Genomic DNA, 142,022 nt, shown 5'->3' with positions numbered 1-142,022 from the left:
AGGGAGAAAGACAACACCAATGTAGTAACATGTTAACATGTGGGGAATCTAGAGCAAGGGCATTAAAAAAATTTTTATACTATTTTGTAACTTTTCTATAAGTCTAAAATTATGTCAAAAATACAAAAAATAATTTTCTACAATATGAGATGGTTCATGTAAATTGCTTAGCACAGTGAGCGCAATACAAAAAATAATTTTCTAAAATATGAGATGGTTCATGTAAATTGCTTAGCACAGTGAGCGCCTGGCACAGAGGAAGAGCTCAGTGAATACAACTCACCAACTTATTGCTGATGTTACTGTTAATGTTAGAGGTTGTCCTGGTAAACCTCCCCTCGGGAAACTTGGGGACACAGGGGCCAGGAGAGGGCAGGAAGCTGCCTGCCTGAGGTCATACAGCAATGGTATGGGATGTCCAGCACCTCCCATGGCACTGGTAAGGGTTCTCAGTATAGTAGGTACCAACCAGGATGTGTCTACTCTCCTCCTCTCTGGGGCCAGAGCTGGCATGTCCTGGGCCCTAGGCTATCCTGTCTCTAAGGAATTCTGAGAGGGCTGTATGGGGGATCAGAATTGGCCACCCCAAAATGTGTCTCTTTGCCTTGCCTTGATTATTTTTAACAACAAAAGACTGAAAGAAACTTTGACCTTCCCCCAACCTGCTAAAAGAAATTTAAAATAAAGGCCTGTCCTCAGGACAGGCCATCACCATAGATAACTCTGAGTATCCAGTAGGCTGGGAGGATCCTTGCTAAGCCCACTCTTATCAAAGTTCTGTTTATCAAACATTTGCTTTTCCTTCTCCATATGAAGCGCCTTCCTCCCCTCTGAAGCCCCAAACCACTCCCACCTCCAACATCCTCCTTTGTCTTTAGCTGAAGATGATATTTAAGATGAGAACCTTCACCATTTTGGCAAGTTACTCAGTTTTCCTTGGTCTCTCCCATGTATGCATGCTATAAAGCTTTGTTTAATTTTCTCCTGTTATTCTGTCTCGTGTCATTTAATTCATAGCTGGGCTAGAAGGACCTAGAGTGAGTAAAGGAAATGTTCTTTCTCCCCAACAGTTTGGTGACTTAGATGGGATAAAATTTCACTGGCTGGACACTGCTCACTCCTGGACTGCTGCTGCTGAGCGATCCTGGACCCCTGACGAGAGCCAGCAGGAAGTAAGAGTTCTTACTACGTCAGTCTCTCAGATCTCTGCCTACAGGGTCCAATGGAAATAAGAGTGGTGAGGTTTTTTTCCTTTTCTAAATTTAGATTAGCAGGAGAAAATATTGGTGAGGCTAGCTTCTTGGACTCAGCGACTCTAGGATTTGGTTGAGTACTCATTGGTTGTAGATCCTTTTCCTCCCAGAGATAGTACTTTTCCTTGTCTCTTTCTTTTTTTGTCGTTTGTCACAAGACACAGGCATCTCTACAAGCCTGTTGTCTGGGAACATGCACATAAGGTGAAAGCTGTTGCTGAGGGCATCTTGGAAGCCAAAAAGGCCCCAAATATGGTGGGTGCAGGTTGAGCAGTTAAGAGCCATTAGGGCACTCACCATTTCAAGAAGTCTCCCATGGAAGGATGAGTTGGTCATGGAACGGGGTAGATGACACAGGTCCCCCTGCCAACTTCAAGAAAATGTCCGTGCAACGACAAGGTACTCTGTAAAAATCCCCAACCCCACAATGCCTTCCTCCTAGGTATGATTCTGGTTCCAAGAGACCCAAGGCTTAGCTAAAACTGCTAATGTGCATATCAGATGAGGTTTTTTTCTATTTTCTTATTCTGTGTCTTGAGAGCTTGGCTTTGTGACCTTTCTGGTCTCTGCCATCCGGAGGATGCATGTACTGGCATGCATCTTGGCAGCCAGTCGAGTGCTGGGGCTCTGGGACACACTCTCTTTGTCTGGCTGTGTCAGCTCTCAGGGGAGCATGTCAGAGGGGGTCCCAGTTGCTTTCATAAGGGACTTTTGTCGTCTCAACCTTTGTTGCTTGCTGTGCAATGAAGGCCTTTACTTTCTTAGACTGTTTTTGGGAGTGAACTTTCTGGATCTCTTTTGGGGATGCCTCTTGCGTCCATGGTTAAGCTTATTGGTATGAGTCACTGTTAGGATCCTACTCGTCCATGTGGCCAGACGATGGATCATTTAAATTGGGAAAACTTCTGAATTGGGAAAAAAAATTTGTGAGAGCTCTCATCATAATTTTTACTGGTACCTATGAAAAGGCCAAATTAAAAAGGAAATACAAAAAAAAAAATGACTAGCCTTAAGACCCTGACTCAGGTTACAATTAAATTGAGAAAATGTAAAAGTATAAGTATTGATGAGATTATAATGGTTGGAATGTTTGAGCTGATTTTATATAAAGAGGTTATATCAACTTTGCCTGAGTATGTTTTAAAATATCTGACCGAGAACGTTTCCCCCATCCAAAATTAGAAGACCAAGACCTACTGATAAAGCCCTAATGAAAACTATGATTAGCGGTCTAAGAGTTGATAGAATTCAGATGAAATTTTGTAGAAAAACTGATATATTTATGGGCTTTATGTGAAGTGACTGTATCTCTTTTTGCTGGATTGTATCGTGGGGATAGACATTGTGTCTCACTGGGGAACATTTCCCCTGCCTGATTGTAAGACAGCACATAAATCTAAAAGGGAAGTCAGCAGGGCTGCCTGAGCCCACATCGTATGAGATAAAACTAGAGGCTAGTATGAGGGGCTAATAAAAAGGATAATGAAAGCCCCCCTCCAAGGTAAACTGGTCTAGGGTTAAATTGTACACTTAGAAAGAGGGCTCATGTTAAATGCTTTGTTCAGACTTTTACAGCTGTGATACATTGTCCTGAAAGTTTTACAACATACAAATCTTTGATTCGCCTCTTAAGTTAAAAATTCCCCTGATAGAAAGAAGCAATTGGAAGGGTGTAGCTGGAGGAGGGATTCAGCCTCATTTTTATCATTCAGGCTGTAGTCCAGTTCTTTAGGGAACTGGAAACAATCGTCTTTGTCTTGCAAATCTCTCCAAGGCTGGAGGTATGGTTCTGGAAGGCAGTTCAAAGTTCATCTGTCTTTTGCCAACCCCAGGGCCTCCCCTGTTCCTCCGAAAGTACTCCTAGACATTAATTGAGACAAAAGATTGAGACATGAGAAACTGATGAGGCAATTATCCCCCAGAACCTCCATCTTGAAGAAAACTTGACTGCTTTCTCTGTCTTTATGACGTAGATTTTCTGCTCCCATCTTCTCTAGGACCTGAGAGCCATTCTTGGAAATGCAAATGTTTCTCAGAAACTAGTGAGTTTTGTATTGCACCTGATTCATAACAAAAATTTAACATCTATGGGGGCCGGGGCCCCATGGCCAAGAGGTTAAGTTCACAAGCTCTGCTTCAGCGGCCCAGGGTTTCACTGGTTCGGATCCTGGGCACAGACCTAGCACTGCTCATCAAGCCATGCTAAGGTGGCGTCCCACAGAGCACAACTAGAAGGACCTACAACTAGAATATACAACTATGTACTGGGAGGCTTTGGGCAGAAGGAGAAAAAAAAGAAGACTGGTGACAGATGTTAGCTCAGGTGCAAATCTTTAAAAAAAAATTAACATCTCTGTCTGTGTCTACCTGTGTGTTTGTGTGTGTCTATATGTATGTTATATATGTGTGATATTTTATCCCTAGATGGTATGGCCAAAATTAAGAGCTCTGTTTAACTGGCTTAAAGTAAGCATTTACATTATTTCTAAATGTAATCGAAACTAACCCAAATGTCACTCACGTTAACATGGTAAATTCACCTTTGATAACTGAAAGCTTATTTAAGTTTGTTGCTTTGATTAAAATGGACATGTCCTCTGAGTTATCAGCAATGGATATGATGCAGACATGCAGCCTGGGTTTACTAGTTAAATAAGCTCATTTTATCCCTGTTACAAACTAGTCAGCATAACAACTTAAAATGATAGCTGATTTTGTCTGATGTCTCAAAGTCTTTATAGGCAACCTAAATAATTATTGGAAACAGGTAAACTAAGCAGATGTGGAAAAGATAAGAATGAATTTTTTAACAATAATTATGTGTTATAACATGTGTATTTAAAATAACTTTCAAAATCTTTTTGGTAACTTAAAACTTTGAAGTTTTGCTTCCATAATGAAATGCTTAAATAATGAAAATCCATTGAGTATCTAGTTCATTTGTAAATAAGATAAAATATTAGAGACTAATTATTAAATATACTACTAAATATTAAAAATACTACTATTTGGCTTCTTATTACAGAGAAACTAAAAAGTGTTTGAGTCTATTGGTAAACATGTCTTGTGTTTTATTAAAAGATTGTACTATAAAGTAACATGTATTTTAAATTATAAAAAAGTATTTACAAACTTGCCAAGCCACAGAACGCTAATGTAAAAGAAAGCGTATGGGGCCAGCCCTGTGGCTGAGTAGTTAAGTTCACACACTCTGCTTCAGTGGCCCAGGGTTTTGTTGGTTTGGATCCTGGGCACGGACCTAGCACCGTTCATCAGGCCATGCTGAGGCAGCGTCCCACATAGCACAACCAGAAAGACGTAAAACTAGAATATACAACTATGTACTGGGGGACTTTGGGGAGAAGAAGGAGGGAAAAAAAAAAAGAAGATTGGCAACAGATGTCAGCTCAGGTACCAATCTTTAAAAAGAAAAAAAGAAAGTTTATAATTGCTTAGTTTTTACTTAAAAATTAAGGTTTCTAAGGGTTAAAAATTCTAATATGTGATTAAATTACTAGAAATTAATAAAGAAAACATATTTGCATTCAAGGAAAGATGTAAGTTTTCAGTAAAGAAGGTATAAAGAATGGAAATATTTTGTTTGTGTTGTTAAAAAAAGATAAATTTGTCCTAAAGTACTAAAAGGGAAGAAAGCAAGCATGGGACAAATTCTAAATGTAAAAAGAAAGTTACAGAACATTTGTAAAAGAGAAATTCTAAAAAGAGTTTTGTGCATGGTCAAGATGGCTAAAATTAAAATGAATTTAATCAAGTAAATGAGTTTAATATCAAAAGTAAGCTGGTGCAAAATTAGACTTTGGTTTTTTTTCTGCTCTTAAAAGGATAATTTTCCTGAACTTTTAGTCTGCTGCTGGTAAAGGGATTATGAAAGGTGTTTTCTTTGAGTAGCCTACCAGAATGGTAGGGATTTTATGTTTTATCAAAATTAATTTCCTGTATTGTTTTATCAGGTCTGTAATCACAGGTGCTAAGGTCTTACAGCTATTTAATCTTCTGCATTCACTAAAAATCTTGGTCACTATGGTCAAATGGATAACTAAACATTGTTTCAAAGGGACCTATGGTGTTATGTGGGTAAGTATTATTGATATAAGTGTTTAATTCCTAAAATTCTGATCTGTCCTAGTTGTCAGTCATAATTCTAGTTATCTTAAAGTGTAGTATGTCACAGAAATAACCAAGTTTCTTTGTCAATTGTCATTTTTAAGTCTTTTGTCATTTACAGACAGTTTTTTTAAAGATTTTATTTTTTTCCTTTTTCTCCCCAAAGCCCTCTGGTACATAGTTGTATATTCTTAGCTGTGGGTCCTTCTCGTTGTGGCATGTGGGATGCCACCTCAGCATGGCTGGATGAGCAGTACCATGTCTGCACCCAGGATTCGAACCGATGAAACACTGGGCCACCTGCAGCAGAACGTGCAAACTTAACCACTCGGCCACGGGCCGGCCCCTACAGACAGTTTTGTTTAACCCTACTTTTACAAATGTCTTCATCTTTAGAGATTCAAGGAAAAGACTCTGACACATTCTAAAATACAGGTTTCTTACAAGCTTTCAGATTATGAAACTGAACTGGGTAAGAAATTACAGAACTCTAACAGAGAAACTGATAACCCCATAACACTGCTAACAGAAGATTAAGATTAAAAATCGATTACACAGGACTGAATGAACGGATGAGGATGATTTTATGACCTTTTGTTTAAAATATTGTTGATTTTGTAAAAAGTTGTAGGTTTTTTTAAGATTTAAGGAAGGGGCCGGCCCAGTGGTGCAGCAGTTAAGTTCACACGTTCCACTTTGGCGGCCCGGGGTTCGCTGGTTTGAATCCTGGGTGCGGACATGGCACTGGTTGGCAAGCCATGCTGTGGTAGGCACCCCACATATAAAGCAGAGAAAGGCGGGCACGGATGTCAGCTCAGGGCCAATCTTCCTCAGCAAAAAGAAGAGGATTGGCAGCAGATGTTAGCTCAGGGCTAATCTTCCCCCCCCCCAAAAAAATAGATTTAAGGAAAGCTTTTTCTCTGAAGCTACCTATGACACAGCAATTTGACAAATTATACTTTTGTAAACAAAATTGAAACATTTACCTTTTCCTCCCTACCTGATCCCTCCAGAATTTGGAAACTCTTAGTAAGCATTGTTATTTTCAAGGCAATATAGTTATTTACATAAGTTCAATAAAAATCTGTTCTCCTTATAATAGGACAGAATTGGAAACATTGGTTATCTTACCAAAGCTTTGACTGGAATGTCATATTCGAGAGAAACAGTCATAGACTCAGATATGACCAGACAGCTTTTGAGAAACAAGGACTGGACTCAATGGAATAAAGTAAGAAATACGCCTTACCTTGTTTCCTAGAAACCTTATGGATAAGGAAGGTCACTTATCTGGCAGGTGACTGGAACCTTGAAATATTTTGGGGAGCTCAAGAAGAGAAAAATTCACCCAAATCTGTAGGTGTGACAGGTTTTGATAAGTCCTTGGCTTTCCTGGCCTCGAGAGCCCTTTAAAGTTCAATCTAGGATTCCTTATAAAAAGTTTCAGCAAAGCAGGTTTAAAAGAGCCTATATGATCAATCGCTATTCTTGCTACACTTATGTAAATAATTGGGCCAAATTTATTGAAACTAAACTTACTTTACAACCCAATCAGTCTTAATTTGGCTATCTTTGGTAAAAACGAGGGTGATTTTAGAGAGAAAAATTATGTTTCAGTACAAACTATACTAAATGTTTGTGGATATTAGATCCTAGTTCTATTAACTGTCTTTGAGGTTTTTCTTTTCTACCTGTAAACTAGACTGGATCCTGAATTCTTCTAGTCTCCTGAAATATCTGGCTGCAAATCTGCAAACTAACATTTTCCATTTTTTCCATCATTTTCATTCGGAATCACTGAGAACTGAACCTGCCCTTTTTCCTGAAGCCTTGCAAACTGAAGCTGAATAACTTGATATAAACTTAGGAGAGGTTCATGTCTGTTGCTGTGTAAGACACCTGAATACCTGATGACATCACCAGAGACATTTCAAACTGCAAAAGATGCTTCGACCTTGACATCTAAAAATCTTCTTGACAGGCTGTCCCCGGGCTCAAACTGGTTTATAATTTGCTCCAACCATTAACTTTTGTTTTTCTTCTTGTTTCCATAGAAATACTTCTTATTAAATACCTGATTGCTTGCTTCTACAATATAGGCCTGACTTCGGGAGCTCACCTGCATCACCGCCTTCTAAAATGAATTTAACTGGACTGACCTATTATCAGGACTAAGAAATGTGTTCAGTGAGATGGAACAACCTACCACTCAGCTTCTGGACTACGAAACTTCTTGAAGTTTCAGAGGACTGAGAAACTTTTTAAAGTTTCAAAGGCAGGACTGTGGGGAATCAGAATTAGCCACCTCAAAATGTGTCTCTTTGCCTTGCCTTGGTTATTTTTAACAACGAAAGACTCTGAAAAAGACTTTGACCTTTCCTCTAACTGCCTAAAAGAAATTTAAAATAAAAGCGTATCCCCAGGACAGGCCTTCACCACAGATAACTCTGGGTATCCAGTAGGCTGGAAGGAGCCTTGCTAAGCCCACTCTTATCAAAGTTCTATTTACCAAACATTTGCTTTTCCCTTTCCATGTGAAGGCCCTTCCTCCCCTTTGAAGGTCCAGACCACCACCCCCAACATCCTCCTTTGTCTTTAGCTGAAGATAGTATTTAAGATGAGAACCTCTGCCATTTTGGCGAGTTGCTCAGTTTTCCTGGGTCTCTCCCACATATACATGTTATAAAGCTTTGTTTAATTTTCTTCTGTTATTCTGTCTCATGTCAATTTAATTTGTAGCTGGGCCAGAAGGACCAAGAGTGGGTAGAGGAAATGTCTTCTTCCTCCCCAACAGCTGTGACCCTTGAGCCAACCAGCCATTTCAGTAAGGACACACTGGGTTGGGCCTGGACAGAAACATTCAGCAAATACTCAAGGACCAACATTCACTCATTCATTCACTCATTCATCTCACACCTATTCCCTAAACAGTCAGGCAATGCCAGGCTCTGTCCTCATGGCATTCCCAGGCTGGAGAGAGGCAGGCAGACATTAAGCAAATGATCCCCCAGATAAGCATTTAATTACACCGTGGGAATGCCTCGGAGGAAAAGAGGAGGGTTTACGGGGAACTCGGGTCTGAAGGATGAGTGGGCTAACCCATTAGAGGAGGAACAGCATGTACAAAGGCCTCAGGTGGCAACAGCCAGGGACCTTAGGGGCTCCAGGTGAGGTCAGCTGCCCTCCCAGGAGAAGTGGCTGCTCCTGCTCCAGTCCGGAAACAGAAGAGACTCAGCAGCATTTACTAAAGGAGTAAAAGAGATGCACCAGCATTCCAGTCAGCTGGTGTCATCCCCTCCCTCCACCTGTCCCCTTCCTACTCCGGGGTAAGAGCTCTGAACAGTGCCGGGCTGAGCAACCCCAAGGAGCTGCCCCCTCAGCTGATGGCACCAGCTCCTGCTAGGTGGGAAGGAGCTGGGGAGGCAGACAGCTGAGCTGGGGGCAGGCGCAGAGGGCCCTTGGCAGGACCCCTGCTGGACACCTGAGAGGTCACACACGCGTAGGGCGGGTTGACCAGAGGGGAGTTCTGGGACATGCCAGGCTGATGAGTTGTCCCAGCCCGCAGCTTGGCACTGAGCTCAGTGATTATAAATAACCTACCAGGTGCCTGGGCCAGCGCCAGGCCAGGGCCCAGGGCCGACAGCTGTAGCCCAGCCCCCTGCATCCTTGCCCCCTTCCCATAGCCCTGACAATGGGGGCTCCAGCCCTGGAGGAAGGAGCTGCCCACGGAAAGCCTCATAAATCCAGGAACCCAGAAGCCTCTGCCCGCATCTCATCACCTCCAGAGCGGGTGAGGGAGCAGAGGGCTCCCTTCCTACCCCTCACCCTTACAGCAACGGCCCAAGGAGGGCCCCCTCCCACGCAGGGTCATAGACCCCCAACCACAGGGGACATCATGTGCACACAGGCCAATTCCGGGGCCCTGGAGAAGGTCCCAGCTGCTGGCCCCCCGCCATCACCACCACCACCGCCAACCCCCGCCCCCGTCCCCCACACCCTCCCTGCCTTCCCAAAAGCCCCGGAGAACTCACATCACGAGGTAGGCCAGGATGGAGGCCTGCAGGAGCCGGTAGAGCAGGCCCACCTTCTTGTTCTTGGCGATGACATACTTTGCGGTCTTGTAGTCGAACAGCGACTGGAAGAGGCTCTTGCAGACCACCTGTCCCATGCTGCTGTCTCAGCCGGGCCCAACCGCCGACCGCGGCACGTGTGCCGCACGGGGCGCCGCCGCGCGCCCGCCTCCCGGCCGCCCGGCCCTCCCACCTCGGTGGGCGCTGCGCGGCTCCTGCGGGCGGGCGGGCGAGCGCCGGGGGCGGCGGAGCGCGGGGGCGCCCGGCCGGCGAGCGGCGCGGATACTCAGAGAGCCGCCGCTGGGATCCGCTGGGGCCGGCGCCCGAGCCTCGGACTGCGACCTTGCCGCCACCTCTTCCTCCCCTCCTCCCCTCCCAGTGACACCGCCGCACCGAGCGCCCAGCCGCGGGCCTGGGAGGGGCTCCCCGGGGCCGCAAGCCCGCGCGTGCGGCCGCCCCAGCGGGGATCGCTGCGCCGAGGAGTGAGGAGGCAAGGCGGGGAGAGGAGGAGGTGCTCCTTTTAAAGCAAACCCCCTTTCTCTAATCCCAAAGAAATCCCAGGGGTTTGGCCTATCGAATAGAAAGGGGAAACTGAGGTCAGGGGAGGCGGGACCTACAGCACGGGAAGCGGAGGTGAAGAGGTGATAACGAGCATTAGTAGGTAGACACAACAGGTTTCTGGACTTTTTCCAGCGCTCCAGGGGAACCTGGCTCCCCCACGCTGCCCCCAGGCTGGGAGAGACTAAAGTCTCGTCCAACCCCTGGCTCCCGTGTCTGCTGTGACGATGTGGGTGCTCCTGCTGCAGCCGCTGCGGCAGGTGTAAAGTCCGCACTCCCAGGGAGTCGGGTGCCAAGCGGGTCCGAGTGCCCACAGCGTCAAGGACTCTGCGCCACACTGAGGGCGGATGGGGCGGGGGTGGGGGACAGGGAATGCCTAGGATCGTAAATCATGCCTGGAGAGAGGGCGGGCTCCAGCTGCTTGAAATGTTCCCAAAGCAAGAGATGGACCTCATCTAGGCTGCTAAGACTGCGCCCCTCACAATGTCACCAGCTGTGGACTCTAACGCCTTCTCTTGTCTTGCCTAAACTCTAACGTTTTTTCTTGTCTGTTTGACCTAATCCTCTTGTTTTGTTGAAAGGTGCAGATGTTCCTTTCTCTAAGGACTTTGGGGTGTGGAGCTTATGCCGTTTCAGCTGTGTTCCGGGAAGAAGCTCTAAGTGACAACGGTCCTGGTCCGGACCCAACTGCTCTGAACCGGCACAGAGCAGCACAAACCAGCACAAACTGAAACCACAAGCGTGACATCTACATAAACAGGCAGAGAGTTGTGCTAAAGTAATCTGCGCTCCTTAACATGGAAATTCCCCTCATCTGGGGAGGGCAAAGCAGCCATTCTTAGATCATGCAATGTATATATAAAAGCATGACTTCAAACCACACATGTGCAAGCTTATGCCCACCTCTGCACATGATGATGAAATTTCCCGTTGAACATTCATTCCCTACCCCAAATAAAGGTACCCACGTCCCCGTGCTTAAGGAGCCAGAGCTTTGTGAAATTATTCCCTACGGTCTCCATTGTCTTTGCTGCATGCTACGAATAAAATTTCTGCTTTGTGACAGCTACTCCTGGTGTAGTTTGATTAACTCGCCAAGAAGGGGGCTCACATTTGGTCCCATAACAACAACACATGAAATTAAATTCAAGGGAGTGGGAGCAGGTCAGGAGGGCAGCTCCGAGATCACGGCCGCAGGGAGGCAGGGCCCCGGGTGAGCTCTCCCTTTGTGTGTTGAGGTGTGGCGCTCACTCATTTTTTGCATCTTGCCATCCAACCAGAAGCAGTCCTGCTCCTCTCCTACCCTAGACCTCAGGAAGGAGAAATTCTCTTCCCTGCACCACAGGCCCTGCAAGCTGGAGGGACCTTGAAGTTCACCAGGTGTGATCTCCAGTTTTAGTGCACATGGGAATCATTTGGATGAAAAATGCACATTCCTGGGCCCTGCCGCTATTTTCCTTCCCTAAGTCTAGGATGGGGCCTGGGAATCTGTATTTTGCTCTCAAACTGTCATTTGGAAAGCACAGATCTTTTCATCAATTTCAATCCAAATGCCACTTCCTCAAAAAGCCCTGTCCTTATTCCTACCCACCAAAAGTGGCCTCCACCCAACTCACTTTCTATCCCATTGCTCCTTCTTATTCCCTTAGAGCACTTGTCACTCCTGGATATGGTCTTGTTTACTTACTGACTGTGTCCCCTACTAAGACCAGAGGTCTTAGGCTCCTGAAAGTTCAGGACCTTGCCTTTGGACGTCTCTGTATCCCACGCCCACCGCTATGCCTGCAGTAAAATAATTCAGTACATATTGGTTGAGTGAGTGAACAAACTCAGGCCTGATTTTTTTAAACAGGGAAGGAATTTGGAGCTGCCACCCTGCCCCAGTCATAATTGGGACTTTAGAAGCTTCATTCTGCAGGTGGAACAGAGTCTACAACTAGCCCCAGTCCAGGGCACTCCCCCCTGTTCCTGATTCCTCAAACCTTTACTGAGCACCGACTGTGTGCTGCTGGAGAGGCTGAAATGCCACATATACCCTCTGTGGCTTGTCAGAACGGCCACTCTGGCTTTAGGGAAGGGGTTCTGCTCTTATTTGCCCTCCAGTGTTGGCAGCCCCTCCTGAACCCCCACGGTCCAGCCAAGACCAGGCTGCAATTTCTTTTTTTCTTGTTTTTTTTAAAGATTTTATTTTTCCTTTTTCTCCCCAAAGCCCCCCAGTACATAGTTGTATATTTTTTAGTTGTGGGTCCCTCTAGTTGCGGCATGTGGGACGCCACCTCAGCGTGGCTTGATGAGCGGTGCCATGTCTGCACCCAGGATCTGAACTGGTGAAACCCTGGGCCACCGAAGCTGAGCGCATGAAGGAGCACGTGAACTTAACCACTCGGCCACGGGGCCGGCCCCAGGCTGCAATTTCTGACAGAAGTATCCCGAAGCTTTAGAGACCACGAGGGATGTCCAGAGGGGGAAGAGCTGCTCTTAGGGCTGGGGCCAGACCCCTGCTGTGGGGTCCCTCTCAGCATAGCTACTTAGAGGAGGTCCAGACCTACTGGTGGGTCATGATGTCAATTCCCTGGGTCTCAACCAGCATAGCAAGACAAAAAAAGAAAAGAAAACATCAGAGAGTGTTTAAGGAAGTAAGGGTAGGCATAGTTTCGTGAAACTTTCGTTTGAAGTATGAGTGTGTGCGTATGACATTGTGATGTGGAATATGTGTCTTCCTGTGGGTCATGGTCAAAACAATATGAAAAATACTTCTCAAAAGGGGCAAACACAAGTATCTGCAGTCGACCTCCACACAGCTGGGGCCCCACAAGTTCCGGCCCAACACCCATTACACCCAAAGCAGGAGAAGGGGCTTTGCTTTTTAAATTGCATTATTAAAAGTCCAAGTCAAGGATGTTTCCAGAACCAAGATGAAGTCTCCCCTAGAGAGAAAGTTGCCCGCTGCTTTTGAGTGAGTTTTTCCAATTTCTACCCAACCCCATCTCAAGTCTTAGAGCCCCAAGGCACCTACCCTGTTGAAATGATCGCCAGCACCAGGCCCAGAACGAATGCTCCTCAGCACTTACTACTGGCCAAGCGCGGTTCTCAGCGCCTGACGTGCATGGGCTCCATTCAGCATCTCAACAACCCTATGTGGTTGGTACTGCTATTATCCCTTTTGTCCCTAAGGTTAGCTGCGTCCATGATCACACCACTAGTGAGCATCTGGGCCAGAATCTGAATCCAGGAGATCCGGCCCCCCAGTCCAAGAAATCATCTCCACTGTCACCAAGAGCGCAGTGCTTTACAGTTTCCACATCAACTCACTGGACTCACTCTGCGAGCTCGGCCGAAGATGTACCTGTCAAGCCCATTTCAAGCTTGATGGAATGAGGTCCGAGGTCACCTGAGAAGCTGAGACTGGTACTAGGTCTCCGTGGAACCCACTCGGGGCTCTGTCCTCTAGAGCCTGTGGCTTCTGGCTCTCACATGTGCAATGCCGCTGTGGAGGGAAGCCACTGCCGGGGCCCTGCGGAACAGCATCTCCCCCCAGCTTGTACGGTGCTCCTCGGAGGGAAATGGACTCTCTCATGATGCCACGTGAGAGTGAGGGTCTGTCAAGAGAACGGGTGCCTTCTGCAGGGGCTCCCCCTGCCGCCGGGGCTGAGGGCACCACCCTGGCACACCAAGAACTGAGTAGGTGCCTTTAAACCTCACTCCCGGGGTCAGGAGTCAGGGGAATGGCTGGCCTTCAGAGCAGTCAGAGCCCCTCCCTGCCTCACCGCCGTGCCCTTCCCTCTCCCCCACCACGGAGTCCCCCACATGCTTTATTACAAGAGCCGTCCACCCGAAAGAAAGAGACTGGCGGTGAGGGAACCCTTCTCATCTGGGTCACGAGCCTTTGTCTAGTTGGATGGTTTAAGGTCCTGGCAGTAAAGTGAAGGGGAACTAGAAAATGAATTTATAAAGGGCTTTTTTCTTTTTACAGCATCTCATTTACTCCTAAAACTTGCCAACATTTTGTCTTTTTCTGCGTGGTTTGAACCCACTCTTGGGGCATCTAGGTCTGCTCTGGGTCCTGGGACAATCTCTAGTAAAAACCATGGTGGATCCTCAAGTGTCTTTGAACTGAGAGACAGACAGACAGAGCCCTCCCTCTCCCCAGAGAAATGTGCTGGGGGCTCTGCCTGGGGGCAAACAGACCCTCTCACTTCTGATTCCAACCTTCTCCCGGCACCATTCTCTCCTCCTGCTGTGAACTTTATAGATTGAGGGAGGAAGGGGGCCGGGGACGAGCCTTTAGAGGCAGGAGAATTACAAGATCATCCCCTCAATCAGGAAAACCTCCCATTCTCTAGGGGAAGAGGGGGAGCTGCTAAGAGGGAAACCGTTGGCTGCAGGTGCATGGCCGACAGCATCAATGCGTTTCCATCAGCGCCGTGGTGTGGCACTTGGTCACCTGCAGCCTCCAAGATATGGGCTCCTCCTTTCCCCTCCAGCCCTAGCGAGGCCTCCCCTGGTCCTGAAGACTTCCTCTTAACCTGAGGGGCTGACAAACTCAAAAGACATTCTCCAAAAACTAGAAGGAAGCAAAATAGAAATAAAGAAAACATAAATGCCATAAAATAGTATGGTTCTTGGAGTAGAGGTTCACACATTACTCACATATAGGAATGCAGTTCTAGTTCCCACCCCACAGGAGAGGAGGGCTCATGCAAGGCCTAGTGGTAGGAGGTCTGAATCTGTCCCAGGGCACAAAAGGAGCCATCGCAAGATGAGGAGGGCCTTCCCTCCGAGTCCTGAGTATCCTGAGTATCCTGGATGGCCGGGAGGGACAGGAGCAGGAAGGGCCGGGTGTGGGAAGGGTTTCACACAGGGCCCCACAAAGCAATTTATCCTTTAATTTTCCTTTCAGTCTGGCAGTCCTGCTATGTTAAACACATTTCATGAATAGACATTTCTGGTCCATTTAAGAACTAGCAGATGCATTATTCATGTCATTTCAAATAGTCAACAGGAAAAAGGTAGAGGGTGTGTCCCCCGCTGTGGGGAGGCTTTCTGAGTCCATCCGCTGCTCCCTGACCCAGCTTCACTGAGGGGCTGTTACTCGTTACTTAGTTGTCAAAATCTGACCCAGGGAAAAACCCCGCTGAGGTCTCAAACACATAAAAAGAGTAAAGAGCCAAATGCTGGTTCACTAGGCACCAAAACGGGTAAAGATGCAAACTCAAGTCAACCAAACTCACAAGGCAGCGACGACTCTAACACGACGTCTTAGAGCAAAGCTCATCTTGCTCTTCCTCCCGCTCCCTGCAGTGGTCTCCCCAGAGCCCTCACGACTCACGCCTATCCCCTCCCCTCTGCTCTAAGTTCATAGGACTGCAGTGGCAACAAAACGAGAACGAGTAGGAACTGCTTGTATAAAACACCGGGAGTGGCTGTGGCTTCCCTTCATTTCCTGTACACAATTCTTCCGCAGACTCTCATTGCTTATTGCAGTCACTGTCCCCTCCTGACTTTCTGGCCTCACACGCCCCGTTACGCACACTCAGCTTCAGCCAAATGGACTAACATGCTTTACCACATCCTTCACTTGCCAACCTCCGTGCCTCCACCCAGGCCGGCCTCCCCGCACTCCTCCATGGCTTCAAGGCTCAGCGTACAGGTGTCTGTGTGTCTCCTTCCCTACGGCCTCCTGGATCCCTCTCCTCTAAATTCCCAAAGGACAGGATCTGTTTGAATTACGGAGTCACAGTTGAGTATATCCCTTACCTGTCGTCTACGGCTGAGGGCAGGAAAGGGCTTTACCGCTTTTGGTACCACACGGCCCATGTGAGGCGGGTGTCATCCTACTTCAGGAGGATGGGGAAGCAGGGAGGGAAGGCTGACTCCTGATCACCCTGCCTCTGCCCATTAGCCTGCATATTTGAAGTGTCTCGGGTAGAGTGACTAAGCCTTTATTTTGGAGTATATATTCATAGAAGATTTCACCAGAGATAATTCTACCAGAGCATTAAGTTAAATTTGTCTCCTGAAGCAACTTATGAGTCATCAAGACTCCAAGTGTGTGCTGAGAGCTCGCATGGACAAAGTGGAATCAGACGAACAAAGTCTGATCTCATAACTAGCATCTCACAGGGTGTGGCTCTTGCATCACCTGGAAGGGCTTGTCAAAACAGCAGATGCCCAGGCACAAGCTGGGCGGAGCATCAGAGCCATTAGCAGGAGGGGCAAGGCAGCTGACGAGCTGCCCAGCAAAGTCTGAAACCAGCCGCTCACCGGGGTGTCACCTGTGCCTTGCCCAGTCTGTAATGAAGCTTTTGTGGAAAAAATATTAGACCTGGAAATCCAAAAACCTGCTAGTGGGACGATGGCTCTGCCTTACACTAGCCCTGTGGCCTCGGGCAAGTTGTTTCCTCCTCCAGGAACAGAGGGATCATGAAGACTGGCTGCTCAGGGACAAGCCCAGCGTGGGACACTCGCTGGCATTCTGTTTTCTGACTCCATCCCCTAAAGCCAAGAGTTGATTGTGTATGTGATCTTCCTCCCATGTGACTTAGGCAGACTGATTTGCCAAATATTTTGCCACAGTGTAACATGGATTGTCACCAGAGTACACACAGGAGGAGATCTGTGAAGCTGGATGGAAAACAGGTTACCTATTTATCGTACCACCCTTCAACTGAAATTTAACATCTCCTTCAATCCTGAGCGTATGCAAAAGCCACAGTAGCATCAGCAGTACCTGCATCTTGACACCAGTAGAAACTGCAGATATTTTCCCCTCACATGCCAGCTATCGCAAAAATCTCAAAATACACTGTAAGCTCATCATTACTTTGAAAGTAGGGTAGTTATCAGATCTGCTGCTTTAATGCATTGATAAAGAAGCACATGTACCTCCACATCATAAATTTTGAAAAATATCCCAATCACTGTAGTTCAATATAATTGGTTCTTTATAAACTTTTATGTATCTAAAAACAAGCTGATGGATGGGTGCGTGGAAAAATATGTGATAAGGCAAGCATAATAAAATGTTAATGGTAGAAACTAAGTGGCGGGTAGATACGTGTTCACAATTGTAAAATACTATCTTTCTAAATGTTTGAACCTTTTCATAACAGCGTTGGGGAAAAAAATGTGAGAAGGGGTCCCTAGGCTTCACCAGACTGCCAGAGGGGGCTGTGGAACACGAAAAAGTTAGAACCCCCGGCCTAGGGGTGCTAGGGTCCTTAGCCAGCTAGCCATCCCCTCAGCGAGCTCTTCACCCAGGAGGCAAAGGACCCCCAGCCCCAGCGTAGAACTCCAGCAGTGAGGCTGGCAGGCTTTGTCCAGACTAGGAAATCTAAAAGGTCTGCAGAAACAAAGTGGGCCAGGAGTGTTTTCTTCCACCCCAGCAGTCCAACCTTAATCTCAGACCTCACAGCTCTAAAGAATAGAAAGACTACCTCAGGGTAGCACACTAGTCAAACCCGGGAAACCAAGGCCAAGAGTCCAAGAATACCTGCCAGTGCTGTGGCAGGGCTGGTCCAGGCTCCTTCCCAGGCCCTGGACAGAAGAGGAGGCATCCACGGAGGCCACACCTTCAACCTGCCCCTGCCTACCTGCAGCCCCGTCACTCCGCCCTGGACTTCTTGCAACCAGCAAGAGGGTCCTAGGAGTTGACCAACCAGACCCATAATCCTCCCTCAGGGAGAGGGGAGAGGGAGACGCAGAGCCTCCAGCTCTCTCTCCTGGGGGCTGATGCTGTGCTCCTGGCTTCTCTGTAGCACTCAGATGGAGCTCCTCCATTAGACAGGCCACTAACAATGACTACTGCCTCCTATCGCCCACCAGCAGATCAGCACCACTTAGTTCCCCTATTCTGGAGGGCACACTGCTCTCTAATTCTGGGTCAAATCACCCTTATTCACCCAGAGGCTCCGAAGTTCAGAGGGAGAAATAAACCTCTTATTTCTATCCCAGAAGCTGGTGCAGTTCAGAAAGGGCTAATGAGAAAATGCCAGGGCCGCATTTTAACTGGACAAGAAAGAAAAAATAAAGCATAGAGGGGGAAAAATGTCATCTTGTTTCATAGGAGAATACATCGTCTTGCCAACAATCAAGGAAAAGTAAACTAAAGGTATCATTATGTACCCAGCAAGGAAACAAGCTAACTAAAGATGGAGACCCCAGGATACATTCATGTTGCTGATAACCACGTAATGTGGCTCAGTCCTTCTGGAAAGCTATTTGGCATGGTACGACAATTACAAAAATGCCTTTAATTCCACTTTTGGAAAAAGCTGAAAGGGCATCTTGACAAATTGTAAAAAGCTATACAAATTTATTAACTCCCCAAAGACATGTTGACCCAAGGTGTCGTCTCCACCCCCACATACCCTGCATTTGGCAGCAGCATTTGTCTCTGACACTAGTTTCTTGAAAATGGTCACCAATTATTACAAATGGAAGAATATATGATGCTATTTATGTAAAACAAACAAAACCTTAAAATCTATATACTGTATTTGTACACGTGAAGATTTACAAGGGCACAGAATATGGCGGCCTGGAAGAGTACATGCTGAATCAGTTCACCAGCTTCTAAGGGGGGCACAGGGTGGGGCAAGGTTGTAACAAAGGCAAATTCTCCCCTTTTACTCTGATTTTACTATGAGTGTATCCATGTATTACTTATGTACTTTTCAAAATGTTCTCCCACTAATCAAAAAAAAATCAAGTCAACTGAAGTTGGGAATTGTCTATTGAGGTGCATCCAGCTACCTCCTGAGCTCTGATGTTAGAACAACTACTCTTCCTGAAGAGATTAACTGTTTCCTTGACTCAGTTTCCTAAATCTGTTCTTAAAGGAATGGTACAATTCTGGCACTATTACAAGGTTATAAGCATGGTTAGGAGACCCAAAAATACCTAAACCCTGATCTTAACCAAATACCCCTCCTCGTAAGGGTATTAGAGAAGATGTGCATAGAATAATACACCAGTGCAGATCATAAGCCTCCTGGGCTCAGCCACAGGAAGTACCCCTTTCTCAAAATCTAATTAGGCCTGCAAAGTTTGACAGACTTAGGTCTTCACATCTGCTTGATTTCACGCCTCCAACAACCAAACCCCAGAGTTCAGATGTGATCACAAGAGAAAAAGTTGCTGAAATCTGCACTCACCAGCCTACGTGTAACAGGAGAAAGGAAAACAGAAACCACAGGGGCTTTTATCCCAATACTAGTGCCCAGCTGGCCCCATCGTGGTCCTTCTCTCACCAGGACAGTGGCCATGACCCACTGTTCTGGATCTATGCAAGCTTTGACACTTCCTGTTCCCAGGCAGAGGAGGGTGACAGCAAACGGGAAAGGCCTAGCACTAGAAAGGCATCTTTTAGAAGAAAGAGAAGGCCTTGGCCCAAGCCACAGCAGGCGACTTGGTCTCCATTTCAAGGCTCTGCCTCCTCGCCAACCGCTCCCATCTGTAGTCTCCTGACTGCTGCTGTGCGGGTCCAATGCCAGTCAGATCAGCACTGCTTAGTCAGCCAGATGCTCACAGGTGCTCAACATAAGCCCTGACTGTTACAATGGGAGTGGGGTCTTATTTGCAATAAAAAAGTATAAAAACAGGGGCTCCACGTCACCTGTAACATTGAAAACTTGGACACAACTCCTGAGCCCAACAGCAGGGAAAGAGCTAAGCAAACTTACCTCTTTCTTTTCCTTCAAAAACACATCCCACTGAGACAACCCAAGAAACAGAAAGCGGGAGAAAGCCTGTGTCAGCCCTGGAAACAGAACCAAATTTACAAAGGAATTCCTGAAAGAAATGAAGCAGATGCAATCAGATCAAGGGGAAAGCTGGTCACGCCAAGCAGCCTGGGAATTTAACAGAGGTACATGAGGGACTCCAGGAGACAAGGACGGGCTCTCCAACCAAGCCCCAGACACTGCCCAAAGCAGGGTGGCAGGGCAGGACCACGGGCAGGCGTGCAGCTGCAGCAGAGAGCATGCAGGGCAATCCCAGTGACATCAGGCACAGAGGTACCTTCTCAGAGCTCCACCAGTTCTGGTAAAAGAAATAAAGGTGGGAAAAAAGTCTAAATATCAGAAAGACTCCAAATTACCATTATTTGCAGATAGGATTTTCTCCTTAGAAATTCCAGGAGAATCAAACAAAAGTTACTAAAAAACAAAGAGTTCAGTGAGATGGCCAGAGAAGGATAACATTCAAAATAACCAATTGTTCTAAATACAAACTCTATAATCAGTCAGGGGGAGAAAAGATATTTTTCACAGTAGCAGTAATAAATATACAATACGGGTGAAAATAAAAGTTTTCATTAATTAAGACCTCTGAAGAGAATTATAAACCCTTGCTGTAGGGTGTTTTTAAAATCTCAGCAAGTGGAGAAACATCACATTTCTGAGTAGGAAGACAATACTGTAAAGAAAACAATTGTCCCCAACTTAATCTGTACATTTAAATTAAAACCCCACAGGGTTTCCTTTGGGAATTTGAAAAACTAAGAACTACCTGAAAGAATACAATAAATATTTTTTAATAAGAATGAAAATGACCTATCAGATATCAAAATTTACTGCAAAGTTACAATGAAAACTGGTATCAAAAACAGCATAGCATTTTTCACACTGACCAGGTTAGCAGAACAGTTAAAATTTGATGATGCCCAGTGGTGACGAGGGCAAGCAGCGGCACTTCCATATATTCTAAGTGGAATGTAAACTGGGAAAAACTTTTTGGAGGTTGAGCTGCCATTGTCTATCAAAATTTTACATGCACTAACCTTTGGCCCAGTAATTGTGCTCGGAACTTAACCAAGAGCACACTTGAAAAGCACGCCAGGAAGGATCCATGTTTAAAGATGTTCACCACACCTCTTCTTTCTAATAAAGAAAGAAAAGAAACGGCAACCACCTAAATATCCACCTGTGGGGACTTGTTAAGTAAATATAACACAGCATATGACAGGGCTGTTAAAAAGAATGGGGGAGACCTGCACATGTGGTACTAAAAGACCTCTGAAGTCTCAGATGAAAATGCAAGGAGGGAACCACATGCAATCTGATCCACATGTAGAGAAGTTGATGCTGGTATGTGCACAGGGACATCCTGAAAGAATATCTGAAAACTATTAACTATTATTTTGCTGAGGAAGACTGGCCCTGAGCTAATAACCATGCCCATCTTCCTCTATTTTTATATGGGATGCCTACCGCAGCATGGCTTGATAAGCAGTGTGTAGGTCCACGCCCAGGACCTGAATTGGCGAACCTCAGGCCACTGAAGCAGATGCACAAACTTAACCACTGCGCCATGGGGCCGGCCCCAGGCCTCAGCCTTTTAAAGAGCCTATGCCTCTGTTCTGTGAACTTCACAACTGTTTCTCAATTTTTTTCAACCCCTTAGGTGGGACAGGATGGCTGGAGTGGGCTCAAGTTGGGTGTTTCCCTTCCCCCAGGTCAGTTAGGCTCTGATAACACCCCAGCAGGTTAGGCTCTGGTTAACTAGTTCCTTCTGAGGGCAGGCCTTGTTAGGAAGAACAGCGTGCTCTGGTTTACTTCAGAATGGTTTGTCTTCCCCTCCCCCTGCCCGAAGCATGAGGGCATTCTTCTCCAGGGTTTACTGTGGGAGCCTGGCGGAGCTCCTGAGGTAAATCTCGCAGTGATGTGGGGGCCCGAATGACGGGGTTGCCTGGAACCCTGGAATTCTCAGTCAACACTGAACTTCCAGCAGTTCCTCAGTCACGGTTCAGGTCTCCTACCCCGCACTGGCGAGCCTCTGCTCTCTGTGTCCATCCGTGTTTCTCTCTGCACTGGCGAGCCTCTGCTCTCTGTGTCTGCCCGTCTGTCTCTCCAGTCTAGGGGGAAGCGGTTTGGAGGGTCCTGCCATCTCATAGGCATCCAAGAAGAGTTGATTTTTGCTGTCTGTTTAGCTTGATACTTGTTAGCACAGAGTGGTGCCTTCTAGGCTCCTTACACATGGAACCGGGAACTGGAAGTCTCATTAGATAATTTTAGATGATGCATCCGGAAATGTTCAGCTTTTTGCATTACTGTCATCAGTCTTGATCAATACACAGAATGTCGCCAAGTTCTCATATTTTCCTCCTTAAAATAACATGTGGCGTTTTTTTCTCCTTTGCCTTACCCGTCTTACTGGATGATCTCTTTGTCCTGTTCTAGATCACTGTCATCTTCCTGAAAGATGAGGAGTATTACTCCTTGCCTGTCGTCATCGGAAGCAGTGTTGGTGGCCTTCTGGTTTTGATTGTGATTATAGTCGTCCTATTCAAGGTCAGTTCTCAAGTTCCTAAAGGCTCTGGTGTTGGGCACGGTGCTCCCTGGGACAGACAGCTGCTGATGTAGAGCGGCCACCCGGCCCTGTGGCCACTTTTCCCTCTTCCTTCAACCACACACTTGTTTAGGCAAATGAATAGTCAGTTTCTGTTTGAAAAAGGTAAAAATCTAATTGAAGTATTGGAGTACAGAGAAATTTTCATAAACGGATCTGATCGTCATTCCCCTGTTTAAATCCTTTACTTTCCTTGCCCTGTTTTAATGTTCAAACTCTTTCACTGCTGTTCAAGACCCTCCAGTCTCTGCCTCACCCCTCTCCGCCCTTAGTCTTGCTTTTTCTCCAGACATGTTGAACACAATAGGTTTGCGTCTCTGTGCTTGCAGTTAGGCTGTCCACAACCCCCCCGCCCTTCTGGCTTTTTCCCCTTGCTCACACTCTTCCCTTGAAACTCATCCCAGAGATTCCTGAGTCCTCTGAGCTGAGTTACGTGCTTTTCCTGTGAGCCGCCTCCAGGAAGCCCTTCCAAGTGTCACTGGTCACACTGCATCGTAATTCTTTCTCTTCCTACTAGATGTGAGTTTCTTGATGTAGGAGGCCGTGCTAGATGTCTTTCTGTCCTCAGCATAGCAGGTCAAAGTGCTTTGGGGATTCAGAGGGAGGTGGAAGAGCTCTTCTGACTGGGGAAGGAACACCGGGAAAGGCAGCCGTCAGGACGGTTCTTGAAGGCCTGGATTATCAGGGAGAGATTCAGAGGAGGCGCGAGAAGCAGAGTACAGGGCCTATTTTGATAACAGCTAGATAAATGGTTTTCTAAAACAGATGAATATCTTAGGTCTGTAATTGGGCTTCCTCTCCATTTGTTTTAGTGTGGCTTTTTTAAAAGAAAATACCAACAACTGAACTTGGACAGCATAAGGAAGGCCCAGCTGGAATCAGAGAATCTGCGCACAGAAGAACGTTAGGACCAGCTTTCTCATCCATTGGGAGACAGTGTCAGCCAGTCCTTGATCTAGACACGTGGTGTGGTGTTGATTACTTTTTCCTTTAGGATCATCTAGAGCAGAATCTAACAAAATGTTTGTGGAATATTGATTTTTAACTATACGTTGTCCCAAAGGTGTCTGTATATTATGCAAAAAATAAACTTGGGAAACATTTGGTGTTAAGTAGCGTTAAACTGTTTTCTTTGCAGAAGCGCCTTTAATGTGCAAATATAATATACGTTGTGATATTTTTTTCCCCAAGAGGAGGTTATATAGCATTTCCCAACCTTATTTGCTTAAGAATGCTTTTTTATTGGCATTTCTATTAACGTCTCCCGAAATAGTGTTCTATGAAATACATCTTGGTTGAAAGTGATTCCTAGTCTGGCATTTTCAAGATCCTAAGATGTTGCCTATTATTTCAAATCAGGCCACAAGAAAGCACCCCGAGAACAAATGTAAAAAGTAGAAAAACAGAGGTTGCTGAAGCAGAAACTAGGGAGGAGAGAAGACCAGGACTTTGTTCTGTTTTTCAGTTCCGTTGCATGTGTGCACATGTCTATTTAATATGCAGCGCTGACCTTACTTGGCTTCCTGTGTGGTGAATTGCTCAGGGAGACTTTTGTTCCTTAGTAGATACCGTCACCAGGAGAGAGCGCTCGTCCGTCCGCAGGAGGAGATGGAACCTGGCCTGGGAGTTGGGGGCACAGAGATTAGGGCCTAGTTAGAGGCTGGCTTTGCTCTTCGTATCTTATTTTATGTTTGTGCCCCATGCTGTTAAAACTTGACCATGTCTCCCCACTGCCAGCCCTACCATGGAACAATCCTTGTTTTCACGGATTATAAAAGTCACTGCAAAAAATTCAGTGCTGCAGAAGTATATAATGTAGAAAGTAATCCTTGCCACCCCTCCGTCTTCTTTATCTAATTTGGATGCTTTCATTATTGTTTCTTAGAAATTTTAACTTTTTCTGAAATTTGTGTGGGTATAAGGTGTGAATTAGGGAATTTCCCCTGGGTTTTTTCTAGACGCATGACTCATTTTCACAGCACTACTTGTTGAGATGCTTAACCACCTGCTCTGCTTATCCATGCTCTCCTATATCTCAGGGGCTGAAAGGCTTTAAGCATTTCCAAGACTCCCTTGCAGTGGGCTTCGCGTTTAGGTTTTGCTAGTGAGAGGCACTTGCATGAGGCTGGAAGGGGGGCAGGTGGGAGAAGCCTCTCTGCTGCTTCTCGCGGTGGTGGTGGCAGCAGTTGAGTGCAGGCCCCTGAGCAGCAGAATGACAGTGTGGCCTCCAGCAATGGTGGCAGCTTCCTGCAACTCCTGACCTCTGGGTGACACCAACTGCTGTTTTTATTTTCTAGCCCTTTCAGCAAATTTGAAACTTAACTCTGTATTCAATTCCTTTCTCTTGAAATACCCAGAGTGATTTCTGTTTTCTTGATGACCTTGAGTCTAACTATATTATTTTTAAAGGAATCCAGTTGTCTCTCTATCATTTATTGAAATGCTCATTGATGATTTGAAATTCTGTTGTTACCACTTATAAAATTCATGAATATGTGTGTGTGCGTGTGTGTATATATATATATATATATGTATAAATTCTGGAATTGAGTTTTGTTTCCCTGATCTGTTTTTTCCTTCCAAGCACCACAGTTGAAGAAACATTTTTTCTTTTTAGCCTTATGCAAATGGTAAATTCACAACAGCACAGAGGTATCTAAAAAATGAAAAAATGTGTCTCCTCTCCTCTTCCCCCACTAATCTCTCTTTCCAAAAGGCTTGCCAGTGCAGAGAGACAGATGGACGGACACAGAGAGCAGAGGCTCGCCAGTGCGGGGTAGGAGACCTGAACCGTGACTGAGGAACTGCTGGAAGTTCAGTGTTGACTGAGAATTCCAGGGTTCCAGGCAACCCCGTCATTCGGGCCCCCACATCACTGCGAGATTTACCTCAGGAGCTCCGCCAGGCTCCCACAGTAAACCCTGGAGAAGAATGCCCTCATGCTTCGGGCAGGGGGAGGGGAAGACAAACCATTCTGAAGTAAACCAGAGCACGCTGTTCTTCCTAACAAGGCCTGCCCTCAGAAGGAACTAGTTAACCAGAGCCTAACCTGCTGGGGTGTTATCAGAGCCTAACTGACCTGGGGGAAGGGAAACACCCAACTTGAGCCCACTCCAGCCATCCTGTCCCACCTAAGGGGTTGAAAAAAATTGAGAAACAGTTGTGAAGTTCACAGAACAGAGGCATAGGCTCTTTAAAAGGCTGAGGCCTGGGGCCGGCCCCATGGCGCAGTGGTTAAGTTTGTGCATCTGCTTCAGTGGCCTGAGGTTCGCCAATTCAGGTCCTGGGCGTGGACCTACACACCGCTTATCAAGCCATGCTGTGGTAGGCGTCCCACATAAAAAAAATAGAGGAAGATGGGCATGGTTGTTAGCTCAGGGCCAGTCCTCCTCAGCAAAAAGGAGGACTGACCACGGATGTTAGCTCAGGGCCAGTCCTCCTCAGCGAAAAGGAGGACTGGCCACGGATGTTAGCTCAGGGCTAACCTTCCTCAAAAAAAAAAAAGAGGGGCTGGCCCCGTGGCCAAGTGGTTAAGTTCGCGCGCTCCGCTGCAGGCGGCCCAGTGTTTCGTTGGTTTGAATCCTGGGCGCGGACATGGCACTGCTCATCAAACCACGCTGAGGCAGCGTCCCACATGCCACAACTAGAAGGACCCACAATGAAGAATATGCAACTATGTACTGGGGGGGCTTGGGGAGAAAAAGAAAAAAAAAAAAAGACTGAGACCTAATCACAGGATAAGAGAACACTTCCCCTCCCCCCACCTCACCACATTACTAAATGTCTATTTACAGCAGTTCCTTTTACCTGGTACATTATGTCCAGCTATCAAGAAAAAATTACCAGGCATACCAAAAGGCAAAAAACACTGTTTGACGAGACAGAGTAAGCATCAGAACCAGAATGGCAAGGATGTTAGAATTATTAGATTGGGAATTTAAAACAACTATGATGAATATGCTAAGGGCTCTAATGGATAAAGTAGACAGCATGCAACAACAGATGGCCAATGTAAGTGGAGCGATGGAAATCCTAAGAAAGAAACCAAAAGAAACGCAAGAGATCAAAAACGCTGTAAGAGAAATGAAGAATGCCATCCATGGGCTCCTCAGTAGACTGGACAGGACTGAGGAGAGAGTCTCTGAGCTAGATATATCAATAGAATCCTCAAAAAGCAGAGAGAACAAAAACTGGAAAAAAACCCAAAAACCAGAGCACGACAAAATTATCTAGTGACCAAAATACTTCACAGAAACTATTTTGGTCTCTTATCTGGAAGAGCTAAGACTGTCAGGAGATTGTGACCTTCTGTTAAAGATTCTCTGACAGTAACACAGGGTCCCAAGGAATTAAGATCTCTAGGTTTTTGTTAAGATTTTATTTTTCCTTTTTCTCCCCAAAGCCCCCCAGAACATAGTTGTATATTTTTAGTTTTGGGTCCTTCTAGTTGTGGCATGTGGGATGCCACCTCAGTGTGGCCCGACGAGCGGTGCCATGTCCGCGCCCAGGATCTGAACCAGTGAAATCCTGGGCTGCCGAAGAGGAGCACGTGAACTTAACTACTCGGCCATGGGCCAGCCCAGATCTCCAGGGTTTAAAGAACAGAGAGAGACGGAAAAATCAAGATTCTACATCCAGCTATGCCACTATATGTCCTTGAGCCCCAGGCTCAGCATCTTCAAAATGATGACCCATTTTAAATGGTCTCTAAGTCCTTTCCAACTCTGTTCTGACAGCTCTTTATGATCTTGCACAAAGCCCTGAAGTCTGATAACACATTTTTCCCACATGAAATATATGATAAAGATACTGGTCTGCTCTTATACCAGACTAATGTGTATGTTACCTCAGAAACACAATAAATGCAAAATGGCATCCATGTGTACCACCTGTGGAGCTCTTCCATTAGAAGCCAGCCCCAGCATTGCTGTCTACATGCTCTCTCAATTTCAGGAGTCTAATCTCTCTTCTCACTGACAGGACGCAGCTGGAAGGCTCAGGGGACAGGCTTGCCAAGTGAGACCCAGATATGACCCTCCCAAGCTGTGGCCAGCACACAGACCATGGCCAGAGATGTTCCAGGACTTAAGCAAGGGCAGAGGGCCATGGAGACCTCTCTGCCTGCACAAAACACTGAGTTCTCTCCATGCAAGTGTTTAAGCACCAAGGTCAAGGATGCTTTGGGGAGAATTTCTGTATAGGGTGGGATGCTGGACAAATTTACCTTTAAGGCCTCTTCCAATGAAGTTATAAATGCTGGTTACTTCCTTGGGTTGACCCTCTGGAAACTATTGAACTTATACTAGCTAAACTTTAGTAGGAGTAAGTTCCTGACCTTGAGAACAGGGAGGGAGCAAAGCAAGAGAAAGGGAGGAAGAACAGGAAGAGAGCTGGTTTTTTCTTCTATGGAGGAGTGAAGTAGGGGGAAAAAAAAGGACTCGAGATCCTGGGTTTCAGAAAGTGATGAAAGGAAGTCTCAAGGTGACACTGGTGTAACAGGCCAGATCTGAGTAGACAAAATGCTCCTATTTCTCAAAGCTTCTTCCCTTTTTCCTCTTTTAAACCCACAGATTCCAAAAGTGCCCAAAGCTGCCCTGGGAGAGGTGAAGGGAGAAGCAGGACACAGGACACTACTGCCTGTGGCAGACACTGTGGTGGCCTACCCAACAGCCATTCTCCCCTTTGAGATTCGGGTCAGCAACCCGACCGCTCTAAGCTCCTCATGACAAAGCTACCCTCCTTTGCCAGTGAGGGACAGGGGATCCAGGTCTCACCTGTAGGATGTAAGGAGATATCTGTCGGGAGTTTTTAGGAAAATTTTCCTTCCTGAACAGGGAAGGCACATGAAGAAAAAATCCTTTTGCTACTGACCTCTTGCTTCCTATTTTGTATTCTGCCACGTGAAGAGGTAGCACTGGGAGAGGTGGCAACTTTGTGCTGGCCACGAGGGAAGGCATCACCAACACCCAGAGGGCAGAGCGCAAGATTCAAAGGGGTCAGGCCGTGGGCCCTGGTCCGCCCCCCTCACTGGATAAACAACAGACGTCTCTATGGTACAGCAGCGGGAGTTTGTCCTTTCTTGCAGCTGAAATTGCTTGGATACACAGCTATTTACACTCACAGGTTCATTGTAAGTCAGGTGCTTATTGCCAGAAACTACTTATCACTTTACTGAAGGTATTGAATTTAAAGAGAGAAAAATAATTATGGGGAATCTATGCTACAGAAATAAAAGCACTGGTAAGTAAGAGGGGGAAATACATAAGTCATTTAAGAATGTGCACAGGGGCCGACCCAGTGGCGCAGCAGTTAGTTGCGCACATTCCACATCGGCTGCTAGGGTTCGCCAGTTTGGATGCTGGGTGCGGACATGGCACCGCTTGGCAAGCCATGCTGTGGCAGGTGTCGCACATGTAAAGTAGAGAAAGATGGGCACAGATGTTAGCTCAGGGCTAATCTTCCTCAAAAAAAAAAAAGAAGAATGTGCATATAAGAAACTGCTAACAGTAACTCCCTTTGGGGAGAGGGAATTGGGAGCAGGAGAAGAAGGGAGTGAAGGAACCATAATTTTTCATTTGGTATCTTTCTGTAAGGCTTAGGTTTTCTTGCTATTACTTCTATTTAAAAAAAATCTAGGCAGTGGGATAATGGGGCATTTCTCTTTCTTCCATATTATTTTCTGTCTTAGAAATACTTAAAAATAAAAGGAAATGTTATTTCCAACATGTCTAGAGAACTGCTCCCTTCTCCTCCTCCAGGGAGGAAATCAGAGGACCTAATATTTACCAATCCAGTCTCACATTCTTGACATTCCCTCCAGCAATGATCATGCCTCACTCAAGAGCTCACAGATGGGTCATCTCTGAAGCCAGCAGCAGGCCTAGGCGAGTGTCAACAAGAATGACAACTCAGGGTAGCACACGCAGCATTTAGCCCATAGATCACAGATGCCAGTTTGGCTTGTGGTCATACTTCTGAAAAAAGGATCCCAAGAGTCCTAATACTTAGTCTGAGACTTATAAAAGAATTATGCATTGCTGAGTATTGTAACTGTTTAATACTGTAACTAAACACTGACACTACACACTAGGAAGAGAGTTAATGTATACAAAAAAATTATTTCTCACCTAGGAAATTTTTTAAAAACCATACATTTTTAAATCAAAGGCTATATAGCTGTTGATCCCAGCCTAGTTATTTCAGCTTAGACTTCCTCAGCTTAGGCCTCTTATTCAATTGCCTCATTTCCCAGATGGAAAAATTGAGGCAGCAGGTCACAGAGGCAGTCGGTGGCGGAGTTAAGATTAGATTAGAGGGGATAAGCCTGAAAACAGAAGAGGGCAGCAGCAGAGTGCCCAAACAGGGGCTCGAAGCCTAGGCACAGTTTTCCCAGGACACTACCCAGAAAACCAGAAAACAGCCAGGGACTACCTTAGTTCTGTGGTTCTCTGCACTCAGCCCCTCATATAGAGATTTGTCGAAAGATAGTTCACCGAGGATCTGCAGTTCAGTTACATCTCTTAGTAACTGTAAGATGAAGGGGAAAACAAAACAGACTTTAGACATAGACTTACTGTTTTTGGACAGCGCTCACCAGCTATCCCTTTAGCATCCTCCTTCTCCTGTCTTCCTCAGCCTAGTTTATGGCATCAGCAAACAAAGTTACCCAGGCAAGAAACCTGCAGTCACTCCCCAACTTCTTTCCCCTTACCCTTTACCTCGTGTCACCCCCCACCCAGCTTCCGGCCCCAAGTCAGTTCTTGACAATTCTTTTTAGTTTTAGGTCCCTCTTGCACCTGTTCCTTTTTCTCCATCCCCATTGCTACTTCTTCAGTTCAGAGCTCCTCATTGTCACCTGGACCTGCAAGGCATTAACCTAGATCACAGTTCCCAGTGTCGAGTGAGTGATCAGGAAAGGCCTCTCTATGAAAGTAACATCTGAGTTCAAGATAAGCAGAAACCACACAGGAATATCTGGGGGAAGAGCAGTGTCCTGAAGAAGAAACACCAAGTACAAAGGTCATGTAGCCAGAATAATATTGACAAGCTGGAGTGACAGAAAGGACCGAATAGCTGGAGTATAAGAATCGGGGAAGAGGAGAGTACCAGGAATGAAGCTGAGGAAGCACAGACTAGGTCACACAGTGCCTTGCAGGCCATTGAAAAAGGAGGGATTTTAGTTTAAGTGTATTCAAGAACCACTTTTTTTTTCTTTAAGCAGAGGAGTGGCATAATGTTTGCTTTTAAAAGACAGATGTTATGTGAAGAATGTTTGTAGAGGGCATGGCAAGATCAGAGGCAGGAAGAGCAGCCAGAAGTTTACTGTAACAGCCCAGACAAAAGGTGGTGGCCCAAACTACAACAGGAGCGGTGGAGACGGAATGGATTAGGATATATTTTGGGAGTGGAATGACGGAGCTTGCTGCTGGAATAGATAGGAGGAAGTAGGAAAGGGAGGAGTTACAAGTAATTCCTAGAATTCCTAGTAAGTAACTGGAGTAAGTTACCCTGAGTAACTAGGTAAGGAACAGGCTGGGGATGAAGGTGGATCAAGAGACCTGTTTTGCACTGCTCTATTTGAGATGTTATCACCTTTTCTAGAGAAGAAGCCTGTGAGCAGCAGGACAATCAAATCTGGAGCATTTCAGTCTCAAGTACCTGCTCGGATTGACTCAAGAAGAGCTCTGCAGCCACAGTGACATTTTCTTTATCCGAAGTGATGGCACAGCTTACTGAATGCCATTCCTCCACACTCTGGAAAAGGAAAGTCTAGTTAGCACAACACCTTTGATACTGGCTCAATACAAGGTTGACATAAGGGAAGCCATGTTATAGAAAGGAAGCTACATTGTAACTTTGAATGACCTCTGATTAACTAACCCAGTTGGATATGTACCCTCCAGGAGACATACATGCTCTGTAGATTTTATGGCCCCTGGTGTGTACCTTCCAGTTGCAGTAAGACAATAACTTTGTTCTTTTGAGTTCCTTAGGAACATAAGGACCGCCGGACAGAGATTCTATACTGGTATCCATCATTGATGACAGCTGAAAGGTCTGGTGTGGTGACTCCCCGTCTGCAATGCCAGGCAGTCAACATTCCTGAGCCCTCCTCTATAGCCCACTAGCCCTATATCACTGCTTCAAGATTCTGTACCCCATTAAGATGGTTCTTTAGGATGCTAGATTCCTATCAGCTGGCTCATCAGCTAGCTCATTGCTGAGTAAAAGCCCTTTCTCTACTACCGTCTTGCCTCTTGACGGATGGCCTTTGTCTTGCAGCTGGCAGATCACATCCTTTGCGCCTTAACGCGAAAAGCTAGAAAGTTTACCACTTAGCACACAGAGCAGCTTAAGGTCCCAGAACAGAGGGTGTGAGCGGTTTCAGCGCTCACCCTGGCTCAAGCGACACCGCAACCTTGACAAACGTGACCCAGTGAAGAGGCTAAGGAGGGGCCTGGGTGCCGCCCCGCACGTGCTTTCAGGGGAAACCTCAGAGAGTGGTACCGGGGCGTCTCGTGTCACCCGCTACAGACCCTGCTCTCTCACTAGGCCTCTCTGGACGGCCGCGCTCACCTGAACCGGATCGCTCCCACAAGCGCCCTGCTGACTCTGGCTGCACACAGTGTAAGCCTGAAACGAGAGGCATGCCCAGGACACAATGAGGAAAACCAGTCGCCCGGTTAACGGCCCTTTCCCAGGTCCCCGGGAGCCTAGTGGCGATGCGCATGCGCGAGGCCGGGCGCTAGGACCAGGCGGGCAGGCGGGCCAGCGGGCGCGTCCGGGTCTCGAGGAAGTCTCGCGATGTTTGCATTTGAACTGCTTGGCGGGTGCCGGCCATGGCGGCGTCACTCCCGCGACCCGGGAGTCGGCTCTTCCGAACGTATGGGGCTGCCGGCGGCGGCGGCGGGGGTCCGCGGCGGCAGCCGGGCCGGGCAGCCGCGCAGTGGTTCCCTCCGCAAGACCGCAAGCGTTTCTTCAGCAGCAGCGGCAGCAGCACCGACACCAGCGGCGGCGGCCGCTCGCGGTATGTGGCCTCCGACGACCCGGACGACCCCGACTTCCCCGGCAGCCCGGTGGGCCCGCGGCGGAGGCGCGCTGGCCGGCGAACCTGCACGGACGGCCTGAGCCCGATCGCGACCCCGCGCCGCCTGAGGCTGCGAGCTCGGCCCCCGCAGAAGTGCAGCACCCCCTGCGGCCCGCTCCGGCCGCCGCCCTTCCCCAGCGGCAACCCGGGCCGCCTGAGCCCGGACCTCAGTGCGTGCAGCCCGCCCGGGCACGGCGGCGAGCTGGGCATCAGCGCCTCCCTGTACAGCTCTCCGGCCTCTCCCGGCCCCGGCCCTGGGTCCCCAGAGCCAGGAGACAGTGTCATCAGTACCGGCCCCTCCGCCTCTCCGGACGCAGCCTCTGAAGTCGCGAGCGGCCTCCACCCCCCAGCAGCCTCCCTGGACCACGCACCTCTCCCCTGCTCCCCGGAGGCAGCACCAGGACGCAGGTTCACCAGGTTGACCCACCAAGCCCGTGCCAGCCTCAGGTCAGCTCTCTTTAGCCTTGTGGACTCAGGAAACCCTGAGAATTCTGAGTTCGGGGCAGATGGGAAGAATATGAGGGAGACCTGCCATGAAAGGGAACTGGTCGGCAAGAGGCTGGAGGGCCCGGGCTTATCAAGCATCAGCGAAAAGAGTGCCACAGACCAGGACTCTTGTCAAGAGATTGGGTCTCAAGGGACTGTCCACATAGAATACAATGAGGCCAATGGTGACAAGGGCTGTATTGGACCTGGGGCATTCAACAGGCCTGAGAGAACTCGGCCAAGCCGGAAAAGGAAACATCAGGAGACAATGAACACCTCCCTCCTCCATTACCAGCAGTTTAAAGGGGGCCAAAAGAGAGAAAAAGATTCATTCTTCACCCAGGACCTGACTCATTTACAGGATGCAAGCGCTTGGACCAAAGCCAGGGCTTCCCTCAGTTTGCACAAGAAGAAGATCGTGACTGCTGTGTCAGAAGTGTGCAGCAGCTACACCACTGCCAGCTCTCTCTCTGGGTCCCTCATATCAGAATATTCAAACCCTCCTGTCACAAACAAAACGAACAGTGTTCTGTCCCCTTGGCACTCCTCTTCCATGTATTTGCTAACCCCCTTAAAGACACTACCTGTCGCAGACAAAAAGGCATCTGATGCTGAAAAGGTTTATGGGGAATGCAATCAGGAAGGCCCTCTCCCCTTTAGCTATTGCCTTTCCTCAGAAAAATTGGAATGCTGTGAGAAGATTGGGGAAGGGGTGTTTGGCGAAGTGTTTCAAACAACTGCTAACAACACACCTGTAGCCCTAAAAATCATTGCCATCGAAGGACCGGATTTAGTCAATGGAGCCCATCAGAAAACTTTCGAGGAAATCCTGCCAGAGATCATCATCTCCAAAGAGTTGAGCCTCTTGTCGGATGAGGTATGCAACCGCACAGAAGGCTTCATTGGGTTGAACTCGGTGCACTGTGTTCAAGGATCTTACCCTCCCTTGCTCCTCAGAGCCTGGGATCACTATAACTCAACCAAAGGGTCTGCAAATGACCGGCCTGACTTTTTTGAGGAAGACCAGCTCTTCATTGTGCTGGAATTTGAGTTTGGAGGGATTGACTTAGAGCAAATGAGAAAGAAGCTGTCCTCCTTGGCTACTGCAAAGAGCATTCTACACCAGATCACTGCCTCCCTCGCAGTGGCAGAGGCCTCACTGCACTTTGAGCACCGGGACTTACACTGGGGGAACGTGCTCTTAAAGAAAACCAGCCTCAAAGAGCTCCATTACACCCTCAACGGGAAGACAAGCGCTATCCCCACCTGTGGGCTGCAAGTGAGCATCATTGACTACACCCTGTCACGCCTGGAGCGGGATGGGATCGTGGTTTTCTGTGACATTTCCATGGATGAGGACCTATTTACAGGTGAAGGTGACTACCAGTTTGAGATCTACAGGCTAATGAGAAAGGAGAACAACAACTGCTGGGGTGAGTACCACCCTTATAATAATGTACTCTGGCTGCATTACCTCACAGATAAGATTCTGAATCAAATGACCTTCAAGACGAAGCGTAACACCCCTGCCATGAAGCAAATAAGGAAAAAGATCCAGCATTTCCACAGGACGATGCTGGACTTCAGCTCTGCCACTGACCTGCTCTGCCAACACAGTCTATTTAAGTAAGCCGAAGGGGCCTCACTGGCGCAAACTGAGAAGGTACTGGTCTGGAAGCCCCTGGGGCTGTTTCCAATCTCCATCCCCAGAGCGGGGTGGGATTCCCATTCTTACATGTTTCCAATCAGCTTTTCAAACAAGAATTTTGTTTCCAAGTGGAAACTGAAATGTTTCTTGAAATGTTTAAACTTAACAAATATTCTTAAAAAATAAACTACACACGAGAACAAGTGCTTACAACTTATAAGCCCTCTTTCTAACTGTCAGTCTGTTCTGTAAATTCCTTTCTATATTTTCATTTTGAGCCTTGACACTTTATGCAGCCTGAGCAACAAAGAAAAGACTCAGGAAAGCCCAAGGCCTCAGCTGTCGTACTGTTGAGAGCCTGTTGCTGTAGGGACCATGAGGCTGGCTTTGGGAACCACACTACAGATGAGGAGTCAACTGAGAGCAAAGAGGCTGTTAGCAAACAGAGACCAAGAGAGACAGACTGGAGGGAGAGAGGAAAGAAAGACGGTAGACAGTTTATAGGGAGAAGTACAGGAAAGGCCACATGCTTATCAAATTCATTTGCCAATCACAAAGAGAAGCAGAATTGGTTGATTTCCAAAGGGAAAATAAATGTCTCCATGGCTACTGAAAAGGTTTGAATTTTTGCCTATTTTTCATCAAGGGAAGGAAAATTGAAATGTTGCATTAAGAGCTGAGTGGTTGATATTTTTTTCTGAATGTGACTTTGGTGATTTACTCCTAAAGTGTTCCCACGTTAACTAATCTTGTTTTTATGCCTTTGAGAATCCATAGTCCCTCTGGAAAGAGATGTGATCTTTATAGAGTAAAGAACTGCCTCTAAGTACCTGAGTCTTTGTCACGTTCTTCACTCTTACAAGCTGGATACCTTGTAATTTGATGGGAACACAAATTTGCAGCTGAAATTTGGCTCCAAAACGATTTTCCCCATGTATCTGCAAAATAAAATCAGAGACTGGGAAGTCAAAGCTGATGTGGCTTTGCCACCTGTGGCTTTACAGTGATAAGCACTAAGCACTTACATTGAAGAGGAATTCTTTGTGGTCAGAAAGTCCCCGGCTTGTGTTCATGTACATCACTGATGGTCTGCAATTGAGAAGATGCGTTAGGCCTCAAGGGCCCTTTGTCGGTTTAAATGAACCTGAATGCTACCAACTGGATACACTAGGACAGGGCACGAGATCCTTAAGAGGAGTCAAAGCTGAATATCAAAATGTAAAGTGGTGGTAGGGCAGTTGGGATCAGGTGGAATATTTGGATTCTGTATATTTGGGCTGGTTCTGTGTCTGTCATTCTTCAGAGTGGCCTTACTTTTCTCCTTCCTTTCTTCCCAGTCCCGCAGTCTCTCTTCCCTCCTTAGCATCACGTCAGTACCCTTTTGTAGCAAGACCAGTTGGCCCTGCTCCTCCTTTGATTACTAACAGGACCCAACTGTTCATGCCCTAGAGATCAGTGGGAGACTGGGTTCTAAGCAGCCTCCTCTCAGGGAAGGGCAATACCCACATCCACTCTGACCACCAGTTCCATCCATAAGAGAGAATGCCTGAAGCTGTCCCGCAGGGGTTGGCCCCTTGGAAGTACTTACTTGGGAAGAACTGCAATGAAGGCATGCCTGAATTGAAGGCTGTGGGTCTCTCTGACCAAGGACCTTCTTTCATTGGAACTAGGAAATAAGAATATCAGTTGACAGCACACCTGCTTTGTACATACAGCTGCTTCTGTCCCTTGGCTTCCCAGGGTCATTGAGGGTCAGATAAGAAAAGACTCTTGGAGATAAGCAATTAGAGTGCAGAAGACTCGCTAGAAGAGTCAGAGACACATTCATTTTAAAGGGGTTTCTCAGCGTTGATGATATTGAAATTTGGGGCCAGATAATTCCTTGTGAGAGGCTGTCCTGTATACTGTCTGACGTTTAGTAGCATTCCTGACCTCTACCCACTAGATCCCAGTAGCAGCCCCCCTAAGTTGTGGCAATCAAAAATGTCTCCAGGCATTGCCCCTGGGGGCACAGTCACTCCCATTTGCCAACCCTTTCCCAACACCATACCCCACCCTACCCCCAAGCAGAAGTTTTGCAGATGACAGAGCTTCTCCAAAGTTAAATGAACCAGAATTAGAACTCTAGTCCAAGGCTCATTCTATCAGACAATGCCATAGTTTTACTTTGTGTGTCAATAAAAGAATGTTTTAAATATCCTTGCTAACAAGAAGTGAAAGCCGGGGCCGGCCTGGTGGCGCAGTAGTTAAGTTCACACGTTCCGCTTTGGCGGCCTGGGGTTTGCCAGTTCGGATCCCAGGTGCGGACATGGCACCACTTAGCACACCATGCTGTGGTAGGCGTCCCACATATAAAGTAGAGGAAGGTGGGCACAGATGTTAGCTCAGGGCCAGGCCAGTCTTCCTCAGCAAAAAGAGGAAGATTGGCAGCAGATGTTAGCTCAGGGCTAATCTTCCTCCAAAAAAAAAGAAGTGAAAGCCAAGTCAGTGCCAGGGCACAGATGACTTCTGTGGGCTCACCGAGGTTCCTCTTCCTGGGCAGTGAGGGAGCCATAGCTCTTGCACATGCTCATGGGAGGGAGATTTCTTCCAGGGCCACAGCCTGGACCTGCTGTGACATGGGCACTACTTACTTGGTGACTGTCACAGTGATGTTGGCTGTCCTGTTTGGAAAGGCATTCTCCTCTAGCTGCCAAACTACTGAAAAGTTTGCCTATTAAAAAAAAAGAAGGTCATGTGATTCCTCTCTATACCTCTCACAATTCCAACGCTTCCTGCTAACTAAACGGGCGTAGGAAGCAAAATTCATATTCCCCATATTTTTGTAGCACAGCATCCTTCCACGTCCACTACTCCACGTAAGCCTCACGATATCAATACGGAGTAAGCAGGGAAGACAGCATTATTCCCATTTTACAGGTGAGGAAGCCACTCCAGAAATTTCCCGCAGCACAGAGACGGTCAGTGGCAGATCAGGGACTCGCCTCAGGACTAGTAACTTTAAGCCTGATGTTCCTTCCATCCTACCCCCAGCTTCACTCTGCCATACTGGGGTGAGCCAACGGTTTGTCGAGGCCGTATCCCCCACTCCCGACCCCCTACTTTCAGAGCAAACCTGGCAGTTCTAAGCACTGCTATGGGTTGTACAGTAAAGGGAAGTGTGGGGACCACAGCTGAGATTCAGATGAGACCGGGAAGAAGGTTCCAACTCCAGGGTAGAGACGAGTCCACCAATCAAACCAGACTCACAGACGCCCTCTTGAGGACAGGCTGACCGATCCTGCAGTTCATGACCAGGACAGAAGCAGCTGGCCGGGGGTCATCACACTGAATGTTTGGAGAAGGAGGCTGTTAACACAGAAGACACTGTTCTTAAAGGTCAAAAAAGGGAGCAGTTTCCTCACACGAATTCAACAAACACTCACTGATTTTCCATGTGCCAGACACCCTGCCCGGAGCTGGGGACACAAATCAATCAGACTTGGTTCCTGTCTTCCTCTGAGGTGGGCAGACAGGCTCAGTAGTAAACAGTTGAGGAATTTAAATACAAGGCTTAAGGAGTGGTTCTGTGAGAGGTACAGAGAAAAGCAGTAGAGAAAGAGGTGAATTCCAACTAGGGGGACTCTTCCTGGGGAAGGAGACATTCGAACTGGGGCTCAGACCGCTGCCAATTTAACCTACTGGGATGGGCTGGAAGGCCAGCATAAATCCAAGTTCTGCCATGCAGGCTTTCTCAACCATGGTTCCTCTTCTGCCCCACTGAATACAGAAATTTATTTGAGTGACTGTTTTCTTAATTCTCCCAAGGATAGTGCACCACTAGTTCCATTCTAGATGCTTAGGAGACAGTTTCGTTCTTTTCATATAATGGATGCTGTCCTAGCCCAAACGGCCTGAGACCACCACGGACAAAGCTGCAGTTTGACAAAGCCAGGTGTACTGACTCCTTACAATGAGGAAAACTGCACTGTGGTGTGTCACCAAAGAAAAGAAAAGACAGAGATATGAAAGGATTCTGGGGAAGGGTGCAGTTCCAGTGAAATGTAAATGAAGCAGTGTTGGGATAGGCTCAAAGTAAAGCCGGGCTGTGTGTAAAAGGGTCACTCAACATCAGGTCTGGACCCAGGGACCCCTTTCCCTGCAAACTACTAAGTTAAGATGGATGTAGAAAGTTGTGTCCAGAAATGCTTCATCTGAAGCTCCACACTTCAGATGGAAATTGAGACGACTTCTCTTTGTCAAAGTGACTCAGCGTCTCCAGTCAAGAGTGAGATGGTTTCATAATTACAGATGTAACTCCAAACAGCAGTTTCCGATTACTTCTGATTTTAGAGAAGAAAATTTCTCAGTGGTATGATACTTTGCAGCTGCAGGATGTCCTTGGGAGAAATACTGTTTCCTACTCTCTTGCAGCTGACTTTGTGTCTGTGATCCCAGGCTGATGAATGGCAGGGCAGACTCTTACTTTCCTAGTCCAAGTCACTTTATTAGAGATGATTTCTCTTCCAGAACCGTGGTGAAGAGAGGCCGCAGGCAGGGAGGGGTGATTGGGTAGCAGAACAGCAGCCCTGAAGGTTTTGAAGGCGTAGAATGGCATGACTGGATCCATGGCATGTAGTTGGATTGGAGGGGACTCATCTAGTTAATAATCGTTTATTGGACAGGCCAGGATGAGGCTGAGGCAAGAAGACCAGTTAGGAGGTTGCCATAGAAAAGCAGCTATGCAGGGAGGGAATGCCAGGAGTGGCATGTTTCCAAAACTGCCGTCATAGTTACCTTTTGTATCCTCTTAAAGTGTAAGTTTCTGGGGTAATTCAAAGCCATGCTTGTCATGTAGGAATCTTCCCCAGAGTTAATCAGGCTAATGTTCATGGTCAGCTCCTCTGTGAGACCCACCACCAATTCCTGCCTGCACAGGGTAGGAAAATAGATAAGTGTTACCAGTTTATTTCAGCTGTAAATACAATAGCACATTCTTAACTAACTTCTTAGATAAACTGCCCAGAGGATACATTTGGTCTAGATTTCCTTCCCCTGAACATAAGCAAACACCTGGACTGCCATACCCACCTCAGCCGCTGTGTGAGACGGTCATGGCTACCAAATATTTCCTTAGTGCGCACCATGTGACATGGACTGTGCTAAATGCTTCACATGCTCAGTTACCCCTCATAACAACCCTCTGAAAGAGTACAGTTACTCTGCATTTCACAGAGAAGGAGACAAGCCAGGAGAGGCTAACTAATTTGCCGGAGGTCTAGCAGTCTCAAAAGGGAGTTGGGAGCTGGAATCTAAATCCTCTTTCTACCACCGATTCACTGTGACCCTAGGCAAGGTACTTCACTACACAAATTCATTCATTTCACATATATTTATGGAGCACTTTCCCTGTGTCAGTTATGCTGCTCAGCACTGAGGATCAGTGAGACATACACTGTCCCTGCCCCTTTCTTGGCCTCAGCTTTCCCACCCACAAAATCATTCAGGCCCTTCCAATCTAAAGACTGTGGTTTAAAACAGGGGTCTGTTCAGCCTGGAGAAGAGGAGACTGGGGGATTCGTGAGAGCTTCCTGCCGTCTGTCCGCTGAAGTACTGTGGGGCCCCAGAGTACAGAACCTCTATCAGCAATTGAGATCTACAGAAAAACATATTGATACGAAGATGACCATCTAACCATCTGAAATGTTCAAAGATGGAACATGCAGCTCTGGGAAGTAATGTGACGTGTGTTTTGTTGTTGTATTTTTTTTTAATTGAGTTCATAATAGTTTACATCAATGTGAGATTTCAGTTTGTTTTGATCAGTTGAGAAAAAGATTGATTGGAGGGGGAGAGAGGACAGAGACAGAGCCTGTGGAAATCCATCTGAGAGATGGCACATTTCTGAAAGAAGAGAGTGTAGTGGGGATGGAGAGAAGGGCTAGAAACCAAAGATAGAAAGGCCATAATGCAAGCAGAGCAAAAAAGAGGAGTCAAGGATGAGTCCTGTGTTTCCACCTTGGATGACCGAGTGGTGCTCTTCAGGAGGGAGAGAACACAGGAGGAAGGCTAGAGGGTGGGAGCTGACCAGGGAGTTCAGTCTGGGACAGGCTGAAAGGTGCCCATAGGATGACAAGGAGAGATGTTGAAATGTCAGTTGGATATACTGTTCTAGAGCCCAGGAGAGAGATCTAAGAGTCATTGGGCTATTTAACAGGGGTTCTTAACCTGAGGGCCAGGGACAGTTTCAGAGGGCCTGGAATGCAAACACTGATGTATGCACATGTGGTCTTCCAGGGACAAAGGGCTGCAGTTCGCCTGAGATTCTTTAGAACATCCATGTCCACAAAAAGGTCGAAAACCACTGAGACATTTGGATGCTAATAATTAGACTGAATACTACTTTTGAAAAAAGAAGAGGCTGCCTGCTCTGTACACTAGGGGGTGATGTAGGGCCAGCTGTGTGTGCTGTATCTCTTTCACAAGGAGTTGGCTGGGAGGGTGGTTCTTGGCTGTAATTAATTCCCTGTTGGAAGCAGCTGCATCTGCTGGTTAGGCTGGATTCCAAAGCACTCGAAAGTCTTGAATTGGATCCTTAGTGATTTAGATGATCAGCGCTAAGCCACCCACATCTGAAACACAAGTCTGCAAATGTCTATGAGAGGGCTTACCAGGACTCAGGGAGCAACATCCTTCCCCATAGATGCCAACTCCGGCCAACTGGCCATCAGTACCGTGTTACACACACAGCGCTAGAAGCCAGGGAGGGCATTTTCACCACATGTTCAAAAGCAAACTCATGATCTCTTCCCACCTGCCTTCCAAAACCGTTATTCCAAAGGCTTTCCCAATTTAGTTCTTGGCCTCGCCACCATGCTAGAATTCATTGTGGTCCAACAGAACTTCTGCAGTAATGGAAATGGTCTGTATCTGTGCTGTTCAATATCACTAGCCATATGTGGGTACTGAGCACTCGAAATGTGGTTAGTACAACTGAGGAACCAAAAATGTAGTTTTATTTAATTTTAATTAACTTAAATTTAAACAGCCAAATGTGACTAGTGGCTACTATTGGACAGCACAGTTCTAGATGCTCAGGCTGAAACCTTGGAAGACTCCTTAGACCCCTCTCTTTCTCTCACTCCCCACATCCAATCTGTCATCAAATCCTGTGGGCTCTGACTTCAAAATATAACCACCTTCATTGCTAACAGCCTGGCCCAAGTCCCCATCACTTATCACCCGAGTTATTACAGTAGCTCCTTACTATCTCCCTGCTTTCACCTTTGCCCCCACAGCCTATTCTCAACACAGCCGCAAGAATGACCCTGTTAAAATGCAAGATCATGTCATTCCTCTGGCTTCCCAGCTCACAGTAAAAGCCCTGTGGAGGGCCCCTGGAGCCCCATATGACCATCCCCCTCCCTCCCTCTACTGCAGCCACTCTGATGTCCTGGCCATCCCCCAACCCCAGGCACACTCCCACCTGGGGCACTGGCAGTTACTCTTCTCTCAGACACCCACACAGTTCATTCCTCAATCTCCTCCTGTGTGTACCAACATGTCACCGTCCCACTGTGTCCTTCCCTGACCACTCTATTTAAAACTGCAGCCCCACCCCCACCCAGCACACCCTCCCACCTTCCCTGCCTCATTTTTCTTCATAGTACATCTCAACATAGAATTTACTCATCACCTTCTCCTGCTAAAAGCACCAGGAGGGCAGGATTTTTTGTCTATGTTGTTCACTGATGAATCTCCAGCACCTACGGTGCTTGGCACAGAGTAGATGCTCCATATATATATTCAGTGAATTAATTAATTTGGCTAAGAGGTGAGCCAGGGAAGAAGTTCCCTCTAACTGAGACAGTCCTGAGAGCGAGAGACACTGGGTTATGAAAATAGCATTGTCCATGATGTCAAGAGACCTGGGTCCACATCCACCAAACGACCACTGTGACCCCACGGGGGCCCTGATCCACTGAGTCTATTTCCTAATCTATAAAATGGGAATACAAATCTGTCTTGCCTCCCTCATAGGGTGGCTGAGGACACTGAGATAGTAAATGCAAAAGCCCTTCGTGGGCCCTGAGGGAAGGGGGAAGAGGTGAGCAATCAGTCCTGATGAAGGGTTTGCCCCGGTAAGCCTTCAGGAGGAGGATAATTGAAGAAACCATGATGACTGCATCCAACTCACTGAGAGGTGGTGATGGCCAACTGTAGCTCAGCGATGCAAAACAGCTTATTCCTGCAGGCCTTCTCATAGGGCAGCTGCAACCAGACAGAGGGGCAGGGTCAGCCCAGGGACGCCATCCCCGGCAGCCTTCCCGTAGGATCTTCTCCTCAGGACACGCCTGTCCTTCCTGCTGACTCTGAGAAGTGCAGTTACAGGGAGGAGGAGGCTGACAGGCTGGGGTTGTGTCCACACGGCCGGAGGAGAGAGCTGTGACTGCGACATTCCTTGATCTGTCCTGTGAAGACAGTCAGGGGCGGGGTGTGCTTGGCCCTACAGCATAGGTACACCAGGAGTCAGGCCTCTGACCGTGGAATGGTGGGAGTGCCCGTCACATTCATATCATGAGAATTAAGCAGCAACATTCACAACTCACTACTTAGAACATTTGGGGGAGGAAAATCTACGTGAAGAAAAGCTTGCTTTCAAGCAGAGGCAGGAACAGCAGGGGCAGGAATGGGGACACCTAGCCAAATATTGTCAAGGTCCAGCCCTGCAAGGTCTTTGTTTCCATGGCTGGTCTCCTCTGTGGGTTAAATGTTCCCCTTGCAATCTTGCCTACACTAAAACAAACGAATTCAGAAAGTCCCATTGGGTCCTAAAGACCCCATCAAGGTTGAAAAGCCCCAGTTTGGGTTGAAAAATCGAATTTTCTAAAGGAGCTGGGTCTATTTTTTATTATGATGGAAACACAGCCAGCTCCTTAACTGGAGACTCTCTGCCTTTATCTCCCCAGCAGCCTGCGACCCCCTGGGCAACTTCACGCAAGGACTGTTACCATGGCCTGGCGGTGGGATGGGAGCCCAGAGCTAGAGAGGAAACCTCCTACTTCCTGGAGAAGGGAGATGCAGTCTGCAGACGTCAGTGCTTGGAGCTCTGTCTGAATGGGTCAACAGTTTGCAGCAGATTTTCTTAGTTTTGTTGTTAATATAGCGAACCCAGTAAGAGAGCAGGATTAAGCCACCTAAGCTCCCAGCTAGAACTCACACTCTGGAAACATCTGTGCATCTAACCTAACACCAAATCATTTCTCCTCACCCATTTTATCAGTGGAATTTTTTTTTTAATTTCTTTATCAAACCATCAAAATAATAATAATTGATTAAGGTAAGAATCATGAATGGATGTTAAATAGGATACATACATAATCTCTAGGCACCTCCCCATAAGATACTTATTAATTACAAAAGGAAATAGCACCAGTAGTGGGACAAATCAACGTGATGTGCCCCCTGATATGATGCACGTAGAAGGACACAACTTCACTTCTATGACATTCCTGCCAAAAATGCATAACTGAATCTAGTCATGAGGAAACATCACACAAATTCAAGTTGAGGAACATTCTACAAAATAACTGGCCTGTCCGCTTCAAAAACGTTAAGGTCATTAAAGACAAACAAAGACCGAGAAACTGTTCCAGATTAAAGGAGACTAAAGATAAATGACGACAAATGCAATAAATGGTCTTGGACCAGAAAAAAAATTTTTTTCTTTTGCTATCAAGAACATTAATAAGCCAACTGGTGATATTTTAATAAAGTTTGTAGATGAGACAATAGTATTTTACCATTGGTAATTTCCTGATTTTGATCATGGTACTATGGCTATGTAGGAATGTCTTAGTTATTAGGAAATACACACTGAAGTATTAGGGGACAAAGAGGCATCATATCTGTAACTTACTCTCAAATGGTTCAGAAATATAAGTGTGTGTGTATGTGTGTATTATGTATATGGAGAGAGAGAGAGATAAAGCATATGTGATAAAATTTGAAAATGTTACATTTGGGGAATCTAGAAAAAGAATGCATGGGAATTTCTTTGGACCACTCTTAGACCTTTTTAGTAAGTCAAATATTTCAAAGTAAAGTTTTAAAAAAACAGTATATAATTAGTGATAATCTACTTATTGACAAACTTCATTACATTAGTTCTCCCAGTCTTTTCTGAATCAGCTAACTTGCTGTCAATACCAAATTTTTAAAAATTATTTACAAAATAAATATAGTGTTATAAATTTAAAATAAAGTCTCTTGCCTAGGGGCTGGCCCCGTGGCCGAGTGGTTAAGTTCGCGCGCTCTGCTGCAGGCAACCCAGTGTTTCGTTGGTTCGAATCCTGGGCGCGGACATGGCACTGCTCATCAAACCACGCTGAGGCAGCGTCCCACATGCCACAACTAGAAGGACCCACAACAAAGAATATACAACTACGTAGTGGGGGCTTTGGGGAGAAAAAAAAGAAAATAAAATAAAATCTTTAAAAAAAAAAAAAGTCTCTTGCCTAAAAAATTAAGGTGACAATCTTTGCTCATAGGGAACCTGATCTGCTCTCTTCCTGGGCAGATGAGCAATGGAAACAGTCCTCCTGATTATGTTGCTCTCTTATTTCTGTTCACTATTTGTGATGGATACATTGGGTATTGACCATAACTGGAGTTAAAGTTTTATAAAATTTAATATAGAGCATTTTTGTAAAAATATTGGACAGTTGGGAGTGTCCTATGATTACCTGGAAATATACTTATGTTACCTGAAGCTTTTCTGGGTCAGCATGAATTACTTTGGCTTTCTATGTTTATTTCTGGACACTCAATTCATTCCTAATGACTGTAATTATTACTCTTTAATGCTCATGTTGTCACTTCTTTGATCCTGCTGATTTTTCTATATCCCATCAGACTCTGTAAATGAAGATTGACAGAATATCTTCAGGGTGAGGGCCTGGGTGGGAACAATATCACCTTAGATATCAAAGAATCAGGAAATTTCACTGTTTATTTTCTCCCTCTGATTTCCCTTAATTATGAGAAAAGTTTCTTGTGACACTGCACGGCTATTAGGGTGCAGGTTTGGTGGGCCCTGGGCAGGACCTGGGTAGACAGGTGTGCCAAAGGGCATCCTCTCTGCAGCATGGGGCAGGTGGGCTCCAGTCCAGTCCTCACACAGGACCCCCACCACACTGTCATCAGAGACCTTTCCCAAGCTGAGGAAAGTATTCATATGATTCATTAAATATGCAGCAAGCACTTTTTCTAAACATAAAGGAACTAGCCTTGGGGGTGGTTTGGAGACCTGTGTTACCCACCAATGAGGCCACAGGCAAATTAGTGCTATCTCAGGAACTCATTTCCCCTGTTGGTACAGTGAGAGGGCCAAACGCTGTCGGAAGACCCTCCCAACTCTAACATTCTTTGAAGTTAGGGGAGCAGGTGCTCTCCAGGGATGGCTCCCAGGAGGGTCTGGACACAGGTGTGGGTAGAATCACCTGGAAGATGGCAGAGGGCTCAGTGTAGAGGTCCAGAACAGGGTGGGGATGGTCCCTCCGGCCCTCGGGGGTCTGGAGTTGGTAGCTGACCTTGACACTGATGTTGGAGAAGCAGTCCTCCTCACACAGCTGCGGAGTCACCAAGGGATGCAGGGTTGGAGGTGGACATGGGGGAGAAAATGACAAGGAGAATACTTTAACTTTGATGTAGCCATAGTAAGAAGCGAAAAATGAAAATGGTGAGCCGCAAGTCTTAAGCATCTTCCAAATCAGCCAGGCTGGAGGGAAACTTCCTTTAACCAAGCTGCCAAGGCTGTGGAAACATCTCCCGTGATCTGCCATGGGCTCAGATGGCATAGCTCCTTATGGTTCCCCCAATCACAAAGGGATTCTGGCCACCAGGAGTTAAAAACAGACTTGGCCTTTATTCAGAGGGCAGATGGGAGCCATGGAAGGGAAGAGTCACAGTCACATCTGTGTTTACGAAGATCTTTCCCAAAGCAGCATGGAGGACACACTCGAGAGGTAAACGCTGCAGAGAAGGAGACTGTTGGGATGCCATTAGCATTCTCTCTGTTCAGCGAGCCTTTCAGCCACGGTAGGAGCTCTGAGCACAGGAGAGCAGATGAGCATGATTCCGGGGGGGGGGGGGGGGGTGTAGTGACGCTTTTATTTGAGGAAGCCATATACTTGCTGGAAACGCTTTCTTAACCCAGTTAACAATCAGGAAAGACGTGTAGCCAGAGGCATAATTTATGAGTTTATTGGAATAAACAATCCTTATAGGGCCAAAGTTCTAGGTCCTGTCAGGCTCTGAGTCCTGACGAATACAGTTTTTCATGTCTCTAGGCACCTTTGTCAGGAATAAAGCTTTGTCAGTGATAACTTGTCTTTCTATTTCTACTTTCTCTCATTCGATTTTTCTGATGTTGATTCAATTCACAAAAGGGCCCTCAGCCCCACTGTTATTATCTGGTGAGGTTAGATGGCATGTGGGAGGGACCCTTCTTATTTCCAATTTATTACCAAGAAAAATGTCAGCAATTAGAGCATTTCCCTTTTTGTCCAGCTTCTAGGAAGCTCAGAGATATAGCTAGTGTTCAATTTCAGTAGGTTTTTTTAATTTGGATTTCTGGTATAATTAACCATCTCCCATGCCATTATGTGGCTCCTGATCTATTACAACAATCTGAATTGCATAATTTGCATGTATGCGTATGTGTCTTCATTGCACACACCTCAAATCTTTTCTCAACAACACAGGCCCCTCTGGACTCTCTTCAAAACTCCTCCACTTACCTCTCCCTCTGTGGGGATGAGCAGGAGGGGCTCACAAAGACGGGACTCGCTGCTCCACTTCCTAAGGTAGCTCTGACAAGTTCTCCTGTCTGGACACTGCAGCCTCTTCCTCTGCTTCACCACGTCCACATCCAATGTGAAGTTCAGAGAGGATTCTCTGAGGCCTGGGAATGAAGATGGGATCTCCCTGATGAGGTTGGGATGGGCAAGCCCCAGACTGAGGGCCCTGCAGCCTGCCTGAGATTCCTTATGAGCCCCCCCGAGTGGTGTCCCCACGAAGGCCCTTCCCTGGGGCTGGACTCCTGAGTTTCTTCATTTCAAAGGTACTTTTCCCATGATCTTCTGGCACCTGACTAGGGTCCCTCAGTGCCCCAGCCCCAAACCCAGAGCAGCACATGCCCAGGGCTGAGTCAGTTTTCCTTAAGGGTGAGGAGGGCTCAGGGAAGACGCTGGGACGGAGAGAGAAAATGAGGAGGAGGAGAAATAATGCAGGGAATGGAGAGAGAAATCAAGGAGTAAAACCTGAGGATAGCAGAGCTGGAAGCACCTTGTAGACTACCTGGGCCAACTTCCTTACTGTACATAACAGAAATCAGGGCTCAGAGAGTGTAAGACACCCGCCCAGTGTCACACAGCCATTCAGCAGCTGGCTCTGTAGCCTGAATCTTTTAGCCTATACAACTGGAACTGATAGGCCTATCATTTTCTGCCCCCAGACGTGATAATGGCCTCCTTATGCAGTAAAACCACCCCACCTGGGAGAGTGCTTTCTGCCCTGAAGGAAGCAGACATCTCAGAGATTAAACCTTGGGGACTGTTGCTGAGAGATTATTCTGGAGGGGAGCTGTTGGGTTGGCAGTAATTACCTGAGCTGTGAAAGCCATGCCCACCCTCTGCCTTCTGGAAACTCTCCCCCCAGTGGCAGGTAAGGGAATGGGAAGAGAGACCAGGCCTCTGGCAGGTCATCCAATCCCACCTGGACGAGGAGACAGTGAGGAGGGAAGCAGAGATGATGTAAATCAGAGAGAAACAGGAAGGGCCCTTCTCAGGAGCCCCTCCACATATGCTCATGTGAGGGCACAGTAGGTGGAGATGGAGAAACGGCTGCCTTTTTCTGAGTCTTCTTTCAGAAACTCAACCCTGAGGAAGGGATCCAATGCCCCTCTTCCCAACAGGGTCAGATAAACCCCTTCAGAGCGTGGACTTAACAGTAGCCACCCTCTTCCGGGGCAGTTCCCATTACACGGAACCTAATGTCAAAGGAGCGAAGCTCTAACAGAGGGATTTCAACCACCAGGGCCTCATAACAACTGCCCCCGCCCCAGCCCTGTTTCCCTGCCCCCTACTGAAGCCAACAAGGAATGACCACAGCACAGGGTGGGTCGGCGAGGCTGCCTGTTACCTGACTCAGCAGCTGTGGTCACAGAGCTGATTTCAAAACACAAACACACATTCACGCTACTGTTGAAGCCAATGGGCAGTGCCTCGGGGGTGAAGGTCATGGACACCTTCAGGCGAACCACAGGTCTTGAGCTAAACAAGACAGCAAAGAAGACCGTGAGAAGTGACCATAGGACTTCCAGGTCAGCGCTTGGCTGATTCATTCATTCAATGAATATTTACTGAACATCTCCAATATGCCAAGGGCTATTCTGAGTCCTCAGGATATGGTAGGGAAAGAGAAGTCCCTGCTCTAATGGGACAACAAGCAAATAAACAAGAAGAAACAGAAAAATGCTATGTACTGGTAACGCTATGATAAATATAAAATAGGAGAAGGTAATAGAGTCTAGGGGCTACTTAGGTTGGGCGGTCAGGGACGGCCTCACTGATGAAGAGACATTTAAGTTGAGATCTGTTAAGAGGACAGAGCCAGCCATGTGGAGATCTCGGGGAACCACGTTCCAGGCAGAAAGCACAGCTAGAGCACAGGGCCCGTGGGAGGGATGAGCTTGTTTGTTTGAGGAACACAAAGGTCAGCATGACTGGAGCACAGTTAGTGAGACAGAGGGTAGTAACAGAAGATGGGGATGGAGGGGTGGTGGGGCTGGGCACGGGGAGGGTGGGCCATGATAAGGGATTTGGACTTTAAGTGGGAGCCACGGAGGGGTTTGAAGCAGCAGAATGAGGGATCACCGCTGCTGTGTGGGGAGCAGAGCACCAGGAGCGGACGCAGGGAAGAATGCCATGGCAGTGGTCCAGACGAGGGATGACAGTGCCTTATCTTGGGAGGTATTTTGCAGCAGAGCCAACAATAACTTGTTGTTGTGGCAGGAGGAGGGAAAAGAGTTATCAAGGATGACTCCTGGGTTTTGTCCAGAACAAATGGCACCATCTGCTGAGATGGGAAGCCTGGGGAGGGGCAGGTTGGGGAAGAATGGGGTCGAGGTGAGAATAAAAAGTCCATTTTTAGACACGTTAACTTTGAGATGCCCGTGAGCAACAGCCAAGAGGGGCGTTGAGGAGACAGCCAAGTCTGGAGCTTAGCGGAGAGCACAGGGCAGACAGGTGCTCCGCCAGCTCATTTAAAGCCACAGGACTTGATAATTCACTGAGGACAGAGCACAGAAGCTCTGATATTAATAATAATGATAGCCGTCACTGAGCACTGTCTAACACTTCGCATATAGTCTCTCAATTACTCCTTATAACTCTGTGAGGTAGGTGCTATTATTATTCCCAGTTATAGATGAGAATATTGGGACTTAGAATTCAATAACCTGCCCGAGGGCACACCGTTCAGTGAGAGCTGAGGCTCAAACCCAGACAGGCAGACTCCAGAAACTGTGCCTTTAACCACCACGCTTTCTCCCTCTCATCAGTGTCTTCATGGGGTCATTTAGGGCAGGGCACCTGGGTGAGGCCAAGGCCTGGGACCCAAGAAGGCAATGCAGACCCCTACCGGAACACGGCCGCCCGGCCCAGAGCACCCACGGTGATGTCAGCAAGCCCGTCGCCACTGAAATCTAAGCCACCTGCCATGGACATGCCGAAGTAGTGGAGTCCTGCAGCCACCGCCGAGGCTCTGATCCGCTGTGCAGGGAGAAACACACGCCGTCGGGGAGGAATAGGGGAGTCCTTTGGGTTTTATTCTAATCAGCAGATCAACCACAGTCCCCACCCCAGGGAGCCCTCAATCTAGGAACTGCAAAGAGAAGGGCAAGTTCTCCCAGGGGAAGTGACACTTGAACGGAGCCTGGAAGGGCAGGCAGGACTTGACAGAGGCAAGTGAGGACAGCAGCGGGTGGGGAAGAGCACGGTCAGCTGAGGAAGCAGCCAGGGGCCAGTGCGGTGGGAACTGGAGGGATCTGGGGACAAGGAGGCCTGATGTGGGGCTGGAGTGTAGGGGTGGGAGTGTCTAGTCAGAATTACAGTTTACAGACGCCTTTTAAAGATGCTGGGTGGAAGAAGAGGAGGAGGCGGGAGCTGGGGCAGGGGTGGCGGGTATGGAGGGGAGGGGCTGGATTGGGAGAGAGCTAGAATCATTAGGACGTGATGGCTGACAGGCTGCCGGGTGTCCCGTGTCTGGGATTACCCTGGGTCTCTGGTGTGAGGAATGAGGGGATGGGGCCCACAGGAGCAGCAGGTCTAGGGGAGAGGAAGCTGTCGGTTGGGCAGTGTGAGCGAGATGCCTGGGAGCCATCCAGGTGAGGTGCTCAGGAGGCTGCTGGACATACAGGACTGAAGCTTAGGAGAGAAACTGTAGTTGGAGTGGGTGAAAGTGCCCGCAAAAAATGCAGCATGAGAGGCTGGCAGTGGGGCCCTGCGGGATGACAGTTCAGGCATGGAGGGGTTGGTAGGGGACAGGAGTCAGGGAAGGGACAGAAAGAGAGGAAGAGGGGACCTGAGGCAGGTCCATGGTCAGGAATGCCAAAGAGGGAGGGAGCCATGGGTCAGCGGAGCAGACGGATATTGCCACAACCTCTCCCTGCTCCTGAAGGGTCTGGGGTGAGGCCCTGGCCTGGAACTTCCCATGGGCCCGAGTGGCTTCTGTCCTTCATTGGGCACTCCCAACCCCCTGGGACCTGCCTGGCACTTAGGATGGGAGCTGACTCGGGGCTCAGGCCATCACATTAGGGGGAGGTCGGAGCCCCAGAGGAGAAGTAGGAGTGAGCCCTGCAGGTCACCTGTGAGGGGCTGGTGGAGAGGCCATCCCGATGTCCATTGTAGATGTACACGCTGCCGAAGCTAGTGCCACCATCTGACCCCAAACCCTCCAGGGGGGCCCCGATGGCCACATCGGTGAGCTCATCCTGATTGATATCCCCCACTGTCGCCATGGCAAAGCCAAATCGGGCCTCAGTGAACCCGGAGTACCCACTCAGCATGCATGCCAAGGAGAAGGAACCATCCTGAAAAGCAAACAGGCAGCTCAGCCCTGAAGACAGGGATGCAGAGGGCCTACCCCATTGCCACCCCAGGACGCATGCTCACTGGACTTGCTGATTCTGATTCTCCAGCAGGGAGGCTGAGGCTCAGAAAAGGGAATGGACCTTCCCAAGATCTCACGGCGAGCCAGTGGTAAAGTTGGGGTCCTCCTACCTTGCAGTTCAGGACCCAGAGCCCACCCCACTCTGCTCCCACAGTTGTGGGTACTGAACTGGCAATTGGGAGGCCTGGGTTCTAGTACTGGCTCTACCACACACTTGCTATGTAAACTTGGGCAAGCCTCAACGTCGCTGAGCCTTAGCTTCCTCATCTGCAAAATGGGAGTGACGGCTACTTCCCATAGTCACTGTGAGAAACAGTGAGATCACAGACCAAATGTGCTTTGTCAACTGTACAGCTATTTCGGGTATTATCATCATCAGCATGAGATGATGGGGTGGGGAAAGTGAGCAAGCGAGGTGGGAGAGGGCGTGGAGCAGCTGCCCCACCAGGCCGCCATCCACCCAGGGCACCTCCCATCCCTGCCCTCCTGTGCAAGGCAGGGCCAGGGCGCTCCCAGCCTCTGTCACTTCTGCACCAGGCTGAGGAGCCACAGCCTCAGCAAGCTTGCAAAGATGGAGACTCTCCCACCTGCTCATTCAGACGGTACACATAGACTCTGCCTTCCTCTCCATGAACGTGGTAAAACGGAGCAGCCACCAGCAAGAAGTCCGTGGTCCCATCCATGTTAATGTCCACAGGGCACAGCTCAGAGCCAAAATAGGACCCCATCTACAGCCCAGGAGGAACTCAGCTCACAAGATTGCTGGGGAGGCCCCCTCCACCACCCCTCAGCAAGGCTAGATGCCTGCTCTTGCTCTTCCTGGACCACCAAATTTGGGTCATTCCAGATCAAGGCAGGGGGCTGGGTGAGCAGCCTGATCCCCCACGACAGAGGAAACCAGCTGGTGATCAGACATGCAGAGCAAGGCAGAGCCACTGAGTTCTGCCTAAATTCTGCCCAGGCTGGGTCCCCAACCCACTGCGAGCCCTGGGCCCATCCCTTTCCCTCTGAGGCCTCCAGATCCCTGATCTGTACTAAAGCAGGGGGGGAGGGACCTTCCCTGCAGGTACCTGCTCTCCTTCTAGCACTGGCATGAAGTTGGTCTCGCTGCCCTCCTTCTGGAGCTCAAACACGGCCCCTCGCTGCTTGTGCCGTGGAGCCCCCGCCACATAGGAGAGGCCACAGGCCTTGTGCAGAACAGCCACAGAGTAACCTGGGGCGGGGGTGGTACGGTTGTGAACAAGAGCGCCCACCTGGCCACTCCTTTGGCCCCCACCTTCCCAGCCACGGTTTCCAGGTGGCCTGGGCACAGGGCAAAATAGGAGAGACTGTCTTTCTCATTCTTTTAAAAATCGGCATCAGTGAGTGCTCCCACCTACCCACTCTTGCCGGTCACACACACAAGTGCCCCATCACACAGATGTGATATATACACATTATCATACCTACAGCTTCGCTCAAAATACCCTCATTCACATACATTCACCACCCACATTCATCACACACGCAGCATATGAGGACAGAGGTGAGGGGCGAAGGGTCATCCACCACTATTATTAATGGCGAGGCCCCCCCTTCCCTAGGCAGGTAACCAGGTAACCAGGGCCACCCATCCCTTCAAGTACCGAGCAGTCCCTGTCCCCACCCAGGAGGCCTAATTATCAGCCTTGGGGACCCTTACTAGGACCCATCCCTCACTCCATGTGACCAACCAAGGCCTGCCTAGACTAGGAAGCCTAGTGCAGCCCAATGCACAGCCTCAGTGTCCCTGTCTAGGCCCTGCCCCCACCCAGGTAGCCTCCAGGCCCCGCCCTTACCCAGGTAGCTGAATGGCGCAGCGTTGGCGTCTGCCGCTGTCTGGTTCAGGAAGCGGCCCTGGAGACCATGCATGTCATAGAGCAGTGCGCCCCCTGACCAGTTAAAGGCCCCAACGGCACCCAGCAGCAGCTGCCCCTGCAGGGAACCAGGGTTGGAGGCCATCAGAGGGGCCAGCCACAATGGGCGCGGGTCTACCAACCAGCACAGGGACCTTGGGGGGCGTTCAGTGGCCCTGAGCCCACCCAGCCAGAGATGCAGGAGGAAGATGAGATGGCAAACACTGGGTTCCCGCCTGATATGCATTACCCTGTCAGGACAGCTGTCCCTCCAGTACCAACCACCCCCAGAGCAGAAAGCCGACCCAGGGCCCAGATACTGAGCATTTAAAAAGTATGATCGAACAAGACGGTGCTCATCTCCTTCGCTGCAGGTTGCCCAGTCGGGGCCTGGCACACCGGCCCACCTGTGTTGCATGATGGTGCTAACCATGCTTCCACCACGCAAAGGACCATGTCCTCACCGTCCTGGATCTCTCCCCATCTGTGGGCAACACTGCCTCCACTAGGGAGAAGTCCTCAATTTGGTTGGCAAGCTGACCCAAGACAAAGCCTGTGTTTAGTCTGTATTAAGGGAAACTGCTCAGTCCTTGAGCACAAAGAACAAAACGACTTCCTGGAATAAATATGGGCCACTCTTTTGTCTTCCTCAAAGGTCCAGATTGGGCGAGCAAGCAGAAGTGTTTCCTTTATCTCAAATGGCTCCTTCAACGGCACCACAACAGGAGGGCAGAGCCCTGCACTGTGAGCCAGGGATCCCTGAGTCCCTGGGTGTCTCAGGGACCCCGCCTCAGTGGCAAGCCTGCCTGGTGCTGAGTCAGCCACGTACCTCATCCAGGATCTGTGCACTGAACCCGATCTGTGCCAGCTGGTAGTGGAAGGCATCTCCGACCGTGCCTGGAAGCCAAGAAGCCCAGAGGGACACTGCTATGGGGCCAGGTGAAGGGAGAAGCCAAGCCAGGGAAGGGTCCACTTCACCTGCCCCCCAGAGGAAACCATGTCTGGTGTGAGGGGAGGAGCACCAGGCTGGGAGTAGAGACCTGGGTCCTGCTTAAGTACTGGCAGAATAGCTGGGTATGTTTCTGGGCCTCAGTTTCCTCATCTGTGAGCTCTGGGAGCAGGAATCATGCCTCTTTCTCTGGCACCAGAAACAGCTTCTCATCAGAGCTTCATGGAATTTCAGGGAAGTGAGGAGGGCTGGGAGATTGTTGCCTTTTTAGAGATGGAACAGCTGAGGCTCAGAGAGGTGACGGGAGTTGCCCAGAGTGCCACATGGACGTAGGAGAGGGTGGGGCTGGAGCCCAGGGCTCGGGCCCTCTGCCGAATGCCGAGGGGCTGCCACAGGGTGGCCAGGGCCCAGGAGCCCTCACCTTCCATGGGAATGATGTTCTGCTGCAGTTTGCTCAGCAGCCCATCCAGTGCTGCGTAGTTGGTCACCTTGAAGGCATGGGTCTCATCGGGGTCCGAGGCGATCAGCTTCAGTTCCTTGTCAGTCTTAGCCTTCTGAAATGCTTCTCCCACCTGCACAGAGGGCAATGGGTCAGCACTGTGAGAGCTGGCCAGTTCCCAAGCCCTGAGGGCCTTCCAGGCCCAGGGAGAGGGCTAAGCCCCTCTGCCTGGCCTTCAGGATCTTCTGTCACCTGCCTCCTTCTTTCTGTTCCCTCTGACTGCAGAGCCTGTCCCACCTCCCCTGTGCCCTAGGTCAGCTCCTCCTGTTTGTCCCCCAAGAATCGGTCCAGCACCATCTCCCCCTTGGACATCCAGGACCCCTCCCTGATGTCCTTCCTGTGGGCTCCCCAAGTGTCCACTGCTCTCCCATCACTGCTGGGCAGGTGAGCTGTGACCACCATTGGGAAATGAGCCCTCTGTGGGGAGACCCACTGCAGGGGTCTGGCTGGGAGGAGAAGTGGTGAGTGAGCGTGAACAGAGCAGGGTTTGGGGGAGCCGCTTACAGAAGCCCCTATCAAGAACCTTGCTCCTCCCCACCCAGGCCATACAGGGTCAGGAGGTGCCCCCTGCTCCTGGCTCTTACCCCAATGGCAAAGCGCTCAACACCTTGCATCTTTGGGGAGTTGATGACAGTCATGAGGTTGAGGGGGTCTCCGAATATGTCCCCATCAGTGAGCACCACCATGATCTTGGATGCCTTTTTTCTGGAGCTGTGGCTTGGCGTGAAGATGTGGTCTCTAAGTAGGGGAGAGTAAATGAAGAGGAGAACTTTGCCAGTGGGATGACCGAGCTCTAGGAGATTTTATTCCCTGACCTGTTTTGAATTGGCAAGAATAAAGGAGCCCTCCCAAATGGGGAATAAAGGCCCAAAGACGAGTGGTGATGGCGGGTGGAGGCAGGGCTGCAACACAGGTGTTCTTGCCCCGCACCTGCTCCTAAGAGAAAGGTGCTGGACAGCACTTGAGTCTATTCCTTATGTGTATGCATAGGAATAATATTAATAACCATGGCTAATACTTACAAAGCACCATGTGCCAGGCACTGTTATAAACACTATACATAGTTTAACCCATTTAATCCTCGCAAAATCCTAGAAAGCAAGTACTGTTATTGTTCTCATTTTAAAAGTGAGGAAATTGAAGCACAGAGAGATTAGGCAATTTGCCCAAGGTCTCGCAAGTACAAACTGGAGCTGAGATGCGGACCCAGGCAGCCTGCCCCTGAGCCCATCCCTGTAAGCACTGTGCTCTCCCGCCACTCACAAGAGAAGTCTTTGGAAGAATTTATGGAGGACAGTCTTGGGGTGTCATCCATCAGCCAAGGCTGGATTGAAAGACCTCGCATTCCCCTCTCAGCCAAGGAAGAGCTAGAACCCTGGTCCTTTCCTCCTCGCAGTTCTGTCCAGCTACCCTCTCCAGGCAGGGTGTCTCAGAGCCTCTGGGCAGGGCCACGGGCCGGCGCCTGGGAGGTGCTCAGGACATGCTGCTCTCACACTCACAGGACATGCTGCATGGCAGAGGCAGTCTTGGTGACATTCCCCACTTGAGTGATGTTCTGGACTCTGGCCAGGGAGGCCATCACATCCTGGCTGTCCTGAAGGTCAAACTCAGTCTGGATCACTTCGCCGTACTGGACCAGGGCAAAGCTGCACTGTAGGGGAGGGGTCAGTCGAGGTGGGGAGGAGGTTGGCAGAGTCACCATGCCCAAGGCCACCCATGCCCCTTGGATAGCTCCCTCTGGAAGCAGTGGGAGAATCCTCTCAGCCCTCCTGTCTCCAGGCAGGAGGAGATGCTAAGGCAGAGGGAAATCTCTAAGCAGGTAGGGGTAGAGGAAGGTATGACAGTAATGGCTCCTGGTGAATCTCAGACTTCTCCCTTAATCTACGTCCCTGTGTATCTCCCTCCCCGACAGTCCCCATAGGATTGGCCATGTGACTTGCTTTGGCCAATGGGACATCAGCAAATGTGATACAATCAGAGACTTGAAAAGTGCTTGCCCACATTGGGTCTTGCCCTCTTGGAATGTTGCTGCCATGACAAAGTTGGGCTGGCCTGCTAGAGACACATGGCCTGGACAAGTGAGGCCATCTTAGGCCGTCCAGTCCCAGTCAAGCAAACAGGCAACTGCAGCTGCGAGAGTCACTCCAAGCAAGACCAGCAGCAGAACCACCCAGCTGAATCCAGCCCAAGTAGGTGACCCACAGAACGGTGAGCAGATAAATGGTGGTTGTTTCGAGAAAGTTTGCTCACAGCAATAGATAAGTGATGGACTGTGTGAGTCCAGCTCTAAGGGAAGCCCACCTCAAAGCACTTCTCATAGAAGTTCCTCATCATGTTGGAGATGAAGTCCTTGGCTCTCTGGAAGTCGGGGGGATCAATGCTTCCCGAGCCATCCAGGATGATGGCGATCTCAGTGCCTGGGCCAAGAGGGAGCAGGTCAGGAGTGGGCATGGAATTTTGGGTAGGAGTGAGGGCAGTATGTCCTGCCCTGTGAGCACCCACTGCAGTCAAGCCCCGAGGGCTCAGTTCTGGGAGGAAGTCGGTGAAGCTCCCAAGGGTGAAGCCTTTGTCTCAGAGGCAGGGAGACAGCCAGAACCTGCTCCTGCTTTGACTTGCCGTGTGAGTCACTCCCATCACTCCCACTCTCTGGGCCTCAGTTTCCCCATCTGTAGGGTGATGGCAGGCAGAACTGGGACTGGCCAGGCCTGGAGAATCTGGCCACTGCTCCCCATCTCCCAGACCTGGGCGCACCTCACCCCTAGAGGTCACCAGCCAGCCTAGGGGTCAGCTCTGACAGTCTCTGCGAGCAACCCAGATCTGCCTCTTCTCACCAGCTGCTTCCTCCTCTTCCTCCTCCTCGTCATCTGGCTTCAGAGCCCGGCGTCGCCTGGCTGCGTTCTCTGTGCTGCCTTTTTTGCTCCTGTAGCAGTCTCCAGCATCCACATGTGCTTCAGGATCCAGGAGATTTTCTTTAAAAAATATACATGGAAGAGCTCAGAGTCAGACGGCCTCCTTGTTCCCCTCCAGGCAAGCCCACACTTAGCTCTGCCCTGATTCCCTTCACGGGAGGCCTAGGCCTGCCTTGCCCTCTCTGGGCCTCTGTGTCCTGCTACATCTGCCGTGGGCTGGTGCCTCTCTTTGGAGGCCTGAGAGACCTCTTTAGAGCTGTCCAAGGCCAGCAAATGTCCAATCCTTACCAAGGTCGGAGAAGGAGACCTGGGCCTGGGGACGGAGGTCAGGGGCCAGTAGGCTGCAGGTGCCTGTGAGTTCCAAGCTGAGGCTGTGGGGTTGCTGAGCCAGCACTTGGATGCAGATCTGGGGGACAGAGGGAAAAAGGGAGGGGGAAGCCTAGGTCACCCCCAGCCCAGCCTCCCTGCTCACAACCACACCATCACCCCCATCCTAGAACCAAGTGCCTCAGCCAGACAGGGTGTGCAGGAACAGCTTGCTCACCCCTCTGCAGGGGTAGGAGTCAGTGCTGGGAGCAGTGTGCTGGGTCACATAGAGTGCCCGGATCAGAGCCACGGTCAGCCCTGGGGTTGGTACCAGGGAAACTGCTGGGCTCAGCCATGAGGATGACATGCCAGTCAGGAGTGCTGTCAACACCAGTCAACCACAGAGGCTAGCACCAGCCTCCCCGATGCCCTCCACCCTTCCACCCCATGCACACTCACCAAAACGCCGTGGTGGTTTCCGACAACTGTCACTCCCCGGTGCCTCCCCTTGGGGATGGGGACATGCTCTGAAAAATACGTTAAGTCCACGTAAGGAGGGAGGGACACTGGGAGGCAACCCTGGAGCCAAGGTCAGAGGGCACATGGCCACCTGGTCAGGGCCCCATGAGGAACTGTTGGCCACTCAGAGCGGCCTCTAGAACCTGGATGGGGGCCTTCGAGAACAGGTCTGGACACACCCAGGGTGAAGTGCCTATCCCCTAGGCTCATTCACTGACTCATTCAACACACGCCCGGTGATGTCTGCTCTGTACCCAGCCTTGTGCCAGATGGTGATGGGGATCTCGAAGTAACTGAGACCTGCTGCTTTTCCTCCAGGGGCTCCTGGTCTTGTGGGGCAGGTGAGTAGAGAAACACTAGCTGGTGGGTGTGTGCAGCACTGGGGAGGTGTGCAAGATGCTGAGGGACTGGCTGTATGGACCCATCAAAGACCCATCTCTGGGGAATCTTACTGCCCTACAACCCTGGGGGCAGAAGTGGTAGCTCCTTCCTCTCCCTCCCAGTATAGGCCTCAGGAGACTCCATTTTTGAGCCACAAAATCACCCAGTCACCCTGCTGGACCATATCCCCTTCTGAGGCTGTTCAACACAGTGCCTCACAGAGACAAGGACTCTGGCTTGCATAGCCAAGGGGTCATCAGCAAATGTGTGCCTGCAGTCAGATCGGGTGGGATGGGTAGAGTTTGGTTAACAAGTGAATTAGGTCCATTCATTTGTTCATTCGCTCATTCAAACAGCATTTATTGAGCGCCCAGTATATGCCAGGCCCCATAGACACTAGGATAGCCACGGTTAGATTGGGAGGGGTAGAGTTGGACTCCATCGAGGTGTGGGGAGTTGGGATGGGCTGGGTTCTGGAATCAGGTGGAGCTGTGTTTGCATCTGTGGTGCCGCCAATACTAGATGCGTGACCTTAGTCATACTGGCAACCCCAGGACTTCTCTGAATGATAGCTTCCTCTTCTGTAAAACGGTGTGGTTTTGAGGGTTAAAAGTGGATGAAGAAGCACTTAGCGGAGTGCCGGGCACATGGTGAGCACACATTACATTTTAGGTGTTGTTTTAGCATTGGGTCGGGAAAGGTGGGCTGGGGATTAGGGTTGGGTTGGGATGGGGCCGGGCACTGGGATTGACAGCCTGCTATGGATGGTGGTGGAGACTAGGGAAGAGGGACAGATGAGGTGGGGCCGGGGTTGGAATGGTTTGGGCCAGATGAGCGGGATCCTAGAAAGGAGGTCCTGGGAGCATTCCCTGGAGCTGGGGCTGACTCACCTACTGGTTGGCAAAAGAGCTCGTCCTGGGTGAGGGAACATCGATGCAGGGGCTCTGCTGTCCTGTTTGTTCTAGGGCTGGTGACCAGGAGCCTGAGTGGGAGGGTAGACAGCACAGTTGAGCTGGTTGATGATTCCCTTCTCCTCTCTGCCTGCCCAGGCACCGTCTTCCCATTCCAGGCCCACAGACTCACAGGCTCCCTGTCTGGAAAACTGTGGAGAAGGCCCAGGCCTGGGAAAGGCAGGCAGACCGTGCATTATGCAGAAGGCATTTGCTCAACCTCTATCTTTGACAGCTCCAGCAGGAAATGGTGAAATGCAACCCCTCTTTGCCTCCTGGCCCAGCCTCCCAGAGATGGGGTGACACTGGTGGTAAATAAAGACTCTCTGCACTTTGGTGTTGTGGAGGGAACCAGGAAGCCACCAGCAGCACAGCTGGTTCTGCTGGAGACAGTGCTGTTTTCCTAGTGGCCGCCAGGGGGTCTGCCCCACTGGCCTCAGTGACACCGGTGCCCCTTTCCTGAGTCAGTCAGAACCGGAGGTTTCCGGGGTGGGTGCCTCAGCCTGATTAAGGCAGCCCCAGGAGATGTGATTTCCAATGGCAAACTCTGCCCCCCGCCCCAAGCCCAGCCCATGGAGACAGCAGAGTCCAGTGTCAGCCTGGACATTCTCACTGCCCAGGCTGCCCAGGGAGGACTGGGCTGCCGAGAGACAGGGAGGGAGCTCCCCGTCCTGAGGGCTATGAGTAGGGGGTATTGGGGAAAAGGCCCTGAGTCTGGGCTTGGTAACAGTGAACCAAGTCCAAGGTCTTTATGCTGAGGGCAGTAGAAAGCCACAGAGGACTTTTATAAAGGGGAAGCACACGATTAGTCTGCTTTCCAAAGGTCATGATGCGGCTGTGGTGGGTTGGGAGTCGGGGCAGGAACGAGACACTGTCTCCACTTCCTCACCTCCCATCCCTCTACATCTTCTAAAATTATGAAATACATCATTCACTTTATCTCCAATGTTTGCAGAATAAGAATAAAGTCTATACCTGTGTGTGTGCCCCACTCGGCTGACTTCCCACCCTCTGATACAGCTCCTGTCAAGGTCACCAGTGGTCCCCATGTTGTCAAATCCAACAGACACCTCTCTGTCCTCATCTTCCTCCACCTCTCAGCAGCTCTGGACATAAGCGACCACCTCCTCCTTGAAACACTTTCTTCTTGATTTTCTCCTACCTCTCTCCTTACTCCTTCTCAGACTTCTTTGCTGGCTCCTTCACTGTCTGACCTCTAAAAATGTCCCTGGAGTCCTGGGGCTGGGTCCTTGTTTTCCTTGCCAGCACACTCCCCCTAGTGATCCCCTCCAGTTCCACAGCTTCAATACACCCATAAATGCTGAAATTCCTACCTTTACATCTGCGGCCCTAGGACCCCTCCACCAGAAGTTAGACCAGCATAGCTGTAGAAAGCAGAATAATGGTCCCCCAGAGATATCCATGTCCTCATCCCCAGAACCTATGAATATGCTACTTTTTATGGCAAAAGGGGTTTTGTAGATTTAAGTTAAGGATCTTGAGATGAGGAGATTATCCTGGATTACCAGGGGCAGGGAGAGGGGCAATGTAATCATGAGGGTCCTTATAAGAAAGAGACAGGAGGATCAGAGTCAGAGCAAGATTTAAAGATGCTACACTCCTGGCTTTAAAGACGGAGGAAGCGGCCACAAGCCAAGGAATGCAGGTAGCCCCTGGAAGCTGAAAAAGGCGAGGAAAGATTCTCCCCTCGAGCCTCCAGAAGGAACACAGCTCTGCTGACACTGATTTTAGTCCAGTAAGACCCATTCTGGAGACTTCTGACCTCCAGCACTGTAAGATAATACATTTGTGTTGTTTTAAGCCACTAAACTTTTGGTAATTTGTTACAGCAGCAACAGGAAACTAATACAATAACCAACTGCCCATTGACTAAGAGGCATCGCAAATTTAGACCATCCAAACGGAAGCTGTGGTCTTGTCCTCCCATGCCTGCGCCTTTCCCTCTTCCCAGCAACATAGGGCGCCACCAACCAGGGCGTTCTAAAGCCGGAGCCTGGGGGCATCCTTGCTTCACCTTTTCACTCATCACCCAGATCAAGTCCACCGGTAAAGCCTGTTGGGTCTTCCTCCAACATATACCTAGAGAGCATCTCTTCTCTCCATTTTCCCTGCCGCCATCCTGGCCACCATCATCTTGCCTGGTCTATAGCAATAGCCTCCTCTCTGTTATTTTTTGGTTTTTCAATTTACTCTTGTAATTTACACCATGTCACTCCCCTGCTGCAGCAGCCTCCCACGCACTAAGAAGAAAAGTCGTACCCTCTACTGCAGCCCACGGGGCCTTGCACGATCTAGCACCTCCCTGCCTCTGAGACGCCCCTGCTGCTCCTCTGCTCTCTGAGCTCCAGCCCCACACTGGCTGGCTTCTGCTCCTAGACACCCTCCAGCTCCTACCTTCCTTGGGCCCTGCGCCTTGCCGTGCCCGCTGCCTGGAACCCTCGCCTCCCACTCTCCCCTAGGCCAGCTCCTTCTCATTCCCAGGCCTCGCTTAACTGTCACCTCCTCATAAGTGCTTTCTCCAACCAGCCCCACCTCACAACCCAGTTACTCTGCTTCACGTTACCCTGTTTTATTTCCTTCTCAGAACTTGTCACATCTGATAGTATCCTGTGTACGTGTTTATGTGCTGATTATCATCTCTCCCCAGACTGTAAGTTCCCCAAGGATCGTGTCTATCTTGTCCACCAGGTTATTCCCAGAGCCTGGAACAGCGCCTGGCACAGAGCGGGACTGAGTAAATATTTGTTGAACGATGACTGAACAACAGTCCAGGCAGCAGGTGAGGGGGCTAAACTGGGGCAGGGCTGAGGGGCAGAGAGCAGGTGCAGCTGAGCTCTGTGGACTCTGCAGCTGAGCCCCTAAATTAGGTCATCTGCTCAGCAATGCTGCCTCTCTCCTCAGACCCCTCCCAGCCTGGGCCTCAGCCCCAGGCCCAGCACCTCATTCCCTGCTCCCCTATGAAGGTAGGCTCAGAACTGGGCTCCACCCCAGAGCCCCGATTGGGGTGGGTGCAGGCCTGGAATAGCCTCAGCTCCCCTTCCTCCTTCAGGTCTTTGCCCAAGCTCCTTCTTCTGCCTGCAGTGCCTTTCTCTTCCTTTTCCTGCAGAACAGTCAAACACCAGCTCCTCAGGAAGCCTTTCCAAAAGAGGGAGCAACTTGACCCCTCCAAGCCCTCCAGGTGGCCCTGACTACTGGAACCCACCCCATCCCTGGCCTTTGTTCCCACCTAGACTGTAAATTCCCAAGAGATTACCACGTATAGCTGCACAGGCTGTGCACTGCAGAACCCAAGATTACCATTCATATCACAGTCACACAGTGCCATGGCCTGGAGCACAGTCTGAGCTGCCTCTGCTCCCCACCTCCTTAACACCCTCCCCGCTGGTGGGTGGTCTCTTGATCGCGAGGTTTGTTGACAAACTAACTAAACAACTGAACATTTCACCATCAGCTCACAGACCCAGGAACCCTATTATACCCCGGGCTGGGTACAGCCCGTCTCCTGCCTTAACCAGCTCTAACTTGTCTCTGTTCTCAGGGTCTATTCTCAACCCTCCCTGGGGGAGAAGGCCTTCTTTATGTTCCACTCCATTCCTCCTGCAGCAGCCAAAGCCAGGATGCTGCCCGCCCTGGCTGTTAGATCTTGGGGAGAAACAACATGAGAGAGTGGGGGGCACATCATCCTGGCACAGGGAGCGTGGTCTGTTCCTCTCTCTGCGGCCCCGGGAGGCTAGTAGCCCATTTCCTGCCCCGTGCAGCAGGCCCGCAGGCCCCTGGGTTCCGTGGGCTCGGGCTCCATCATTTGCGGTAGGAACTCGGCAGTGCCTCCCACCACATCCTCCTGTGAGCCCCCCTCTGCTTCAGCAGGTACTGGGGGAGCTTCTCAGGAGCCCAGCTGGGCTCTTCCTCCCACCCCTCGACAGGCTCAGAGCTTCAAACTCCCGTCATCTATCGTGGCCTTTCGGCCTGGCTTCTGGAGGAGAGAGGCAGTTCTAAAAGTCATTTTGATGACAAAAGGGGAAATTGGGACGTGTGTTGGGGGTGGGGACTGGACAGGAGATGGTCACGAATAACTCGGACTGAAACCCGGCCTTTACAAGCACGTGGAGCAATCAGAACGCTCGTGCACTGCGAAATTTGGAAACCGAAGGCTAACCCAACACATAAACCATGATCCAACAGTTCCACTGCTGGGCACATGCCTGATAAAGGAAGCTCTGGTCCATCAAAAGGAAGTGCAGGGCAGTGCTATTCACAAGAGCCCAAGGAAACTGCCCAACACCCATCATCAGAACCTTCACCCGTGGAAAACTCTAGCAACAGAAGGAGCATCATTGCCTCAGGCGACCCCATGGATGAAACTCACAGACTGGATGCTGAGGGAGAGGCGCCTCATGCAACAGAGCACATACTGTATGCTTCGATCATCACAAGTTCAAGAACAGGCGAGACTAATCCTTGGAGAGGGAGGTGGGGGCAGGGGTTAATTCTTGCCAGGGGGTGTGCCTGGAAGGGAGCACACAGCCTGGAGGGGGCTTATGCGAGCTGGTAATACTCTGCTTCTTCATCTGGATGCTGCTTATACAGGTGGTTCACTTTGTAAACATTCACTGAGCTGCATGCTTATGATCTGTGCATTTTTCTATATGATACATGTTAATGAAATTTTACCAAAACAGAAGAAAACAACAAACACCGACCTTTAAATTATCTTCTTGCAGCCAAAAACTCCCCAACAACCTTCTCACCACCCCTCCCTGCTTCAGATCCTTCTGGCCCCCTTAACCCTTGTGCCTGGGTGACTAGGCAACACCCACCTCCCCCATGTTCTTTCTCACCACGCTCAGCTTCAGCCACCCGACATTTTCTCAGTTCCTTGACCGTGCTCAGGCCAGCTTCCAGGCTCTGACCAAGCTGTTCTCAGCCAGGACTTCCCCCTCCTAATTCCTGCTCATCCCCCCAAGTCCAGAGTGGATACACATCCTCTGGCTGAAGGACACACCTGCCTCTACGTCCTCAAAGCACCCTAGATGTCCCTACCAGAGCAGTCATCACTCCTCTTGTCACCACCTGACTTGTCTGTTTCCCTCATGAGCCTGGGAGTTCCACAAGGGCAAGAACTGAGTCCTCTTCCCTGTCTTATCCCCCAAACTTTGCCTGGCACTCAGTGGATGCTCTGTAAGTACATGAATGAATGAATTGGCCCTGCCCTCACCGTTTTAATCTAATGGTTACCAGCCTCTTCACTGTACAGATAAGGACACCACAGTCCAGGAAGGGCTCCAAGCTTGCTTGGCTGGCAGAGTCACAGCCCAAGGCCCAGGGCTATGAAGCTGCCTCAGGAGCCACCACTGCCCACTCATCCTCCACAAACAGACCTTGCTCTGCTCAGTTCCGGGAGATGCGGAGCTCCACTCAGCCAGGAACACTGAGTGGCTCACCTGGCTCTGTCCTAAAGTCTGTCCGGACCCTGGGCTCATGGCTCTGGTGTGCTCTGTATGAAGGAAACCCCTGACCACTGACCAGAAGGAAAGCAGCAGGGGTGGGGACAGGGAGGGAACCAGCCTGGGTCAGGGCCTGAGCGAGGCTGGTCACAGACAAGCACAGAAAAAGCCCTGTGACCATGATGAACAAAACAAGGAGAAGAGAGACTGTTCTAGAATAAGAGAGACTAAAGAGACACACCAACAACATGTAACAAATGAACCTTGACTGGATCCTGACTTCCAAAGAAAGAAGTTCTAAAGTCATGTTGGTGACAACACGGGAAATTGGACTGCGTGTTGGATATCGTGACCCTTCACTCCAGCACTTCCCCTAAAACTAAGGACAAGCTTCCACATCAGCACACCACGATCACTATCTGACATGAGACACATTTTCCTGGCCTGTCTTCTGTCTCCCCTGAGCATCAGGACTGTTGTGTGCTTTGCTCACTGCTGTGTCCTCAGGACCCGGCACATAGCAGGTGCTCCACGTGCATATTTGCTGAGTGAATGACCGCTGTATCCATAATTCCACAGCCTGCCTTTTTCACATTAATATGTTTCAAGATTGATGCAGGATAATAACCACTGCACACAATTCATTCATTTTACCTGCTCTTAGTATTGCATCAGATGATTCATCTCTCACTTCTTCCATGTTGCTAATGGTCACCATCTCCAGTCTTTCACTATTCCAAACAATGACACAAGAAATGTCTGTCCACGTGCCTGAGCATTCCTCCAGGGTTGGCATCTGGGAGTGGAACTGCTGAGTCAGAGGCCACGTGCATGCGCAGCTTTACCTGATATGGCAACGCTATTCTCCGAGGTGCTTCTACGAATTTACACCCCCACAAGCTCCTGTTTCACCACATCCTTACCAGCAGAATGTTGGCAGATTTAACGTTTTCTGCTGATCAAATGGGTGCATACAGATGATATTTTTAAAATATAAGGTGATGTTTATTGAGCTTTAATTTGCCCACAAACTGTGGTAAACCCTTATGTGCCTTAACTCAAACAGTCTTTGCACCAACCCCGTGAGGTAAACCAGCAGCCCCATCACAGGGATGAGAAACTGAGGCTGGGGGTTGAGCGCCTTGCTATAAATACAGAGTGACGCTGTCTCTGAACCGTGGCTACAGACCCGCAGCCTGCCTCTCAACCACTACTTCTCCCTCCTGCCTCAGAGTTTCCATCTCTTCTTTGGTATTTTTTGTCACTGTCCAAAACTTCCGTATTGAGCATGTGTTATTTTATAAGGGGCAAAAGAGCCTTACTAAACTTTATTTTAAAGTAGTTTTTTCAGTGGTCCCCACCCCTGGCAGTGACAGGAGAGGCCAGGGTGGGGAGAGGGCCCGGGGCTTGGTGGACTGGCCTGGTGCTCACCACCTCTCTCTCTCTTCTCTCTCTCTCCTGCACGCCCTTCTGAAAGTGAAAGGAGATTCTCCCCAGACTGTGGGGGTGGGGTCCTAAGGCCTTCTCTGGGGCTTTCTCAGGCTCCCTGCAGGCCCCCTCAATTCTCACGCACTCGTCTGCCGGGCCCCACTCACCAGGTCTGGTTGGTGCTGGTGTCTTGGTGCAGAAGGGAGCTGAGCACGTAAGGCGCGCCTCCCCCGGGAGTCACCCAGGCCCAGGCCACATCCACATTGAAGGCCTCCAGGGGAGCCAGGCCTGTGGAGAGAAGAGGAATATTTAACAAAGTCACCTGTTGAGGCCGTGGTTGGGCCTTTTATGCCCATTATTCCATCAAATCCTGCAGTGTCATCATCCGCATTTTACAGATGAGAAAAGTGAGACTCCCAAGGATCTTTTTTCCATGGGAATACGACTGGAATGCAGGTGTTATCTCACCCACAGCCCCTGATTTTCTTACTAAACCAAGCTGTGTCAGCACTGAGACCCCCCTCCTCCAGGAGGCCTTCCCTGGTTCTCCCCCAGAAGCACTTCCCACCTTATCACACCTCCCTCTGTGCACTTTCTGTACCTGTCCCGTAGCACACACCCATCACTGTGTCTTGTACCAAAGTTAGACTAGACTATGAGGCCCAGGGATAGGGTCTGCATATATTCTATGCATGTACCCTCCATCAAATGACCCAAGAGAAAACCTATGTCCTCAAAAGTACCAACACGAGAATGTTTATAGCACCTTTATTTGTAATAGTCCTGAACTGGAAATAACCCAAATACCCATCAACTGGAAAAGGGAGAAACTCACTGTGGTATATTCAGACAATGGAATACTACTCGGGAGGAGAAAGGAAGGAACAAGCAACACACACAACAAGATGGGTGAATCACAAAAATCATTATGCCGAGTGGAAGAAGTCTTACCTAAAAGAGTATCTACTGTGTAATTCCATATACAATGTTCTAGAACCAGCAAAGCTAATCTATAGTAAGAAATACTGCCTGGGGAGGGGGATTAAATGAGATGGGACAGGAAGTTACTTCCTGGGGTGATGGAAATAGCCTGTATCCTGATAGGAGGTTGGATCACAAAGGTGTGCCCATTTGTCAAAAACACATTGAATGGTCCAAATAAAATGGGTGAATTTCACTGAATGCAAGTTTTACCTAAAAAAAAATGTACAGGGATGAAGTTACTGATGCCTGCAATTTACTTTGCAATGCATCAAAATAGAAGACGTCTTAATGGATGGAGAGATGGATATATAGTGATGGACATATATGGATAGATACATGTAGATGGACATATATATTTTTGTATATATAAAATATATAACATATATGTAAATACGTATTATATATATATAAAACAGGTACATGATAATGCAAATGTAACAGAATGTGGATAATTGTAAAATCTAAGTGTGGTATGTGATTGTCCACTGTACAATTTTTTCAACTTTTCTATATGCTTGAAATTTTTCATTAAAAATTTTTTTGGAAATACTGACAGATTGCCCCCCATGGAGGCTGTGCCAATTCACATTCCAACAACAGAAGAGGAGAAGGTCTGTTCCTTGCAGCACTGCTTGAACTGACTGTGTGCAGACCTTTTCATCCTTGGTTTGTTTTTTTTTAAAGAATTGACACCTGAGCTAACAACTGTTGCCAATCTTCTATTTTTTTTTTCTGCTTTTTCTCCCCAAATCCCCCCAGTACATAGTTGTATATTTTAGTTGTGGGTCCTTCTGGTTGTAGCATTGGGACGCCACCTCAGCATGGCCTGACCAGCAGTGCCACGTCCACACCCAGGATCCAAGCTGGCGAAACCCTGGGCTGCTAAAGCGGAGCGCGCGAACTTAACCACTCAGCCACAGGACCAGCCCCTCATCCTTGTTTTTTTGTTCCAAAATTGTTTTTCAATTATGAGTGAGATCAAGCCTCTTATTACAAGTTTGTTTCCTGACTATTCATATACAGTAACCATTTTATGAGCTATTTTTTTTCTTATTCATTTGTAAGAGCTTTTTGTATCCATAAGAAATTGTCAATGTGTTACAGATATTGTTTCCAATTTAGCTGTGTATTTGGCTTGCATATGATATTTTCTTCCCAGGTCTGTGTTCTGTATGTAGTCAAATTATTTTTCCGTTATGACTCTTGAGTTTTGTGTTATGTTTCACCATTAAGAGATTATGTTTTTTAATTCATTCATGTTTCCTTCAATATTTTGTTTGTTCCATTTCTTATGTTTGAATCTTTGATTCATCTAGACTTTATTTTTGCATGTGGAGTGAAATAGGGATCCAGCTTTATTTTTTCTTCCCCCAAATGAAATTGTCTCAACATTATTTCTTGAAGAGCGTATATTATCCCCATAGATTTGAAATACCACCTTCATCATTCTCAAAATTTTCATACGCATTTGGGTCTCTGTCACGACTCAGTTCTGCTCCATTGACCTAGTCACCTCTTGCTTGGACATGTTCATTAGTCTCCTGATCTTTCTCTTCCAAGACTTGTCCCTCTGGATACCTCCTCTCCATACCAGCTGCCAGAAGAATTTTTAAAAGCATGGTCTGATCATGTTACTCCACTGCTTAAAATTCTAATGTATATTTACACACAAAAAAGGCAAGCAGATGTTCAGTCCACAGACTTATTTGTTCAATTACTGTTCAATTAACAACTTTCTGCCATAATGGCTCTTGAAAAGCTATACCAGTTTTTGGATAACTCTCCTTTTTTCCGATGGTATAATGACTTTTTAATCCCTGAATATAACAAACAAAGATGCAATGATATTCTGACATCACACTTTCAGGCAAAAACACATTCGTCAACTTACTTTATACAACAGTTTCTAGCCCAACAATATCGTACAAAACAAATGCGCATTGCTTACCATGTTTGGATAAACCCAAAATGCTTTGTTTTGCAAATGCATGCCAACTGAGGGGGCTGAAGACACAGTATTTTCTGATTCGCAATCTTTGAGTGCACAAGTTATTTCCACGTGTTTTGAAGTGCTTTCAGGGTTAGTATTTGTTTTGTCCTCAAGGTATTTTTCTGTGCTATAACTTTATTTTTAAAGGTAGTTTGAGTGCAAGATAGACATGAGTCTCCAAAAGGTTGAAAAGCAAGGACAAAACAGTGCAGAAAGAAAAATGAACCTTCTCAAGAATGACTCCCTCACACCCACCCTCCACTACCCACCATGAACTCTTCAATTTCTCCTTTAAGGAGGACAATAAACCTTCATTACAATAAGCTCTACCTGTAAACTGTATTTTTATATTCAAATTATTATTATTTTTTTAAAGATTTTATTTTTTCCTTTTTCTCCCCAAAGCCCCCCAGTACATAGTTGTGTATTCTTCGTTGTGGGTTCTTCTAGTTGTGGCATGTGGGACGCTGGCCCAGCGTGGTCCGATGAGCAGCGCCATGTCTGCGCCCAGGATTCGAACTAACGAAACACTGGGCCGCCTGCAGCGGAGCGCACGAACCCAACCACTCGGCCACGGGGCCAGCCCCTCAAATTATTTTTTTTAATGTAAACTTTTTTCATTGGTCAATCAGTAAATTTTCCATCAGTAAAAATTGTGTGGGTATTGGGTTGGATGGAATGCATCACAATTTTTCCATTGAAATTGATGGAAATATTTTTTTCCAGCTAATTTTTTTTCACTTAGCTGTAGAAATTTTAGGAATAAATTTAAATCATTAGGCAAAGGATAGGTTTACAGACTATTTTATCTTCTCTATAAGGAAGAGAAGGAAATACACACATACAAAAATGTTGTTCTTCATTCACCAGGAAGATATAACAATTTTAAGTCTGTATGTATCCAATAACATCACTTCAAAATATAGAAAGCAAAAATTGACTGAATTAAGAGGAAAAATGCAAACATCCACAACCAAAGTGGGAGACCTTAATGCTTTAACAAACCTTTCACATTAGTTATAAAAGCAGACCAAAAAAATCAGTAAAGATATAGAAGGTCTGAACAACACAATTAACAAGCTTGATCTAATTAACTAACAGAACACAGTACCCAACAATGGTAAAATAAACATTTTTTCAAGAGCACATGAAGCATTTACCAAAATTGACCGTACGGCTGAGTCATAAAGCAAGCCTCAATAAATTCCAGTGGAGTGAAATGGTTCAGACTATGTTCTCCGACGAAAGTGGAATTAAACTAGAAATCAATAACAAAAGAAAACTAGAAAAATCTGAACTTCTTGGAAATTAAGTAATGCACTTCTAAGCAACCTAGGGTCAAAGGTGAAATACAATGGAAATTTTTAAATACTTTGAACTGAATGAGAATTAAAGATATGACAAATCGAAAACTGTGGATACAGTTAAAGCAGTGCTTAGGAGAAACATACCGCCTTAGTGCATATGTTAAAAAAGGAGGAAGGCTGAAGCTAAGCTTCCAACTCAAAAAGCTAAAACAATAGCAAATCAAACCCAAAGAAAGTACAGGAAGGAATGAAAATATGAGCATATATCAGTGAGACAGAAAACTAACCTATGGCAGAGAAAATCAACAAAGCTAAAGTTTGTTTTTTAAAAACAATAATAAAACTGATAAACTTCTAGCAACTGATCAAGAAAAAAATAAAGAAACCACACAAATTACCAATACGAATGAAAAAGAGGCCATCAGAATAGATCCTAAGAAGTAATAAGAGGATAGTATGTACAACTTTATACCAGTAAGCTGTGACAATTTAAGTGAAATGGACAAATTCCTTGAAATAAATATTTACGAAAATTGACAAAAGAAATGTAATCTGAATAATCCCATATAAAAGAAATTTAATCCATTATTAAAATAAAAACCTTAGGGGTCGGCCCGGTTGTGAAGCAGTTAAGTGCACACATTCCACTTCCGCGGCCCGGGGTTCACTGACCTGGATCCCAGGTGCAGACATGGCACCGCTTGGCAAGCCATGCTGTGGCAGGAGTCCCACATAGAAAGTAGAGGAAGATGGGCATGGACGTTAGCTCAGGGCCAGTCTTCCTCAGCAAAAAGAGGAGGATTGGCGGCAGCTGTTAGCTCAGGGCTAATCTTCCTCAAAAAATAAATAAATAAAAACTTTAGGAGGAATTCCAAGCCAGAGGGCTTCACTGATGAACTGTTCCAAACATTTAAAGAAGAAATATTGATCTTATACAAACTGTTTAATACTGATTTGTGACAAAAATTCATAGCAAGCTAAGAATAGAAGGGAATTTCTTTAATCTGATCAAGAATATCCACAAAAGTCCTTCAACAAACATCATTCTTAATGTTGAGTTATTGAAAGCTTTCCCCCACTTTTTTTTTTTTTTGAGGAAGATTAGCCTACCACAGCATGGCGTGCCAAGCGGTGCCATGTCCGAACCCGGGATCCAAACCAAGTAGTGCCATGTCTGCACCCAGGATCCAAACCTGCAAACCCAAGGCCGCCAAAGCAGAATGTGTGCACTTAACCACTTTGCCACCAGGCCGGCCCTGAGCTTTTCCCTTAAAATCAGGCATGAGCACAAGGATGCCCAATCCTACCACTTCTATTCAACATTTTACTGGAGGTCATCCCCCCCCAGCAAAAACGAGGAAGATTAGCCCTGAGCTAACAGCTGCCGCCAATCCTCCTCTTTTTGCTAAGGAAGACTGGCCCTGAGCTAACGTCCATGCCCATCTTCCTCTACTTTCTATGTGGGACTCCTGCCACAGCATGGCTTGCCAAGCGGTGTCATGTCTGCACCTGGGATCCAGGTCAGTGAACCCCGGGCTGCGGAAGTGGAATGTGTGCACTTAACTGCTGTGCCACTGGGCCAGCCCCTACTGGAGGTCTTAAAGCAGTAAGAAAAGAAAAAAAACATAGGGCATAAAGATTAAAAAGGAAAAAAACTGTCATTATTTGCAGATAACATCATTGGGTAGATTGAAAAATCCAACAGATCCACAAACATTGAGAATTAATAAGTGCCTTTACCAGGTCACTGGATAAAGAGGCAACATACAAAGAACCACTGGACTTCTATAGACCATCAATGATAAAATAAAGGATGAAAAATTTTAAAACATGCCATTAACAAAAGATATAAAGAAATCAAACACCCAAAAATAAATATAACTAATGATATACAAAACCTCTACATTTAAAACTGTAGAATATTGGGAGAAATTAAAGAAAATCTAAATAGAGAAACAGATCGTGCTGATGAATTAGAAGACTCAATATTGTTATCGATTATCACTATATTGATCTATAGCTTCAATAACAGCCCAATCAAAACCCCAGCAAATTACTGGAGGGGAGGGGATGTTAACAGGTCGATTTAAAAATTTATATGAAAATGCAGAGAGCAAGAATAGTCAAGGCACTCTTGAAGAATAACAAACCTGTAGGACTTACACTATCATTTACCAAGACTTATTATAAAGTCATAGTCATTAAGACAGAAGTATACTGGCACAAGCTTAGACAAATAGACCAAAGGAACAAAAGAGTCCAAAAGCATATGGTCACCTGATTTATGTCAAAGGCGACAGTGAAGAACAGTGAGGAAAGATGATCTTGTTAATAAGTGGTGCTGGGTCACTTGGATATCAACAGTGAAAAAAAATTACTCTTGACTCTTCTCTCACATCGTATGCAAAAAATCAGTTCCAGATGGAGTGAAGATTTAAAGTGGATTTAGATGGATTGTACATCCAAACATGGAAAATAAAACAATAAAGCTTTTAAGAGAAGACAGAGGACTTTGGAGCAGACAAATATTTTTTAAACAGGACACAAAAAACACTAACCGTAAAGGAGAGAATTGATAAACCGAACTTCGTTAAACTTAAGAACTTCTGTTTATCAAAAGAAACCATCAAGACAGTGAAAAGGCAAGCCACAGAGTGAGTGAAGATATTTGCAATGCAAACATCTGATGAAAGATTTATATCAGGACATGTAAAGAATTCTTATAGATCAATAAGAAAAAAGGTATGCAAGCCCACAGAAAAATGACATTTCACAAAAGAGATGATCCAAATGGCAAATAATCACATGAGAAGGCACTCGCTAGACTTCAGAGAAAGGCAAATTAAAACCAAGACGTGACACCATTACACAACCACCAGAATGGCTAAAATGAAAAAGACAATACTAAGTTTTGACAATGATGTGGAACAACTAGAACTCTCAACTACTGCTGGTAGGAGTGTAAACTTGTACGACTCCTTTAAAAACCATTTGCTGGTGTCGATTAAAGCTGAGAATATGCATAACTCATGACCCAGCAATTCCACTCTTAGGCATATACCCAACAGAAATGTGTTTATATGTCCACAAAATGACATGTACAAGAATGTTCATAGCCTCACTATTCATAATAACCCTGAACTGGAACAACCCAAATACCCACCAACAATAGCAAGGATAAATAAGTTGTGGTATAGTCACCAATGGAATACTCTACAGCAAAGAAAATAATCTACAATAAGGTGGATGGACCTCATAAACACAGTGTTGAGTGAAACACACCAGGAATAAAATAGAATATACTGTTAATTCCATTTATATAAAATTTAAAACAGGCAAACTCATCTATGGTATTATAGGTCAGGAAAGTGGTTACCTTGGGAGTAAGGTAGTGACTGGAGGGGATGACAGAGGATACTTCTGGGGTGCTGGTAATGTTCTGTTTCTTGAAACGGGTACTAGTGACATGGATTTGATTTAATTTGAGAATTCACTGATCTGAATTTGTCCGTTTTTCTGTATGTCGTACTTTAAAAAACATTTACATTAAAAAATAATAATTGCAAGTGTTTGAGACACATTGAATATATAAAATTCCATGAGTTCATAATGATATTTAAAAGAAAGAAAGAGAAAAAAATAAAAACAAAAGGAATCAGAACACTGCATTGGCCGCCATTGAAAGTAACAAGGGCACCATCCCCTTATTCTGAAAACTGACTAGTAAAGGGAAGGTGAGAAGGAATTTTCTTGCATTTCATACATAAACTGCATTTCAGGGTCACCAAATAGTCCTAGTTGATGAGAAAAAGTTCTTTACAGAAGAATTAGTACTAATGAATGTGGGAGGAATAATAGAAGCACAAAAACACAATTTTGCAAGCCATAAAGGAACACTAATTAATTCAGGCCATGATCATCGATGGATGAAACTACTAGATGGAAGTTTGATAGAGAAGTTTACCCTTAGGCTGACACCCCCTGAGCCCACCAGTTAAGCTTAGCATCCCCAAGAGGGGTCCCAGGCACATGCACCTCCTGGTGTGAGGCCCTGGGAAGGATACGGGGGCCTAAGACTCTGCATTTCTAACAAGTTCCCACGTGATGCCCATGCTGCTGTCCTCAGACCAGATTTTGAGTAGCAAGTCTTTAAAATACTTCAGCCAAGGAACCAAAAAGGGGGAGTGAGATAAATGCAGGAAGCATGGCAAAATCCTCATCATGGCTTAGACTATGCTCCCCAAAAAAGTTAGACCTGAATTTAACAAAGGCCTTAGCACTAACTTCCAGGTTTTGGGAAATTCAGGAGATAGAAAGAAAAATCACACCAAGAGGAAGCAAACACACAAATCCTGAATGACAATGTTCTATAAGACAAGCGACCAAGCTCTGCAATAAAGCAGAGACTCAAAAACACACAATCCCAAAAATGGGTGAGGGGGCCACTCTGGACTAAGAGGCATTACAACCAAAGGGAACGTGTGGACCTTATCTGAATCTTGATATGAACACACCAACTGTTAAAAAATAGACATTTGGAGACCATCAGGAAGAAAAGGATATGAACTGGGTATTAGATGATACCAAAGAATTATTGTTAATTTTGTTAGGTGATAAGAACATTGCAGACCTGCAAGTAAAACCCGTGTACTTCAATGCCTACTGAAGCATTTAGGGGTGAAATGACTCTGATGAAAATTCCACGATGTGTGGGTTTTTTAAAAAATAATGCTTTGGGGCCAGCTCTGGTGGTCTAGTGGTTAAGTTTGGTGCACTCCGCTTCAGCAGCCCAGGTTTCGTTCCTGGGTGTGGACCTACACCACTCGTCTGTCAGTGGCCATGATGTGGTAGCAGCTCACAGACGAAAAGAGGAAGATGGGCGGCAGACGTTAGCTCAGGGCGAATCTTCCTCAGCAAAAAAATATAACTAAATAAATTAATTAGTTAAAAAAATAAAATAATGCTTCTGAAACATTAGCATGCAAACCAATCTCCCAAGAGTCTTCTTAGAATGCAGACTTCCATTCAGTAGGTGAGGCAGCGGGGCTGAGATCTAGTCTGACAAGCTCCTAAATGGGGCCACGCTGCTGGTCCCCTGAGAAAATTCTGAGCAGCAAGGATTTAAAATGTGTTGGCAAAGGAAACAAGAAGGGACAGTGAAATAACTGCAGCAAGCGTGGCAAATCCTGATAATCGTGTCATCTGGGTGATGGGTGTATTGGGTTGATTATTGTTATTTTCTCTACTTTTGTACATGCTTAAAATTTTGTTACCAAAAACCACCCTTCCACAAGCTCAAGGAGGAGGTGGACTGTGAGGGGGCTCGGGGGCAGCGTCTACTCCCCCATCTCTGCATTCCCAGTGCCTCTCCCTGTGCCTGGCCCACAGCTGGCTCTGTACTCCATTCGCCTCCCTCCACACCTCTGCCTTCCCAGAATGATTTGTGGTGATGCATAAAAATACACAATACACTGAGGTAAAACTTGTTTTAAAATACTGGGGCAGGCAAAAAAAAAAAGGACAGAAGGAAAATAATAGTTAGAAAAAGACGGGTGAGGGGCCTGGCCCAGTGGCTTAGCCGTTAAGTGCACACGTTCTGCTTCAGTGGCCTGGGGTTCGCTGGCTCGGATCCCGGGTGCAGACATGGCACCACTTGGCAAGCCATGCTGTGGTAGGTGTCCCACATATGAAGTAGAGGAAGATGGGCACCGATGTTAGCTGAGGGCCAGTCTTCCTCAGCAAAAAGAGGAGGATTGGCAGCAGATGTTAGCTCAGGGCTAATCTTCCTCAAAAAAAAAAACAAAAAAAGACGGCTGAAAAAAAGGAAGGGTTCAGAGTAAACCAAGAAGGAGGCTCAGCTATCTTGTCTATCAACAAGTAGTTTCTATGATGGGTCCCACTTTAGTCTCTGAACACAGCACTGGCACTTAATAAAATTATTTGCCGAATAAATAAATAAATGAATGAATTCTCTTGAAGCCAATATAAGGATGAAAACAATTGGTTATACCATTCACAGTGTCCACAAAATTGGGAAAAAACTATGTTGATGAAGCAGAAAAAAAACAGAAAACCAGAAAAAAGTTTCCCTGAGGGTTCTCTTAGCAAGAACACTAGAAGAATGGGGGCAGGGTGGGGTAAAAAACAAACAACAACGAAATAGAATGAACAAACTTGCACCCCAGTTTTGACAGCGCTGTCAGTTGTGTCCTCCCTGCCGTCACCCCAAAGTAAAATGCAGACAATGCCTCCAGACCATGAGCTCTTCCCTGTCTGGGGGCCATGGATGCCTCTGCGAATCTGATGACAGCGTCAGAACTCTCCCCAACCCCCCAAGAGCACATTTACACAAATCTTACTCTCCCTGAAGTGCTGAACCCCCTCCTGGGCACTCCGTACCCCGACAGCCTCTTACCACAATCTGAAATGACCTTGCTAATCTCCTTCTTTGCTTATTGCCGGTGACTGTCTGCCCACTGGTGAGCCCCACCAGGGCAAAGACTGTGTGTGTCTGCTAGTTCACCGCGTCACCCCAGGGCCTGGTGCAGCGGCCACACTTGGTAGGTGCTAGATGGGCAAGGGGGCTCATAGACTCCTGTGGACAGCCCATGGGCCCCCAAGGGCTCCAGATCAAGACCCCAGCTGGGGAGTGGGGAGCACTGTCCTTCATGAACACAGAGCTCAGATAAAGGATAACTGACAGGGAGTTTGGACTCAGGCTCCTTGGTCCAGTTCATGCTGAGCCCTGTATTTCCTGCTCAGCCAGGCTGGGTAAGAGTGGACATCATCGAGGGGCCAGCCCGGTGGCGCAGTGGTTAAGTTCGCACATTCTGCTATGGTGGCCTAGAGTTTGCCAGTCCGGATCCCTGGTGCGGACCTACGCACCACTTAACAAGCCATGCTGTGGCAGGCATCCCACATATAAAATAGAGGAAGATGGGCATGGATGTTAGCTCAGGGCCAATCTTCCTTAGCAAAAAAGAAGGGGAGGATTGGAGGTGGATGTTAACTCAGGGCAAGTCTTCCTCAAAAACAAAAAAGAGAGGATGTCAGTGAACTGACCAGGAGAGAACTAAAACATGAGGACCACCAGCTTCTTACACGGGGTGTTTGGAAGGCCTCCTTTCCCCCTTTCCACATGTAACTGACAGACATGATTTGAAACCCCTGAGATAAGTCCCGTCTCCTCACTGGGCATCAGTAGCACCTCCCTGCCCAGCCCGATGCCCCATCTGCTAGGTCTGCTCTTCAGCGATGTGGAGCTCCTCTACACCACACTCCCTGAATTCTGCACCCTTCCCACCCCTGGGCCTTTGCACAAGCAGTACTCTCTGCCCAGCATGACTTCCTCACCACTATTCTACTCTGCCCCATCCTTTAGGGCCCTGCTTAGGCACTCCTTGCCCCAGGAGCCAAGCGAGATTCTCAGCCAGAGTAACTCACTTGTCCCCAACATCCTGTGGTGTCTCTGTCTGGCTCTGACTAAACCCTGTCTGGGTCAGAGTGATCTGTGATTAAGTCTGTCTACCCCAAGCTGTGATCTGATCTGAGTCATCCGCGATACCCCCCAACCGCAAAGCCCAGCTCAGCACAGGGCCAGGCCCAGAAGAGGTACCCTGGAAATGTCAGAGGGGGCCAGAGACTCCTGTTCCCCACCCACCCCCCATCCCCATTTCACTTTGTTCATCTTGGTGTGAGATCCCTAAGGGGGAAGAGAGGAGATGAGCAGAGAGACAATCACATCTACCCTCCTGGAGCACCCGCTGTCCTCCAGGCACCATGCCAGGTGCTGAGGCTCAGAGAGGGCGAGTGATTTGCTCGTGGCCCATCAGCAAACTGAATAATTGTGCCTGGGGCCAGGTCTGCCTAATTCCAAAGCCTTTAGTAAAAACTGGAGGCACGGAGGGGTTGGTAAACAGAGAGAGGGCAGGGCCACAAATGGTCTGCAGAAGCTGGGCACGGCTCCCGTTGTGCCAGCAGCTCCCTGAGCTGGGGCAGAGTTCTGGGTTAGAACTGGTGACTAGGTCAGCGAGAACCTCCTGTGGCAGCAGAGAGGTGTGAGGGGTCACAGTACTCGCTGAGCTTTCCCAGTTACCCGCAGCACCGCTGAGAGCCAGCTCGCGCCTGGGATCTGCCAGGCGTGGGTCACCCTGCTCCAGCAGACGCCCTCTAGGCCCCTCACATTTACCTTTGCCTGGGCTGCCCCTAGATCGGGCAACCCCTTCCCTTCCCACTTCCCACCGAGACTCAGAGAAAACAGCATGGGCCTCAGAGGGAGACAGTCCTGAGTTCAAATCCTTGCTTTGCCACAGAGTCACTGAAAGACCTCGGGCTGTCACCTCACCCCAGTTTCCCCATCTGTGACATCGTGCTGTGCAGATCAAATGGGGCAATGCCCAGCCCAGCATCTGACACCTTGGAGGCGCAGTATGTGGGTGCTGACATTAGTGTCATAACCACAAGGGAGGCCTGTCACATTCTCTCCGACAGCCCTGCCCTCCTTCTCAAGCCCCCGTTGTGTGCTGTCAGACACGAGAGCCCCGCTGAACCAGCATGTGACTACACTAACCACAGGGCCGCCTCCCCAAGCTGTCCCCAGTCATGTGCTGACGGAGTCAGACCCTGACCCTCCCTCCATCCTGTCAGCCACCGCCACCTCCCCGCTCAACCCCATCTCACCCAGCACACTGGGCATTTTAAATGCACGTTCTCACAGCCAACAGAGGCCCAGGGGGCACGGTGCCCCAATTTACACCAGGAGCCGGCTGTAGAGCTGGGCCCAGACTCGGGCGTCGTGATGCCTGGCCCGGAGCACTTGGAAAGGCCAGGCAGAGGCCAGGCTTCAGAGGCATCTGTCGGGTGCCTGTCCCTTGCGGTGGCCCACCCACCTCAGCCTTCCACACAGGAGCCTTATCGTCTACCCCAACCTCGTCACCCAAGCCCTCCCCTCCCGCCCCCTCCACAGTCAACCCAATAACAATGGCCCACAGGTCTTGAGCACTGCCCCAGGCACTTGTGGATCTTCCTCCTAAATATTTCTCAGGAGTGGCTGCTCCTCCCCAAGCCCACCTACCCCAACACCCCCGGACAGGACCACCGCAGAAGCCTCCTCTCTGGCCTGCCTCCCCTTTCTCCAGGACTCCTCCTTCCATGCAGCATGTAAGTCTTATCGTCACTGCCTGCTCCACACCTACTGTGGCTTCCCACCGCCTTCAGGGTGAGGTCCGAGCTCCCTCGGCCTGGCACCCTGGACCTCTCCAGCCTGACTGCCCACGCGTCCCCCCATACACAGCGTACGAACCAGCCACCCAGAGAAGGTTGGAAACGTTGGTTCCCCCATGGCCATGCTCCATAAGGCTTGCCCCTGAACACTGCACTTCTCTGGCATCGTACCTCTGCCTGGAGCACCCTTTCCCCAACCCCGGGTGCGAGACCTGAAGGCATCCACAGCGGCCCCTCGGGCTGGGGCTAGAGGTATCACTGAATGTGTGTGACCTGCTTTCTCTTCACACGGGGGCCCAAGGACACGGACAGTGCGCCCTCACCCCCAGGGCCCAGCATGTCCTGGCTGTGGGGGACAGGCAAGTCAGAGCAGAGAGCCTTCTGCTCCCACTCAATCCTCAGCCTGCATCTTCCTGAACAGACTCCTCAGACCCCACGTCTTCATCCATAATGTTTCTCCTGCACAGAAAGTCTCCCCCAGCCCCCCCAAGTCTGTGCTTCCTAAAGACATTCCCCATCCTCAGAGCCACCTCAGACACTTCAGTCTCCTATCCCCAGTGACGAAGGTTTTCTGTCACACACTTGCACACCGGTCTGGGGTTGTGCCCCTGGCAGAGGAGGGTCTGCCACCTCCCTACTCCCCCAGCAGGGCCACAGGCCTCAGACTGAAGTTGGGGCAACAGCAGAGCAGGACCTGGACTTCTGGCTCCTTCACCACTGTAAGCTTTCATAAGCTGATAGCACAGTTTCCTTCCTCACACGAGGGATGCAGACTCAACCTCTGAGACCCGGTAGGGAGAAGTGAGTGGCTGTGGTCACAGAATGGTGAAGACTGACCTGGGACCACAGGCTGTAGGATACGCGGCTAGGGGCGGGGCTATGGGCAGCTGCAGGGTTTCAGTGTGTCTGCCCCTGACTCAAGACTTCTCTGACAACTGGAGTTCTCTCATCTGCTCCCACGGATGAGAAGTGGACATCACTACAGGGGGTGGCTTGGGAAGGGTGGAAGGTCAGGGGCAGGCCAGGAGTCTCTCCAGCCTAGGGAGGCCCAGCCAGGCACAGGAATCAGAGCCGAGGGCCTGGCGTCACAGTCTGAGGGGTTCCTCCTACCCTCCCCGCCATCTTCTTGTCACTTTCTCAGACTCTCCCCAGCCCTTAAGACTCAGTGCCAGTCTCACCTCCTCCAGGAAGCTCTTTAGGATTGGTCCCTCCCTAAGTCTCAGGACCCCACAGCTTGGAGCAGAACTGCCACAGCTTCCTTTCTCCCATTCAGACTGGAGCTGCTGGGCCCTGCTCTCACCCTCTTCCCGTAGCTTAGCCAAGCTGCGGGCTAAGAGACCTCCTTGCAAGCCTGTCTTCATCCTGCTGTCTGCTGTCCACCAGCCTGCAGAGTGCCCAGGCCTCAGAAGGCGTCAGATAAATGTCACCTGCTGAAAAAGGTGCTGGGGCGATGGCTGGTCATTCCAGAGGCCACAGGAGACACATGATCAGGAGCCCAGAGTGATGCCGGGGTTAGTGTCCCAGGCCGTGGGGTATTGTAGAGCTGAAGGCAAGAGGGAGGCCTGGGCTGGAGTCCTGTTTCTACTGGTTCTTGCTTGTAACCCTGGACAGTCACTGCCCCTCTCTGGGCCTCAGTCACCTCCTCAGTGCCGGGAGGGGGGGACCAGAGTCTAGTCTAAGACTCTTCTCTGGACATTCTTGGTGATGGGGGATCAAAGCCTTAAGCCATAAAAAAGCGTGAGACCCTCTCCACTCCACCCCCACCACGTAACTGAAAATACAGGTAAGTCTAAACTGTAAAATAAGGAAAAGGAAGTTCAACAAACTGCTGACCTTTCCATGATGACTATTTTGATATTTTTGAAATATCAAATATTAAAATGTGTCCCAAAACATATGCTTTGCTGGTGCTCTACGCAGGTCTGGCCTGCCTCCTGGGTGGTCAGGCCTCATGGTGGATGCTAATTCTGAGTTCCCTCCCAGCATGGACTCGGCTCTCTCAGACACTGGCACTCACCTGCCGGCCCCCACCCATCCTTCAGGGAGAACTCAGGCTCCAGGAGCCTTGAAACACATCTGCCTGAGGTTCATGTCACTCTTCTGTCAGCTTCTGACCAGTGCAGGAGATCCCCGGGAAGCCTGCCCAGATCACTAGGCAGGACCACCCCGGCCTCAGGCTTGATCTGAGCAGCCTCCAGGGGCTCACTGAAGTGTTCAATCTCATCCCTGGGGCCTTGGGGGCAGGCAAGACTCATGGCTTGGCTTGCCCCAAGTGGCTTCCATGGGAGGTTTAAGGCCAGAATGGGACCCCTCAGGTGACGGGAAGAGAAAGTGCCCCCTCTCCCCACACACAGGTTCTCGTACTGGCCCTAACGTCAGGAACAGGAAGCAGGCTCCCCCAGTGCATTCGCCCTCTACCACACAGACACAGCCCCCACAGTTCCTACCAAGGCTCACCTTCTCACAGTCCTCACCCTCATCAGCTGAACCCCTGCGCTGTAACAGAAGGGTGCTCTGCCAGCCAGGGTGGGCATCATCGGCCTCCACGCTCTGAGGACAAACTTGGCACAGACCCCAGCACCTCCCAGAGTGGGTGCTGTGGGGAGAGGGCCCAGGGTGGGGAAGGGGAGGCAGCTGGAGGAGGAGCAGGGTGGTAGAGCTCTGGAATCTGAAGCCACAGGCTGTCTGTCAGCAGTGTCGACAGAGCCTCAAAAGCCCTTCCGAGCAAGCCTGGGGATCTGACCCACTGAGCAAGAGCATCTCCCTGGGGAAGTTCCCACACTTTCTCTGACCTCTGGCTCTGACTGAGCCCCATCAGAGAGACAGACGGGCAAGGCTGCGCTCAGGGTACAGCAGTGCCTCGGGGCACGGGGTGAGGCTGACTTACTGGTCATGTAGAGCAGACTGTGGAAGAGCCACATCCTAGCTGGAGCAGAGGCAGCAGTGTGAGCCTCGGCCTGTTCAGCTTCCCCTCAGCTCAGCGGCCAGGAGGCGGGGACAGAGGCATGCACACAGGCAAGGGCCCACAGGCACTTTCAAGTATTCAAAGACGCTCCCACTCGTACACAGCTGGCTGCGTGGCTTCCTCAGCAGCTGTGGGCTGGGTCCTGGGAGCTTAGAGACACATGTCAGCCCTGCTCCATCACCCACACTTTCATGAAACAGTGAGCTGGGGTCTGGCCTGGGAACAGCTCTGGATGTCCTCGGCAGCAGACGTTGGAGGTGCAGGAGCAGTTCTAATCTGGCTGCTGTTTATCATCCGTGAGTGAAGCCCAGTCCCCGGCCCTGCTCCAGGATCCCCACCAGACACAAGCCCAGCACCCAGCCCGGGGGTCCTTGGCAGAGGTCACCTCAGCGGGGAGAATGGGGTCTCCCCCTACAGGAGGTGTCCTCACAGCTAGAAACTGGGCTCCTACACCTGGCCGGAGCACTCACGGTCCCGAGGCTGCAGAGGGCAGGTGAGTGGAAAGACCCAATGTATTGACTGGAATCACTGCCTCAACTCAGCTTTGGCTGCATTCTCTTTAAAACCTGGCTACTGTACCACGATGCTGGAACTAATCTAACAGAGCTCCGAGCTACCAGAAAAATGGAAGAAGTTCCATAAATCTTTTGGCATACCTCTGACCCAACCCAGCATCCCAGGGGATATACTGCCAACAGGCTGCAGTCATATTTAAACGCTAACTTCCTGATTTCTCAAATTTTCCCTGTGTGACCATCTGTCACAGAAGATAGTTTCTCCTGCACCCCTGCATGCCAGATTGTCGGACGTGCACAGCAGTGCTGACCAACAGGACTCTGCGATGAGGTTCTAGCTCAGCACTGTGCAATACGGCAGCCCCTGGCCACGTGTGGCTACTGAGCCCTTGAAATGTCACCAGTGAAATGAGGAACTGAATTTTACATTTCATTTAATTTTAATTAATTTACATTCAAAAAGGCAGGGGACTCTAGTCTCTCTCACAGGACTATCTGCATCCCCAGGGAGAGAGCACTTTGATGTGTTAATATAAGTGTTAAAACATAGCAGACAATGGTGTTGAATTAATGACTAGATGAAAATCAACTTCATTGTTTCTCACACTGAAACCTTGCTTGGCCAAAGTTTAGTAAAGATCAATGACACCTAAAACACTTTTGCGTGTCTGCTTTGGTCTGACAAAATACCTATAACTAGTATGAGAGTGCCCTGACCTGACAAGGTTGTTTGAGTAGAAATTATAATTCACCATTTTTCACACTGTACCACCCAACAGAGAAGGTAAACAGCTGAAAAAGCGAAGCTCCAGGTCTGATGCTTCGCCTGCCAGACTACGAGGAGGCCCATCCTGAGTCACAGGTGGGAGTCCTGGCCTGTCTGCCCATCTTTCCAGGGCTGTGACTCTCCTCTCCCCACAGCTGTTTGGAGTGCCAGGGGCACTTGGCAGAGCCAGAGGGGCTCCTCTCCCCACCACTGGTCCAGAAGGTGAAGAGAGTAGCCTCAGGCCACAGAACAGATGGCCAGCGGAGACAGCCTAGAACCCAGGACACAGCTTGCTCGAGATTGCTGAGAAGCAGGACTTTGCTTTTGGACTGTGAACTTCAGGACACCTCAGAAGGCCAGGCAAAGCTGATGACTGGATGCTGAAGTGGGTGCAGGGCCATTTTCTGCATCTTTGGAGACCTAGAATGCTGATTCATGCTGCATCCATCCAGGATGTATTTACCCAAGCTTGTTGGTGCCAGCATGGCAGACTCCTAATCATGAGTATGCATAGGGGCCCTTCAAGCCCCTGACACCTGACAGTAACTGCTGTGCCCACGAACCCAAACTTAAGATCCCAAGGGCAGACCAGGCTGTGTTGTAATGCTCCCCCTCACAGCATCTAGTACAAGGTTGGGTGTTCAGGAAGTACACGCGTATCCAAAAGGAATGTGAAAGTGGCTTCCTAACTCATTTTACTTTAAACAAATGTTAAGGGACCAACATGAGGGACATGCTACAACATAACCGGACGGGACTCTTCAACAATGTCAATATCCTAAAAGACAAAGAAAGGCTAAGGAATTGTTCCAGATTAAAGGAGACTAAAGAGAGGATACCAAATGCAGTGCATGATTCTGGATTGGATCCTAGACCAGAAGAAAAACTGCTTTAAAAAACATTATCGGAACAGTTGGCAAAATTGAAACATGAACTACAGATTCGATCCTACTGTACTGACTAGATAAAATTATACATTTCCTGAATTTGATAACTATACTATGGTCATATGAGAGAAAGTCCTTGTTCTTAGGAAATGTACAATGTTTAGCGGGTAAAGGGACAAGATGTATGCAAGTAACTCTCAAATAGTTCATGGTTCGGGGGGGAGGGGAGGGAAAGAATGATAAAACATGGCAAAATGTTCTTTCTTCTACCCTTAAAACTGTTCTGTAATTTTGAAATTATTTCAAAATGAAAAGTTATAAAAATTACAGGATGGAGGAGACACATTCAGCATGAGGTAAAGGATTAACTGTTCCGTCCTGAGAGTGAGTCCAAAGCACTGATGTCTGCACTCACCAGCAGGTGGGCGCTGTTCCCACAGTCCTGCCTCACAGCCTGAAGAGGCAGGAAATGTTCCTAATTACTCACTTGCCCGAGTCCTAGGAAGCTGGGGGGAGAGAATGTGGAAAAGCGAGGACTTTACTGAGACTAGAGGCGAGGACAGCAGTGGAGGACAGAGTGGGCAAAGAGGAGCTGTGGAGATTGAAGAGCAGTAGTAACCACTACCCTTGACTGAGAGCTCAGGAGGGAGAGCCAGACTCAGGGCCGAGGGCCGTCCACGCAAAGCCCTCATCTGATCCTCACAGACACCCGATTCGGTTGTCCCGATTTCATAGACGAGGATGTTGGCTCAAAGAGAGGTTAAGTACCTTGCCGAAGGCCAGTGGCCAGTAAGTGGCAGAATGAGGACTGCAAGAGGTCTGTCTCCTCCTGAACCAGGACTCTGAACCACTCTAAACCCCACTGCCTTCAGACCCATGGGCCTAAATCCCTCCCAGTTCCTGAGCTTTTAAAAAGCAGGGACCTCATTTCACAAACACACACTGGGATCCTGGCAATGACTGGGTGCATGGACTGAACTGTGTCCCCCCAAATCCATATGTTGAAGCCACAACCCCCAGGGTGACTATCTTTAGAGATAGGGCCTTTAGGAGATAATTAAGGTCATAAAAGTAGGGCCCTCATCCAATAGGCTTGGTGGTCTTAGAAGAGAACAGAGATCTCTCTCTCTCCACGTGTATGCACCAAAGAAAGGCCATGTGAGCACACAGCGAGGTCTGCAAGCCCGGAAGAGGCCTCACCAGAACCCAACTATGCTGGTACCCGGACCTTGGACTTCTAGCCTCCAGACTGAGAACGTAAATTCTGTTGCTTAAACCACCTAGTCTACAGTATTTTGTTGTGGTAGTCCACGCTGACTAATACACTGGGCTACCTCGTAAAAAATCTCCCAAATAAAACACTGAATGGTATCTGTGTGTGTGTTGGGGGAGGGGGACTTAGTGGGGACAGAGCAAGGGAGAGGATCCTCTTGTCCTTTCCTACCTCAGGGGCTGGGGAGGGAGGTGCTGCGCTGGGTCACGGAACCAAAGGTCCAAGGGCTTAGGCCTCTTGCTTGCCCCCACCTCCTTCGTGTCCAGCTACACCCCCATGCTCCTTGGGAAAGTACAGCAAAGACCCCAGAACTGACATTAGTACCAGAAGGAAATCTGGAGCTCAGCCCAGTTGAGCGCTTCATTTGACAGACAGGGAAACTGAGGCCCAGAGAGGTGAAGAGACTTGCTCAGTCTTTTCCAGTTTGTATGTGAGATCGCTCCATGCCCAGCTCCAGCCACCATCCTCTTTGACTCTTCCCAAAAGACACCACCTGAGCTAAAAGTGCTGCCTTTTGCTCACAGGCCCTCCGAGAAATCCTTGCCACTGACAAAAGGGGGCACATCACAGGATTAAGCATGACAACCCCAGGAAGGGACAAGAAGGCCCTGTCTCCTCTCCTGCCCATGATGTGGGCCTCTCATCCTCACTGACCTGCACCGGCCCAGGAGCAAGGTGACAGACAGTCTGAGGAAACACGAAGTCTCAACTACTGAAGGCCCTGGTCATCCAGAGAGGGCCTTCAGAACCACTCAGACAGACACAGGTGAGAGCCCTGGCGCAGGGGACTCACTTTGCAGGTTCAATACCACCCATACTCCAGAGTGTTATCTAAAGCACAGCAAAATCCCACTTTGATGCCTCACAACTATTTGAAATAGGCTTCTGAGGCAGCATTCCTCTAATTGGTGCAAGGAACATCAAAGTTCTGTGAGGAGATCCTAGAATTTCATTTGACAAAATGCTACAGTGTTTTTTCTTCTAAGATTTATTTTACAAACATGTAAGAAAAGTTTTATTGTTGGTCAGATTATGCAATAACAATCTGCCTTAAAGCAAGTGTGCTATTCTCAAGATTACCAAAAACATTCTGTCCTTTTAGTTCTTAAAAGAAAAAAAAAAGGCTTAACTTCTAATTTATTTGTTACGTAAGGTTTAAAAGCAAATACTTACACAGCAAACTTAGTTGTGCAGCAATTAATCAATGTGTGAAGCCATCATTTGCTGTTCACTTTGATCCAAACTGCCTGTGAGCATCGTCCCATAACTGCAGGCATGTTCCCTGAGAGCTGGAATGCTGCTTTACGCAGAAGTGCTGCTCCAGGAACGAGCTGCTGCTTCTCGCCTTCTTTGCACTGCCGTCCCTTCCACACCAACAGGACCAGAGGCTGAGGACTGGCTCACCAGTCCCTCTTTGGGGTCTTTCACTCACCCGCCAGCTTCCTATCCTGCTCTCCTGTGGCAGATGAATGCTTTCTAAAAAATATTCTGGACTATTTATATGATTCTCTAGCAAATTCCTTATAAAGCTAGGTAAGCTTCAGCTCAGATATGGCCAGATCATTGAAATTTGAATTTTATGGAGGTCTAATTAATGAGATTTTTTTCTTATGTAAGTACAGTTTACGCACTTCTGAGTAATCTTCCTCATTCTGAAATCTGGTGGTCTCAGCTAGAAGCAGACTAGCCTGCAGACAAAGGTGCCAGAGTTGGGCCGAGTTACCACAATTTACTCATTTACCGAACACTTTTTAGGTACTTCCTACTCTGGACTGGCCTGGTGGGAGGATATAGAGACAACAACACGAAGACACCTGCTCATTATGAGCTCACAGGCTAGTGGGGAAAATAAAACATGAAAATAAAGTGTTGAGGGTACCAAGCAGGAAAACGAGAACTAGCCTGTTCGAGGACCCTGGGGCCTTGGAGAACAGAGCTGTGCCTGCAGCGGGGGGATTTACACACTCATCACTTGCTCACGGACAACCTGCTGGGTGCCAGGCGTGATCCTAGGACTAGGGAAACCCCCCTGAACAAGCCAGACATGGGCCCTGCTCTCCTGGAGCTTACAGTCTAGCAAAGACAAGCAGGAAGAGGGAATTACAATCCAGTGCATAGGGGTGCTGGCTTGGGGGGTACAGAGATTTGGCATTATACACACAGTTCACTTAGGCAAACACAATCGTTATTTGTCTGAAAAAGCTTTTTGAAAAAGGAAAAAAACTCCCCAATTTTAAGTAATTTGGGCCATTCCGCCTGCCTCTCCACTCACCGAGCAGACAGGCAGAGCCTGAGGCAAGCTTGTGACTCTGCTGCTCCTGCGGCCTCTCTCAGTTCCCAAGGGCCTTTTCAAAAGTGAGCTGCTCATCTGACTGTGAGTCTAACACCTAAAAATAAGTGGGTTTTGCACAACATGGCCCTAATTACAGCCCAACCACTTCACTTGGTACTTAACCAAAAAAACCATGATCGGTTCCCACATGGGCAGGAACCAACTTCACTGGACCTCACGATGCCGGTCTTCAACATGGCACCTTCCTCAGGGTTTCCAGGAGGAATTTTGTTTACATTCCATTTTTATCTTAGGTGTGACTTCATAACCTAACCCCAGAATGAGCCAAGACTCATCATGGCAGGCCAGTAGGACACATACAGGGGCTGACTGCCTGGCCTGGAAGTTGAGGGTGGACTCCTGGAGGAGTCTCTAAGTCCTTGAGGATGAGGGAAAAGAGGAGGCAAGGCTGAGGTGGGACGGGAGAGGACCAGGAGAGTGTGTAACAGACTGAGCAGAGTCTGGAAGGCTGGTGAGATCCAGATGGGCCCAGGGGACCAGTGAGCAGAGGACAGGGAGGACAGGAGAATAAGCCAGGGACATGCCGGAGGCTGGATCCTGACCAGCCTTGTGAGCTGTCAAAGGAATGTGGAATTTATTCCAAGGGCAACAGTAAAGCTTTGGAAAGGTTTTCAGCAGAGGAACAACAGGAATAATTTTCTTCAGAAAGTTCATCCTGAAGCACATGGAAAGATGCCCAACATCATCAGTCATCAGGGAAATGCAAATCAAACCACAATGAGATACCATTCACATCGGAAAATAACAAGTGTTGACAAGGATGTGGAAAAACTGGAACTCTCGTATATTGCTAGGGAGAATGGAAAATGATTCCACTTGGGAAAATAGTCTGGCAGTTCTCCAAAGGTTAATGATAAAGTTGCCATAAGACCCAGCAATTTCACTCCTAGGCATATACCCAAGAGAAACAAAAAAAAATATGTCCACAGAAAAACTTCTACGTGAATGTTCATAGCAGCATTCTTCGTAACAGCCAAAAACTGGAAACAATGCAAATGTCCATTAATTAATGAATGGATAAATAAAATGTGGTATATCTATACGATGGAACATTATTCAGCAATGAAAAAAATGAAGTATTGATATATGCTACAACATGGATGAACCTCAAAAACATGTTTAGTGAAAGAAGCCAGTCACAAATAGCCCCAGAGTGTACGACTGCATTTATATGAAAAGTTTAGAATAGGCAAATCCATAGACAGAAAGTAGTTAGTGGTTGCCGGGGGAAGAGGGAACGGGGAGTGACTGCTAATAGGTACAAGGTTTCTTTTTGGTGTTTGAAAATGTTCTAAAATTGATTATGGTGGTAGTTGCACAACTCTGTGAATATACTAAATGCCACTGAAGTATACACTTCAAATGGGTGAACTGTATGCAGTGTAAATTATATCTCAGTAAAGCTGCTAGCAACAAAAGTTCATGCCAGCTGCAGTGCACAGAACGGAGAGGGAGAGATGGGGCAGAGACCAGGGAAGAGGCTGCTAAAGGGATGGACTGGGAGAAGAGAGTGTTCATCTAAGGGGAGGGATTCATGGGATCAGGCGAGAGGAGGCCAGGGGAGGAGAGTTTACATTTTGTGGTGGGCTCCACAAGTTCTCCTGGGTAGCTGGTACCTCTCCAAGAGGTTTCAGTTTCTCCAAGTGGGAAACTGAAATGAGGTATCTGCAATTATCATCAAGCAGCAAGAAACACATTTAAAATCTCATATGTGTAAAGACCAAGACGAATACAGAAAAGTGTGTAGCCTGCTGCCCACATACATGAGGAATGCCCACGATAGAAGCACGCTGAGCTGCCCACCAGGGGACTGTCCCAGCTGTCTGTCTTCGCTCCCAAACTCCAAAGAAAAGGCCTGGGCATTCAGGGCACCCATGAGATGTTGCAAGATCTGAGTGTAGGCTGGAGAGCGAGAGAGGAGAAGGCCAACAGCTTTGGGAAATACACTTAAAATCTTTAAAGATACTTTTCTGGGTTCTGTGTGTTTGTGGGAACTGCAAGGCTGCTGAAGTGGGCACTTTTCTTGGTTAGATCAAAGACCCAGTTTTGACTACACACCACCACCCTTCCAGAAAGTCTACCCCGATCTCTAGCAGGAGACTGGTAAGAGCTGAAAGGCCATGGGGAAAAAGGGCCTGCACTACTGGTGGGAAAGGGTCACAACCGGGAAAAACAAAGGAAAATCTAAGAAGGGGCATTTTCTGAACACTCAGAGACCATGTCAGTTGAGACCCTGACCACAAGGACATCTCTGTCCCACTAGTAGACCTACAGACTATCACAGAAATGGGATGGGGCTAAGTCTCTGTCCATAACCTTGTGCACACCCTCAGTGTCTCCTTGACACATCTCCAACCCCAGGCCTGCAACAGAAATTAGGGCTTGCCAGCCCACTGCAGCCATAGCTTGGGGAAGAGTAAAACACCACTAAGATACACCAACAAAGCCAGAAGCTCTGGTTCCAGCCCATTCATTTACTAGATAAGGAAACTGAGGCCCAGGCTCATGGAGCAGAGCCAGGAGTTGGCATCCAGATCCCTGACTGTCAGGCCCCTGTACTTCTCACTCTACCAACTCCCAAACCCTGACCCTCCTCAAGAACCTGGGTCTCAGGTGCATGCTTCACAAAGCAAGAAGAGCTAAGAACCCTCAGAAACCTTACGTCTGAAGTGGCAGAGAAACCAGAGCCATCCCTTCCCTAGAATCCTATTAGGAAGCTGAAACATACAATTATATGTTCTAATCTCTCTAAAGGGAGGGAAACCAGCAGGTTAACCAATAAAGTATGGACAATACAGTTTTTATTGCAGCTCTCAAGTCTCGCAGCCCTTTACTTCCTTTATTAACAACAGTGTCCTGCGTTTAATCGCACCACAGTGTAATCAGCATCAATGTGACCATTAGCTCAGCCACAAGTAAAGATCTCTAGAATCCAAGGATGCATTGGGTATGGAAACACTCCAGACAGGTGAGGATCTGTGACATCACAATAGGGGCAAATGTTTACTCTCTCTAATGCCTAAGTTCTAGTGAATTCAAGTGAAACACTATTTTTAAGCCTGCAGAGGAATACAAACATTAAATACTTCAAAATAAAAATCAGACAGGAAGACAAAATGATCTACCACCTTTTCATGGTAAAATAATCTGAAGAGAGTTTAGAAATAAATGAACTACAATTTCTAAACTATTATCTTATTTGCCAGTTTTGAGGATGTCTTCAGGTGCTAGAACTTGGAGACAGAAAGAATAAATATCAATGTATCACTTCTAAAGTGATAATAAACATAACCCCATCTCAGACAGATGGATTTTTTCCTACAGTGGCCAAAAAGCAAGTTGAACTCTATGTACAACAGACAAATTACACAATTAGGGTCATTTAAAAATAATGAGACTCCTCTCTTTGCCTTCTTCCAAAGTATATAATATATATTTAACAGCACATAAGAAGACACCACTTGAGCTTCCCTTGTAGCCAACAGGAAGTATTTTCACATATAAAAATTAAAAATTTAAACTTTTAAATCATTAATATTTTTTAAACATAATACAGACTTAAAAATTGTTTAACATTAACCCATGACCCTGCCCCTAGCACAAAAATCCACCCCAAATCCAGAAGTCACAGTTTATTGTTCCTAAAAATCCCACAGCACTGAACTTGATCTTCACTTCATGCTGATCACTAACAAGAGGCCCCTAACAGAAATCCCCAGGGAGGACCAGAAGCACGATCGACGCTGCATCTCTTATCTACCTGGGCAGCACTGGTGCACCTCTGCGGTCAGGTCCATGAGAGTCGGCCCCCACACTAGGGTCCTGGAAGGGTGAGCTGGCAGCTTCCCTCATCTTCCCCCTCGAAGGCTGTCCAATAAGCACCTGGGAATTGACTTTTCTTGGGAAAAGGGTGCTGGTAACAGCTGTCAGGGCCAAGGCAATAGTGAGAAGTTCAGTTCTCTGCTCTTTGGATGAACTGTGTAAAACATTTCTTTTAAAAGACACAATGTTAAAAATATTAAGAAAAACGTCTACAAAATCTGGAGGGCTGCCTCTTCCTCAGAGGGTAAAGCTTGTGGGGTGGTGGGAAAAGAATTGAGGGCCCAGAACTATAACTCTGCAGCAAAAGATAAATAGATAGATGCCCTTCAAAACACGTCACATTCTTAAGATGTCTTGCTGAAGAAGCAAGAGCTGAGGGTGACTGTATGAGTAAGAGCAGGACGGGCGCCAACTCCTGCAGGGGGAGGGTCCTACTGTGCGCCCCACTCTGCACAAGAACGTCAGGCTTTAGGGCAGCTGCCATCGGCCCCAAGGGGCATCAGGACTCTGCCTCTGAAGCAGAGCTGCTTTCCCGACTAACTTCAATCTGGAGAGATGGTAAGTTATCTAACCGGCTCTTCTTTTGGCGAGACTGTTCTTTCTCCTTAATCAGAGCCCCCCATGCCCTTTGCAGCTCAGAGTCATCTTCCTCAGTGCCAGGCACCCTGGGATCCACTTTCTTCATGTTCTTTTCTTTGGTCTTGGGTGCAGATCCTAAGCGAGTCCATAAACTACCTGTTTGGGTGAGAAGGCATTTCAGTTTTGGCAGTCAATGCTGAGACACAGGGTAGTACTGAGGAAGCAGGGGCACTGCCAACACCTAACATGCAGGAGACAGTGGGAGGTCTGTGGGACTTGCAACCACTGTGCAGTCTTGGGCAGGTAACTTCATCTCCTTGGCTGAAGTCCCCTGCCTGCAAACTGAGGGATCTAGATCCAGTGGGAGACTCAAACAGTTAGGGGACTGATGTCCCCCATGCTAGGCATACAGGAATCATCTGGGAGGCTGTCAATGCTCCACCTGCCCCACCCTGGTGAGACTCACCATCCTGTGTAGTTTCATTCTGCCAGGAGCAAGCCATTCCAAGATCACTCCCAGCTGTAACATTCTGCAAACTGAAGGGCCTGCTACACTGTAAACTTTCAGAGATTCTGCCCACTATCCACTAATTTTTAAAATATACTTCATTAATGCCTAACAACAGAGAAATGTATTTAGAATTTCATAGTATAGCCACACTACAAGGCACTTAACAGCTTTATTCATAAGGAATATAACAAGCGGAAAAATGATTACGATAAAATGCTATATGAAAAAAGTGGGCTATGTATATGGACAAAGACTGGAATAGCATACAAGAAACTAAAAAGTATTTGTGCTAAACAGAACCAGGGGTGGTTTTCTTTCTCTTTTCTAAATTTTCCATATTGTTATCATGACGGTGGTCATGATGATGATGATGATAATGGAAGAGGAAAAATAATTTATTTTTGGCATATGCTATTTCCTGTCTCCTGCTAACAAAGTATTTCTATGCTACACCCATTGTCCTTGCTCTTACCCAATTCCCATCCCCATCAATTTTAAGTGTTACCAACCTGATTTCTTCTCCCGAGTATCAGAGTAGAGGCCTTTAATGTCTTGCCTGGGAACACCTAGCCTACTATGTACATCAGAAAAGGGCTCTCTCCGAACAACAGGGTTACTACTAAAAGCCTTTTCCGGAGAATATGGTCTTTTTCCTAATCGCTGGCGTATATCTAGAAAAAGAAAGAAAGTACTACTGTGACCAAGTGTGTGTGCTTTGCTATCCGGATTGTCAGCCTGAGATCTCTGCAGAACCTGGTGCCAAATCTCCTCTAGTGAGGACACAATCAGGCTTCTAAAAGCCTTGTCTCTCTGTAATCAGTCTGGATCCCTTAGGAAAATTCGGACGTTGCGGTTCTCAGAGCAAAATAATCTCAGCTGACTGCTCCAGAAAGGAATTTCTGAAGCAGAATCAACTGTTTTGTTTTTTCAGTAGAACTGAGCAGAGCAAATAATTTACAAACATTTCGGCTGACAAGCAATACTGCAAGTTCCCTGAGGGCAGAAGCCACAATCTTTGAACATTTAAGTTCTCAATAAACTTACTACATTTAACAATAAAGGTAATGAGATTGGCAAAAAAAAAAGGATCAAGGGAAGATGTCTCAAATCAACTTTGCTTTTTCCCCAATCCCCTCAAAAACTTGCCTGTCCTCTTGCGCTCCTTCTAACACTAACAGCAACAAGGAAAATATGTTTATTAGCAAGTCATTGTGCTAGGGCTTTCTTACTCTCAGATTGTTGCTCATTCTCCCGGAGAGCAAGCATCCTCATCTTTCCGGTCCCTCTGGCCTGGGCCCATTGGCTTTTCTCCCTTTCCTTCCTCACTTCCCACTGCCAAGTCTTCTTCCTTCACAAGGTTTGATGTTCTCATCCATTTTGTCTCTACTGTTTCCGACCCTAGTTCAGGCCTCCTTACTTAACTCTCTACCCAACCCTACTCTGCCACCTAAAACAGATATAAGATCAGGTTACTTATCACCTCAAAAAACTAGGTCTGCCAACTGAGATCCTATTCCCTCCCCATGGCCTTGCCCTAAAGCCACTTTCTTTAAGAAGCCTTCCACAATTCCCCCAGGAGACCACCCTCCCCTCTCTGCACCCACAGTCCACCACTTACAGACCTACCAGAGCACTTACTGCATTCTGCTCTGGAGTGGAATTATCTGAATGTGCGCACTCATGTTTCTCCATCTGAATTCTATGACTTGGCATCCTCTCCAAAGACTTCTAACACTCCCAGCACCTAGCCCAGGGCCTGGCACATAGCAGGCATAGCCAAGTAGCCACTGTATGTGTCTGTGTACATGTAAACTATCTAGCTCAAATTCTTAACCATTTATACAACAACCCAACTTAATTTTTACCATCCTTATGTATAAAGTATACCAATGACTTATAGAGTAAAAATTGCTTGGGACAAAAATATTGAAAGTTAGTATTGCAAAAGTCTGATTAATTCTCTTGTCCTCAAGTGCCAATGCCTAACCCAAAATCTAGAAGTGATGAGCCAGGACAACTAAATAGGTCCACAAATGGCAACATGATCCAAGAACCTATCCCTGCCTCAATTTGCTTTCTGAAGCTAAGAATGAAGCCCAGAAACACCACTGAACAACAATACCTGATTTAGCACTGCTGCCTGGTGGCCGCGGACGTGTGTGCTGACGTTTTTCATCTAACAAATGTCGGACATCTGCAAATTTCTCAGGCAGCAATTTGTTACCAATTCGGTTTTTGATATTGCTTGTGGATATAGTATCTGCCCTCATAGAGTTTCTTTAAAAAAAAAAAAAAAGATCATAGTGAATCAACTTGAACTGTGGGACAGTGCCCACAGAACAATCTTATAAATCTTAGTGAAAACAATTTAAGAAACCCAATCTAAGATGGCCACCATTCACTTACAAACACCACACATCAGCAACTATTTGCTTACAAAAATCCTGATCAGCCTGCTGTAAAAAGGGCAGTCAGGGTAAGCAGGTTCCCGAGTTTTCCTGAGTGGTTTGCCGACATGATATCTGAAAGCTAGCACAGAGCACGTAACTGTGTCTGCTTCTCCTGGGACAAACATTGAGCAGAGGCCCACAAAGGGCTCCAGGCCTCTGCTCACCCGGGCTGTGATTTGGCTATAGTTAAGGTACAACACAGTCTACAACCCCCTTCTTTAAAGGGCAGACTTCTCTGTCAAAGACATCTGCTACCATGCTGGGGACCAGCATTATTCTGGTAGCATTCATCTTCAGAAAGTTCTCCAAAAACTAAAAATACAGATGTGAACAAACCAGCTTGAATGTTTTTTCTCTTTTCCCCACACATACCACCAAGAACACTTAGAGAGAACATCCCCAGACCCCAACCCGTTGAGTTGTACAAATGCTATCTGCCCTCAGGAATCTGCTCATCCCCACTAGCCACCAAAGAAATGCATATTAAAATAACTATTTTGGGGCCGGCCCCGTGGCTGAGTGGTTGGGTTCACACACTCTGCTTCAGTGGCCCAGGGTTTCGCCGGTTCGGATCCTGGGCGCGGACATGGCACTGCTCATCGAGCCATGCTGAGGCAGCATCCCACATGCCACAACTAGGACTCACAACTAAAAATATACAACTGTGTACCAGGGGGCTTTGGGGAGAAAAATGAAAAATAAAATCTTTAAAAAATAAACAAATAACTATTTTTTTATCCATGAAATTAGTGAAAATTAGGAAGAGTGATAATACCTAAGGTTGGTGAGCATATAGGTAACAAGTGGTAATGTGAGTGAGTAAAATCTTTCTGGAAGGAAATTTAGCAATACCACATTTTAAAACATGCACAATTGTTTTATGTAATAACTAGAATTCAACGAATTTATCTAGTAGTGCAACAGTAAGAAAATGGAAACCTAAACGTCCACCAACAAGGGATTGGTTAAACAAATCACAATACTTCTAAACAATGGACTATACACAGTTGAAAAAATAGCAGATGTCTACATTAAATGTAAAAAGCATAATGCAAAACAATGTATATAGCATAACTTCATTTTTGTACAAATATATCTGTAATTTCTCCATGTGTTATGTATGTGCATAAAACAAATAGGAATGTTATTCACCCAATTGCTACTGTCGTTATCTTAGGAAAGGATGAGACTACAGGTGATTTTTACTTTGTATATTGTCTATAGTTTTTATAACAAGGATCACTTCTTGTACATTTAGAGGGAAAATCAGATACTTTTATTAAATTCTACAAAGGACTGAAATTAGATCAGATAAAAGTGACTGTAAAATTAAGAAAAATTAAGAAGTTAGTAATTGGTATTAAAAATAAAATTAAAAGCTAGCATTGATAAAAAGAAAAAATATTTTACCTAATATTTTTCAACTGAGATTCCACTTCATCAGCATACATAGTCATTTTCATGCTCTTCTTTGGTGAAGGAGTGGAAATCATTTTCAGTTCTAGATCATAGTCCATCTCATCAGAGTCTGAGCTGCTGGCACTGGATCGCCTAGACGTGCTCCGCTCCCGGGTCTGCTTGAGAGCGGGGAGTTCCTCATGGTACTCTACCACCACCCTGTCATCTGCATCCATGTCCTGGTCCTCCTCCTCCTCCTCTTCCTCTTCCTCCTCTTCTATAGGTTCCTCAGGAACATTCACTAGTCCTAAGGAATTTAACCAAAACACATTAGGAAAAGCACTATAACAAGTCTGATTTTCCATTCTATGATGGTGAACTTTTTTAAAAGATGGGGTTCCCACACCCAAGATTTTACTGGAGCATTATCTATAGTGCTAATCTGGTTACCATTCTGATACCCACAACAGAAGAATGGCTGGGTAAAATGACCCAGCAGCCTGATGCACTATCACAAACTCATCTAAAACACAGTCAAGCATCATTATTCACAGATTCTGTATTTGTGAATTTTCCAAATTTATTGTAACTCCAGAATCAATACTCATGGCACTTTCATGGTCAACTGTGGACATGCATAGAGCAGAAAAAAATCTGAGTCACTAGACATGCAAGTTCTCAGCTGAGGTCAAACAAGCAATGTTCCGCCTTCTCGTTTCATTTCTCATACTGTAAACAAGCGTCCTTTTTGCAGTCTATTGAGTGCTACTTTTCCACATTTTCGCGGCTTTTGTTGGTGATTTCACTCTTTAAAATGGCTTCCCAGGGTACTGCCAAAGCTGTCTAGTGTTCCTAAGTGCAAGAAGGCTGTGATGTGCCTTATGGAGAAAATACGTGTGTTAGAGAAGCTTCATTCAGGCACAAGTTACAGTGCTGTTGGCTACTGAGCCCAATGTTAATGAATCAACAATATGTATTAAATAAGGTGTCTTTAAACAGAAACACCCATCAAACAAGGATATATACTCATCAGTTATGAAAATGACATGACCAGAGTCTCTGAAGGGTTTAGTATTTGCTATTTCAACGATCATCGTGACTTTATAGAACATAACCACCACAAATAATGAAAATCAACTGTGCTTTTAAAGTTCACAGAAAAATGCCTCTAAGTGGTAAAAGCAGAACATAAAATATATGTCCACAAAAATTATCATATTTAATATGAAAAGACAAATAGGAAAAATGTAAAATGAAACCAGTTGTTATATTAGAGTGCTAGAATTAGGAGCACTTTGCTTTTTAATTTATTTAATATGAATATAAAGGTTATATGATGAAAGTATCTTAGAGTAACTGAAATTGGAAAAGTTTAACTGTGTAACAGAAAAGTATGTACATTATTAAGATGCAGACTTCAAATGTACAATTTTGGATACATGCATTAAATAAAAACATATAGACTTCACTCTCCCCATCCCTGTTACAATGATGAATGTGTATGCATGTTCTCCCATGTCTGTATCCTGACTTGGTTAGTTCTACAAAGCCTGTAGAAGATTCCACAGGTTGGGTTCAAAATAAAAGCAAATCTTTATAAAACATAATTAAAATAGTTCTTTATAATAAGCATTAAAAGAAAGAAAGAAAGAAGAAATGAAATGCAAGTCATGATACCCCACGTTACTGAGGCATCCATGTACATGCCAACAAGTGTAAACACTAGACATAGCAAGCAGCCTATTTTCTTTACCAAAGAAATAATAAAATCAGCTCATCTGACAACATAATCTTTAAAACTTTTTTTCATGCAGCCTTTGATATTAATAGTAGAAACATTATATTCCTAAGAAAAGTTTTATTTTAATTTTCCCTAAGTCACATCCGGCCTTTTTTGTTAGAATAGCTTTTATAAAATCATTTGACCTCTTTGTATGGGCAATTTAAAATTAATCGTGACTTGACTTACTTTCCTATATGTTGGCAGAGGGTGAGGGCAAGGAAGAGAGGATGATAAAGTTTGGAACCTTAAAAGATTGTATTAAGAATAAAAATATGATTTCGGGAGCCAAACATGTGTCTACCCAAGAGCTGAGCAGGCAACTACCGGAATGTCGGTGTTTATAGGACGTCAAGCCAACGTCATCCCCAATCAGGGCTCTCTTCTTGATCACATCCCGCTGAATGCGACGGGAATGATATCTTCGCTTCCTGCAACATTGCCAAAACAAGCGCATAATGAAAAACCAACAGGAAGGACCTTGAAACCCACTAATTAATTTCAACTATGCACTGACGCAATGTTAGGTGCTGAAACAGAGACATTTACATGAAACTGAAACTCAGCATTTTCACACCATTTACCACAGTTAAGAATCTTGAATTCTTTCTTCTTGTCTTCCTTTGAGTCCACACATGGTGTTGACATTCCACTGCAGAATATCAACTGAAGGATTAAGAAAAGCTTAAGTACTATTTAAACTATTGTATTTTAAGGTTTTGGACTCACCAAGAATTACTAAGAATTCCTTTCATGCCTCCATAATTTGGATTCCCATATTTCATGTAATACTGACTTCTTCTGGCTGCTCCAAGTTCCTTTTTGTCATCTAAAAATTAATTACAACAATTACCTAGGATTTTCTGTGGGTATGAAGACAATGTTGAATGGTTAAATAAAAAAGAAAGAATGTTTTCCATAGCTGGGATCAGATCAGCACCATCTGCCAACAAGAGGGAAAGATGCACTATGAACGCTCCCTCCCTGAGTCCCTACTGAGGCCGAGCAGTGTGAGGAGGGTGGACCAAACACAGACAGGAATGAGGTTAAGCTGCTGTTAAGGAATTGACCAACTTCACAGAGAAAACACTAAAGAGAAAAAAAATACAATACACAAGGTTCCAAGAAGCACAAGAGAGCTTCAGCCGTTACAGGTGTTCAGGAATCAAAAAGGCTTCTAGAAGAGATGGCATTTTCACTGCCCGCTGAAAGATGGTATTTATTTCTGAATGACAACACTCCAACAACACAGAATCAGAGTTAAAGAAAGAGATTATACATAATTCCATATATTTGGTAAACCATTTTTCCAGTTTATCATGATGTTTCTCAAAATGGCTTAAAGAAAACAAAAGAGTACCAGGTATCTAGAATGCACTCAAACAGCCACTCAAACGAGTAAATGTAGAAAGGATCCCATTTATGAAGTTAAAATGCCAGTTAATAGACAGGAAAGACGGTCAGTGATCACACATATTTTCGTGACATAAAGGTCTTTGACAATCCTTGGACACTCACTGACCGCAAAGCACGAACACCAGTGTGAATGTATCCAGTGCTACAGATGAACTTAGTAGCACAAACCAGTATGTTCACCCTACAAAAAAACATGCCCAGCAGCTCCTTGGAGAAATGGCTGATTCCAGATCTGGGCAGGGAAAGCACAAGTTGAGTCTGGAAAAACAAAATGTTTTATTGTGCCGTAAAGTAAGAAAGTGCTCAAAGAATCATGGAGGCACGTCAAAAGAACACCGCTTGAAGGGGCTCTACTGCCCAAATCCAAGACAATGAGTGAACCAAAGTAATGACAGTAATGGATGATAACCAACTGAATAAAATACGACGCCATGAGCATAAACTGATTAAATAAGTAAATAAATGAGTAAAAAGGGAAAGCTCGCTCTTACAGCAGACTGCCAACTAATAAAGAAATGATAGAGTTAAAAAGTCATCAATGGATGCTAAAGCTATTGCATGGAAGTTTGATGAGGAACAGGCTATTTACATAACCTCACAGTATCTCCCCACAAATCTTTAAATTACAAATGGAAAAAGGGTAACTTTACAGTGGAGAAACCTAGTGATCATCACCTTAAGTGATAAAAGTTAACATCCGTGGGAAGGAGACAAATAAATACCATGTGCTTCCTGATATCGAGCACTGAAAATGACACATCACTTCTGTGGTATTCTTGCCTAGAAGGCACAACCCAAATTTAATCAGGAGGAGACATTAGACAAACCAAAACTGAGGGGCAGTCTATAAAATCAAGAGCCTATACTCTTTAAAAATGTCTCAGTCAAGGAAAACAAAGGAGAGAAGTAGTTCCATATTCAGGGAGACCAAGGAAACATGGCATACTTAAATACTCGGTCCTGGAGTGGTTCCTTGTTTAGAGGGGGAGTAGTATAAAGAATCCAAATCTATTTGATAACTATCACCATCATCATCAAGAACTGCTAACACTTACGCGGCACTCACTGTGAGCAAGGCAATTTTAAATTACAGAGCGGGGGGATTATCGGAACAACTGATGACAGTTGCAGACTGTCATGAATGTGGACTGCGGATTAGGTAATAGTCTTGTATTAACGTTAAATTTCCTGATTTTGGTAACTATATGTAAGACAAAGACCTTATTCTTCAAAAATACATACTGAAAGTATTCAGATGTGAATGGTTACTGTCTCCAGTTAACTCTCAAATGATTCAAAAAGCCAATACACACACACACACATATATTTTTAATGCACACCAAGATCATCGTACATAAAAAGCCTTACAAACTGTAAGAGGCTTTTAATTTAATTCCTTAGAGAACAAGAGTTGGATGGCACTATTGGCAATGTTAGGAGATTATTACTACAATAAATAAAAACATACAATTTTAAAAAGTGTTCCTAGTTCAAATGACAAATTGGCTGAAAAGCACATGGGGCAAACCAATTTAACAGAAAATAACATACTTTAGGCAGAAATCACAAAAGTATACAAATACTAACATTCACTTTCAAAGTCCGAAATTCAAGTCAGGCAGCAAGCCATCATTTCTTAAGCACAGAACATTACAGTTGAAGGGACTTTGAGACTACTTGATCTAACTGCTGATCCGAAAGAGAAGGATGTCGTTCAGTAATAAATCACTTTGATGAAAAGTAAAAATCAATTCCAAATACCACATTTACCTTTCGTAGCAAATCTCATGAACAACCTATTTCCTTTGGCGAGTTTGTTAGCTGGACGGAGATCGTTTCTTAGCAAAGATTCTTCCTCTACCTGAGACAACGTGTCCAACTTAAGAAAAAAGAGCATTTTCAATATAAAAATCAAAGCCTTTTTCATATTTATTCAGTAGCAAAGTTACCCTTGATGAAGAAAGTGTCCTAACTTTAATAATACTCGTCAGCATCACAGCACTAGTCCCTCTGCAGAACTTCTAAGTGAGAGGTGGCCCCTGACAGCCTGTCTACAAGAGCAGCCTCCATGGTCCTCTACCCGCTTTCCCCTCTTTACTTCTCTTCCCAGCACTCATCACTTCCTGACCTGACATCACTTATCTGCATATCTGTGTATTGTCTGTCTTCCCCACTAGAACGTAGGCTCCGAGAGGGCAAGGACTTTGTTTTGCTTGACGCTATATCCCCAGTACCTAGAATTTGGTATACAGTAGGCACTCAATAAATAATTTTTAAATGAATACATTTTAATATTTCCAACAACAGTACATACTCCATTAGGAAATATGCCATTACTTGTTTTCTCTTAATTTTATTGATTAGATAACACTTCAAAGTATTTCTCAAAAAAACCATTTTCTTTGATACAGAAGTGTGAGTACTATTCTAAGATCTCAACACGAATCATTCATTACAGTCACACGAACTTAAAGGCCAAGAGCCTGGTACATCCTCGGAAGGTCTAATGGTGAAAGCCACAGGAAGAACAAAATCTACCATGTCTTTAAGCCTTAAATAAAAAGACAGCATGCAGTTTTTTACAGTAAAACCTTACATGTATCTTTGCCCTATTACTAACCTCTACATCACTTGAGTTCTCATCTTCAACTTCTCCTTCTTCAGCCTCATCATCATCTGAACTGTCTTCCTGCTTGTCTAAAATGGAATGTGAGGGACAAGGTGAACCTTAACATAACTCCATCTCATATAATTTAAAAGTCCAATATTTTCCCCTCCTATTTACTGATGATCCAACACACATCATAGCTTATTTCAGAAATAACTGATGATGAGATGTCACATAATGCTCTGCACAGAAACCCAAACTGACTGTGTAAACAACAGGACTTTCAGCCCTAAAGTCTCTCCTTTGTGTTCAGTTACCTTTTTTACTTTTCTCAGATGACTTGTCCTCATTGGCATCCCTGCTTCTTATCTTATCCAGGGCGGGCAGAGAGCTCATATTGATAAGGGCTCGTGTGGCTGTCATTTCATCCAGCCAAACCACATTACCTAAAATAAAATTTAAAATAAAACGTTACATCACATCCCAATGGTAAGTTTTTTGAGAGCAGAGACTTCATCATGTTCACTGCTACAGCCTCATCTAGCTACAGACTGATGACAGTAAACATACAAACCAACTCATGACAGGAAGTACAGAAAGTAGTCCTAAACACTCTTTGATGAAATTAGCCTAGAGCTGCATTCCCAAACTGGGTTCCACAAAATAATGGTCAAGTATGCCACGAAAAAGAGTTCTGTATATTACAATTGCCTGGCATACAGTGAGTGCTATGTAGTCTTAGCAGTTCTCGATAACGATAATTACCAAATAAATATGGATTATCCTTTATACTACTACCCCCTACAGGGAAGCCCTCCGCTGTTCCTTGTCATTTGGACATGCTAAATGATGTTCCCCACTGTAGCATGGATGATGATGGTATCCATGGGATATAAACAATGGAGGTATGACAGCCACTTGGCTTTGTAGCAACTAATTTAATTTTGCTTCTTTAAGGAAGAGAATTTAGCAAGAAAAAGCTTATGAGAAGTCTCATTTAAAACAGCATTTCTGGGCCAGCCCGGTGGCACAGCAGTTAAGTTCACACGTTCCGCTTCTCAGCTGCCCAGGGTTCCCTGGTTCAGATCCCAGGTGCGGACATGTCACTGCTTGGCAAAAGCCATGCTGTGGTAGGTGTCCCACATATAAAGTAGAGGAAGATGGGCATGGATGTTAGCTCAGGGCCAGTCTTCCTCAGCAAAAAGAGGAAGACTGGCAGTAGTTAGCTCAGGGCTAATCTTCCTCCAAAAACAAAACAAACAAACAAAAAAACGCCCCAGCATTTCTCAAACTTATGTTACCCTTATATCTTAGTTTGGGAAATGAAGGTCTAAAGATTCTCACTTTTGTTACTAACATGCCACATGGCCTTGGGCAAACAATTTCCCTTCTCTGTTTCTCAGTTTCTGATGTACCATGAGAGGTAGGTGAACTGGGTAATTCTAAGGGTCCCTCTGACTCACATATCCCTTAGTTACGGTTTTAATGACTTAAATCAGGAGTTAGCAAACCAACCTGCAGGCCAAATCCAGCCCACCAGCTGTTATTTATTGATTTGCCTGTCTGTTTATTTATATTTGTACCAGCTTTATTTATGTATAATTAATATACAATGAACTACACATCCACCATGTTTTTGTACATAAAGTTCTATGGAAAACAGCCAGGCTCATTCAATCATGTATTGTCTGTGGCTCCTTCCACGCTACAATGGCAGAGCTGAGTAAACATGACAGAGACTCTATGGCCTACAAAGCCCAAAATAGTTACTATCTAGTGCTTTGTAGAAAATGGTTTGCCAACCCCTGATTTGGATGGTGTAAGTTAAGTAAAAAGAAAAAAGCAGAAAAATCTTTTACTTCGTCATATTTCTTCTTCTTTCAATGAAAACCCTGAATCAACATTCTGTAAGAAAACAGTTGTGAAAACCAGGCCACTATCAGGGTACAACCTCGTAGGTCAGAAAGCTGACAGTAAGTAAAGCCAGACTACAAGTGAGTCAAGACAAGAAGCCAGCAGAATGGTTACCAGAGGGCAGGCCAGACTTGGAGTGGGGAGGCAAGTTAAAAATTACAGTGAGTTCACAAGTTGGACAGCTCACATGTTAGGGCAAGCAGGTGAAGTTCCAAAGCAAGCAGCGGTGAGAGGTCTGGTACAGTGTCAGGACGTTCTGGTTTAGTTCTAGGTCAGAGACACTGAGGCAGAAGCAGAGCTCTGGCAAGCTATAGGGCAAGGTGCAAAGTAAAGCCTTGAGAACACAGTCCCAAGTCTACACAGCCTATTTTTACGAAGTGTTGAACACCTCGTGTAATTTATTGAATACTGCACTGAAAGTGAAAAACAGAATGGCTGTGAGCATACTGGTTGTTTACCTTCATGGACGCATGGCTGATTGGGAGCTGCGGCTCGCTGCCACTGCCCAGCATCACGACAGAGTATCATACAGCATATCGCTAACCCCAGACAAGGTCAAAATTCAAAATTCGAAGCACTACAGTTTTTACTGAATGCGTATCGCTTTCACATCATCTTAAGGACGAAAAATTGTAAGTCGAACTGTCATAAGTCAGGGACCGTCTGCAGTCTGAGCCATAATCATTCACCATCTGAGATGGCAAGAACTCTTAAAATCATAAACAAAAGCATATTCAACAAAAACTGGAGTGTACTTACAGGAGGTATCATCCAACCATTCAATGTGAGCTGGAGGATATTCTTTAAAATAGGAAAAGATATCCTGGGTACTCATCTCATCTACTCCACAAATGTAGATTGTCTCCAGTCTCACTTTGGGGATTGCTAGAAAAACAAGACACAGAAAAGATGATTTTCTAAAAGAATTTTCCTACCCACTATTGTACATCCTACCATTACCCTTAAAACGGTTCAGATAAAGTGTATTTAGAGAAGAAATATGCTGAAAGAGATGACAATTATTTCAAAAGAAAAAGATGGCAGTAAGGTAAACTATTATAATTTTTATCACAAACAGTGTGAAACAAATAATTTAATTCAGAATAAGCATATTAAGCTGAGAAAGATTAAACACACTGTTTTGGTAAAATACACGATACCTTTCCCCAAATCGGCCTGCAGTAATTTGTAAATTAAAGCAATATCAAATTCAACAGGATGACTCACTGAACTTCACAAGCTGATTCCAAAATTTTTAAATGTATGTCAAAGAGAAATGTGCAATAGTCAAGATGATTCTGAAAAGAAGAAGAGACAGTGCCCCTGGATATAAAGCGAAGGATGAAACTAGAGTAAAGAAATCCTACAAAACAATAAGAAAATAACAGCCCCCCAAAAAAAGGGCAAAGGACATGGGCAGGCAATTCACACAAAAGGAACCACAGAAGGCCAATAAACATGAAAAGATGGGTGACCTCCTTAATAATCAGGAAAATGCACATGAATACAAGATACCAACTTTCAGTGACCAGATTGTTTTTTAAATTTATGTCTGTTAATATCAATTGCTGGCAGTGTGGGAGGAAGGAGCCACTCCCTCTGCTGGTGGGAGTGTGAACTGGTACAGGCACTCACTCTGAATTGCAAACTGGGAGCGTCTATTACAGACATAATGGAGCCCACATGCCCTATAGGTGCAGGAATTCTACTCCTCAATACCCACCCTAAACACACGTGGGTTCACAGAGGAGCTCACACAAAGATGTTAGATGCAGCCCTATCTAACAACCCAGCAGCTATCAGAGTAATAATTACGGTTTATCCATATTAAATAAATCATGGTTTACCCATATTCTAGAACGTTATGTAGTTAAAAACAATAATTTATCATATACCATGGAAAGATTCTAAGAAACCTTATTGAGTGAAAAAAGCAAAACGCAGAAAATACATACAATGTGATAACACTAAAAATATTAAAATAGAAACGCCACCATACATTTTCTAAGGGTACATATTCGTGTACACAAATACCTAGAAAAAGGCCTGCTATGATTCACTACAGACTAATAGTTGTTACCTCTGGGGAAGAAGAAAGGTTGAACGCTGTGGTCAAAAAGGAACTTCAGCATCACCAGGATCATGTTAATTTTTTACTAAATAAGTATGATATCTCCTTTAATCCTTTTAATTGTGAAATATGCAAATAGATCAATAAGAAGAAAAAATTTTTTAAATACCTGTATCTCCACCACCTAGCTTTATGCCTAATTTCTTTAAAAGATTTGAGGCAAATAAAACATTACATACAAAACTGGGGCCTGTGTAACCGCCCCACATCCCTTCTCTCCGAGCTCCCTCCTCCCAAGTAATTCACTTATTTAAAACAAATAACTTAAAATACATGTGAATACTTGCAGATAAAAAAAATTTTTTAGTAGTTATTTTGTCATTTTGAAGAGTAAAAGACAGGTTCAATGGGAGCCGTAGGTGTGACCAGATGAAATCAGGTGAGCACCCTTCTGCCAGCCAGACTGACGAAGACAGAGATACCATCAAGATTTATGAACCCAGCAAGTCCTTATTAGTGCCCAGCAGTGCAACAGTGAACAGAGGCCCAAATAAGATGGATGTCCCCAATAGACACCCAGAGTAACTCTAACATGCAGGATGGGAAATTCAGTTTGGCCCATGGAGCCTTCTCAGTTCTTCAAGCTAAAAGCCATGACTTTGGAAGAACTAGATCCTACGGGAAGTAAAGAGATGGTCCTGAAGAAGGAAACAAACAACAGGGAGAGTTCCTGGTGATGGCAGAGGGAACAGACTGAGGAGGATCAGGGCGAAAACATCGTGTAGGAGATTGGCTGATCTGATAACAAGGATTTAATCATAAATGAGACAAGTAGAGAAAATAAAGACCAAAGAAATGACAAAAATAAATATTAACGGCATCATAGCATTGTTCTAATAAAACATTACAACAAAATTTTTAAAAATATAAAGGTGAAGAGATAGCTTAAAGACAAAAGAGAAAAGAGTGTATGGAACAAAACTTGCCTCAGATGTTTACATTTTAATGTAGAGAGAACGGTATACACATCTAGAAATGGGCAGTGTACAATCTTATTCAAAAGAAGCAAGTAAAGTCATAAAAAAGAGATGCAAAAGCTGTATCACCGCAGAGATAAACTAGTCTTAACGAGCTGGAGGACTGAGAAAGGTTCATTCGCAAAAGAGAACCAAACTGACTGACAGAGGCAAGATCCACTAGACACGGGAACTTTGTTAAGCTCGAGACCTGATGGAAGACTGCCAAAGAAGAACGCTCAATACTTCCTCACCTTACTGACAATGTCAGTAAATAAAACAAAGCAACAAAGGAGACGTCTAGATTTATGCCCAACCGATGAGAAAGGCTAACTGCCGAGGTGGCAGTGAACAGCCGCACTGGGAAGGAGGACCAGACATCTACCGAGTGCTGACTACAAGGAAGGCGGAAAGGTCATCTTGGATTTTCTAACAAGAAAGAAGACAATGAATGACAGGTGGTAGGACATCAAACTCAAGTCTTTAGGAAAGGAGATTCTTGAAAATTCAGATAAAAAGTAGCCAATCCCAAAGCCTCAGATCATAAAATTGGGCAGTCACTAAATCCAGTAACTCAGAGTATGAGAGGTGATCTCAAGGAAAGGGAAGGCAGCAAAGCCTAGGTGAGCACAACTCGCCAATGAATAAGGGAGATAATTACTAATGACAAATTACTAGACAAAGGCAAGAGAATGAATGTAAGAAATGGAAGAATCTGGGGCCGGCTCCATGGCCAAGTGGTTAAGTTCGCGCGCTCCGCTGCGGCAGCCCAGGGTTCGGATCCTGGGCGCGGACATGGCACTGCTCATCAGGCTACGTTGAGGCGGTGTCCCACATCCCACAACTAGAAGGACCTGCAACTAAGATATACAACTGTGTACGGGGGGGTTTGGGGAGATAAAGCAGAAAAAAAAAAAAAAGATTGGCATCAGTTGTTAGCCCAGGTGCCAATCCTTAAAAAAAAAAAAAGATTAGCAACAGTTGTTAGCCCAGGTGCCAATCTTTAGGGAAAAAAAAAGAAATGAAAGAATCTGAAAGACTAACATCAGGCTATCCAGCAATATGGAAAATGCTGATGATAGGCTGTCAAGTGAAAAGGAAAAAAGCAGTATGACTACAAAGGGAATAATAAAAAGTCCACACCCAGAAAAAACTAGTAGGAAATACACAAAATGTTGGCAATGCCTGGGCTTGGATGGTGAACTGTGGGTGACTTTTCTTCTTACTCTACTTTCCAAATTTTCATTGGTGAACATGAATTGTTTGTATAACCTCTAACTGATAAGAAAAAGTTATAGTCCAGAGCAAACAGGCTCGTCAAAAATGCTGATGGCTTTTCTTTTTTTTAAGTGTTTGGAGCAACAGTGTTTTGGGAAGATAACGCAGAACTGTTGATCTGTTTTGCTGTCTATTTTACTAATTGACAGTAGAATAGGTATTATTAAGAACTAAAACCCGACAGGTGACAACAGCATAAGAATTAGTTTTAATAGATTTAAATCTTCTAGTCCAGAATTACATCCCAATGTACTGACTCAAACACTCAGCTGTGACTTCAGAATTAAGTAGAAATTAGGTAGGTAGTCTCTAAAAAGTTGCAAAGAAGGAGTGAAGTACCTTAAAGCCTTGAGAAGGACTAATCCTGTCTGATTTTCATAAAAGAGGAAAAAGAAATTCCCAAACCACAGATTGAAAAGATTAATGTCATTTTCCGGAATTAAAAAGAAAGAGCTTATCAGACAGAACCTATGATCCCTTAAGATCAAGTCTTTCCCCTAAGAAACAATATGAGTTCACTAAGAAGCAAGGCACACTAAACCTCTTTTATGTTTTGATGGGATTACCAGGACAAGAAATGCAAAGACTACCATAGATGGTGTCCTACCCCGCGTTCATTAAGGCATGTAACCTAGTTCCTCATGACAAAATGAAACGTGGGCCTGATAAGAAAATAAGACCTACAATTCACGCATCTATGTTTCATGGCATAATACAGGATTATCCTGTTCCACATTTACCAACAACTGAATGAAGATGCAGGAGCCATGCATACCAAAGTGAGTAGTACAGCTAAAATGCTGAAAGGTAGAATTAAGACGAAAATTAACTCAACAGGCCGAAATGGAGTCTTGAAATCAATAAGATGTAATTTAATAGAGACAAATAAAAAGCAGTAATTTCTTTAAAGTGCCTCAAGTACAAAATGAGAAAGACTGTTTTGATGAGTGCAACTCCTGGGGAAAAGACCTGGGTCCTTTAGTGGACCAGAAGATGAATATAACACTATGAAATGAGTAGGATAGAGACTATAGTAATAGTCTTGCCATACTCTGCATGTATCCAACCATATTTGGAATCTACACCTCACCTGACGAAGGAGGTGGGAGGGAGCCAGAGGAGGGAGACCAGAAAGTCACATCGCATAAAGTTTAGGGACGGGCTGCTCATTCCCTCACCTGAAGGGTTATTGTGTGAATGAGGAAAGGACTTGACGTTGTTCTCAGAGTCACACAGTAACTAACAGACAGAAATTACTCAAAGCAATTCTGCTCAACATGAGGAATCCAAAAACAAGATTGCCTGCCTCATAAATAATTCTTGTGCCATCACTAGGAAACCTTCAGGCAGAGACCAAAAGACTATTGAGAACTTTGCCAAAAGGCCTGCAGCACCGGGCAGGAGGTTGGTGCAGATGATCTCTAAAGTCCCTTCCAACCATGACAGCTTTGATCTTGGGGATAAGGAGACCAAACCTTTTTGACACTGAATCACTCAAGAGCAGCAAGTCACTGTTGATGCAGAACGGTCTAGTGCAGCCTATTCCAAACGACGTCCCTGACTGCTGGCAGAGAGGTTAGGAACACAGGCTTCAGTCAAATCAGCCTTCAAATCCCGGCCCTGCTACTTACCCAGCTGTGGCTGGGCGAGTTTCTCAACCTCTCAGCACCTTAGTTTCCTCATTGGTAAAACAGAAATGATGAACACTTTCCCCTCACAGGGTTGTTGAAAGGATACGTTAACCACATAGCAGAGTGAATGACATATAGTAAGCATTTACCCAATGGTATCTTTTATTATTGCTGGTATTAATAATAAAAAGAAGAAATAACTTGACACCTGGTACAGCTGCACGAGTCAAGGTGCTTATTCCAATTTCCCCATTCTCCCAAGAGGCTAGGCCACTTAGATGACTGCTTGGAAGATGGAGAACACCAAACAATGAAAATAATAACTAACATTTACTGGGAATTTACTATGTGCCAGACACCACTCTGAGAACTGCAACATTTTGTCAGAGCCTCTCAACAACCCTATAAGAACTATTGCTATCTGCCTTTCCAGATGAGGAAACTGAGGTTCTTAGAGGCTAAATAACTTGCCCAAGGTCAGCAGAGCTAGAAAGTGACAGGTCAGGATTTGCATACAGGCAGTCAGGCTTCAGAAAGCATGCTTTTTTTTTTTTCTTTTTTGAGGAAGATTAGCCCTGAGCTAACATCTGCTGCCAATTCTCCTCTTTTTGCTGAGGAAGACTGGCCCTGAGCCAAGATCCGTGCCCAGCTTCCTCTACTTTATATTGGGGACGCTTACCACAGCATGGCTTGCCAAGCAGTGCCATGTCCACACCCGGGATCCAAACCGGTGAACCCCGGGCCACCAAAGCAGAACGTTCGAACTTAACCACTGTGCCACTGGGCCGGCCCAGAACACATTCTCTTAACCACAACACCAATGATTCTCAATCCTGACTGTACATTAGAACTCCCTGGGGAGATATAAAAAATAAGAACTACTGCTGAGACCTATCTAGCCCCCCTATTCTAATTTAAATTAATCTGGGATAGGCAACAGGGTTCTCCAAAGTTCAGAAACAGTATCCTAGGCCACGGTGCCTCTTGGATGAAAAACAAGTTGTAATGAGCAACCTGCCACAGGCAGATCTATTGCTTTTTAGGAATATCTTTAGAACTATGAGACCAAGATTGCTCTTCCAAAAAAAAAATTTTTTTAATTAAAATTTAATTCCAAAAGTAATCCTACTCAGGTAGGTATCACATTCCATTTTACAGACAAGGAGACTGAGATCTAAAAAGGTTTATTCACAAAAAAACTGAAACTAGATTCCAGGAGGGCTTAGCGCCCTAAAGGGCTCCAACAGAGGCAAGACAGAAACGTGAGCAGCTGATTAGCGATGCCTCCTGGAGGAAGAGACATGTGAACCAGACAAAGCATGGGGACAAGAAAGGGCAAATCAGCAGAGTGAAAGGCATGAACAAAATCAGAGGCAAGCTATCACAAGGAATGTTCACAGGACTAGAAGTAAACAGGGTGGTAAAACTACGGTGCTTTCAAGGTGGAGTTGTGAGAGAGGCCTTAGGGGTCTACCTGGGCCCAGACTGTGTTGGCACATGAATGCCAAGCTGCACAGCTGTGCTTGGCCTTCACAGGACTTTTCCTGAAACAGAAATCCACTCAAGCAGATGCCCGGAAACCCAGCCTGCAAAGGAAGCAAGGTCATATTTCCAACTTGAACTCATGATGCAGAAAAACAGCAAAGCAGCATCCAGAGTTCAACTCTGCATCCAAGCTACTCTGTCCACCGGGATGGACTGAGGAGGTTTGGGTCTATGGTATCATATCACATAGTGTAAGGCAAAAGAGCAAAGTAGTTAAGAGCAAGGCTTCAGAGTCAGATAAACCTGGGTTCAAATCCTGACTCCACTTTTGCTAGCTACATAACCCTGGGCATTTGCTAAACTTCTTTGAGCCTGTTTCCTTCTTTGTAAAATAGCGATAGAAATATATTCCTCATGGGGTTGTTGCGAGAAATGAATAAGAAATAAATATGTAGTCTGCTAATTAACACAATGCCTGGTAAGAGAGCAAGTTCTCAAGGAATAGTAGCTACTTTCATTCATTCAATGTTTTTATCAACCAAACAAGCCTAGAGAAACTCACACAGCAAAGCAGAGACCTTTAACATGCATTCAGAGGGCCGACTATCAAGCCCTTTACAAATACCCAAATGTGCAAACACAATAGAGGGAGACCTTTTGAATTCATAGACTTCTATTAGAGTGGGATAATAAATATGGCTGTGAACTCACTAAAAAAGTAAAAATAATTTCCTTTTGTATTTATAAATTGCTTTGAAAGACTAGGGCAGATTACTATATCTGATAATTCAGGGTGAGTTCTAGGAAGCAAAGTATTCTAATAAAACACAAAAACAAAATAAAATCACAAGCCTGTATCAACAGAGGTATTAATGGCTTTCCTGCACCAATCTCAATATTGCTCTGAGTCTCCTAAAAGAAAGCCTCACTGTGACATACTTCCACCACATCTAAAGGCAAAGGGAAGTTAACACTTATACGATAAACTCAGAAAATGAGTAAGAGTCCGCAGAAGCATAGGTTCTAATCTCAGCTCTGCTGCTAACTGGTGACTTTCTCTGGGCCTCGTCAGACAAGACAATCTCTTCTTTTTGCAGCTCTAACATCTGAGCCACAGCTAACAGCAGCTCAGCTTTAACAAGTCACCTCAGAAACAGATCCTTCACAAGTCCCTTCCTTTGGGAGCATTTGGCTGAGGACTGGACATGCAAAGCAAGGCCAGAAGCACAAGGCCATGGCAGGGAAGTCATTCTTTGGGGAAATGTGGAAAAATTCCCCCAAAACACCCTGTACCTTTCTTCATCATGTCTCGGTCCAAGGCTACATTTCTTTGGGCAAGATTTACTTCTGATCGAAAATGGAAGCGCTTGGCTCGCTGTTCTTTCTTTTCAATTGCTTCCTAGAAGATAGAGAAGAAGTTAAAGAAGTGAATGGAGGAGGAAAGTTAAATCACAAACACAACATGATGCATTAGTGACAACCCTAAAATAAATCGGAAGAAATAAGCAACATCAGGCCTTTTGTAATTTTTGCAGAGAAATGGCTATCCACGGTCAATGACTAACAGGGCATACACTCATACTGATATAATTTGCAATAATCTCCATGATGATTCAATGCCTATCACTGTGTCTGGGGCATAGTAGGAATTCAATGAATATTTATTGATTCAATGAGTAATGAATAATGCTTTAGTTCTCCAACATTTCATCTATTATTAGCAACCTTATGCGGACAAATTACACCTAAATGATGTGAACATCCCAATTTTCCAGGTGCAGAAACTGAGGCACAAAAAAGTTACAAGGTTAGCTGGAGGTACTTCAGCTAGTAAGGGGGCAGATCTTCTGATCTCAGTGCTATTTCTAGAACCCCTCCACCACCCCCATTTCACACAGTCTGTGTGCATGATAATCACACCTATCACATTATGTCTGCCTGAGCAGTCCACTCCCTAAAGCTTTTTCCTGGTTTAAAAATAACATTGAAGCAAAGAAACTCTCTCCTCTATTCTAGGCTTGTGTCCATGGAATTGCCAGTTTTCATCTTTAAGTGACAAGAAGCATTGACACTTCACTGAAAAACAAAGTAATCAGCTTCTTAAGTTTTTTTCCAAGAGCTAAAATAAATCCAGGTCCAACTGTGGGTTTTTGATGGCTCTTAGGAACCCTTCCCTAATTGCATATTGACTTTGCCACACTAATTGAAGGTCTAACTATAGAAAGCTTGTGGGGATTGGTAAAGCAGCAACACTTCTGTTATTTCCCAATAGTTATGCTAATTTTCTTCACTGAAGTCTTCCCAGTGCAAACAACTAATCTACCTTCCTTCAGTAACAAGTGCCAATTCCGGGGCTACCTTCCCCCATAAATTTGTTTCATACAATGGCAAACTGTACAGGATTAAGAACAGTAGAGGGGCCGGCCCATGGCCGAGTGGTTGACTTCACGTGCTCCACTTCGGCGGCCCAGGGTTTCACCGGTTTGAATCCTGGGCACGGACATGGCACTGCTCAACAAGCCATGCTGAGGTGGTGTCCCACATGCCCCAACTAGAAGGACCCACAGCTAAAAAATGCAGAGCTATGTACTGGGGGGCTTTGGGGAGAAAAAGGAAAAATTTTTTAAATCTTTAAAAAAAACAGAACAGTAGTCTACTTCTTTTCCAATTACAAGAAGAAAACATCTTCACTTTATTCTATTTTCTTGTCTGTCTAAAAAATGATCAGTTCTTTCTTGCAGCCTTTAAGCAATCTGAAACAGACTGAGACCCAGATAAAATATGAAAAAGGCAAGCATGACATATTTACTTTTATTTTTGCTTTTACACGTCTAATATAGTACTATTATTCAGCATTATAATTCAAATTCTGTTCCAAACTTAACTGCATATATTAAAATTTAAAAGAATGTCTAAGTTGAATATCACCAATTAAAACAACAAATATGTATTAACTGTTTATAATAAGGAAAATAATCAGTTTGGCTCTGTGAGGAGTTACAATGCAGCTGGTAATCTAGTAACAGCAATCACTAGATAAAGGCAATACTCCTAGGTACTGAGAGCAATCCAGCTGACTTGGTCTTCAAAGTTTAGACAGCCACACAATCAGGAAATCCTATTTTTGTAAGCCTGCAATTAGTGAGGAATAAAGACATTTACTAAGGGCCTACTATGTGCCATGCACTTTTCATGTTTTGTTTCATTTAAAGTGGAAAGAGTATACACATTTTGAGAGAACGGACATAACATAAAAAGGAATTCCCAGTGCAGAACTTCTTCTTGGATATGGTTAAGCACAGGCATCTAGGTACAGTTATTTTATCTTTTCATGGATGTGAGAACATACCAATGCTGCCCAGATGTTTCCAGGATGCGTGAAGGCATCACTGTGTAATAAAAAAATTTAAATTAAAAAAAATTTTTTAAATCCAGCAACCAAAGAAAAAAGGAGGTAAAGAATAATTGCTGTTCTACAAGTCTTAGGGACCAGGTTCATTAAGTTCACCAGCTTATCGAAATGAATAAATCATGCTCTGTCTTACCTTGGAGGTGACATCGATTCCAGTGATGAAGCTGCCAGCCTTGTTTTCATATCTTCTGCTTGTGTCCTAACACGAAGGGGAAGGGTGAGAAAGGCTGACAACAACTGAGGAAAAACTCATGATAAAAGACAGCCCAACAACTGATTCCTCTTGGACAGTCAATCTTTTCAGCAATCCTTCCCCCAGCCTGACAACCCCTTATTATGAGGAAACCATTCTAACAAGAAGTCTTTTCTAGATCAGAGCCTGTCCAAAACCTTAAGTAATTCCACCTACTGAAGGTGTCCATGTAAATGAAAATCTAAAGGCTTCCATGAAAAATATCCAGGATGAGGCACAGTCACTTATCTCCCCCACCCAGACTAACAAATTCATCATGCCGGGCCACCAGGTGGAGCACAAGTCTTCACCAAAATGCAGAAAGTCCAGACTCTCCTAGACCTCCTGGGGAAAACAGTACAGGGCAATGAAAAGAGGACAGGATTTGGAAGCCCAGGACTCGAGGGGCAGCTCTAAGCTTCACTGGTTACATGACACTGTACAATTCCCCTGGCCTCTCTGGGCCTAATCTTCCTCCGTGGTATCTGCCTACCTTCCTGATTTCTTTTACTGCGCTCCCATTTGCACTCCAGAACTTTCTGTTTCTCTAACAAAACAATCTTGTTCCCAACTCAGAGCCTTTGTGCTTACTGTTGCCCCTGCTGGGACCACTCTCTTCCAAATCTGCCCATGGCTGGCTCCTGCTTGTTATTTAGGGTTCAGCTTAAATGTCACTATCTCAGAGGACTTCCCTGACCATCCTACCCCATTCTGTTTCCCGCTCTGCACACCCTCCCAGACTTCCACGCTCTCAATCCTATTAACACACTTTGTTTTCTTCATTGCACTTATCACTATGAGAAATTATTTCTTTACTTGTGTCCCCCATCTGAAACATAAACTCCAGGAGGGAGTTTGATCTTGATCAAGCGCTGAGGACTGCGCCTGGCACACAGTGGAGGAGACAATAAATACATGTTGAACTGCATGAACAAAAAGATGATAATATCTACTTCACAACTGCAGTGACATTTAAATGATCTAACATAGCAAATGGTAAAATGCCACTACGTTAATTTTGTCAACAGAGTCATTATCGTTTGCTATCTCTATATATCATTCGCTATCATTTGTGATCTTACCTTCACCTTTTTCCATAAGTTCAGTTTAAAAGCAAGACTTGCTGACATGTGGTTAAAAAGTCGTTCGCGTCGGGTGAGAAATTAAGTATACGAGAGGAGCCATGCAGGCCTGAGACCAGCCCTAAGAACCAGACAGAGGACCACCAAACCACAAGCAAAACACGTCTCAGCATCCCATTGTGAGGACCAAGCACCACTGCCGGTTCGCTCATGTTTTGGTTTCATTAAGGGTCAGATGCTGGGGCCCCGGCGTAGGTGCTACCCAGCAGTGCAGCTGCGCGGGGACAAGAGGACCCTAAAGTGACAACGGAAACACCGAGCTTCTGCTGCTGACAAGCCCAGCCCTCCCAAGAGAAACCAGCCGCGCGATGTCTAACAGCCACCGCTCCACCAGTGCCGGACCCGCAGGGGACCTGGATGCCGGCGCCTGCCCTTAGTTCCTTCGGGGCCGCTCCTGGTTCCGTTCCCGCCCGGGCTCTCCCTTTATCTCAAGCCCCAGACCATCCCCGCCCCTCCTCACTCACCCCTCGCACAGACTGGCTCCGGGGCGCAACGAAGGGGGTGTCCTCAACTGCACCCCAGCTCTCCCCCACCTCCGCGGCCCCTCAACACCCGTTTCCGGGCGTCCCGGCGTCCTTTCTGCCTCTCCCCGCCTCCCCCCAAGCCCGGCGCCCCCGCCCCCGGGCGCTCGCTCGCCTCTCCCCCTTCCCCCGACTTTCCCCGGCCCGGGCGCCTGCCGCCGCCCCTTCCGGCCGCTCCGGCGCGGGGCAGTCCCTCGGCGCCCTCCTCCTCGCCCCCCGTACCGGGATCAGTTCCTTCAGCGAGCGCCGCACCGGCACGATCTCCAGCTCGCCCTCCTCCACCTCCATGGGCTCCGGCTCGCCACGCTCCAAACCGGACTCCGCCTCAGGCGACGGGAGCCCCAAGGCCGGCGCCGCCGGGGCCTCCGCCTTCACCGACACTCGCAGGCCCCGTACGGCCGCCATCGCCGCCAGCCGGCCGCACCACTGAGAGCCCCGCCCCGCACACCCGCTGGCTAGAGCGCCGCCGCCACTGGCCACAGAGCAGCCGCCGCCGCTACCTAGAGCGTCGCCTGCTTCGGCTAGAGGCTCCCTTCAGCGCCGCCGCCCCCTGGTGGACGGAGGAACCCTGGACGCCTGGAGAGGGACCTGGTGAGGAGGTGGGACCCAGTGGGGATGGGGGTGGGGACTGCTCGAGGGGGCGGAGCCTGAAGGAGATCGGTGTGGTCTGGGCTTTGAAAATAGCTATTACTCGAGCAGCAGACCTGTTATGAAAACTAACTTTACTGAGCGATCGTCACGTGCCAGTGACTGTTCCAAGCGGTTGAATTCTTAGAACAACCCTATGAAGTAGGTACTATTATTATGAGGAAACTGAGGCATACAAATTTATCCAGGTGACAGCCTGTTTAACGAGTAAGACCTAGATCTGAGCCTAGGTGGTCTGGCTCCAGAGCCCAGAATGAGCCTCTGGGCAATCTGTAGGTTTACAGCGTACTTGCCTTGCCAACCTTTGTCTCTTTCGAGCGTCCCAATAATTGACCCACTTTACATAGACAAAAATTGAGACTCCAAGAGGGTAGTGAGCTGCCCAAAGGCCGGAGCTTGAACCCCAATTTCCTGACTCCCAAGGGCTCGGTCCACTGCAGACTCCTGAGCGTGGGTTCTTGCAGACATTCCTAACAAGAGCCTGGCTGGGAGAGCAGGAGTGTCCTCTAGGCTTCCAGTGGGCGCCACTGGTCAGTTTTTGCTTTGAGTCCTGATTTTGCACCTTCTTCCCTGTGTTACCTTGGGCTAGTTCTGGCCCCTTTCTGTGCCTGTCTTCCCATCTGAGGAGAGCGTAGGTGGGACGTTAGGGTCTCCAAGACCCTACCAGCTCTGACCATGGAGGAAGAAGTAATTACAAACTGAGGGAGAGCATGATCAGCATCAGACACACCTGGGTTTCCGGCTGGCTAGCTCTGCCCCTTACACCACATGTGACCTTGGGTAAGCCACTTAACCCTCTGGAATCTCAGTTCCTTCGTCACTAAAATGGGAAAATATGCCCCAAACTGTTGTGACAGTTAAATGAGATTATATGTAGATACAGCATCCAACAGAAGGGGTACAGTACTTCATAGTTTTTCTTAAATTGGGGTTAAAACACAGGACACACACAAGATGGAGCTCTTTATTATTTTTTTTTAAGATTTTTTTATTTTTCCTTTTTCTCCCCAAAGCCCCCCGGTACGTAGTTGTATATTTTTAGTTGTGGGTCCTAGTTGTGGCATGTGGGATGCCGTCTCAACATGACCTGATGAGCAGTGCCATGTCCGCACCCAGGATCCGAACCGGCGAAACCCTGAGCCGCCAAAGAGGAGCGTGCGAACTTAACCACTCGGCCACGGGCCGGCCCAAGATGGAGCTCTTTAGAGGGCCAGTTTCGCTTGATGAAAGGGACACATCATAGTTACAAAACTGGGTTGAATGCATGGAATGCACCTGCGTGAATTTTTAATCTTTCAAAGAAAGTTTGTGCTCGGGGTGGTCAGCCTTGGGTGACAGTCACAGACCCCACCATTACACTTATTTTCTAGGCCTGTGGGGTGGGCAGTGGGGAGAGGAGGAAGCAATCCTCCTCTGCTATGGACACCAGGAGGCCAGCAGAGGAGGCTGGGCGGGCCTCTCTCCCCACAGGGCAGGAGCCTTGCTACTCAAGGATTCAGGCTGCAGTTCAGCACAGTTCAGAGGAGAACCAGCCCCCTGGGGGAGCTCTGGCTGGTGGGAGAATTAGGAATCCAGACGAGCCAGGGAACAGGCAAGCACCAGGCTTCCTAGACTCCTGTCAGGAGAGTCTTCATGCCTGTCCCTTTTTGGTCACCTAACTCACCCCCAACCCCCTTCCTGTCCTCGGGGCAGCCTGCTGAGATGGGGCCACAGAATTAGGAGTGGTAAAGAATAATTTTCAAACAAGTTTAAAAACATGACTCTCAAATATAAAACGAACACATGTGAAAGCTTTCATTCATTCATTAATGAATGAAGACATCAGTAAGACATTAAGACTAGTTCAAAAGAGAATTTGAGAATGAATACAGAGTTGGTCAGTCAAACCAATACTGAAATAAACCTAACAACACAGGTTAATGCCCTATAAGGCAAGAAACTGTAACCTTTGGGGTTCCCTTTTCTACCAGAAAGAAAACATTTGCGTTGCTATTGGACAAGAATTATTTACTCATTATGAACTTTCTATAAATTAACCTCTAACCTTACAGAGTTGTAAAATGCCCTAATCAATAGTAAATCAGAAGTCAACCTAAGGTACACATCCCTAGAGAATCAGAGGATGCCCAGGTGGACTAGCCATGTTGGACAACACCTGGCACGACACTGAGAGGACATCATGGGTTCTTTGCCCTATTTCTAAAGTCTAGATAATTTTTTATTAACAAAAGAAACCAGGAGAGTGGGACGCTAGAACAGACTAGAGAGAGAGTTTTACAAAGGGAGCAATGACGTGTCAAAGGCAGCCACAAGTTCACGGTGGAGCTTGGCTTGGGTCCAGAGGTTTGTTGGCCATTGGTCACCTTGAGGAGACCAGTGTCCACGAAGGGGAAGGTAGATTAATGGAACCTGAGCAAGTCTGGGCAACTCTTTTGAGAAGTTTGTGAAGATGGAGGCTAGGGGACAAGGGAGGATCATAACAGGGTCCTCTAAAAGATTTCTTTTTTTTTTTCCTTTGAAGGAAACTGGCCATTCCCTCTCCTTTCTCTCGCCCTCTCCCATCCAGAGAAGAGAGGAATAAAAATAATGGAACCCTATCCCTCTTGGGGTAACAAAGGGAAGCCATTAAAAGGTAATATAAGCTCCTCAGGTGAAATCGGATGCTACTTGAGGACTGGTGACATTGTCCACTGGCCTGGGTGATGCCCTGCTGATTCAAGCAGAGACATTCTTTAATGCAATTTTAAACTGAGCACACACAACCCCGTGCCCCGCAGCCCCCAGTTCATGTCTATCCCTGGATCATGTGCAGGTCTATACTTAAGGAAAAGTTCCCACATTTAAACGAAAGGTCATGAGGCAGCTGACGCCGGGGCGAGGGGGAGTTGTATCCATGCCCTCACCTCCTACACAGCTAAATTCTTGGAAGGACTATCTTCCCTCACTTTCTCCGTCTGACTTGACCACTCAGCATCGTGGACTCTGAGGTCCACTCCCTAGTTCTTGAAACCACACACGCTTTTCCATTACAAGACCACACTTGGTTTTCCTTTCACCTCCCAGGCTGCACCTGCTCCAGTGCCTTTGTAGGTTCTTCCTCCTCCCCCAACACTGACAGTCCTCCAAGGCTCAATCCTGGACCCTCTTTCTTCTCACCCCATGCCCGCTCCCTAGGCCATCTCATGATACCCACGGCTTCCAATATCACTGCCATCCACACCTTGAGGACCCCCACATCTGCATCTCCAGGTCTCCCCTCTCCTCCACGCTCCAGGCCCACATGTGCAACTGCCTACTGGACATCTTCCCTTGAATGTGTCAAGGCACCTCACACTCAACTTGTCTAAGACTCAGGATCCTCCCTTCTGAGCCATGTCCATTCTTGTGTTCCCTACCTCCCTGATCAGCACGACAGTCAATCCAGGTGTGTAAGCCTGGAAGCCAGGAGCCACCCTTGACACCTTCCTCTCCCTCCCCCATAACCAGGCCACACACAGTCTCGTCATATCCCTCATGCCCATCTGCTTCTTTTCATCCTCTCAGCTACCACCCCTCAGCTTCTTTCCATCCCAGCCACCATCATATCATCTCTTGTCTGGACACAGCAGAGACCTCCTCCCTGTTTTCTCTATTTTTCTGGCTCCTCTGCTCCCATCCCTCCTCTACACTGCAGCCAGAGTGATCTTTTCAGCACACATTATCCAGCCCTGCCCTCCTCTCCACCTTCACCTTGCACTACTCTTCTCCTCAGTCCCACCATCACTACTTCGGTCCTTGGAAAGCACCATACTCCTTCCTACCACAGGGCCCTTGCACAAGCTGGTCTCTCTGCTTGGAGCTTTCCTCTTCCTTGGCCTAGATGGTTCTTCCTCAACTTCAGATCTCAGCTGGAGCCTCCCTTCCTCTGGGAAGCCTCCCCACTACTCTCAAGGAGCCAGCACCACAAGCCTTTCCTATAGAGCACTCGTATCAGTTCAAAATCATCGACACACATGCATGGCAACTTGATTAAGGTCTGTCACCTGTGATGGACTGTGAGAGCCATGAGAGCAGGAACAGTGTTGGTTTGGCTTAGTATCTAACTCAGTGCCTGGTTATAGAAGGCCCTGGACAAATATTGGATGGTTGGATGGATGCATGCAGGGATGGATGGATAGATGGATAGATGGATGGATGGATGGATGGATGGACATGTCAAAAGGAAATGAGACCATTGCCCACATTAGATTTAGAAATATGGAGCACCAGATCTACCACCCCCCTTTACCAAATTCTCAACCAGGGCTATTCATGTCTCAGTGTTCATTAAAATCATCTAGGTAAGGGTATATACTTGCAACAAGTAGATAAATAAGTCCTGGAGATTTAAAACACAGTACAGTGATTACAGACAAGAAAACTGCATTATAAACATTAAACTTGCTAAGAGACTAGATCCTAATTGTTCCTACGACTAGATGAAATGATAATTATGTGATGAGACAGCAGTGTTAGCTAACGCTACAATGGCAATCATATTGCAATATAAATGTATCAAATCAATATGCCGTATACTTTAACTTTATACAATGTTATATGTCAATTATAATTCAATTTTTAAAATAATAAAAAATTTTTAAAAATCACCTAGGAAGCTGAAAGGATTACATCCTGTTTGATTCCAACTATATATGACATCCTGGAAAAGGCAAGACTGTGGAGACAGTCAAAAGATAGTGGTTGCCAGGGTTTGGGGGGATGGGGGAGTAGGAGTAGGGGGCTAGAATTGGGGGTAGGGGTAGGGGTGGGAGGAGTAGGAGTCAGGGTGGGAGGGAGAGGTGGGAGAAGGGAGGGAGGAACAGGTGGAGCACAGGGGACTCTTAGGGCAGTGAAATGATTCTGTATGAAACTGTAATGGTGGATGTATGACGTTACATGTTTGTCAAAACTCATAGAATGTACAACACAGTAACTATGGACTTTAGTTACTAATAACGTATCAATATTAGCTCGTTGGTTGTAACAAATGTGCTGCACTAAGACAAGATGTTACTAATAGGGGAAACTAGAGGGCGGGAGAGGGGGTTGAGAAGACGTATGGGAACTCTGTGCTTTCCACTCAGTTTTTCCGGAAATCCAGAACTGTTCCAAAACATAAAATCTACTCATTAAAAAAAAAAAAAAATCCTGAGACACAGACTACATCCTGGACTAATAAAATCAGAATCTGTGAAGGTGGAGCCCAGGCATCAGGACTTTTTTAAAACTCCCTAGGAGATTCTAGCATGTAGCCAGTCTTATCTACTCTTTAGACTGAATTGCTAATGGAAGGGAGCAGACCACAGCTGGGAGCCCTCTCTCAGCTTTGGGGTGGGTTTCCCAGGGAGGTGGGTGGATGTTGGCACAGATTACCTGAAGGAAGGAGAAGAGAGCACCTGAGAGAAGGAGGTCCTCTCGTATGAAAGCTCCAGGACCTTGGCAATGGTCCCCTGGACTCTGGGGGAGACCGAGTGTGGGCAAGTTTAACCAGCCCCTTCCTGTGTTGCAGATTCCTTGTTCCAGTTCATTCCTTCAGTGCAGACCTGGGCCTAGGCCATAGGGGTAGGGTCTTGGGGAAACAAAAGGGCTGAGGGGTCAAACGGCTCTTAATGAAGAAAGCACCAGCCAGTCGCATGGACCATGGTTAGGACAGACAGTGACCAGTCCTGCTGGGGATGGGAGAGAGTGAGACGCGCAGTAAGAGGGAAGGAGCCAGTGCAGCGGGCATCTGAGAGAGAAGGCAAGAGGGGCTGCCCCTTGCATGCCCAGGAGTGTGGGGCAATGGCTTTTGCAAAGCCAAGGGGATGGAATATCTGGGTTATAGCTACAGCGGGGGCCTGAGCTAGTTTGAAGGCTGAGGAGCAGGAACGGAGGACCAGAAAAGGCCAGAGATATGCAGGCCAGAAAAGGGACTTACTAGAGATCGGGTGGAGAGAATGGGGTCCCAGAGGGAAGGCCTCATTCTTGTGATTCAGCTAAAGGATGCTCTTCGAATGGCTTTCATCAGGGTGGAAAAGTGAGTGAGCAGATATAAGTTGTGAAAGTGACTCAGCCAGAGGGTAGGTTACAATTCCTGGACCCTGGTTCCAGTCATAGAGATGAACCAGACTCTAGACCACATTCCAAGGGTGCCTCTGAGGCTGCAGACCAGGGAAGGCTTCCTAGAGGTTGTGACTTGAGATGGTGGGAGCCTAGGCAGTGAGGAGGGCAGAGAGGCTGACCACAAAGCTGGGATGGGCTAATGACAAACTGGTCAGCCCAACCTGGGCAGGGACAGGCAGCTGCCCTGGAGAGTGAGAGGACCCAGACTTTGTTCCCTGGCTCATTCCTAGCTAGAGAAATGGATGTGTCTGAGAACCTAGAAGGCAGAGCCAGGTCTGTGTGTGTATGAGGGAGAAGACCAGGGGCAGGAGATGGTCATTTAATTTAAGGAGATGCCCAGGAGGCAGCCCCGTAAAACAGGCCTTCTTGTTTGCTTGAACAGAGACTGTGTGAGTATGCCAGGCTGTGTGTGTGTGTGGTGGGGAGGACTCTGTAACCTGTGGGGTGTCTATATGGGTCCTAGTATGTGTGGGTGTCTCCCTGGGAAAACTGTAACCCTCAGTGGCCCTGAGCACCTCTCCCTCCCCTCCCCCAGACTGAGACCATATAGGATGAGAGGGGCTGCGGGGAGCAGAGACCAAGCAAAATGCCTGTGGGATCCAGAGTCCAAAGACATTCTCTGCCAGGAATCTGGACCTCCCAGGGCAAACCTCCGACTGCCTTCCAGCCTTCCACTGGACACACCTGGCCTGGGCTCTGCTCCCCCGTGTGGTTAGATCTGGAAGTGCAGCCTCCATCTCTCATTTTCCCAGGTGCCCTTTCGCATGTGTAGGGCTCTCGGTTTTCCTGGCAGCTAGTGTGGGAGGACATGGGTGGGGTGGATGGGCAGGAGACCTGGGCTCTGGCCTGGCTCTTCCCTGACTCACCATGTGACTCAGTGAGTCACTGCTCCCTGGGCCTCAGTTTCCCTACCACAGTGTGCCTCCTGGAGTGGTTGTCCTCCTGGGGAGGTGACATCATGCACCCATGGTCTGGCTCTTACGCATGATGATCTGGCCTGTCAGACCCAGGCCCGGAGTTTGGTGACCAGGGCCTGGGATAGAGCAGCATGGGGATTTTTCTGACTGCACAATAGGTCTTAGAGAGTGGGGCTGACTTTGACAAGCAGAGGCAGGAGTTGGGGGAAAGCAGTGTTCTGGAGGAGTGAGTGGACCTGAAGAGCCATGGGGAGGGAGAATGAATGGAGCATGGGTGGGTGGGGCATGGGTCAGGAGAACACCCAGAGAGGCCAGTGGGGCTGATGGCAGGGACCTCGAATGCAAGACTGAGCACTATAGGGAGCACAGAAGGATTCTAAGTAGGGTGGGCATGGTCAGATGGGCACCTAGAGATTGCTCTGGCAACTGGTAAGAGGATGGATTGGAGTGCTGAGGCCCAAGGCCAGGAGACCAGTGAGGAAATTAGATGGTGGGGTCCAAAATGCAACAGGACGACCAGGAAACAGGAAGGTGTGATGTTGGTCTCCATTTCTCAGACGGAAAAACTGATCACCACGCTGGGCAGCCTCTGCCTGGTCTCCTTCTGGTTGGTCTCCAGTTTCACCCAGCTGGGATCTCCAAAAGATGGGCAAATACCAATCATGCAGGACATGCTGAGCCCGTGACCTCTAAGGCTAGACAGAACATTGTTTTTCTTCTAAGGGTTTCACTTGCTAAGTACTGTGTGCCAAGCACTGTGTCAGATGCTCTGCACAAGGACTTCATTTTAACCTCACAAAAACCCCCTGAGGAAATGCTGACATTACCTGCATTCTACCGGTAATGAAACCGAGAGTCCTCCAATGACTTGCCAAAGGTCACACAGCTACTAAATGGCAAAGCTTCGATTCAAGCTCAAGGCTGTCTGACCTCAGTGAGGACTCTTCATCTTGGCCATGGAGGGTCCTACTATGAGCAGGGAGCTGCAGGGTCCAAAAGCCTGTACCAGTGTCCAAGGCCAAGGGGGCACAGGTCACAGTCCCGGGTCACAGGGACTCCTGTGAGGCTCCACTGGCCCCATGAAGAGTGGTGACAGCTCCCCAGGACCAGACCTCGGGCTCCCTGGGCCTCTGTGCAACAGGCAGGGTGTCCTCATGGGCAGCTCATTGGTCCCCAAACACCCTATTCTTCCGAAGGAGGGGCCATGGGACCTGCCCAGCAGACTGAGCAAAATCCTGGCCTGGCTCCTCGCCCTGCAGAGCCAGCCCTTCTCCCTCCCTCCCTCCCTCTCACTTCCCCCCCAGAGCTCCTCCCACTCCTGTCCTGCTGGACCCTTCCAGGAAAGCTAGCAAAGCCAGCTGGCCCAGCTGGTGAGAAAGAACACACAGCCAGATGGAGAAAATGTACACATAAAAAAATTTTTTTAACTCAAGAAAGGGCTTTTATTGTTTTTAACTCACTTCCTGGGAAGTTAATTTTTAAAACACTCTTATGGAGTTTCTTCATCACTTGTGCTACATACAAAAACAACGATGCTAACTAAAACCCTCAGCAACCGAGTGAGCACCCCATCCCGGCTCTAGCACAGGCAATGGAGCCGGGCCCACCTTTGAGCTCTGCCAGGGCAGGTCTAGCCAAGGGAGTCCCCTGAAACCCCCACCCTCCAGGCCCAGTGCAGAGAAGCTCAAGAACAACATGCAGATCTGTGATTGGCCTCCCATGAACTCTATAAAAGTGTTCTTAAAAAGAGTCCCGAATTATTTGTTAAGCCCTGGGTTACAGTGCCTCAGTGCAGAGGAGCCAGGGAGAAGTGTGGACCCATTGACAACGGGCCGTATTCTGCTCATAGCCTTAAGTAGACATAGAAACTATATTACAGATGCATGTGCCAGTGCAAGACATGCGAGTGTGCTGTGTGCAGCAGATGGGCACGCACATGCGTGTGCGCGGAGGCGCGACGTACACCCACAGGCACAGAGATGCGCGGGACGAGGGCACTCCTCCAGCCCAGCCTCCCTTTCCTTCTCAACACAAGTTCTCTTGCAATATGAAACCCACGCGGGGGACTGAAATCCCTTGTTTGGCCCATGTTTTCAGGGGAGGTATCTGAGTCCTGATTTATTCTCCTTTGGGGTCAATCTCTTGAGTATTTGGTCAGTAAACGCCAAGCCAGCCAGCCAGGCACTGGTCCCAGAGTGAAGGTGATGTCTGCTCCAGCACGGCTGGGTCGACACGCGTGCTCCAGCACTCCTGCTCTGAGCAGGCCAAATGGCAACTGTCCTGGGGGGCGGTGGGAGGCCCACGTCCCCAGGGCCCACACCCCACCAGGGTCCCGCTTCTGGCGCTGCCTCCAACCTGGGCAGTCAGTCTTCACCGTAGGAATGTGAAGGCCATTTCTGGGGCCGTTTTGGTAGGCCAGTGTAGGATTGGAGATTAGATTCCAGTTACTTCCACATCTGCAAGGCCACAGCCCTGTGAGGCCTGGGCCCTCCGTCAGTGTCAGCCCCTGGTGTCTCTTCTGCAGCCAAGGCTGTGGGGAGCCATGAAGGGAGGTGGGCAGGGAGGTGTGGTGCTCCTGGTTCAAGCCTCTGCTCAGAGCTTCAGTTCAGCCCACTCTCTGGACAGTGCCGAGTATGAAACACAATCCAGGGAGGTCAGTCCGGGCCTCCTGGCAGCCAGATAATGGTGGGGTGTGGTGGAACCACCCAAAGCTGTAGGAGAGCTGGGTACATGTTCCCAAGCAGGGCTTTGCACCCACCCCCTCAAATTAAAAACAAAAGTAAAAGACAACAAAGAAGGAATCTGAATTCTCCAATACTGGCCCCCGCCCCAGTGAGGCCCAGGAACACCCATCGAGGGCTCAGAGACTCCATATCAGCATTCTCGGCAGACCAGAGCTCTGACAGCACCCCCTGAGCTGGGCAGGGTCCACCCCTCCATGTGCGTGTGGCAGCTGAGCCTGGCCCCCAGCAGGAGGCCTCTGCATTGATGGGAAGCCAGCCTCCACCTGCCGTCTTGGTTTCCTGCCTCCTGCCCCTGGGCCTTGCCAACCAGCCAGCTGGGGTTTCTAAGGCACCACGGGCACCTAACTTTCCCCCAGGATGGGTCCCGCCAGGCAGAGCCAGGCTGTGGAGACAGGCCTGTGGGAGCCCTGCCCTTCAAACCCCAGACGACACACATTCCAATCCTGTCCCTGGACACGCGCACGGAGGTCATGCTGCACGACAAGGGGAGGGGGGCCGGGAGAGGGGCCACGGTCCCCAGCCCCCTGCCCGCGGGGGCAGCCATCGGCATGAGGGCAGCGGGCCTTTGGAGGCGCGGGATGAGCGTGCTGCTGGGCGGCCCTGGGCGCATGCGGGGGCTCAGGACGCAGCCTCGTCTTCTTGGACGCCGGGGAGCTCTGGGCTCTTGCCCCCTTCGCCACACCCGTCTTTCCTGTTCAGGGGACACCAGGGGCAGAGGGACCTCGGGAGTCAGAACATGCACTCAGCAGGACACCCTCACACACACTCACATCTGTATCCACAATCTCTCAAGTCCCCCCTCCCCCCAGCACCCCTCAGTCCCACCCCCCTGCGTCGTGGCCCCTTGCTGGTCTCCCCACCCCTGGTCTCAGACCACAACCCTCCATGGCTCCCTACTGCCCGGAGATGAAGTCTAGACTTCCCTGCCTGGCTTCTGGAGCCTCTCACGATCTGACCCAGCTGACCTCCCCGCATCCTCAAGCACCAGCCAGGTCACAGGCCTGCCCTGTTGGTGTAGATAGCCCCACAGTCCCTGGTAAAGGGGCTTTGCTTTGGCATTTTCTGCCTTATTCACAGGACAGAGTCTACCTATCAGTCTTGGGATTCTGTCACATATTCAATCGATCCCTGTATCTGATTCTTCCCCTAAGACCTTTCTTTATAAAATGAACAATGAATGGGTTTTGATATCTTAAAAAAGGATCAATCCCATTTGATGCTATTGTAGAGTTTCAACAATTATCCCAAAGCATGAAAGTCTTTCAAGGACACATGTTGGGCTTCTACGTAAAACCTGCATTTCAAAATTCAACTTGGGTCCCAGAATTATAGAATTTTATAGCTGGAAAGTATGAAGCTCAATCCTCTCACAGTCCAGACGAGGAAACTGGCTTATCTCCCTATTAACATGTCCATAGAAGGACAATGACTGCTTTGCTCAGCTGTATTCTTGGCGCCCAGCCCCATGCCAGGCGTGGACCGGGTGCCGGAGGGATCTTGAGCCTGTGGCTGGCCTGTCCCACCAGTAGGGGGTGCTGAGTCACAGGCGCTGAGCTAGAGTGACACCAAGTCCAGGTTTGCTGGTCAGGGTCCTGGTTACGCCTGTTGTCCCGGCATAACTAGTACCAGCTTCCTCTTTCACTCTCAGAAGTGGCTCTGTGTGGATGCTAAATATGAGCCCCCCCACACTGAGCCCAATCCCAGCCTCGAGGCCTACAGACCTAGAGGAGCCCAGGGAAGACCCTCCCCCAGCCCTGGCCACCCCCCTTGAGAGACAGGGAACTAACACTGTCAAGGCCTCTCCCGGGCCCCACCCCTGACGCCCCATTGGCCAGGAAGTTTGTCACGAGGGGGCAAGAGGTTGGTATATGGGCTTCCTTGAGTACAAGCCACCTCTGGCAGGGAACAGACACCAGCTTGTCCACTGGGATGGGCCCCAACACTTCCGAAGGGCTGGCTCACAAGAGGGCGGCCTCACACAAAACCAGCCCCTGGGCCCCTGGACGGCACAAGAGAAACTACCCCTTCCTGAGAGGCCGAGGTACCTCTGGGAGGCCCGCCGTCTCCCCACGCCAGGCTGGGGGGCACAGCTCCCCTACACAGTGGTCTGGGGGGCCTGCCTTCTCCACACAGCAGGCTGGGGGGCCCGGCTCCCCTACCCAGCGGGCTAGGGGGTCTGCCTTCTCCACACAGTGGGCTGGGGGGCCCGCCATCTCCACACAGTGGGCTGGGGGGCACGCCGCCCCCACCCAGCGGGCTGGGGGGCCTGCCTTCACCACACAGTGGGCTGGGGGGCACGGCTCCCCCACCCAGCGGGCTGGGGGGCACGCCGCCCCCACCCAGCAGGCTGGGGGGGCCCACCTTCTCCACACAGTGGGCTGGGGGGCACGGCTACCCCATGCGCAGCTCCCTGCACAGGCCAGAGTGGGGCCACTGCCGTCCCACTTTCTGGTCCAGGACCCCCTCTCTGCAGGTCTGTGCACAAACTTCAGCAGGCCTTGTTGGCATCCCAAACTGAGTTTTATTTTAGTGGAAGAAGGTGAAAGAGCTAGGGAGGAGGCTGACGGAGGTTTGGGGAAATACTTTTCCGACCTCTCCTAGGAAGTGGTGAATGCATGTGCCTGGTGCACAGTGGGGAACCCTCAGCAAAAGGAGGTTCCTCTTCTGGGCCCCGTCAGCCAGCCTGTCCATGCTGACTTGCTGGACAAGCATTTACAAAGTGCTGACTGCGCACACAGCTTCAGCAATGGCTGAGGTAGCATGGGCCACTCAGGAAAGCAGCTGACACTCCGGGAAGAGTCAGCAGAAGTGCCCCTCCCTCCACAGACAAGCCAGCCTTCTACAAGGAGCAGACATGAGGCCTGTCTGCACACCTCTACCCGGCTGCCGTGGGCTGAGAACAGAGGTGCCAACGGGGTCCTACTCTGAGACCCAGCCAAGCCCCCAGGCTCCAGGCTCAGCCTGCACAGCCCGATGGCAGTAAGAATGAGGAGGGTGCCACAGTCCCCACCCCACCCCAGGGAGCACCCTGCAGGCCTCAGCCCACCAGTACTTACGACAGTAAGCTTCCGGGAGCAGACATAGATCGCTCTTCCCTCCGCGCCGGGGGCTCAAACGGGTTCCCAAAGGAACGCTTTCTCAGCATGGACTTGACCAGGATCTGGGGAGGACATGTCAGCATGAGGAACCAAGTCCCCAGGCTCCCAGCCTCCACTCTGACTCCCTGATGGGGGAGCTGCGGAGTGGGCCCTGCTGGGGCTACCCTCAATAGGCAGAGAAAGGAAGAACATTCCCAGCAGAAGAAACGGCAAGAGCACAGAGGGGTGATGGCTGAGGGTGAATTCTGGGGATGCGGAGGAGCCCAGGGCAACTGGTGCCTGGGGGGCAGAGGCCAGGTGCAGAGCAGGAAGGGTCTGGAACGCCAGGCTGAAAGGGGCGCATTATTCTGAGGGCATGGGGAGTGCAATGAGGAAACGCCTTCTAGCTACAGGGGACAGGATGGAGCAGAGGAGGAGAGGCTGCTGCAGCCTGGCTCTCTGACCCTGTCCCTCCTCCGGCAACAGGGACAGTCCCATGCCCCTGCCCACATACACACAAATTCACCAACCCCACATGCACAGCAGCAGAGGTGCATTCACTTGTTCATTCATTCATTCATCCACTCATTCAATCAACAACTATTTACTGGGCGCCCATGATATGCCAGACACTATTCTAGGCACAGGGGCCACGCTGAGGCCAAAGTTCTTGCCTCCTAGAGCTTCTATTCTGGTTGGGGGGACAGGCAATAGATAAGACAAGTCAGTAAAATATATAAACTGTTAGTTAATGGTAAAGGCTGAGCAGAAAGACAAAATAAGAAAGGGGGATAAGATATGACAAAGGGGAGTCGGAACTGTGGGTAAGAGGCCAGGAAGGCTCGCTTCTCCCTGAGAAGGTGACTTTGGAGTAAAGACCTCAGGGAATGAGGGAGAGAACCCTGAAGTCTGGGTGGGAGCATCCCAGGCAGAGGGAAGAGAAGTTCAAAGGCGCTGAGGCAGCAGGTTACACAGCATGTGGTTGGAGCCGAGCAAATGAAATGAGGGGAGGACACCAGGACAGTGTGTGTGTTGGGGGAGGGAGAGGGGGTCGTGCAGGCTGTGCAGAGCCTTGCAGGGCAGTCAGGGCTGTGGCTCTTGCTCTGGGTGACACGGGAGGCTGAGTGAGCAGGTCCAAACTGAGAAGTGACATGATCCAGTCACCAGAACCACGCTGGCTGCTGAGTTAAGCATTAACTGTATGGGGGTGAGGGTGGAGGCAGGGGACTACTTGGGAGGCTATTCCAGTGGTTTAGGAGAGACAACGGTAGCTAAGACCTGGGAAGTGGCAGTAGGGACTCTGTTGGAGCTGGCAGGTCCTGGGGACCCCAAGGAGCCCCAGAGCTCTACAGAGCATAGGAACGGGCAGGCCTTTAGCCGGCTGGCCCTGGCTGGGCCTGGACCAGTAGGAAGGGATGAAGTGCTCGGTCCAGCTCTCTCTCCTGCCCTTGTGCCTACCCTGACTCACAGTGATACCTCAGTGCAGGGCAGGCCATGGCTCTCAGTGTCCTAAAAAGCCCCAAATGGCCAGCAGGGGCTACATTAACAACTCCCAACTGTTAACATGGAACACGTCCAGAAGAAGATGAGAAAAATGAAAGTGTGTGAGGAGAATGGAGAGAGCATACAGGTAGAGTCCAACTAATGTAGGGGGCTCTGGGGCCCCTTTTCCAATTCAAAGGCTTCCTCGGCCTTTCCACTCGCATCCTTGGCACCTAGTACAGTGCATGGAAGACAGCAGAAGTTCAACAAATGCTAGGAAGGCAGGAAACGCTTCCTCCAGCCACGGTGAATGTTGACACTCCGTGAGGGCATATGTATTTATACATCACTCACTCTCCTCACCAAACCTCCTGGTCCCCCCACCACGAGGCTGAATAAAGCGACGTCCTTCCTCATGGGCCTCCAGCAGAACAGTGGCCCCCCTAACCCAGCACTGGGGCTGGCAAACCAGGTGGCCCTGTCCCCCCACTGGGGCCCAGCACAGAGCAAATCTCAGGCAATGGCCAGGCCCTCCCAGGACCAGGGAGCCTTCTGCCCCTCACCCTCTTACCACCGTGGTCCAGCTGGGGATGAGCTTGACCGAGTTCTTCACCTCCTCCTCGGTCACCTCCACCATGCTGCAGTGCTCCTCCTCGGAGGGAAGGGGCTCCTCCCCATTTTTGGTCACCCAGGGGTGCAACTGTGGAGTCGGGAGGGCGGGGAGGAGTCAGGGCCACAGGCAGAGACACCCAGTCAGCAAGGGGCATGGACACTCCACCAGCAGTCCCCTTGAGGGGTCCAAAGCCACAAATCCCAAACCCAAACCCAATAAACATATGTTCCAGTGTAGGGCTCTCTAGAAGGGGAAGCAGGCCTATGTGCTGTGGCCCAGCCCAGCCCAGCCCAAGACCTCTGGTTCCCCAACCTTGATGTCTGGCACCCCAATTCTTGTTCCAGGATTCTTGTCTAGCATCTTCAGGATTAAGTCCTTGAGCTCCTCGCTCACCTTTGGCCTAAAGAGGGGGAAGGAAGGAGATGAAAGAGAGACAGTTGATGATCCTGTCCTGCCCAGCTCTCCATCCACACCCTGTTCCTGGGGCTCCCCAATTAGCGCAGACCAGGGCAGAGATACACCTGACCCTCATTTCACAGAGAGCGGGAGGGACACCCCAAGGTCTCATGGCCGAAGGAGAGTTTCAGAACAAGTATAGAGATATCTTTCTTTCCTGAGCAGGAAGTAAAGTGGTCTCCCTCAGGGGGCAGAGGCCACAAACACAAACAGAGTTCCCTGGGTGCTGGACAACACCTGGCTGGCAGCGATGGTGGGGATAATGCGAGAAGAGTCATCTAATGGGACACCAGGGGCCTTTACTCCCACTCACCATCTGGTCCTCTCCTCCACCTGGGAGGTGGCCAGGAAAGATTCTCATTGACAGGGGGTGAACCAAGGCCTGAGGTTAGTGAGTTGGCACACTGCTATCCAGAAGAGTGAGGGTCAGGATGAGAGACTCCGGTGGATGGGGGGGCAGGACTCTCAGCCCCTCATCAGCCTGGACTGTCTCTGCCCGAACGCCAGGCTTCTTTGCTATGTACATCCTTGGGGACCCCATTCCTCCAAGCCTGGGGAGAAGGAACCCCATTCTTGGGACTGTTGACCTTGGCTGCCTCTGCTGTCCTAGATATACTTAATCCCTTTTAATTTAAAACTCCCGGGCTGGAGAAGGACTTCTCTGGCAGGCGATACAGCAGGAGGAAAGGCAAGGAGACAGGCAATTAGGAGAGGGATGGAATCCAGTTGGCTAGCACTGTGGGGGAGGGGCCGACATGGTGGCAGATCCCAGGGGTCCTTGAATGCCAGGGCCAGGACGTGGCCTCTTCCTGTGGGCTTTGAGAGCCTTGGAAAAACGTGAAGCGGGAGATATGGTGAGACGTGCTGAGCTTTAGTGGGGTCAGCCCGGTCTGATTGTGGTGGCTGAACTGGAGGGAGGCTGGCAGCAGGCAGGCCAGAGAGGAGGCGGCTGGAGAAGGCTGAGGCCTGGACTAGGCAGGGGCGCAGGTGGCAACAGAGCCAAGAGATATGTAAGAGGTGAACTCAACAGAGCTTGGCGACCAGACAGGAAGTGGGCGCCAGGGAGCAGGAGTCATTGAGGATAAATACCGGGATGGTTTCTGACCTGCCCCGGACATTTGAGCAGATGGCAAAAGGGCCCTGAAAAATGAGAAGCCAGGGGGCTCAGGCTGGCTGGTAGCCTACATCGCAAGCAGAACAATGGATGAGCAGGGAGGCCTCTCCAAACAGTCCCTCTGGGTTCAGAGACCTCAGTCACAGAGGAAGGGGCCGGGAGGACGGAGTGGCTTCAAATCCCAGACCCACTGATAACTCTTCTCCGGAGCCTCTACTTTTCCATCTGTGAAATAGGGGTGCACACTGGCATCTTGAAGCCCTCCCATCCCAAGTGAGGAAGGTGGAGGTTCCTCATGAGTCGAGGGTCTGCATGGGGTTGACGCCACTGACCCCACAGAGGCCTTGAGTGAAGGAGCAGTGTGAATGTGTGACCTGGCCTCAGAGTCCCCATCTGTGTAGTGACATCCTATCCAGATTTCTGAGACCCTGTGCACAGTCCCACCCCTCCGTCTGCTCAGGGCCCTCCCAGGGAACAGCACCCACTCCAGATCTGCAGGCCGGGGCGGGGCCCTGAAAGGGCCAAACCTCTGATGCTAAAACTCAGACACATCTCCCTGGGGGGGGGATGGGAGCCCCCTGACAGACGACTCACTCCTCGGGAAACACCACGGCCTCATTCTTGATCTTCCTGTGCAGGGCCAGGATGTAATCATCGATGAACGGGCACTGTGGGGGAAGCAGACAAAGGATGCAGGCCGGGGGCCTTGGCTCACGCTGGGGGACCAGCCCTATCTCTCCAGGGGGCTGGGGTGGGGGCAGCTCTGGGCTCCCCATTAGAGGGGAGGGACCTCATCCAACCTGTTTGGGGCCTGGCACACAGTAGGTGCTCAACAAACACAGACTGAAGGAATGAGTGACTGAGGGAACTGTGAGGCTGGGTGTACTGGCCAGCGTCATGGCAATGCCTTCAGTCCCAGGGCCTGGAGTTCGGGAGCACATTCACTGAGACACCAGCCTGCCCCTCAGCACAGTCACTAGAGTGGGAGCACCTGCACACAGGGATCTGGGCCACATCAGTGTTGGGTGCCCCAAGGCCCAGCGTGACCTGGAGCAGGAGTCAAGGACAATTTGTTGACTGACTGACTGACTGACTGACTGAATGTGTGAACGAATGGCATCAAGGGATAGAAGGAGCACTCTGGCTAGAGAGGTGGCAACACCACCAGCGACACCCCCCCTGGGATGTCTGATGTCCTGGGACTGCTTCACATGAATCCCCTCCTAAGGGGACAAGAGAAAAACAGGAAAAGCCTCTTTTCCCTCAGTCTCCTCTGAGCCAGGTGGGCTCTTTCACAAGTCACTTTAATAAGGACACAAGAGAGGGGCCTACACCTGTCATTCATCCTGGCTCCACTCTGCCAGCCCACCTAGCACTCACCTTCCCATAGACAAAGCAGTACAGCGTGACCCCAGTGGCCCACACATCCAGGGCCTAGAAAGAAACAGCCCACATTAGTCCCCCAAAAGAAACCCATACCTCCTGCCCACCCAGCTGCAGTGGGCTATGGGAGAGGCCATGCAGGGAACCTCCTTCCTCAGTCATGTATTCACTCAACACACACTGCCAGCCACTTGCTCCATGCTGGACCCTGTGCTGAGCACTGAACAGGGCTCCTGCCCTCCAGGGATTCCAAGTCTCCTTGGAATAGGCCCAAACCAGACTGAGTTTCCAACTCAACAGGTACAAAACCTCCTGCATCTACAGGGTCACATTTACTGTACCCATGACAGATGCAGCCCAGCAATGATGATATGCATTGAACTTAGACGCACTAAACCAGCTCTGGCTTCGAGAGGTCATCTCTTGTCCTAATAAGCCACTGGAGAAGCCACCATCCACCTTCTTTCTGAAACCAGAACGAGGCCTAGCCCTCAGGGCACCTCCACGACCCCTCACACTCCCCACACCCTGGGTTCTAACCTGTGCTCTCTCTACCTTCCCCCTTCTGGAACCCCACCTCCTGGCCTGGTATCTGCTTTCTCTCTATGTGAGTGATTCTCAAATCTCTATCCACGTATTCCTGCCACAGCCGCCTCCTCTGAATCCAATCAGGGAGCACCAAACGCAAGCTGACATCACTCCACAAAATAACAGGCCTGTTCTCTTCAAAAAGGTCAAGGGTGGAAAAGACAAAGAAAGGCCGAGGAACCCTTCCAGATTAGAGGATCCCAAAGAGACATGACAGGTGAATGGAGTGACTGACCCCGGATTGGATCCTGGACCAGAAAAAGAAAAGGCATTAAAAGGCAGTATCAGGACAACTGATGAAATCTGAATAGGGTCGACCAATAGGCTTTTATCAACGATGAATTTCCTAGTTTTGATTGTTGTACTGAGGTTACGTAAGAGAACGTCCTTGTTCTTAAAAAATATCCACCTTCGGGCCGGCCCAGTGACTGAGTGGTTGAGTTCACGCGCTCTGCTTCGGTGGCCCAGGATTTCACCAGTTCAGATCCTGGGCGCAGACATGGCACCACTCATTAGGCCATGCTGAGGTGGCATCCCACATGCCACAACTAGAAGGACCCACAACTAAAAAAATATACCACTATGTACTGCGGGGCTTTGGGAAGAAAAAGGAAAAAAAATTATCTGCCAAAGTATTTAGTGATAAAGGAGGATACTGTCTCCAACTTAACTCTCAAATGGTTCAGAAAAATGTAACATGCACACACAATAAATATAGCGAGAGACGATGAAAAGATAAATGGGACAAAATGTCAATAACTGGTGAATCAGGGTAAAAAGATATGAGAGATTTTTGTATTATTCTTGCGATTGTTTCCGTAAGTTTGGAATTATATCAAAATTAAAAATTTTAAAAAAAACCTCTACCTACATTCCTGACCTCTCTAGAGCTCCACACCCACACACATGTCCAAATGCCTCTCGACCATCGTCTCCCTGGCAGGGGCAGGGTGGGGCAGCCAGCGCTCCACAGGCGAGAAGAGGCGTGTGCCCACACACAGAACTGCTCAGAAAGCTCTGCCCACTCCCTCTGTCACTTAGGAGAAAGCCCAAACTTCCAGATCCTGTAAACTCTGCCCAAACACCATCGTGCCTCCTACCCTGTGCCCCTCAGTTCTCTTGCATATTCTCTGGGCTCCACCTCCTGCTTGAATTCTCCCCATTCTTCAAGGCCTAGTTCACACCCTGGCGTGTCCAAGAAATATGAAGGGAGCTTCTGACTTTCCCCCAAACACGAGCTCTCCTGCCCCTTTCACCATCTCCAGAAGGGCCGGGAGCGGGGCTGTCTGGGCCGTCTGTTCCACCGCCCAGCCCAGAGCTCAGCACAGAGCAGCAAGCACAAAACATTTGCAGAGAAGACTTGGGGCTGTTTTGCTGGAAAACCAGAGGAGGCCAAAGTTGGGGAGTTTGTTGGACTCCAGGATGAGGCAAATACGAAGGAGGGGACCATGCTCAGCATTCACTCCCAAGACACAAGGACCCTGGCACCCTCAGGTTGGAAACAAGGCCCCATTGCAAGCTATTCCGCCCCTCCACGGGCACCCTAACCCGGCCCAGGCCCTGGGAGCCACCTTCCCGCTGAAGCTCTGGCCGGAATCAGAAATGGCCTCGGGGGCCATGAACGCTGGGGTCCCAGCCGTGCTGGACAGCCGAGCGTCGTTCCCCTCAAACTGGTTGCTGACGCCGAAGTCGGCAATCTTCACATGCCCATCGTCCCCCAGGAGCAGGTTGGACGGCTTGATGTCCCTGTGGATGATCTTCTGGTAGTGCACTGCAGAGAGAGGCAGCTCGAGCGCTGGCCCGGGGGACCGCCACCCAGTACCCCACCTGCCCTAGCCTGGCCACGGAAGCCCATCTCAAACTCCAGGAGAGAGGGAGCTGGGATAGCCCAGCGCCTGCACACACTCATCTCATGAGGACCTCAGGAGAGAACTTGAGGGCCCTCAGCTCCACTATGCAGTGAAGACCCTGAGGCCAACCCGGGCTGTGAGCAGCAGAGCCAGGACTAAACTCTTAGGAATCTTTGGACTCCAAGTCCAGTGCTCTCTCCATGGCAATCAAGGCACCTGATGCTGAGGGAGGAGGTCAGAGGAAATTGGGGAAAGGGGATTCTCCATAGCCCGTCTCTGGCCCTCCCATGTAGGTGCTGTGTGCAGACCCAAAGCCCATCAAAACCTTTCCCCAGCTCCATTCCCCACCCAGCCTGTCAGAGATGTCCCTGCTCCTTGGACTGAGGGTAGGATTGTGGGGTATCCTGCAGAGATACTGCCTCAGCCCTAGGGTCTCTAGGCTGATGGGGTTTCAGAGAGGAGGGCACCTCAGGCCATAGGACTGCTGGGATGAACACGGCTAGTGTAAGGGTCGGCTCTCTCTGCTAGGCTGGGAGCTCACCCTGCTTCCTGGGTCCAGCACTGCCAGGAAGAGAGGGGCAGCTCAGGCTGAGATGGCCAGAGACGTCCCAGCCAAGAGAAGGCACTGACCCCGTCCCCCAGCCATCCACTTACAGATTCCCCTCTCAGCAAATACCTTTCCCTGGACCAACAGACCCCAGGATGTTGAAGAGGAGGGAAGACGGGAAGGGAAGGAGCAGAGGGGAGAGGAGAGGAAGGCTGAGGCAAAGGGAGTGAGTCTCATATAATAATAATGACAAAACCCATGGCCCTGTAGTGACTGCCTCCTGGCACATTGGAGCGCAGAGGCTCAGGGGGCTGTGTATTTGACCATGGAAAGTGGGTTCAAATTCTTATCTCAAACCCTGGCCTCTCCCTTGAACTCCCAGCTCTTTATCCATATGAATATCCAGCAGATATCTCAACGTATTTCTCAATATTTGTCAATAATGTGTCTAATTCAGAACTTGATTTCTCTGTCTGCAACCTCCTACCCCCAACCACCAAACAAACAAAGCAAAATAGAAAACCCCTGCTCCTCCTCTAGGCTGCCCCATCAGGTTATCGGCAGATTTTACCAGCTGCTCAGGCCAAAAACCTCGGGCCCACCCTCGACTCCTCTCTCTCTCAGATCCCACATCCAATTCACTGGCCAGTCCTATGGGCTCGACCTCCAAGATACAATCCAGATCCGAGTAATTCTCACACCTGCATTGCTGCACTTGACTCATCTGTAAGAAGCAGGCCTGGGCTGCCCGACCACACAGCCTCCCCCGGGCAGCCTCACCCTCCCTTCTCAGGACCAGAATCCCAAGGCAGGTCTTCAGCGGCCAGTGCCTCCATTCACCTGCCTGTCCAGCCCGTGGTGCTGACCAGTCCACTCCAGGAAGGCCTGCACCATGATTAGCTGGGTCTTGACAAGGCCTGACCCAAGAGCCAGCTGGGGTTAGCTTGTTTTGGGGGGGGATGGAGGATGGGAGACAATAGGCCCTCAGCTGAGAAGGGCCCAGGAGAGGAATGGGGTGGAGGCCAAGCTGGACAGGGTTGTGCCTCCCACTGTCCATATCCAGGGTGAAATGCGCCCTTCCCATACCTGAAGGCCCTTGCTAGGGACTCTCTGCAAAGTCCTCCCCTCTCTGTGCCTCAGTTTTCCCATATATACAAAGACAGCATTAATCTGAGGGCATTGGAGTGGCTCAAACAAGATAAAGATAGTCCTGTTCCTGTCACCACAGGGTCCTCACCCTGTTCCCCAGGGAGAGAATATGCCCCTGATAAACCAAGCTAAGACTTTAGAGAGATGGACAGCACCCCTGCTCCCAAACCAGGCCAGAACCCCAGGTGTCTGGGGGCCCTCCTCTCCCAATGATCCGTTAGTCACCCAGTGCTGGCCACCCCACCTCCTTCTTGTCTCCTCGCCACTGCCACTGCCCTAATCCAGGGCTCACCATCTGTCACTTGGGCTGTAGAAACAGCCTCCTCCCTAACCAGCTGGCCGTCTCACCCCCTCCGATCCAGCCACCACACAGCTGCCAGACAGAGCTTTCTAAGACACAAATCCCGTCACACCCCTCCCCTGCTCAAAGCCCTCCGGGGTTCACCATACCAACAGGATGAAGTCAGGAAAGTCCCCTGTGGAGGCATTCGCAGCCCTCATGGTGTAGCCTGAACAGTTTCCAGCATCATCTTTCACTATTCTCCACCCCCACCAGATTCAATCAGATCGAACCTCTCCCCATTCTCAAATAGTACACGCCCACTCCGCTCTGGCCTCTGCTACGTAGTTCTCTCTGCCTACTCTACCCTCTCCTACCCATGCCTCAAACCTGGCCAATGAACCCCTCCTCATCCTTCAGGACCCTGGTCACAAGTGGCCTCCTCCAGGAAGCCTCCCTT

At 47.9% G+C, this 142,022-nt stretch overlaps 5 protein-coding genes and 1 long non-coding RNA gene across 14 annotated transcripts in view; 2 read left to right on the top strand and 4 right to left on the bottom strand.

Moving 5' to 3' along the window:
• P2RX5 (purinergic receptor P2X 5) overlaps positions 1 to 9,920 on the bottom strand; it is a 24,684-nt gene extending 14,764 nt beyond the window's left edge. For 2 of the 3 annotated variants that reach the window (XR_006890792.1, XM_046677243.1), the window contains exon 1: positions 9,410 to 9,890. Coding sequence is in view for 2 of the 3 variants with exons in the window: in XM_046677243.1 (XP_046533199.1) it covers positions 9,410 to 9,546 (137 nt within the window). In the remaining variant the exon portion in view is untranslated. Of the gene's footprint in view, positions 1 to 9,409 lie in introns of all 3 variants that reach the window. The other variant, XM_046677244.1, reaches the window with a different exon arrangement.
• An 11,577-nt stretch (positions 9,921 to 21,497) lies between these two features.
• Positions 21,498 to 23,466, top strand: LOC124247957 (uncharacterized). The gene is made up of 2 exons (XR_006890863.1): positions 21,498 to 22,296; positions 23,167 to 23,466. It is a non-coding gene; the product is annotated as an uncharacterized LOC124247957 (long non-coding RNA).
• Positions 23,467 to 29,658: 6,192 nt separating this feature from the next.
• ITGAE (integrin subunit alpha E) lies at positions 29,659 to 83,562 on the bottom strand. Of its 2 annotated transcripts, none has more exons than XM_046677851.1 (29): positions 83,457 to 83,562; positions 67,234 to 67,354; positions 60,114 to 60,205; positions 58,783 to 58,850; positions 58,306 to 58,423; positions 57,940 to 58,077; positions 57,410 to 57,525; positions 56,608 to 56,759; positions 55,693 to 55,846; positions 55,031 to 55,181; positions 54,490 to 54,557; positions 53,604 to 53,739; positions 52,857 to 52,999; positions 52,374 to 52,514; positions 51,482 to 51,706; positions 50,257 to 50,387; positions 48,757 to 48,887; positions 47,355 to 47,518; positions 46,056 to 46,184; positions 42,752 to 42,825; positions 39,352 to 39,484; positions 37,825 to 37,923; positions 37,209 to 37,288; positions 36,164 to 36,241; positions 35,601 to 35,664; positions 35,406 to 35,513; positions 31,931 to 31,987; positions 31,013 to 31,108; positions 29,659 to 29,881 (listed from the first exon to the last, which is right to left on the bottom strand). In XM_046677851.1, exons 1-29 carry the CDS (start codon positions 83,488 to 83,490, stop codon positions 29,729 to 29,731), a joined length of 3,354 nt encoding a protein of 1,117 aa, XP_046533807.1. In that variant the 5' UTR covers positions 83,491 to 83,562; the 3' UTR covers positions 29,659 to 29,728. The 2 variants fall into 2 exon arrangements, with proteins under 2 accessions (XP_046533807.1, XP_046533808.1); XM_046677852.1 differs by having other exon boundaries at positions 29,788 to 29,881; positions 30,947 to 31,108.
• HASPIN (histone H3 associated protein kinase) lies at positions 32,076 to 44,001 on the top strand. The gene is made up of 2 exons (XM_046677853.1): positions 32,076 to 34,590; positions 43,527 to 44,001. The coding sequence occupies exon 1, from the start codon at positions 32,194 to 32,196 to the stop codon at positions 34,555 to 34,557; it is 2,364 nt and encodes a 787-aa protein (XP_046533809.1). The 5' UTR covers positions 32,076 to 32,193; the 3' UTR covers positions 34,558 to 34,590; positions 43,527 to 44,001.
• Positions 83,563 to 90,390: 6,828 nt separating the features above from the next.
• Positions 90,391 to 119,030, bottom strand: NCBP3 (nuclear cap binding subunit 3). Of its 3 annotated transcripts, none has more exons than XM_046675892.1 (15): positions 118,817 to 119,030; positions 116,833 to 116,898; positions 114,581 to 114,686; positions 106,566 to 106,691; positions 104,210 to 104,338; positions 103,905 to 103,981; positions 103,055 to 103,163; positions 100,598 to 100,697; positions 100,173 to 100,299; positions 100,058 to 100,061; positions 98,101 to 98,395; positions 96,363 to 96,517; positions 94,750 to 94,911; positions 93,723 to 93,885; positions 90,391 to 93,251 (listed from the first exon to the last, which is right to left on the bottom strand). In XM_046675892.1, exons 1-15 carry the CDS (start codon positions 118,997 to 118,999, stop codon positions 93,143 to 93,145), a joined length of 1,911 nt encoding a protein of 636 aa, XP_046531848.1. In that variant the 5' UTR covers positions 119,000 to 119,030; the 3' UTR covers positions 90,391 to 93,142. The 3 variants fall into 3 exon arrangements, with proteins under 3 accessions (XP_046531848.1, XP_046531850.1, XP_046531849.1); XM_046675894.1 differs by lacking the exon at positions 118,817 to 119,030 and adding an exon at positions 118,538 to 118,667; XM_046675893.1 differs by lacking the exon at positions 100,058 to 100,061 and having other exon boundaries at positions 100,196 to 100,299.
• An 8,667-nt stretch (positions 119,031 to 127,697) lies between these two features.
• Positions 127,698 to 142,022, bottom strand: part of CAMKK1 (calcium/calmodulin dependent protein kinase kinase 1) — a 27,639-nt gene continuing 13,314 nt past the window's right edge. For 3 of the 4 annotated variants that reach the window (XM_046675459.1, XM_046675456.1, XM_046675458.1), the window contains exons 10-16: positions 139,308 to 139,507; positions 137,146 to 137,199; positions 136,360 to 136,433; positions 134,508 to 134,595; positions 134,154 to 134,282; positions 132,080 to 132,183; positions 127,698 to 129,744 (exon numbers count right to left, since the gene is read on the bottom strand). In XM_046675459.1, coding sequence (XP_046531415.1) covers positions 129,642 to 129,744; positions 132,080 to 132,183; positions 134,154 to 134,282; positions 134,508 to 134,595; positions 136,360 to 136,433; positions 137,146 to 137,199; positions 139,308 to 139,507 — 752 coding nt within the window. In that variant the 3' untranslated portion in view covers positions 127,698 to 129,641. The remainder of the gene's footprint in view (positions 129,745 to 132,079; positions 132,184 to 134,153; positions 134,283 to 134,507; positions 134,596 to 136,359; positions 136,434 to 137,145; positions 137,200 to 139,307; positions 139,508 to 142,022) is intronic. The other variant, XM_046675457.1, reaches the window with a different exon arrangement.

This window comes from Equus quagga, chromosome 11 (assembly GCF_021613505.1).
Source record: "Equus quagga isolate Etosha38 chromosome 11, UCLA_HA_Equagga_1.0, whole genome shotgun sequence".
Taxonomy (NCBI): Eukaryota; Metazoa; Chordata; class Mammalia; order Perissodactyla; family Equidae; genus Equus; species Equus quagga.
This window is presented reverse-complemented; position numbering and strand designations above follow the sequence as displayed.

Coding starts and splice junctions, on each gene's coding strand:
- HASPIN (XM_046677853.1), top strand. CDS start 32,194: ATGGCGGCGTCACTCCCGCGACCCGGGAGTCGGCTCTTCCGAACGTAT.
- ITGAE (XM_046677851.1), bottom strand. CDS start 83,490: ATGTGGCTCTTCCACAGTCTGCTCTACATGACCA. Junction 48,888..50,256: donor GGCCGGGCGGCCGTGTTCCG/GTAGGGGTCTGC, acceptor TGTCTTGTTTAG/CTCAAGACCTGTGGTTCGCC. Junction 35,665..36,163: donor TTCATTGCAGTTCTTCCCAA/GTAAGTACTTCC, acceptor TCTCAATTGCAG/ACCATCAGTGATGTACATGA.
- NCBP3 (XM_046675892.1), bottom strand. CDS start 118,999: ATGGCGGCCGTACGGGGCCTGCGAGTGTCGGTGAAGGCGGAGGCCCCG. Junction 114,687..116,832: donor GAATCGATGTCACCTCCAAG/GTAAGACAGAGC, acceptor TCTATCTTCTAG/GAAGCAATTGAAAAGAAAGA. Junction 93,252..93,722: donor TCTCGCCAAAAGAAGAGCCG/GTTAGATAACTT, acceptor TGGCCCTGACAG/CTGTTACCAGCACCCTTTTC.